Source organism: Patiria miniata, unplaced genomic scaffold (assembly GCF_015706575.1).
Source record: "Patiria miniata isolate m_02_andy unplaced genomic scaffold, ASM1570657v1 HiC_scaffold_16, whole genome shotgun sequence".
Taxonomy (NCBI): domain Eukaryota; kingdom Metazoa; phylum Echinodermata; class Asteroidea; order Valvatida; family Asterinidae; genus Patiria; species Patiria miniata.
The window spans coordinates 6,708,762-6,825,286 of NW_024037054.1; the positions used below are offsets into that span (position 1 = coordinate 6,708,762).

Genomic DNA, 116,525 nt, shown 5'->3' on the forward strand with positions numbered 1-116,525 from the left:
TGGCACAAAGACACCAGACCATGCCGGAGCTGGGGGTTGCTAGCATAAGGCTTGCCCCGAATCACGTGATATAGTAACAGTCTCTTTGGTCGGGAGAATGCTAGGTTAAAACGTGCAAAGCATTGTATTAAGTCAGCGTTCCAGATTTTATTCAAATTTAACTCGCAAATGGCTTATTTGCAACAATTAGCTTTCCAGTTGGTATCACTCTTACCACAAATCAAAACAACTTCCACGTCTTGTCTGTCACCTCCTATTCAGCAAACATACAATTCTTGGTCTTAACATTCGAGGGAAACTTTTTCCCATATCACCACTTTTGTTCTTTTAGGTTCCGAGGCCTCTATGCGCATTGCTCAAATACCTCCTTCGATGGTCCCTTGATGTCACTGTGCTTAAAGAGCATTGCTAGTTTTGAATGGGCCGGTGCTATGTCGCTGGACTGTCTAGAAGATTGTGGATGTATTCCAGTAGTCTCCCGTCCGTCTGGTCTTTGGGAAACTTCTTGGCCAGAGAAGCCTTAAGACAAAAATTGGAAATGGAAGATGTACTTATTGATGACAGCTAAAATGGGAACAATTCGCAAAACAGTGTGCCAGATTTTTACCTTGAAAAACCCACTTTTTTTTTTTACTACCTACAAATATTGTCTTTCATGTAGTCATCTGTTTGTCTGCTATTTACGTGTTGTACACAAACACAAATGCATCTGGAAGCCTTATAAACAAACAAAAATTTCATTTGCAGAACAAAATCAGGTTTAGATCACAAGCAAAGTATCATACATTTTGTTAATAACCGGACAGATTTGCTACACTTTTGCCATATGTTTTGACGTAGTTTCTCAGATTTACAGCACTTTTCAATATGATCTTAATGGTCTTTCATGCCACATTTGTATGTCTTTTCAAAGGTGGTCGAAGGAGATATTACCTTGAGTTTGTCTAGGAATGTATCAGATTTGAACCAGAGCTCAGAGAATTGCACCATATCAGGACTGTCCTTGTAAAAGTCTACCAGGTATTTCTGTAGGTGAGATATGAAAGAAAAAAATCCATGGAAATTAATACATAGATAAATGCACATCAAGTACAAAGATTTATTGCATTGTGCGTACTCATGTCCACCTTAGCAGAGTCACTTGACATATAATACGCTTCAAATCTATCAAAATGTTGAACTGGAGATGTACGCTATCTTGCCACTGTGTTCCCATGCTCAAACTTTTGCGGAGGCTATGAGTTCGTTAACATTCAGATAAAATTCATGTATCCACAAGTACCCCCTCATATATGAAGCAAGTGATTTTCTTTTCTTTTATTTTATTGGAAGTTAGGAAAATTAAAATGCTTTTAACCAGTTGGCGCCGAAGGCCGTGTATACACGCGAACGTTTTGGGGTATTCGGAATGGATGACAGATAAACACGCAGGGAGAGAGGCCGGAAATATCTGTCAGCGACCCGCTCGCAGCGAGCGAGGCCAGAAATATAAGCATGCTGCCCAAAGGTGATGGCTTCAACCCGCCTGACTTGAGGTCGACTGAAAAGTAACCCCGCGCCTCGTTCCTTTCTTGTCAAATAATCCCGGTGTGAACTGGTTAATGATAAAGCCGAATCTGAAACAAAACCGAACTTTGAGAAAGGGGCATCATGTTTTATTTCTAGCTGTGGCGGCTGCCTTACCTAAGATTCGTCAGAAATAATAATCAGAATCTTTTGGTCCGGGAACCAGACTATCGCGCAGGGAGCCCATGCAGCACTACCTACTGTTCCTGTAAGGGGTCCATACATATGATGTAGTTGGACATGCACACTTACCATTTCTAGTAATATCTCCTGGGTTAGGAATATATCAGACTGCCAGTTGAAATTCATTGTCATTGGCATTCCTCTACAGCTACGACCTCGGTCCTGAACAACAAAAAAGAAAATAAACCATTCATTTATTAACATTTCACATTAACTATGCCCCTGTAATCAAGTCAGTCACAAGTCCTCACAAGTCAATCACAAGTCATTCAGTCTGAAGTAGCAACCATTCTAATGAACCGTGACAAAGTCATTCCTTTGTTTGGAATGTTTTTGGTCATTTTTAACATTTGTTTATTAGTCATAAAATACTGAAGCAATTTCATGTGCAACTCACCTCTATTTGTGGCATAACCCAGAATGATTTGAGACTAGATTCTTTCTGTGGCTTGTTCAGGTTGAAGGGCGCTGCAAATAAAGAATTAAAGCTTTAATTTCTGTAATAGATCTCTCTCATAGGAAGCCATCTTTGAAGGAAAATTACAACTGCGTGTTCAACGCCATTAGGCGTGTGTGCCTGCAGTGTGCAAAATGTTCTAAATACGTGCGGTTGTTGCTCGAAATTCCTTCGCAATACAGCCCAGCCGATGCGCGTCCCAAAAATTTGACGCCCAAAATGCCAATGCATATGGCAATCTGTAGGAAGTGACGTCATTTGAGAGAGACCTAGAAAGACAGATACATCAACTGACAACTCACACAATGGTTACATACAAAACAATGAAGTAGAGAATCACAGGTGTCCATTATGAAAATAGCAAAGCTCAAATTCATGTCTATGCTTTCTGTAAGCGAAGAATCCCACCTGAACTCTAGCAGAAAATTCAGCACTAATATTTATAGAATTTCAATGACTGTTGGCAAGTGCACGTGTGCATACCCTCTAAATAAAGATTGTGTTCTTACAGGGTTAGTGCAACATCTCTATGTTGGTGCCTCTATGCACTGGTGATAATAAGCAGAGAATTTTCGTGGGCTGCAGAGCCATGCAACTGGGACTGGGGCATTCAGAATTTTGAGAGCGCAACTCACCACATATAAGAGCTAGGCAGGGTTGATAGACCGTACCCTCGCCTTTCATTTGTAGCTGGTAATCCATCTGGGTTTGAATGTCTTTCAAGGAGGGTTGTGCGGGGTAGCAGGGATGACTGTGGTACCAGCCGACCAATTGCAGACCTCGTAATGCTATTGCTTGGCGAATCTTTGAAAAGAAAGCAAAATGTGACAGACATGCAACACCTTTTTTTCGATTGGCATTCTGAAGTGGCATCAAACCAAAATGCATTATGAGCGACCCAAGCCGACTCAAAGAGAATTTGGATCCGGAGAGATAAATTTCATGTAAATGGACTGCGACAGAACATATTTGTCAATCGCTTATTAGAGGATCAGCTTGGCATATATTGAAGTATTTTGGGGGGTTTTGAGTGGAAAAACGCTTAATTTAATAGCTTAACCTAAACCCTGTTGATGCCATACCCCAGGCTGTAGGTTGAGGTATTAAATGGCTTAATACATTTTCAATAATCTATCTTGATAAAGGAAATAACTTGTCACAGAATAATGTTGCACTCACCTCTTCTTCAACAATGGAAGCCTTATTCTTGTCTGCTAGTCGACATCTGCAGGGATATGCTTGTAGCACTGACATATCTGTTGACAGAAGATGCAAACTCATGAACAGACTCGCATAATAATTATACGGCGCACGTATCCACTAGTATTGGTGCTCAAGCCGCTACATCATTAGTACCCCTGCTCCTTGGGCCAATGAAACATTCCAAAGACAATCTCAGCTCCCTGGTGAGTATACAGCTCGATGCTGCCATTTCAGCGCAAAGCAGCTTTATTCAACCACAATAATCATCTCTGCCCTCACAGGTACCCATTTACTCCTGGGTGGAGAGAAGCAATGAGTGACAAAGTGCCTTGCCCAAGGACACACGCACTGTAGCCGTAGGCTCGACTCAAACCCAGAACCTGCAGAATTACCCGCAGACCACAAATGCAATGCTCCGGACCACCACGAGGCCACGGCACTCCACATACTTCTTTATCATTAAACCCTAACAGCAAAACCATGCCACTTTTACGTTAGCTGCAGGCTAGTTTGTTGGTTTGGTTGTTACAATGACCATACTCACGTTGTGTATTTGGATCCCATTTCCCTGCTAGGTAGCCAACAACTTCACTGGTGGTCAGATGACAGTGGAAATCCTTGGAAGCAAAAAGAAAAAAAAATCATCAATTTCACTTTGAACACCGTACACTCAAAACTTTGACCTTTTGCAAGAACAGTATGTTGGATTTTAATCAATTTTATTTCAAAATGTGCACAAGAAACAAGCAGCAAATCTCACGAAGGAAAGGTAAAAGTATTGAAGTTAAGCAGACACATATTTGGGAGATAATGTTCAGACAGGGAATGATCTTACCATTACAAGAAGGCAATTTGTCGTGGTTGAGACAGTGAAAGGCTGCATTCTGCCCACAGAATTAAATGGAAGACACTCAACTAACGTATTGGGACTCCTAGGGGAAAGTGAAAATGAAATGCTGGGTTAACAATTGAAGATCACGTAACAATTCTTGTGTCGTCGGCACTGTGTACTGCAACCGATACAAGTTCAAAAAGTTTAGTAAGTTGCCTGTGAGGAAAGGCGTCTAGCGAGGGATATAATAAAGAATATACTTGACTTGCTGGGCTAATATTTTCAAGTCACAGTAAAGCTGTGTCTTAACCGCTTGGCGCCAGGTTTATTTTTGCCGAAAATTTTCAAAACTACACAGACTTTGTGTGTGTACAAAAGGCACGAGGGATTAGCGTGTTTAGACGTCACCCGGAGGCGAGTCAAGGCAATTTGACGTCTTAATCCATCAGCCTGTGCCTGTGCACAAAAACAGCCAGTGCGTGTAATCACGGCCTCCGGCGCGAACTGGTTAATAACTGGCTACGACTGGCAATACAAGGGGCTGAATTTGCTTCCCATAGCCACAGCAATTAACTAAGATAACTGCCCTCAACTAGGCTCAAGTCATATCACTCCAAAGCATGTTTCAAAGGAGTGAACCAGTGTGTAGTAGTATCACAATCATTTACCTTTCAAGATCCTCTTTTGTGATATCTGCATATTTGACCACTCTCCGCTCATTCAGGTCTGGATTCTTCAATGGGTGCACCATACCTGTCATTGATCAATTACAATATTTTATAGAATACCAAAAATTACAAGCTTATATTGTGTTGTCGTTACATTGTTCCACAACGGATATGGCTGTATTATATATTACGCACACTCACCTTCTTTATGTACATGAACACTGCTTTCAGTTGCACTGAATATTCTGAGGAAAAAAAACGAGGGAAAAACAAGCTGAGATTTACTTTTTGGGCAATTGTAATTTGTTGCTATTAGAAGTCATTTGTAACAAGATCCAATTATACAAAAATCCCAATGCCAATTTGCCTCAGAGTATGTGGTTGCCAACTGCAGTAGAATACAACTGTGGCACTGTTAAGTGGGACTAGCTCCCATGGTATCAGAATTGGCAGTTAACCCTAACCACCCTGAATCCTTCAAACTCCTCTTTGACAAAGTGGATGAATTTGGAGGATTGAGGTTACATGGCAAAATGCGTCACTGATTTTGTAGGATGCACTTTGTCAAGGTCTTGGGCTGGACTTTGTGTTGTTGTTGCTCAGCCATGCATAAATATAGGACTGGATTAATCTTGAAATCCTCCGTACTGCTCCAGGATGACACTGGCCAAGCCTTAACATATTGACAGTCACTGCCGCAGGATTTTGCAGGATTCAGGCAGTGGTCACCCCTCCACGGACCATATTCAAGAAATAATGGAGGAATTTGAAGGACTGAGGCTATATGCTATTTTTCCATGAGGCCAATTGGCGGATTTTGCAGGATTGAGGCTACATCCAAGCAAAAAGGCCTACAGAGTTAGGGTTAATGCACTGGTGTTGATGGCTCAATGCAGCAAGGTCCCACAGACTTTTACTGCTGACTGTGCTGTATCTGGCAGGGCAAGGGTCAAAGGCTTCTGAGTGATTCTGAAGCCTGATGTGGAGCAATAACTGGAGACAAAACCTAGGTTTCAAAACCATCATGATTGACCCAGGATTCCCACAGAAATCCTGAAAGGAAATTCAATGACTTTTCCATGACAAATTTAGGGCTATCCATGACCAATTCCTATGCAGTTTTGGCATCTGAGGAGCCACTTACTGCCTTCCAGTTTGCAACAACTTGCACAGCAAACTGAAATGCAAACTGGAAGACTGTCATAGCCAAATACAATGTGTAACACATTATCACGCATGGTTGTGCACGATTTCACGATTTTCCCATGACTTTTTTGTCTTGGAATATAAACTTTCCATGACTCCCTATAAAATAAAAATTTTCCTTGACTTTTCCCTTACTTTCCATGATAGCTTTAAATTCAAGAACTGTGAGAACCCTGTTAACTACCTCATGGTGATCTGCCTACCTTTTTTGGCCTTTGGTTACTTGGGATGTAGGAGGGTTGGGTTTATCTGCAGGACTTCTGTGGATTCCATCCTCATCATCTTTCTCATCCTCCATGTCTTCCCCAGTGTGGCCGTTCGTATATCCATTCTCACCGTCTGGAATATCGGCCTGTATGCATCAATGAAGTGAATGAGTCCAAACTGACCATTAATTCTTTGGTCATTTGAGACTGATTTGGGTTATCAATTAATTCCTCTCGGTGGCTTATAATCATGGAGCTGGTTAATACTTAGCAAAAGAAGATGTATCAATGAAAGAAAAAACAAGTGCCAACTTCAAGAATACCTTACAATGCTTGTATTTAGTTGTAAGAGCATGAAGATTGTGATTGTTGCATCACAATTTCTGGAGAGTTCTTGTTATAAGATTTAAGCATGCTTTTTGTTGCGCTGACTGCTTTTGGTCAAAGTGAACGCAGGTTTTTCTGTCAGCGCCAAATGTACCTTTAGCAGTGCCCTGAAATCGGGCTCCGTTTGCATTCACTGTAACGCTCAACGTAATGTACAAGGTGTCCAACCTACCACGTCTTCAAATCCAGGCATGCTGATCTTCATCTGGCTGAACCACGTCGACTTGAGAAGGTCCAACTTCTTGCCCTTATATTTCACCTTTAAACAAAAAACATGAAGACAATAGAAAATAAACCTAATTGTTACATTAAACCCTGGATACTGTAATTTCATAGTATCCAGTCTATAAAAATGACTGTTAACTTCATTATACACCACGTTACATATAAATTACCTCACGTACACCGTGTTGCACCCTTAAGGAGTGAAAAACCTGATCCCACATCACAGCAGTCAACATTTGTTAATGTTGAACTAAAAAGGGTAATGCAAGTTTGAAAATCATACGTAAACAATTCTGTGTTACACTAAGCACCGTGCAATTTGGTTGTTTGGAGTCAGGACATGTCTACCAGTAGCCTGTGCTGTAGTTGAGTCTATGACAAGTCCTCACAAGCCTGTCGCATGTCAATCACAAGTTATTCAGTACAAAGTCAAGTCACAAGTTATTCAAAGGAACAGTGACAAAGACATTCACTTGTTATTGCGCATCCCCTCTTTTTTGTGTGACCAGACTTGTTATATCAAATAAAAATTAAAATTGAGGTGACTCACAGAGGCCCAACCACAGCCTGATTTCTTGGCAGGATTGACCAGCTTTTTGATGTGTATTGCCCAGGCGCTGGGGGAGTTAAACTCCTGGCCTGACCATTTGATCTTGCCATTCTCCATCAGATCAGCTGTGAACTTCCTTCCCTGAAAGAAAACAAATTCATGCAAGAAAGTTACATTATGTATAACTCAGAGAGACCATCAATAGCGAACTGTTAGTAAAGACAGTTCTAGAAGAAAAATTCACAGAACTTTACAATAACTCAATGAATGCCCTGTGACATGATGGGCTTTGTGGAAAATTACCCCTCAAGGGTGACAGAAAGAGATATGACAGACCATTTAACGCTACAGCCCCTGTGTATCTTAACCCCACAGCTCATGCACAAGCACCAGCTCGTGCACATTGTGATTGGCTCAATTACAACTCTGGTTCAGAGTAATGTTTGGGCTTCCTGACAAACTTGCCAGTGAAGCCAAATTGTGTAGACTTTGTATCTCACCAGGTAGTCAATTGTGAGCAGGCCATCTCCAGACTCAACAATCCCATCAGCCATCAGCATGCCCAGGGTAATACCCCGCCCAGTCACCACGCCCGACCGGTTCTTGGCTGGGCTGGGACTGGAGGAATTGACGCTGTCACGGTCATCCTCGATGGAGGTGAAGGACTGAAGGGTGTCCACTGAATTGGTGTCATCGCACTCAAGGGCTGTTTTCATCATCATTGCCATGCAACTACATGTAACATGGGAACAAAATAAAATCAATTAAACTCTTGTAATGATCAAAGTGAATTTCGGGACCCCCTTCCTGTATGACAACTAAATTCACTTTTTAGTTATTGGACTCACCAAAAGAGCTGGCAATGTTGAAAAGCAACAGGAAGGTCATGGAAAGAGGGCAGCATAGTGAATTTACATGGATATTGGTTAAAAAATTATGATGATGATGACGACAAAACACAACACAAAATCATATTTCTTGGTCCAAAATCAGTTTAAATCTTGAAAACAGGGAGAAAGGAAAATTGCTTGAGGCTGCAGCAATCGTTTTGGTGTGATAAAGGCGAGTTTACAAAATGAAGAAAAAAACGAGGATCGTACAAAGCACTTTTACCCTTGTAATAACAGAATTACAAGAGATCCATTCAGTGTAACCTTATATGGAACAAAAACATGCACCTTTGCCTGCAAAGCCACGATTTAACAAAAAAAATATAGCTTTGAGCAGGTTGGTCACATGTAATTATGTGACAAAGCTAAGGTACTAAACGTTAATGAGGCATACCGTATGTTATGTAATCGCAAACCACTGCATACAAATGACAATGGAAACAATTGTGCAGGTACATAGCTATGTGTGCATAGAACGGTACATGTATTGAAATGTACATGTATGTACTTCTATTGTTGGTACATTGTAAATGTACTACTGACATGCAATTAATGTGTGCTTCAGTCTGGGGGCGGGGCTTAACCTTCTCAATGTTTTTAAACACATTCCCTAAATTACTATAATGTTACAGAATCATTGAATGCAACACCATTATTTTAACATATACAATCTGAAAATCTGAAGATGGTCAGACATTTAATTGAATCTTACGTTAAGTAAACTAAAATTTAGGAATGACAAACATTCAATATTTTTTTCATATTTAAGCAAAATACTTTGAACATTTTCTTTACTTCTCATACTCTTTATACTTGTTCACAATTACTACCACAGACAGTGGCAAATCATCAGCATTCTGCAATTACTCCTAAAACAGTATTTCTTCTCGAGGAGAAAAAGAGTAGGCCCTAGGACCATATGGCCTAACTCAACAAAATTCCAACAGAATTCCAAATTGTCAATGATTGTGACAATGAATGTATTGTTATAAATGTTATGGACTTTGTCAAGTTTGAACTCAGTGGATAATCTTCATGATCTTCGGCACAATTTTTTACAATAACATGTTTGAAGTCACCACAACATACGCATTTCACAACACATGTCGTCGGTACACGCTACACCATTCGTGATCAAATGACGAAAAATATTCACGAATGTATGACAGACAAGATCAACACAATGTCAATTACTTCCGCTATTTCTACGAAAATATACCGGTTCCCTTCACCCCTTCGACTCCACAGCATTGCTTGAGGGTGTAAAGAATCGCCTCCCGTCCAAAAAATCCTACCTTTTCGCCCGATTCCTCGCCGATTTTCATAAGGAAATGGCGTTGTTCAGAGAATCCATGCCAATTTGCTTGGTATTAACTTTTGTCATCGTGATCGTCGTAGGATACGTGTGTAGTAGAAGTTCGTTCGCGTAATAATCGTGCCGTCGATGCCCTCTTTGTTCGGGGTTTTGTGTTTTGTTGAAGATCCCCAAACACCTGGTGTCCTGTTCCATTCCCAGATGGGGGATGTCACTTTGTATCAATTTTTGGCTGCACACAGTGGATTTCTTGGAAATGAGTCAAAATAATGATTCAGTTTTTTACTCATTAAAAGTAATGATCAATGTGGATATACCGTGAGTTGAACATTACATCATTGTTTCCGACTTTTATCTCCCTGACGATTATAACTAAAATTGAATGTGAAAATCCATGGCAACTGAGTTTGCACTTGTTCCCCTGATGTTATTTTGCGTGTAAATTAATAAAATGTAGGCATTGTTAGCGCGCAGTCATTTCTATTTATTCATAGTTCGGAACCCATCAACCGACCAACCAACCGACCAACTAGCGATAGACGACTGATCACTGATGATCAATCAAGCAATCAACAAGTTACTGATGATTATTACTATTGATTTGAAAAAAAAATATAGGATCATCAAAATTGAAAAGCGGCAAATTGTAAACAAATAAAATAATAACCATAAATAAAAACAAAATAATATATTCCTTTGTCGCGATTTTATTCCCCTTATTCAGCCAGTCCATGTCGCGTGACAAGCGTACATACTAGGTCGCTATCAACAAGATGAGTTTTGGCAATATTGGTAGCGCTACCCAGGAACTGAAATTCCGAGCATACCTCACACGCGCTGTTTTTAAGTTAATTAATGCATTCGCGTGAGGTAAGTTCCAGGGTAGCACTGCCACCATTACCAAGATACATGATCATTGATTCATCTTGTTGATAGAGACCTCGGCCGCCGCCGCATTTGTCACGTGACTGGCTGCAAATAGGGGAATAAAATTCAAATCTAGTCTTGGACAGAGATGCCCAAACCACAACTCACCCGGTCCCGGCCCCCAACGTTCCTTTCACTGCCTCTTCTACACACTCACTGTAATTGATCCATTGCGGTTACCAAAAAAAAACACACGAAGTAGCGGCCCATCTCCCCGGCCCCCGGTCCCGCCCAAACCCGGACTCCACCACACCTCCTCAAACACATCTCCACCCCCCCCCCCAAAAGGAGTGCTTTAATTGAATTTGAGAGGATTCATTTGGGATCACTCATCGATCATTGTTCCCCTACTGTAAAATGGTCAGTCCCATTTTTTTCGCTGGTGCACTTTTTTTTCGAGCCGAATAATGTACCATTTTAATGAGTACCAGTAAAGAAACATGGCGGCCGCCTTGGACGCAGAAAAACTTCTCGTGCAGTGTGAATCACAAGAATTAGAGGTGAGTAATTAATTCGTAATTGTTTTCCAACCATTGTGACATGAATAAATCACGAGCCATGAGCTACGTTGTTAAAGTCCTAGGATGGATAAATCGGGCTCAAATCGGGATAAATCGAGGATAAATCGAGGTCCATATTTAAGTGTTTGAGTCATGAGGCGTTGACTGAGTCTGAAGCCGAGGTAATCATGGTAATGGGGCGAAGTGGTAATGTCGCGAATGGGAATTGGGCGAAGTGGTAATGGGGCGAAGTGGTAATGAGGCGAAGTGGTAATGGGGCGAAATGGTAATGGGGCGAAATGGTACTGGGGCGAAGTGGTAAAGCCAAATCGAACTAAATCGAGGTCCATATTTTAGTGTTTGAGTCATGAGGCGTTGACTGAGTCTGAAGCCGAGGGGCGAATGGTAATCATGGTAATGGCGAAGTGGTAATGTCGCGAATGGAAATTGGGCGAAGTGGTAATGGGGCGAAGTGGTAATGAGGCGAAGTGGTAATGGGGCGAAGTGGTAATGGGGCAAAGTGGTAATGAGGCGAAGTGGTAATGGGGCGAAATGGTAATGGGGCGAAGTGGTAATGAGGCGAAGTGGTAATGAGGCGAAATGGTACTGGGGCGAAATGGTAATGGGGCGAAATGGTACTGGGGCGAAGTGGTAAAGCCAAATCGAACTAGCAGCTGATTTCACCAAACAGTATGTATCATACATCATGCATAGGATTTTGCTTTAAGAGGATAAATCGAGGTCCATATTTAAGTGTTTGAGTCATGAGGCGTTGACTGAGTCTGAAGCCGATGGTAATCATGGTAATGGGGCGAAGTGGTAATGTCGCGAATGGGAATGGGGCGAAGTGGTAATGAGGCAAAGTGGTAATGGGGCGAAATGGTAATGGGGCGAAATGGTACTTTTTAAGATGGCGGATTTTCCAAGATGGATTCTTCCATCTTCTTGACTCTTTTGTTGATAGTTTTGTGTCTAAATGAGCTAATGCCTGAAAACAGATTGTAAACTTGTGTACATAGGCCTACATCATTCATGTAAATGTAGGCCTAGCTACAATTTTGCTGGAAGAACATAAAAACAAACTAAATTGCAAGTGATCGTGTTTTTTAAAAGGAGGCAGCCGTGAAAAAAGGGAAGCGGGTGGGGACGAGAAACTGGTTCATGTTTTTACTTGGCCTTGCAAATGGACAACTATCATGGCTTGATATTTCGTCATTAGCAAAGACCTCATCAGAGGCAAATGCTAAGGGTGACTGTAATTTTGTTTTCTTTGTATATTTCAGGTCAATCCAGTCAGTGAGCAGTTTGCACTCAGTTTAAGTCATTTCAATGTAACTTTTGTTAAATCCTCAGGCTCCAGGAGGTGTCGCTACTCCAGAAGTCTACTGTAAACTCCTCGCCCTGTACCTCTTGAATAATGACATGTGAGTCTGCATACAATTAATGAGGGCTGCGCATTTTTGAATAGTTTAGTATTGATTCGTCAGGTGCACCACAAAGTGCAGTATCGTCTATGGATTTCATGCACATGATACGTCACTGAGTGGTGCGACCGACAGATTATTCCAACTTGGACTTGATCAAATATTCGACTATGAAATGCACTGATCAAGTTAAGTGTGTGCAAGCCTAAAGTGGCTGCCAATCAGGCTTTACGGGCTCCTGTGCTTGTTGAAAATTGACAATGAGCTGTTTAAAATATTATAAACAAGAGGTAGCAGTTGCTGATATTTGACTGATTTTAAAGAAGAAGTTTGAGCTAATATTCCTCATGGAAGATCTCAGATCTTCTGTGGAAGTGGATTTCAACAAAAGTGTGGCATTTGACAAACAATAAAACCACAAACTTTCACATTTGTCATCATCTCCCTCAAGACCGCTCACATTTTAAAAAATATTTGAATGGACAAAATGCTTGAACCCTACAAAAAGTTCCTGCAGTATTCATTTGTACCTTTAAATAATTGTGTGTTCAGGAACAATGCCAAATTCCTATGGAAGAGGATACCTCAGCCTATCAAGACAGCCAACCCAGAGGTGGGGCTGGTCTGGGCCGTGGGCCAGAACATGTGGCAGAGGGACTTCCCTGCAACCTACGCTGCACTCAAGAAGGAGTGGTCTGAGGCAGTCAAGCCCATTATGGAGGCTATAACAGGTGGGTACAATGGATTCTCACACCATGCCTAGTGGTGTCCTCGGGCAATGATGTTATGGGGTACATGTTTCCTGGGAAGGGGGGGGGGGGGAAGGTGTTGGGAGGGGAGTAAGAGGGAGAGGGGGTTGGAGGATAGGGTGCTGGGCGGGTTCCACCTTCTGAGGCATTCAAGCCCATCATGAAGGCTATGGATTACTGGTGGATATTCTAATATCAAGTTGAGTGGTATGCACAGAAAATGACGTCATGGGGTATATATTTCCTGGGGGTGGGGGATGGGATGGGGTGCGGGGGGGGGGGGGGGGGGGGGGTCCACACTCCTAACATACACCACCCTTGACAAAGGAGTTGTCCGAGTCAATCATCAAGCTCACATGGAGGCTATTACAGGTGGGTATTCGCATCGACTTAACTTAATCCGAACCAGTGTTTATATCATGCATAATATTCTTTCATAATGAACTTGCACTTGCTTGAAATTTATGACACTGTCCCACTTTGTGCACTTTAAACACAGAAAATAGTATTTGTGTGTGTCTATAATCTGTGCAAGCACAGTAGATTCTGCTAAGGTACGATTCAAGAGAGCCCTAGTTTGACGACACATTGTGTACACAAACTTGTTCCCTTGCAGGCTGGCACCTATTGTTTGAGGTTCGTAAAAACAAAATTGACATTCGAATGTCCACAAACCAGGACCATCTTTCCATCGGCACCGGGCTGATGGCGTTAACGTGTCTGTCATATCTCTCTATCACCAGGGAGGGAACTGGAGCACGGAGTTGTATTACGATTATTCAAGTACAAAGAATATGCCACTGATTTCAGCAGAATGGCAGAGTGGAGGATTTGTAGGATTTGTCAAGATATCTTGCAAAAGTACACAGAGATTTAGAGTTAACCGAGCAGTGATTTTTGTGCAGCAGATTACTTTGTGTGTTGTCTACCAGCCTTTTACAAAAATTATTTGGTTGTAGTCTCCAGTGCTATTGTCACTCTCTGTTGCTTTTCACGTCTTTGCAGAAAATATCAGGCAAAGAATGTTTCATCTCATAAGTCAAGGCTACACAACGATAGAAGCGGAGGAGTTTGCAGCGTATGTTGGCCTTCCTGTGGATCAGGCTATCACAGGTTAGTATTGAAATTTTTTTTTTAGATTTTAGAAATGTTCCTGAATGGAGCCCCTAGCTTGGCTAGTAATAATATAAAGGTGGCGCTCTTGTCAAATATTGCATTTTAGTGTGCATTTTGATGATACCTATAATTCCACTTTACACATTAACATTTTCTAATCTATTTTTCATCCTGAACAGTCTATCATCGATTTTGAATTCAGGTTGATAGCGAACTTTTTTGGTCATGTGGCCATGAAGACTGACTTTTGGCAATGAAGAGTTGGCACTTATCCTCAAAATTATATCGCAAATCTGTTTCTCTTTTGACTCATTTCAGCGGTAACGGCAGAGGGGTGGCAGTATAATGCTGATAACAAGATGATCTCACCAAAAAAGCCTGGTACGTATATGTCACATTTCATATCCGCTTTGTTAAACAGTATACAAAAAAAACGTAGTGACAAAAAATGATGAAAGTGACTGATTGCCTAATTCTCGAAAGGTTGTTAAACAAAAGACACAAAACTGAGATGTAAATCAATCAATGTAAAACCTTTCTGGACCATTTTGCTTGCTTACAGTAACACTCACCTGTTATATATTACCGTCAATGGTACTAACAAATAATATTTTACGATTTAAATTTTTAAAAAATTTTCTACAGTTCCTCAACTGGACCAGGCCATTCCTAGTGAGCAGCACATCGCACAGCTGACGGACTTTGTGTCGTTTCTCGAAAACTAGTTTTTTTGTAAATATTTATACTGATTGTAAATACATTGTATTAAAAGTGTCTACGTGAAGCACAGCAAGATGTGGGCATTTAAAAATATTGCTAAAGTTTTATGTCATGTGTTGGATAACAAGGATAGCCCGCTTTCCTGCCTATTATTAATTTGTAAGGAAAAGCTGCTCTGTTTATTTGACTGCTGTAACACCTCCTACATATTAATGAGCAAACGCACTTCTCCCATTGGTCAATAATATATATGTACACCTCATACATATTAATGAGCAAATGCACTGCTCTCATTGGTCAATAGTTTATATATTTTAATGTGTAAGGAAGTTGAATGGGACTTCCAGGATTTTGGAGAGGGAAGGATTTTGATTTTTGGAACAAGCATCCGTGTGTGAAATGAATGCTTGAATCAGTATAAAGCAGTATATCATTAAAAAAGCTGATATAAATATGTAAACATTTATTTGAGAGCATAATATTGACGTACAATGTACTTGGTATCCCCAAGGAGGAATAAATCAGCCAGTCATGTGGATAAGTGCTTAAAATTAGTGGAGTTACATTGTATATTCAGTATTTGCAGTGTTAACTATAACTGGCCTGCTTGTCGCTTGATGTGATGTGATGGGGATGGGGCCAGAGTTTGAAGAAATTGTGGAGACTGTGCCAAAATGCTGGTTTTGATAAAAAATAATGGTACAAATTTCATCTGCAGTTGTATTCATACGGCAGATGATAACTGACAGGTGAAATGGATTTTTTTTTAAAAAGTTTTCTATGTCTTGGACCACTTTTACCTGCTCCATATTGCAGCTTAGTACTTTCCCATCATACTGTTAAGCCCTTAAAACAACAGACTCAAAATGAAACATGCTAACTGTCAATTTTGTTTTCTAATCCCGGATTCAAATGTCGGGTGAATATCTCAGCTAGCATGAGGTTACTGCTTATGCTCCACTTTGCCACCACTGAGCTGTATTCAGAATATGAGTCAGTGATATGAAGCATTCAGTTAAACATTCATTTAAAGGACTCGTACCGGAAAGTTGGAGACTCATTTACAGGTCTCGGAGAAATAGGAAACTTTCCAAGTTGGACAATGAATGAGCACATGGATGTTTGCAACATTCAGGTTCCCCGCTTCGCGATATCAAGGCCCGTTATATCAGAAGGGCGCCCTCTCTGTTTACAACCTTTGTTCCCATCCGATTCCGATCCCATTCACTATACATGTAATTACTAGCTGTATACTGCTGACAGGTGGTTCCGTCGTGTGTGGTTGATACATTTTCGGGTCACATTTTGGCTCTCGAAGTCGTCGATCGTAGTTCATCAAAGCCAAATTCTCAACAATTACCTGAAGCCTGCGTCAGATTCCAATCTCATGTTGTAAGTATACGTGTTTTTGTTAAGTTTTACGATGCATACTCGCCATTAAGCCGATTAGCATAGGCCAACCGCAGCTGTGCACGGTAACGGTCGTATAGCCTATTTGAGTATTTCCCAGTTCCCATTCAAAACATTGTTTTTATTTTGGGAGTGAACTCAAGTTGTGGGCAACATAATTTCGATCCAATGATCCAATTAAATATGGGGAGTCAAAGGTTATAAGGCTTTTACATTTTCAAGAAGGAGTTCCATTTTCAAAATGAAATAACATGAAATTATGATTAATAATGGATTCAGATGAGTGCAAATTTTGGGCAGAGTTGCTAAATCATTGTCTGGCCATCACTTGTCACCCTGTGCACAAACCCTATGAGTATGAGACTGGTCTGAAAATTTCCAAGTGTTTTCTTAGTAAATACTTCAATATTTTCCCTGCTAATTTTGACTTTTTAGGACATATTATTATCACTTTCTGATGGCTGATAGGTCACTGAAGGGAAAAATTAGTGATGGCCAGATATGGGAATCTTTCCCCACACTGGTCTGTGTTGCTGGTGGCTGTTTACAAGTTTTTGCCTATGGCCAGTTGTGGATTTTTTTTTTTTTTGGGGGGGGAGGGTTTCTTGGCCAATTCATTTCCCCTCACTAATCAATTACTGTGTAAAATACACATTGTTCTAGAATTAGAAGGCACCCCGAGCACAACGGGTGCCTTCTAATTTAGAAGTTTATTACAAGTTAACACTGGTATGGTAAAGTGTTATTTGAGGAAAGGAAATTCCACATTTTCCCCGGTGAATTTCTTAACAGTGGTCGGATATAAAGGGGGAGGATATGTGGTTAGCCACCCCATAACCACCCCCATCCACCCCAGCTTTCACTGTGCATACACATGGTATAGGTGGGTGCAGATTTTTTTTTTACATTGGCTTATCTAGCTTCCAGACCTATGTTCTTGAAACTCAATTGTTCTTGATTCTGGAGTGCTGTATAGTAACACATTGCAACCAATGAAAACTGGTATGCAAATGAATAGATGTTTTCATCGGATGACGTCACTCCGCCCTGATACATACAGCATGCAGTCTTGTGAGAAGGGCTGCGTGATACTGATAATGTCATTTGATGCTTAGAGAGCGAGAGATGAGATGCAGTGATGCGGGAATGGATCGCATTAGGAAGCCGCAAGGTCAAGACGTTCTTGTGTCGCACTTATCTCCTTACCTTAAATGTCACAGGTGTGATGATGTGCGAGACATTAATGGCTGTCATCCACATATAGCACATTATGAAGATCTGTGTGTAGTCTACCGGTACCTTACAGTAGTTACACAATACAAGGACACACTGGCACATAATTTATGTCCTAGTTTAGTGCGGATTGGGATATGTCGGAGGTGGTACCATAAATACATGTATGGGTTTGGTTTGTGAGATTTTTTGGTGAATGAGCAGATGAAAAAAAAAAATGTACAGTACCGTAGCACTAGTAGTGTCTTGTTGGGTCTTTGCACGATGATGGTTCAGCAGCTAAAGCAATTAGAAATTGTTTGATTCAACTGCATGTGGCCTATAGATCGACTGATTTTTCCGTGTCAAAATTTCTAATTCCGAATATTCATCCGATCATCCTAAATTGTTTCAGTGATTACATCAGTGTTGATTATTAACCAAGTTTTATTTGCCAAGTTTCATTTTACTCGAATAATGTAAAGGTAATTGATTGAATGATTGATTGATTTATTACATTTCTTTACCCAGGGTACGCCCAAACAGTTTAAAACTGGTTTCCACTGGGGCCCTACATACATTACAAATTATAAATATAGTTTAACAAAGTAAAAGTTACAAGCAAAAAGTGCATTGATAAAATAGATTACGAACATCAATACTTAAAAAGTACTAATAGTTACACAAATAAAGCCTCCTACCGGTATATGTAAAAAACATTCCAGTATAATTAGGCCTAAGAAATTTGACACCAAAAGAGACCTTTGCACATAATTAATAATAATAGTTTTCTGTTGATATTAGTTACAAGATGCTCAAAACTCATTGCATGGACAATGTACTTCCTCTTTTTAAGCATAAATAAACAAATAAGGTATCTCAAGTTGTAATTGTACCTTGCCTTTTGTTTGTTAATAAACATTGCATTCATGAACATAACTTTGCCTAATTCACCTGTTTTATTTACAATGAGATCCGAGGCAAACGTTTGTACTAGTATGCAGTTCACACGCCCGCCCCCTGAAATTCAACAAGTCCGAGCATCAGACCGTTGTTTACACAGAGGACATGCCACAGTTTCCCAGATCCTGCTATCTCCCCAATTCCCACCCATCCTACATGTATAGACCACCAGGGTATTGATTACTGCCCCCACTTGCCCGTGAATTTGTCTTGCGCTTTGTGGCAGGCAGACCACTCAGCCATTTGTCAATATTTAATCGCCCACAAATCATACAGAGCGGGACGCTGCATGCATGCGCACGGCCCACAAATAAATTCAGCGAATGCTGTAATATTCTAGTTCTGAAAGACCTCACTCATGTGAAGCGGTCTCGTGAGTTGCCAGGATTTTGGCATTCAGTGCGTTGAGGACATTTTTGCATGCATGCAGTGTACTATGTACAGTAAGTAGTTCATATTCTAGTTTGAAAGGGTTGGAATATGTTTAAGCTGCATGGATCTGCTGCATGGGAGCTACAGCTTGAGATTTGCAATGCACTATACATGCTATAGCCTAGTTGATGGACTATTTCTATTCAACATCAGTGACATGTATATATCCCGGTATGTATTTTGTCAATAAAAATTGATTACTTCATTTCGTCTGAGCAGCTTTTATGCCAAATGTCGCTCTCTTTACAGAATGCAAACTACATGCACAAATTTGACGAGAACACTAACTAAGTCTCTTTATTTCTAGGACATACTGGACAACTTACACGCATATTCTCATATATATATATATGCGTGCTTAAGTGTGTGTTGCCCATGGATGCGCACAGATGGCTCACATATTATCCACCATGCGTATCCTGTGTGAATAATGTCCCACGTTAGCCTCCTAACCGAAACTGCTGGGCAGATGGCCATTGGAGCTGAGAAAATAAATTTATTTTAATAACATAACAAGGATCGAGTCCTAAGGCAATCAAGCATCCTGTTTTATCTTTTAACAAAATCTCTGAATTCTTTTTTAATTTTCTTTTTAATTCACTCAGATTATGAAATTAAGATAAACTCCTTAAAAGTGCACAGGAACTGTATGTACCAGTAGCTCAGAGGCATAAAAACACTAAACAGAAAAGACCATGAAGAAATGTTCAGTCTGTACACTGTATATTACTGAAGGAATAATACCCAGGGTATACTGAATCAAGTAGGGACTGAAAAATGTCGGCCTGGGTGAGATGTATAAACCTAGGTCACTGGCAAGGGCAATAAAACGGTGACCGCGTTTGTTGCAGATTGCCACTCTGCACTGTCAATGTCCTATATGAATTTTTTCATCTGTCGGGAAATGTTTTGATGCTCAATAGTGAGAATTGGCCTTTTGCAAAAAAACTAAGAGTAAGTAAAGTCTGTCATGAACCAATGTGGCCCATCAGGCTGGCATTTATCTCTGGTTTCAGTAGCATGAATTCAGTGACTAAGAATATTTCTATTCCCCCTGGACAGGATGCTAGTCCATCGCAAGTTACTCCCCAGCTAATGCCAGTACCCATTTATACTCCTGGGTGGAGAGAGGCAAGTGGGGGTGAGGTGGTTTGCCCAAGGACACAACATATGACCAGCAGCTGGATTCGAACCCCAGACCCCCTCATCACGAGTCACAAACCCTAACCACTAGGCCATAATCCCCTTTGAAAAACTAAACAATTACAGTGTAATTAATTAATAAAAAAAAAGCAGTGCAAACTGTGTGTAACTGTAAACTTGTGGTACAATTATGAAAGTGGATTTCCTCTTTCTTGTTGCAATTACTTACCCACACTGAAGATGCATAATGCACACAGTGCCATCTCAAACAACAAGAAGCTGATAACTGAATTCTGTAAATGGAATTGGTCATGTAAGTATTGCCGTCGAACGTTGTCATTACTTACATTTTTAATACCCCAAACAAGTATGGTGTCTTATGTAGAAATTAAATCTTCCCCTCTGGATAGACACGCATGTCTGCCAAGAATTCTTTCAGAATAAGAAGGAATGATAAGAGAACACGACAAAGAAAAGAAAAAAGTAAAGATTGTGTCGCACTCTGAGCAATCCTTACTTGTCTCTTAGTAATTCCCCTGAGCTGTTTGAGTCATCATCGGTAAGGTGTCTGGAAACATTGGATCAATAAACTGAATTGGTTAATGTGGGGGCGGAAGGAAAATAAGGCTGTAGGAATTCACCCTGCTCCGCTCTAAGGGAGGTATGCGTGTGACCCACGTTGACAAAATCCAGATATTTTTGTCTGCTCTAGGAATTCAAATGTGAAATGTAGGATATTCTCTCAGTAAGTGGAATTTGCTCAAAAAGGTATTTGCTCAAAAAGGTATGAATTTATTAGTATATGGTGGCGACAAAACAATATTATGTACATTACAGAACATCACAATATTTAAATATCTATGTATTGCAATATTCATTGTTCACAAATAAACTTGGACAACAGAAAATAGCTGAAGCTCGTAAAAAGGTCCTTACTTTTGGACAACTTGTCTATTGTGAACAAAACATTAACCCATTTTAAAAAATGCAGGTCTCTGAAATGAAAGTTGAGACAAAATGAGCAAATTGCCATCTACTCAAATTCATTATGCGTATCGCATTGCATAAACACAACAACGTTGTTTGCTTGCATTTGTGGCACTTACAGATGTAGACTAGTTATATACATGGTTCAAAATGATGAATTAAAATTGATGTATGTATTGATCACTGTTCGTAAATTTTATGTTTATCTAGTAGTGCATCTGTAGGCCCATTCATTTAGAGTACGCTCGTACACAAGCAAAATATTTGGTACAAAAATAAGGCGATGCATTTTAAAGTGTGCTTCGTAATGTAGTTAATGTGATGTACAGTACAGTACACACGTATTGTGTAGCGGTTCTATTCAAGCAGCTGTAACGGCCCCAACCATTTACTGTTTCAGCTTTTCATATTCAACCCACGCTCAATCCATTCTCAATACTGCTCTTGATGTACATCACGTCACATTGACTTATTTACTCCAGGCATTTATTGTACCGTGGACATGTACAATCGTGACATTTTAAAGCACACATCCATCAAAGAATGCAGTTCGAAACATCAATACATGTACATGTACCGGTAAGTGCATTTCAAGACATGCACTCAAACTGATGCAGGTACTGAATTTGTCAACCTTTCTGCACAAAGCAAACACTTTGACAAAAGCATGTCTGAAATTTAAAGTTGCTCTTCAACAAATTGGTTTTTGTTTGTTGTTTTTCTAATAAATTTTCAACTTGTTATGTTTATTCCAACCAACAAACCTCCTATTTTCCTTTTTTGGACGTCTGCAAACCCCTCAAGAAAAGATTTTTGTTTTGGGCACAAATTGATCCAGTTTGCGAGCAGACTGGCTCCCATTCTGTTCATTATTGATACTGATGTGGGGCAGGAACCAGCCTGCCCCATGAGAATAGAATTGTCCGGTCACAAATAATTTGAAATTTAAAGTAAAATTCAGTTACTAAACATGGGCTAATTTTTTTGGTCAATGTTTCATTCGAAAGTGAATGACTTTGTATTGGTAAAAAATAGCAAGTTAGAAAAGGAATCTAGTTTTTGAAATGAAAATCGAAAATAGCCTTTGAACACAACTTCAAAACAAAACATTCGTAAAAGAACATTGCTAAGTAATTTTTTTTTTATAAACATTAACTAGGAATCAGTCACAAGCAGTCATGTCAGCATACATAATTTCTGCTAAGCCAAAGTATTTTGTGCTAAGCCAAAATGTGTACAATTGAACAGCTCAACGAAATAGGCCTAACAGTTTCTTACATGTAAGTCTATGTTTTCCAATTATTTTACTTGAAAAACACATTTTACACAAATTGTGTTTTTTTCTTTTGAATATTGTATTGTAATACTATGGTCTTTGGGAAAAGAAAGTTGCAGACCTTGTAAATAAAGAAATGCTTGAATTCTTTGTTTTCAAATTATTTTGTTTGAAAAAACGTATTTTTTACACATTGTGTTTTTTCTTTTGAATATTGTATTGTAATACTCTGGTCTTTAGGAAAAGAAAGTTGCAGACCATGTAAATAAAGAAATGCTTTCTTTGAAAATTTGAACATACCGTGGTAATTAAATTGGAACAAAATGTATTCAACATGTAGGCCTACATAGGCCTATTGCATTCCCACTTTTGCAGCAAAAATTGCAGCATTTTAAAGGATGCAATTTGTACATGTTTGTGTCTGGCTAATTATCATTGATTGTAGAATTGTTGAATCGCTTTAACCCTCCAGGTCCCTTTCACGATAACTATCTCCACAGACCACTAGATCTAATTTGTAGTTCAGGCATGCCCAGTCCTTTACAGCATTACCGTAATTGCTGAATATAAATGGCAAATTTTCTACGGACATTTGGCAAGCCAGGAATAAATGTGCCAGATTGCCAAGATAAGCGTACATCGGCATGGATGCAGAGTCGAGAAATGAGTCCTTTTGCCTCGGGTGCAGTGTCGCTGTGTACTATGCGCATAAAAGCACGTACATGTAATTGTAACCGGCAGAACTGCTCGGTCTGTGTTCTTAAATCATGCAGGAGGAAAAGAAGGAAATTACAACCAAAGTTAGCCATTTAGAAAAAGGTTAAAAGAAAAAAAAAACCTGTTGGAATATTATTACTCCAGACTGAAGCCTTTGAGCAAGCAACCTAGCCAGACTAATGTCATTGTAATTTTGGAGAGACGAGAGCGCGGTCCCGAGTTTCAGGCCCAGAGGAATCTAATTAGATTCGAGCCTTGCGTTTCCCCGGTAAATTTCTCCTCACGATGCCTCAAGGCAGTGCAGGAAGCGCTGTCGCTTAATCTTGTCACATGCTGCTTGCGTTCTTCTGTTTTTGCCTCTTCCTTTTTTTTTCTCTTTTTCTTGGCTTAAAAACGTCAGAGATCTTTTGGAAGCGTAGATATCGATACGTAGCCGTACAGCGTGTAGATGTAAATGAGGGGTCATGCGGCAGTGACATTTATTGAGGGAGAGGAACGGCATTATTTGATTATCAGGGATGGAAACAAAGATGCGCATTACGTTGATGGAACGGGCAGGATTTAAGATGGCATGCGATTAGAAAGTCTCGGGGAGTGAACCGCCCAAAAATGTTGAATGCAATCAAGTTGTAGTATTCAAGAGGGGCCTTGCAGGAATCATAAAAAATACACCATGTGAGACAGGTTTAATTTTGGTATTAAATAAAAGACTTTTGTAATTGCGTCATTTTGTGGACTATTTGTTTGTTATACATGTACAGTAGATTTGTAGGCATGATATTTTGCAGACTTGCATGTAAATCAGGCTTTTTTAATCGTACAGAAAGACTTTATTATCTATTAGACCTGTCATCCAATTTTCAGACTCAAAAAATCACAATATCATCACTAAGAAGATATTGTTATACAAGTAGAAGATTTTGTAGAAAGTTTTGTTTGTTATAAAAATACAGATTAATGTGTTATTACCTAAATTTGTATGATATTCATGTTCCCAATGATTTGCTCTCTCCATTTTCTAGTTACACGTACATTTTGGTCTAATTTGCTTAGTCAAACTGTGTACTGTGACAGGGAGCCTTGGGGCATCCTAAATTAGAAAAAGAAACTTGACACTCTGCGTGTGACAGCTCAAGATTTATTGTGCTGATTTATTTTACCTGAGGAGTTTTTGTTTGAGTTCACTCTTTGAATACAAGTCTTTGCTTCTGTCTTTTACATTCTAGCTTTTCCTACTTTCTAGGGCTGTCCTGAGAATACCGAAAATTTGAATATCTGAAAAGCTTTTTGCCAGTTTGAATATTCGAAAAGATATATGCACGTGCACACACGACTGATGTTATTTTAATTGTAAAGCTGCATTTTGGTTTTTTTGTCAGATGCCACTTTTTCGTCAACGGTAATTTTTTGTCAACAACTTTTTATTGGTCCCATTCTTTTAGCTGGGTAATGTCCCATGACAGTTATGCAGTACCGGTATGTACATGTACATGTACTGCAAAATACTTTAGGGGCCCAAAATATCCATCGCCGCATGAGAATTTTAATCAGCGCGCTTTGTATGCAACTTTTGACCAGCGAGGAAGGCAGCTGCAGCTGATGTGTGTGAGACTTGATCGGTTAGTTTCGAATATTTGAATATTCGGTTAAGTGCAGTTTTGAATTATCGAATACTAAATTATTTAAAAATGGACAGCTTTTCTTTCTTTTATTAGGCCTATATTTTTTTTTAAATTTGTTCATAAAATTGTGATAAAAATATCTGGGCAGATCCATGGTAAAACACTTTACATTTGGAGGGGGTCTTCTGTCAACTCTGTGCTGTTCTATAAAGTTACAGCATTGATTGTGGATTTTTCTCAATGAAGATCCCTTGGAATTAAGTGACTAAACTATATAAAAACAAAAAAAAATTGAGGCCAACAACATTAATTTCTGTTTGTTGGGCAATAATTTTTTTTGTATCAATGGTAACTCACTTTACAAGAAAAGGACTTGCCCAGCATTTGAAAGTTTCCTCATACCGTGCACTGATTGAAAACATCTTTTTAGTGCCCTTACATCACTTCACGTTATTTTGTCTGTCCATCGTTATAAGTTAAACAAAAAATCAATCAAAAAAGTCTTTTCGCATTTATAACTGTATGAACCTTTCTCTCTGCCTTAAACATAAAAACTCACAATAACACATGCATTTTGCATGTAAAGCAAGGTGCCAAACTACCTAAAATCCATAATTTTAGCCCAAAACTAGTTTTTGAGAAAAAAAATGCACTTAACCGTATGAGTTTCGTCCCACTGATCTACATGCATATATATGATCTACATATCTACATATATATGCACAGCTTTTACAAAATTTTACATTCATTGCATCCCTACGATCCATAATTGCTTTAATATTCCATGCATTTTGTATCATACTGGCACATGCACACGTATGCATATTGTATCATTATTCGCTTTAAATAATTCATTTCATATGTAGTGTGTTATTTCAGCGAGGAATGTAATCAGTGTTCTGGATCAAAAATGTCATTACTCTCAAAACGCCATTTGTCACCAACTGATTTTTTTCCCTACCCCAAGTGCATTGTCAACTCTTTCTCATTAGTGATGAGTGCTGTTCATGTACATGGTGATGTGAGTCTATGAATCGAAGGCACAGTAGTGTGCATGCTTGCTCAATTGTAGTAGGCTTTGTCCTGAGGTTGACAATGTAAAATCGTAATTTAAGATCTACCAGTACACGCTTCATAGACAGCAGCAGTCATTTGGGACTGACACAGCACAGTAGTTTCGTGACTAAGCCCCATCTGCTCCCTATTGGTAATATTATTATCAAGCCCCTCCAATGTACAGACCCACCCTATTCAACATGTGGAACGTTCCCGTCAGCGTAATAACCTGTCTGCTATTCTGTCACATCAATCGCCGCGGTGTTTCCCAAGACGCAGCGAGCTACATCAGTTGGATCAGCCGCGCAGTTATTGTTTGGCACGTCAAACAGTGCCGCGCCTGAACCCAAGGTGTTGTTCCGTGTATCAACCTGACGGACTGATGAGGGAAACATGTACATGTAGCAGTTGCTAGATTATCGTATAGATGTAGATGCCTCACTCTGTCTCAACATGTAAGTTTATTATTTGTACGTATGGTTCTTCTACGGCTTTTCTTCTGCCCCCATCACTTATGAGGAGGACAGGGATTGGTGAATTTATGATTAGACATTGGACGTCCCATGGTTTTGTGGATATAAATGTTGAATTGAATTGCGCTTAATTAGAACTTTTATTTACAATGTAAATGCTGCCATTCTTTACAATGTTTAGATGATAAAGTGATAAATTTGTAAATGCATACAGTTGTAATTTAGGAATAAAATTGGCTCCAAATTCAACTGTTCGGGTTTGAAGATTATCATAATATATCATTTAAGATTTAATAGAAAGAAAAAAATCAATGTACATATAATTTCAAGAGGTTTTGCAGTGAATGTGCATGTCATGTACAGTAGATAAAGTACTATGCAGACTACAAATTATTCCAGGTGGCAACTGGAAATGGCTTTTGCATTTAAATTACAGTCATTACTTATAATTAAATGAAATTAGATCAATTAACTGGATCTCGTCCTGAATTTGTGCCAATTTAATGTTGATTCCTGGTTTAACAGTGTGCTACTAGAAGCAGCTTATTTGGAATGCTGCTAAAAAAATTTTTATAAAATGACATACTATATTGCAGAAAATAAACTTTTTTAAATTTAGAATGACTTGCTTTTCTTAAATTATATGAATTTTACTTTAAAAATTAAAAAAACCCAAGACATTTTACAAACAAAATGAAGGTATCAAAATTGAAAAAAATCGAGACAATGAAAATTGAGAAATAGAGTCGAACACCAAATGCACAAACTGTTTTTTTTTGTGTCAGTGAATCTATGACAAGAACAATACAGGCACATAAATTGGACAAAAATTATAAGAAATGTGTTAAATTTACAACTTTCCACTGCATTTGCCCCTTAAAATTAGAGCCAAATATTGTCAGCATTTGTCAAGTCAAAAGTATCCAGTGTTAATTATTTACACATTTCTATCCAGGGCTGACATGTGCCTGACATTACAATATGCTTTTCTAATATTGATGTACAGTTATTGATGATGATGGTCAAATATTAATATCCTACGAGTAAAACTAGTGTGCATGGTGGAAAGGCGATTTCATTTTTAAAAAAATTTTTACATTCAGCTTGCGTGGTTGAAGGTTTTATTTTCGGAATTTTGATATTTTGATACAGCATTTCAGTTGAATAATATAAAACATCATTATTTATTCTTGGTGTAGCTTCATTTTGCATGCATGGCCATTCACGTGAAGAAATGTCAAGGTCATTAACAGCCTTAGAATTTTCATGAATAATCTATTCCGCAGAAATAAAGGGATTATCCACTTCAGAGTCTCAGCTAGTCACCTTCATTCATGCAGTTTTTAACTGGAAATATTGAAAAAAATGTAATTGAGATATGATTTCAAATTTGTGAAATATTTGTTGGCAGAGTGGTGCAGGGATTTTATGAACACAATTTACATGAACATTTCTTTCAAGGGTATGATTAAATTCATGTTCATTTTGTGACACCACAGAGATCGGGTACAGGCAATCCAACAGGTTAAGTCGGTTAGAAAATTCACAAGTCAAATCTCAAGCCAGTGGTCATCATAGCACAGAGAAAGAAACTCGAACCCACGACCTGCTTTCTAGTGCAGACGTCTTACTACTCCATCGACCGCCGAGCTTGCACGATTGGTTGGCAGGTTCGAATTGGCTGTGGCGGCAGGTACTGCCATGAAACTATTCATAAGATCTTGGATTTTGCATCGTGGTGATGCAAATATTTGCCCTTCACCGACAAGAAAGTATATGAACAATAACAAAGCAATGCCTTTGATACTGTTCAGTTGAATACATACATGTAGTAGTTATTGTCACTTGACTTTTTACTGGGTGTGATTGGCTTGTTACATACAACGACAGCCACAGTAGACATTTTGATTTGATAATTCTTACAATGGTGTACATGTACATAGTTTGAAACAATTTATTTCATTCTTTGTCAGTCACAGCACAGGCACTTTAAGTGGTTGTACATACATGTAGCACAGAGTACATGTACATACACAATGTTATCCCATAAGATATAGTATAATCAGTAATTTTGAGATATTGCTCCCTAGATATCCCATGTATAAGTATGCATCATGATCAGCCAGATCAAATTGGTTACAACACACACTGTATATTTATTGTTCTTATCAGTTTCCAACCTCCCTGACAAGTTTGCTGAAAATCTTAGCTTTTTTTCTGGCCTCCAGTAGTGTGATAAAAAACACTAAGCAAATAGTGGCCCATTACATCCAACAGTGTACATGCATGTACACTATCACTAGTATCAGAATCTTACAAGCAGTGATTGACACTTATGAATAGCAAACCGTGGACCTGAACTTGAATTGCTGTTTAGACAGTCAATAGTATATTTGTCCATTTCCCTCGGGTCATTGTGTGTTCTGAAGTCAATTGGACGGTAGACAAATAATCACTGCAAATTATGTATGCCCTTGAGGCCTACTGTACATGTCACAATAAACATGATAGATGTGGTAGACAAACAGACCAACTGCAATTCTGCTGGTATCTGTTTGTGCATTTGTGCCAATTGACAGATAACTCTAAAGCTAGCATCAATTTTAAAGGCACAAGACTAAGTCACAAATATTCATTAGTTTGCTCAGTAAGATGTATACAGTACCTTGTGAATTGTACATGTAAATTAAGCTGGTTTCGGGCAGATGTGGCTTAAAAGTGTCATCTCCAAATTTCCAAGTGAAATAGAAATCGATCCAAAGTCATTAAAAGGTGCCTGTAAATTAACTGAACTATTGGAATATTTTGAAATGAAATTCAAGGGATCTGATAGTTTTTTTTCCATGAATTGTTTCATTTTATGCAGAGAAAGTAGCCAGAACAATGCAGAAGTACATGTAGGCCTAGCGACTACTAGTGACAGAAGGAATATACTGAACAAGATTGCATCAAGTCAACGTTAGTGTGTAGGGGAACAATCATGGGTCGAAAACTGAATTTGGCTCATCTCTCTGAAGGCGAGTGCCGTCAAATTCTGGATGTCATCCAACGAGATTACAGCATCAGACAGAAGGAAAAGGAACGCTTGGTGTAAGTTTCAATTCTGTGTTATTTTGTTTTGATTGTGCTTTTGTTCGTTTGTGTCTTGTCTCTCAAACCATATATTGGTGAAAATGACCAGAAATCAAACAATTGTTTTACCGGGTTTGTAGTCTTTTGTATAAGAGTAATTAAAATAGTTGTACCATTGGTTATCCAAAAAAAATATATCCCCAAAACATTGAAAAAGTGAGAAAAACAAATTTTGATTGCATCACTGATTTTGGAAAAGATTATTTGGAAAAGATTATTTGCAAAAATAATGACTTAATGATTTCATAATTTGTTTTAAAAATAAATAATGACATCGTTAAGTTCATATTTTTACCACACACATTACATTGTACCTTCCAACATCCATACACATTTGTATGAAAGACAATAAGTTCTGCAAATTTTGCACTCTTTATTCTAATCAAATCAAAAATTTTCTCATAATACATGATTTAGCTCGTGGGTCTGGGGGATTAAAAACCCTTCAGGTGATTATTTTCTCGTTCTTTTTCTCCCCGCATCGGAGTAAAAACTATAACTTTAAAAAAAAAGAGAGTTATAATAACCAGTTTATTTTGAAATAAACATCCCCAAATGGATCCTTTATATTGCAGTGCTTTAAAGACTGTCTGTACAAATATTCTCCTGAGCTCTCTAAAGCCGGAAGGCAGAAAGCTTTTAATGTGCGGCAGCAAAATGAGTACTTTTAACCATTGGATCTTATCAAAATATCCTGCGGAAGTCTGTAGATTCCAAGATGTTTCCTAATACTACCCATTACCCACTGTAACTCACTTGGGATTGTCCGCTGTCAGAAGCAAAAACATTAAATTGTTTACGCTAGACTTGAGTGTTTTCATAAGAACCATTTTCTCTCGATTTTGAGAAGACAAGACATAAATCATATTTCCAATATAAATGGAATGTACTTGTCCAGGTATCCAGTGGCAGGAAATGTCCTAAAGCATTTGTACATGTACATACATGTACATGTGTAATCCTTTTTAAGTGATTGTTGCTGGTACATGTGCCGGTGCTGGTACATGTGTGGATGTATTCACAAACCTGCGATCAGCCGCGTTTCTCGGACAGCGTGTCAGACAATAATTGCCTTGGACCAAATTGGTTGTATAATCCCACGGAAAATGAATTTAAATAGTCACTTGATATCATAGGAAGTGACTCAAGTGCTCGGTGGCCCAGTTAACGTAATGTATGCATCTATGGGGATTTTAAAAGTAAGCTCCATTATTTAATTGATGCACAGCAATCGTGTAGAAAATTGCTTGAGTATTTACCGGACAGCTTAGACGTAAAAATGTACTTAGGGTGACTGACAGTGACAGAAGGAAAGAAATCCTCTCTTTCGCACAATAATTTAGACACAAATGCTGTATGTATTTTCTCGTGTTTACCTCATACACTCAAAACAGTTTGAACAAATTATATATTTGTACAACGGCCATATTGTACATCAAAATAAAACTCCTTTTTCCGGTGTGACACGGTCCGTGTTTTTAATTTCATGGAGCTATGGTTTTGTGCACTCTCAAGGGCAAATTTGCAAGTACATTGTACCTTTGTCTTTGGTGTACAAAACAGCACGGACGACAACGCAACAACAATTGCATAGATTTTTCATTGCACTTGTAGGAAAACTTTGTCTGTACTTTACAGAATGCATACTCCCTATTTCTACAAACTGATAGGTGCAATTCTTCGCGTAAGTACAATGTACCCTAAAAGGGAGATTTGGTGGAGACCATTGGGAAAGACATTCTAGCGCATTGTTGATGAGGACTGACACTCACGCAAAGACGTGGTTCTCTGCACATTCACAATATAACAAGTTGTGCGTACTTCGCACCATACGCGTACAAACTATTACACGCACACCGTGTGCTCTAGCTATCCACCAGCTCTTTCAAGAGGTGGTCAACAAGCCTTCTTCTGTTGGTGTTTATACCCATATTTCGATGATTCACAAATCAACTTGTGAATAATTTATACACAGACAGAGCTTCCTTTAGCAATTACCATTCTTGTTATCAGAGAAAAGTAATACCCTGCATACACACCCTACATGTATAGTAATTGAAATTAGTGGGATGCCACTTCTCTGCGGCCCTGACATTACCATAGTTAGCCTTGCTTTGCATTAGGCCTCCGTGCATGGGTATAGACCGACCGCTGATCAATACCAGTGCCCAGAAAAGCTAATGACTCATTACCAAGTTGTGAATCATAGATTCGATTAGCTCAGACTAGGATCCATGGAGGGTTCTGTTTCGTAATTATCAGTAATGGCAATTACATTCAGTGCTTAAAGATACTTGCATGGTTTATTGACGTGTTGTGTCATCAGCAAGATGACTGGCGAAGATCATGTATTAGTCAAATTGTTTGATACATGGAATTATGTCATTGTATAAGTTAGGAAGCCTGGAATTTTTTATCTGCACAGAACTTTGCTCAACAGCACTTCCGGAAAAAAGTAAACATTTTATTGCAATTTGGAATATTTCAGCCGTCAGATTTTTCTTTATCCAAATAGATAACATGATATCAGTAATTCTGATACATCATCCTCAAATCACTTCAGCAATTGTCTGAAGAAAATTCCCTAAATTGCAAATTTAGAGATCTTTCAACTGTAAATACATACTATACTTATGTACAAATTTTACCGAGTTTAATTTTCTCCAATATCAAGCGTCAGTTGATAATCCAATGTTGTTTTCTTACTTATTGTACTTTCTAATTTTTGAGGTACATGTAATTTCTGCTGTTTCATAAATGCTTACCTGCAATTCTTTATCAATTGGTACCTCGATATTCTTTGAAACTATTCATTTGTGAACTTTTGTGCAAATGATGAAGTATAATAATTTTAAAATGAGTTGTACTTTGGCGAGGGTTATTAACCTCAATGTGTTAATTTTACTCAAGAAATCCACAGACTGCAGCCACTCACTTGTAATAACGTCTGATAGCAGGTGTTTCTTACATTGTACTCTGCAAAGCTCAGCCAGTAATCCGTCATCAGAGTCTACTTTATTTGTATCTTCTAAAACCCCCATAGCATTTTGAATATATGGCCGTGTTCCCACTTGTGTTTACTTAAGTATGAGCATCTTGAGTCTAAAAGTACTGTTTCAACAATTCAGTAAGATCAATTTTCCAAAGTGCCCAAAATAACAAACAGGGGGAAATTTGAGATTTGTTGTTTGAGCAGAGGTAAAGCATACAAAAGAGGGATGGGAACCTACATGTAAATGTGAGTGCTGTCAGTTTGATTTGAACACATCTTCAGAACGTCTTCAGTACTTTTGAAAGTGACAAGATATACATGTACCTGTACAAACATGACATTTACGTAAGTGTCTTTTGCATACATACATCCATCAAAGAAGGCCTTGTGAAGATGAACTGCGTAAGTGAGTTTATTAGGACGTACATGCCCAGTTCTGATCAGGAAGATAAGAATTATAGTGTTGGGTTTTGCCATATTGTACCGGTATGCTCAATGCTCTACAAGGATTCATCAAGGTTGCTTGGTTGGAAATTGAAGCCACAGTTTCCTTTTACTGAACAGTTTACTATTAGTACACACATGCATCCATTTTTTTTTTGTGAGTTTGAAGATTCTTAACAAAAAAAACCAAAAAAATTGCCAGTTGATGTAAATTATCATAAGTCAAAAATGAGACGTAAGTCTGCATACATGTTTATGACATATGTTCATGTCATATGATCATGTCATATGATCTTGTCATATGATCATGTCATGCATGTCATGTGATAAAAGTTGAGAGGAAAAAATCTTTGGAGTGCCTTCGTGGGAATGTACTTTTGTCATTTATCCGGTCTTGTTATGCCTGGCTTCTTGAGGACATGTTAAATCACGGAAGCTGAGACAGGCAGAGCAGGTGTTAGGATCTTAACAATGTTAGTATGGATGGATTGTGAGACACTACAAAGACAAGACAGATCCTTAATGGTGACCATGGAGACAAAAGTCTGTCCTCAAATACATTTTGGCACCCACATTTATTTTATTATGATCACCCACATACATTGCAATCTCCAATTTGTCAGATACATACGTGTGTAGCTTGTCTTAATGTGTAATTTTACTTTACAAACAAATTTTAGAGCTACCGGTAACATGTAGATCTTGCAAACTCAATATTTTGAAATCAAAAACAATACTCAGTGTTGCTCTTCCCTGACCAGTGGATAATGAAATTATAAATTGTTAATACAATTATGTGGGCCTTGCAATGGATCAAAGCAAACAGAATGTACGCACAAGATACTTTGTCTGATGTACGTTACGTACATATAGTACGTACATGTACATGTAGTAGCTACCGGTATGCAAGATGTTCAGTAGTTTACATCAACAGATTTTGGACTCATGAAATATACAGTGAAACAAGTGCATTAATGGAAACTATGTAGTTCTCTCACAGATAGGTTCTCACGTACAGTGGTCAAATGTAGAATAAATTTAGTGTGCACATTACATATTCACATACAGATTTATGTGACACATGTGTAGGCCTACTGGTACATGGGTTATGAACATTAACTCTGCAAGTTTATAGGATTTATAGCAGTCTCGATCGTCTGTCCCTTGGTACATATTTAAATGATGAGTCTGTCGTACAGTACTTTACAGTGTAATGTATATCCTGTACGTGTACCCGCATATTACATGTACCCATTACAGTTTAGTACACGTTCCTACATAATTTCCCGCTCAACTGTACGCACACGGAATAGAACTCCCCTTGGCAATGCTCGTGAAATTGCGCATTTGTTGATCAACTTATAAAACCCCTCGTATGTACTCCTTAGAGTGTGTGCGGAAAGTGTAGTCATGCTATGCCCTTTAAATCAATGGGGAAATCAGTGATGAATTTCATTTGTAATGTACGCAGCAGAGTAAAACTTGCGTTGAGGACAAATAATAAATAAAGTGCTGTTTTGGTCATTTTCTAAAATGTGGAGGTCTTGAAGCCGAAGGAGATTTAAAAATATCTTTTGAGTTTGCGACAAAAATTTTGTTTATAGCATGTGCATCAATTACAATTTACCGGTACGTTGTAGCAAAAACTTATTAAAACGTGTTTTAAGGAGAAATAACAATAATTTGTTGTTTTTGACATTTCCTCCAGTTTGAGGTCTTGAAGCCAGAAGAGATTAGAAAACGTCTTTGAATTTGAGACAAAAAATTATCGTACCAGTAGTTTCTCTTGATGAATTGTGTAGCTAAGCATAATTAATGAATTCCATCTAAATAAGGTTTGAGTTAGTCATTTTGCAATTTGTAATTGATTTATTGGTATGAATCTTGAAATGTTTGTGCAGACTACATGGACTTTTCATGTCAACATGTAAATTATTTACAAAATATATGTAGGCCACAATATGTCTGTGCTGTAAGCATCATCCCGTGAAATGTAGAACACAAGGGTAATTTGGCAAAGTACAGATCATTTGTAGATTTACTGTGTGTCTGCAGGTAAAATATAGACTCTCACAGATCGGAAAATGCATGTGTAGCGCAGTCAATCAACCGTGGTTAATGAATAATGCTGGCATGTGTTGCTGAAATTGGACCACGACATGCACCACTTATACGCGCATATATCTGTATAGCTTTCAGAGTATAAAATTACCAAAACTGCCAGCATACATGTATCATGTACCTTAATTCATATCATGCACCATCTGACATTGTCTGTTTCTTTTCAGGTAATTTTTGGTCAAAGTTTTGGGCGACAGATGTTTGTGACTGTTTGTTGGCAGCAGCAAGATTCTTTATTCCCCTAATGAATATAATATTTTTGCACTCTCTGGCATCACAAGATACATAGTTTACAAATGGTAATTGTGGTGTTGAAATTGTCTGTGGCTAAATACCAATGCTACAACAGCTGCAACCAAACCAAAATGTGTACGTACATGTACCGGTAGGCCTACCAAAAGATAATTTTGGGTATAATGCACTGTCAAGGGTCTTCGCCTTTAAGTTAATGTGAAGTACCGGTATGCATCTATAGGAACGTTATACCAAGAGTATACATACCTTCTTATTTTGGAAATGCTGTACTGGTATGTGGTATTAAGTACACTGTAAGACTAGGGATACTGTCAATTGCAATTAAAAGATATTTGTACTATAAGACACGTAGAACGTTGTACATGTAGATCAACACGTACACAATCTTAGATTTGTCCTCATTATGCCATAATGTGCCCACACTCCCAGATGATCTCCTAGTACATCCAGTCTAAGGATTTGGCATGCCCACTTGCTCCATTTCTGTCAACCGAGTCGGTCTTCATGGGCCGATTCACACCAAATGAGATTAAACTACCATCAGGTTTAAGAAGGGTGCGAAAGAGCGATTGTGCGAGACATACGCGAGTGCATGAAGAGTAGGCCCTATTAATAACGTCTGGCTCTGTGAAGTGGAAATGAATTCGCCGTTGATAACTGAATAACTGAATAAGTATAAAACCGAGTATTTCTGCTTGAGTGGCCTGTTTTGCAAATTATCTCCGAGCTTGGATTAGCGATGAGCTGTATCACTGAGGAGGACTGGCAGGCCGTTTGATTTGGGTCACGGCTGAGATCAGGATTGAGTAAGAAAACAAAATGACATGTACCGGAACCGGAACACATACATTTTACTAATACTGTCACTCCTGAGAAAAAAAGAACAGAACAAAAAAGTCTAAAAAAAATCAAACCATCTGTTTGAGATACACTTAATGTGTTTATATTTATCACCAATGTGAATTTTTTTCACAGTTTGAACTATTTTGTTTTTCTTCACTATTTAACACATTGTAGCATCATGTGCAAACCTTCCGGTCCAGTAGTTGAAAATCAGTCATCCGTACTGTCTCCACACCATACATACGTGTGCACCAACCATTGAGGCTCGGGTATAATACATGAGCTTTATCCAAGACGTTTCCCCTGTCGTTTTTCCCCCAGGTCTCCTGTATCATCTGCGACTGTAGGCTTTTTACTGTCATTGCAAGGATATTGCCTTTTCTGTCTTGTCGACCCAGATACAGTGATGACATATGAAGGTTATTACATAGATGTCGTGAGGTATTAGGAGTTGTGCTGCGGGGTAGTGCTTCCAATAATACATTAGTTCCCAAAATGGGGAGCTGTGTTTTGGGAATTGTAACACCCTGGGATGGCATGTCTGGACTAGAGGACAGGATTTCATTCTGCATTTAAATATGTGCCCCTGATTGTTGAAAGGGTGGAGAACATAATTGGGTTGTGATTTCATTATTGCTAGATACAGTAATTACCAGTACATGTACATGTAGGGCAAGGATAAAATACCTTTGTTTCCGGTTACCCCACCAACCTAAATCTGGCGGAACCTTCATATACATGTAGGCCTAAGTCTTATTATTTGAAAATATAATTTTTAAAAAATGCAAAAACTTATGGTCCCCCCCCCCCTCCATAAATGCAGGACAGATCCGCAAAATAAATGTATATGATATATACATTTATTTTGCGGATCTGTCCTGCATTTAAAAAAATGTTTTTTGTAAGTTTGTTGGCAGTGCAGTCTTGCTGTGTGGTGCTGGGAAGCCTACAATTCATGCAAAAAACCCACAAGATTACAATTCAACGAAGCCTACAATTCATAGAAATTTACAAGATGCTTTGTCAACACATCTTACAGCCAAAATAGTTTGCATTTTTAGTCAAAGTTTACTTAAACTTGAAGTTAAATATTTTTATGTTAATACTGTATTGCAACATACAGACTGTGCTCAATTATTATATCATTCCTGATGATCAATACATTGATAAACTGTTACACCCTTAATTAGTGTTTCATGAATTCTCTAAATTCCTTACAGAAAGCTGAAGAAAATTGCCAGATCTGATGCCTGTTCTGCTTTGCCAGTAGTTCTACTGTAGATGGTTTATACATAGTTTGCACCAAGCCAATGCGAATCAGAAACTCAAAAACTTCTTTCTCTTCTTTCTAAACAGAAAGCTACAGAAACTTGTCAAAGATGAGGAGCAGAAGCGCCTGGTCCTGTCACGCCAGAAGCAGTTCAACGAGAAGTACTGCATCTGTTGTTTCTCCTCCTTTGGACTGATCTTCAACAAGCGAGCGGAGTGCAAGAGCTGCGGGTTCTTTGTCTGCCGAGACTGTTCGGTCAAGCCGGAGGGCCACAAGGAGAGCATGTGCCTGGGATGTGATCAACAGAGGTCAGTGGAGAAAGCTCAATGAGGGTACCTTTACATGTAGCTCTAAAAATTGGGAGTCGAATCCATCTCAAGATCACAAGTCCAGTTACAAGACACAGGTCAACTCACAACTCAGGTCGTAAGTGACAGGGAATGAACCTTGACAAACGAATGCCTTTTCACAGTTCATTTGAATAGCTTGTTCTTGACTTGCCCGTTTTGACCTGTGTGAATTTGACCACCTCTGTATTCAGCCAAAGACAACATTTGTTTATGCACTCATCCATAAATTTGGAATTCATGAAGCCCTGCAACACAGTTTAGAAAGTGCATCAGTGCTTGTATCCATTAGGTGAATAGTCACTCAGACGGTTCTCTTTTGAGATCACAAAATCGAATTCACGCCCTTGCACTGAATAATGAATGCAGCTGCAAGTTGTGATCAGCAAGCCAAGTCTAGGCCCACTTTCTGAAATCTCTTAAGATCCAGGCTGCATGTTGCAAAGTCATAAATATTTCAGAATTCCACTGTTTTAACAGAATATACTGTTTTGGAATAGTTTTCTGAACAGCATGATAATTACTGGTGATTGCAAGAAAGTGATGTAAGAGATATGTGAAAAGCTCATTACTGTAAAATAGCATTACACACTTAATTATAAATAAGCCCAAAGGAGTTTGTACCCGATATTGCTGTACCGTCCTTGTCCACTCTCTCTTCACCGGTTGGGATTTTAAAAATTTAATATGGAGGGACAGGTACGGACCTTGAAGAGATGAGCAGTATACATGTAGATCTGAAAAGAGGGCAATGATTCCACAGCCTTACGGTACTTACATGTACGCACATGTAACCAAGACACTGTAAAAACTCTAAAAGGTTCTGTTTTAGTAGGTGGGAAGACCTTGATAAATATTTCGATGAGAAGGTACGTTTCATAGAATCATGGAAGGACAAGATAAGATTTGAAGGTTAATCAAATTTGCATGGTGCAGTCAGCAATAAGAGTAAGTTTAAGTTTGAAGCATGTGACAAGAAATCACATGCCTGACATGTCGGCCTGGGAAGGGTTCGAACGTGAGAAAGGTAAAGAAAAGCTAGATATAAATAAACCCTTTACAAACCTAATGTCTATGATTTACAATTCAGGATGCAGATGTAGATGTGCTTAAACATTGTTTAAGAGAGACAATGAATAAACAAACTACATGTACGTGTACAAGTACCGGTACCTAACAGATAGAAAATTGTTTGAAGTCATTCTTAATGATACTTGAATGGCAAATTACAAGCAGTTAAGGTCCCAAGGACAGGAAAAATGCCACATTTTAGGCCCTAAATTTATAGAATGACCCATATACCGGTAGTATAGATAAAAATATTATCACAAGAAATGGGATCATAATTGAATAGTATCAAAAAGCAAGACCATAACTGGTACATATACACACTGCATGGCAGGAGTGTTGATGCCCAGAATGTATCAAGTAGGCCTAAGTGTTACAAAAAGAAGAAGCAGTGAGATGCTCATCATCAGATACGTGCACAGTGCAAGCTTGTTTATCCAAAAAGCTCCTGGCATATATCGGCCAGTCTCTATTCCCCCAGAGACAGAGTCTCTTTGCCTGGGTTACAAGCTTTTCCGAGCAGTACCGGGGACTGGGACGGGGCTATAAGTGAATTAGACACGACACCTGTGGAAATCTGTTGAGGATTCCCGAGCTGTTCTGCAAGGTTTCTAATTTCTATCACGGAGTCGGGACATGGGGTAGGGGGATGAGGGAACGTGATCAATGGATGTGTTGACTTGCAGAGAGAGTGGTACACTTAGGATATTCCTTATGAAGAGATAAAAAAAGGTGCGGCGTTATAGATTGGTGAAAGGTCTGCAACCTTATTATTGTGACCACCTTTTTTTGGGGGGGGAGGGGGAGGGGGAGGGGGTGTGCAAGAGGATGGGAACATTTCTTATCAAACATGTCAAAAGGGGCCATGTTGGACACTTGCGCATGTTTCAAGATGTCTTCATTTCTTTACTGGTTAAATAAAGTTAACATTTTCAGGAGAGTGTGCCTTGCCTCCTGTTCCCTACCCCCTCCCCATCCCCCTCCCCCAGTCCTGCCAGTACATAATGTACATTTTGTAGATTCTGAAAAATAAATTCAGCGGTACTCTCATGACTTTGAGAATACATTTCTTCTTATATATTGGGTATAAAGTATTGGGTGCTTGAATACTGTAGTTTCATTGGTCTAGAACAGCCACGTGTCCATTCTATTAAAAAGGAAATAGACTCATAATGCACGTTGCACGCCCACGCCCTCGCAACTGATGAGAAAGTTCTTCAACCACAGGAAAGCCTGCAAAAAAAATTATCAAAGGTTACATCGCAGTGATTTCATTTATTTCTCACACAGTAAGTTACAACCAACAAAACAATTGTTGACTGCTGTGTTGTGGGACATGTCGTTTTTTCCCTCCAGGGGAATGGTAGTACCCTATGCATCCCTCGGGTGTTAAAAAGGGCATATCCCACATCACAGCAGTCAATAATTGTTGATTGTGCAATTTATATACCGGTAGCTGCCTAGTCCCAGTTTAATTATAAAGACCATGTGCACATCATGTGCACCAAATTGCTGCCGGCTGGGTTATTCACCCACTCAGTCGCAAACGTTTCGTGGAAAAAACTCATCAAGCTGATTCATCACAGGCGTCATGTGATCAACTTGGCTGCTTCTTGGCAAACATACGGCTGCGATCATATGCTGGCTTACTTTATTGGGTCAAGGATTATGTCGTCTCGAATGATGTCTCGTTTGGAGTTGCGTACGTGCTCTTGTGCAGTGTACCATTTCATTGCAAACACATTGCTTTTGATTGGATTCACTTCGAGCAGGCTATTTTTGGTTTCTCATCAATTTTTTTTCCCGTTTGAAACTCCAAAAAGGGCAGAAAAATAGTCTTTATCCATCTTTTACTTGAACTGGCAATGACAAACATCATCTACATTTAATCGTAGAGCTCTATGTACATGTAGAGCAGTTTTTGGAATGTTCAAGTAAAAAAGTCAAAACCATCAGGAAAATACATTTACTGCAAATGTGAGTACATGTAGCTTGCCCCTTTACAGCAGTTTCTTCCCGAAAGGAAACCCGCTATCTGTAGCGTGCCCCCCTCCCCCCCCCCCCCCCCATCATGCCCACCCCCTCATCTTTGTATCGCTGTCATCTCTAGGGCCGTAGAGCTGGGACCGTGTCAATTCTCGCCCATCGATAAATGTCATTGCCTCAGCTGGACAATTATTGAGCCAAAAGGTCTTTCGCAAAGGCTAAAATGGTCCACATGGTACATAACTACGGTAGCTTGTCATATGGGGAGACACAGGGTTGCTTGTAGTAGAATTGTGAATTTCGTTTCAAATGAGACTTTATGAGGTAAAAAAAATCCATGCACACCGGTACATTTGTACATGTTCACAGTATGTTAAATGTACATCGCTCATTCTGAACAATTTTAGGATACAAAGTGTGACATTTTTCCTGTCCCAGTTACCTTAGTACTTTTGTAATTTGCCATTCAAGTATCATTAAGATTGACTTCAAAGGATTAACATTTGTTGGGTGGATAGTTTGCTATTGCATCAGAATTCAAAAATGGATGATATCAGATGTTTAAGAGGGAAAAAAGTGGTCCCCAAATTTATAGAAATACCCATTTGAACCTATTTTGTTTGCTTTAATAATTGTTCCAGGGAGCTACAGGTCCAGGTGTGTGAGTGGTTCTACGGTCAGATTCGCAATCGCTTCCGTCGCTTTGGCAGTGCAAAAGTGGTTAGATCACTCTACAAGAAGGACAGTCAATCCTGTAAGTATACTCCAGATTTGCTTATGGGCTGCTTTTATGAAAATCACTCTCTCTTTAACCAAAACAAATGAGCAAACAAATGAACAAAAACCACGAAAAAGAAAAACCTAATGAAAAATGAAAAATTGTTCACAACACAATTTGCTGGAAAATGTGCTCAACCTTTGTGAATTTGCACAGAGAATACTTAGCTGTGGAATCAAAAATGTGCTAGTATAAACCAATCTATAAGGCACAACATTGTTGTAGATGAGCTGTTGATTTTATTTTTCCATGTTTTTTTTCCCTTGCTTTTCCTTCATGTCTACAGCTGATAGTGTAGATCACAGTAGCAATGATTCTGGAGTGGACCATGGCCATCAGCTCAGCCCACCAGCCAGGGAGGCACTGAATGAGCAAGCCTCCAAGGCATTCCAGGATACCCTGGAGAAGCAAACTAGTACAGGTGGGTTAACTAATTACCCCTAAAAAAAATTTGCACTACAATCTTAGCATGAAAGCAAACGAGAACTCAAATTTGTGACATCACAAGTTTTTGCGCTGCAAATTTGCAAACGTTGAACACATTGCAACTCCGGCAAATTTCGCAGCGGATGTTTCCTGATGTCAAATTCGCTTTGCGTTTGAGTTTCACTTGGGTTGCCCCAAACAGACTTTGATATTCAGACAACCAAACTTTAGGCTTAAATTTTCCATTGGCTTGACAATGACATCTTTCCAAACATACAACTGCCAATCTTCAAGATGTTTTAGATCAGTGCAGTGCCAGTCTGAAGTTTTCATTGGACGTCGTATACAAGTGTGTCCCTGGACAAATCAGCGGCCATATGTGAGACTAAATTTTGTTTGGGTTTATGCTGTTGACGTTGTTTATTTCCTGTGGAAAAACCAATTGAATTGATTGAACCGATAAAGCCATGACTAGAAACGTAAGAGCTCCATAAAATCGAAATGTACACTTTTTGTGGCATTAGCTTGTGCTGATAAATTAGTGGAGAGAGGGAGACCACGAACCTGTATCACACACAAACACATTTCACATGCAAACAAGAAGAGACAATGTCTTTAAATCATAACACATTTACATGTAAATTGTGTTATGACATACTGTATGCTTTGCTATACTTTGGGGAAATTTCAGTTGAGTGAAAAATTTTGTTTGGATTGACATTATTCATTCCTGAAAGTAATGTAATGGATTGCCCTCTGCATGTCATTTTTCTGGTGCATTATGCATGCTGAATGTGTACCAGAGTATGGATCGGCCTACGGTATTCTCAGCCTAAGGAAGTAGGAATATCCGGCTCCACTCCTTATTCATATTCCCTATTGAAATATCTGTTTCTAGTCTTCCCCTGACTTCTTTTGCATGCAATATTATACCTGAATGATAGCTTTGTAAATTTAGAAATGGAAGAAAATTACGAGGTTTGATTTGATTTTTTTTCCTTTCTGATGACCTCCCATTAGAGCATGCACAACTCTGTAAGCTGTCCCAGGGGTGGTTTTCCAGCATGCAAACACCTAGAGCACATTCTGGGAAGGCAGTTAAAGGCATGTGTATACAAGCAGAATTTTATCCTTGTTGTCTGTCAATTACACTTGGTCTTTTAACTAACCTACATTCTAAAATACCACCTGATGATCCCATATTAACCATTAGCCTGTAGATCTTCTGTGTTTTTGTTTTGTTTTGTTTTTCAATTCTGTGTTTGGTGTACTAAGAACAATAACGGTAAATCGTTGTTTTGCATTCATTATTTTTATTACCATTTACAGCTAACACAGAACTTCTTGGTGTTCCATACAAAGCTTTGCTCGACAGTGAGTTGAAAAGCAGTTCAGTTTGATTACTTTCGAAAAGCAGTTCAGTTTGATTATTTTTGAAAAACCACTCCCCCCTAATTTTTTTTCTCTCAGTTCATATTGCACTTTACGCACATGCAATGCACATTTTCACTTTTGTTTTTCAGTTTTTATTTTCACATTTTGTGGTTTGATTTAATTAGTTAGATAAACTAAAAGTTAGTGTTTGATTTGAAGTAGCAATGTACATAACTGTTCTTCAGACAGGAGTATTTCATCAGCAGACAAGTTTAATTACAGCTTAGCAACTGAATTTCATTAAAAAAACCTTACCCAAAATTATAAATAAACAAAATGAAACCAGTCAGCTCATACATATAGTACGTCCTGCATAATTTTTGTTGTTGTAGAATTAGACCATGTACACGTACCGATACTCTCACCATCACCACCATAGAAGTGACAGTGTGTAATTTAGAGTGTGTAGCTACCGGTAATTTAACAGCCTTGTAATTGTAGTATGTATACGTCTGTTTTGTTCATACACGTACTGGGAACATATTACATAAGTTTCATGGCATCATTCTCAACTTATGCAATGTACATGTATATTGCACATTTTACATGTACGCTTGATTTCATTCATATCAAACATGGTGCATAAGACTACCAATCATGCTTCAACACATTCTGAAGTAATGTATGCTGTGTATCTTATTTGAAAAGATTAAGACAAAGATATTTTTTGTTAGACTTAAGCTCAATGAATTGCCATACGTTTTGCTCGACTACTGGCAATATTGTACATGGACATTATATTATACTCTTTCTACATTAAAAATGACAGCCCTTACTCAATCTTCACACCTACTAGACCCTGACTGGCTGCCCCTCTTCAAGCCTGAGACGATGTCAGTGGCTGTTCAGGCTCCAGAGGACGTCCTGTCTGATGTCCTTGACAGCAGACAAGCACTGGAGGACTTTGTCTTTAACCTCCCACCGGAAGAAGAAGAGCTTGTAAGATTCTTGTGTAGTGATTTTGATGTTCGTTACCCTGGATAATGGCACAGGGTTTGTCAAAAAATATAGCCTGACTGTGTAATATGGCAGTTCATTGCTTATGCTATTTAATTGTGTCAACTCTGAGAACCAAAGCATTATCCTTTGACAGATCATGTGAAACTTTCCCTTGGGATTGAGTTGGATACTTACATGTTCTTGTTAGATGACTCTGAAAGAAGCCTACCAGATTGTGATTTTGTTTAATCAAAAGTACAGAAATTGGGTATAATGTCAGTTTTTGGATATGTAGCTTGTGGTCTTCTGAAGTTTAGACATAACAAATATGTGCCATTAGCTGGTAATGAACATGTGTATAGCATGAGATTTTTCAGAGATTGTCCTAATTTGGTTTCAAGAATGTTGTGGCGACGTTCCAGTGAGCATGTGTGTTAATTGATGTTGTATTTTTCAGTAGATTTATTTTCACCTTTTTTTTTTATTTGTTTGTGAGTCTTGTGTGATGTCAGCCGTGTTTAGTGAGTCAGGTTGAGCTTTTGTTGAGAGTGGTGTGGCGTGTCGTGTGTGCATGAAGCTGGTCTTTTCTTTGCCCTGTACCTCTGGTTCGAATCCACCCAATGCAAATTTTGTGAAATCCCCCATGTATCCCATAAAAGTATACTTTGCCTATTACTTGAACACAAAGCCTGTGTTCAGACTGTTTGTATTTTGATTTCAAGTGACTTTGCTTAGTAGATGCATGCGAATCAAGAATGTGATGTTTGTATCTTTGTTTACCTGTCGGTGGCCAAGACTCTCATGTATAACCTGGTAAGTTGATCATTTCTCCTCAGTTGTTTAATCTTAAAACTCAGGTCTGTAGTTTGAAACGGAAGTGAATTTGCCAATAAGGAATGTTGTTGAATCTGCAGTTGTAATTTTTAAATCATTTAGGCCTATTTGTATACACTTGTAAAAGTGAAAGTACATGTAATTTTTTTATATTGGTAAGAAAGCATGGCAAAGTTGGGTTATTTGCTGTCACCAATTAAAAAAACCTTGAATATTAAGCAAATTTGTTTGGACTAAACTCAGTAAAGATATGATTGGTTCTAAAAAAAAAAAAAAGTCAAATTTTCCCTTTTGGAAACGATGTCATTTACGTGTATAGGAAATCTGAATTTTGCTTCAACAATTACACTTACTGAAATGCGTCAGTTGTCAAGTCAAAAACAGTCAAGTCACAAGTGTATGAGCTTCATTTGGTTGTTTCAAGAGTTTTACAAATTCCACTCAAAATGTAAATTTTAAAGTCTTGTGGATTTCCCCGTACAAATCTGCCCGTGGATATACGTGTATTATGCGAAAAATAATGAGCGGCCCACGCATGCCCTCCGCAGGCAGACCAACGCTGTGTGATTGATGATAAGACGTCTGCAGTGTAGTTTTGGACCTCCTATGAATTAAGAATTAGTCTGGAACCTGTGGCGCCGCCTTATCTTAAATTATTCATCCTAAGGCAAGCATTTTCATGATTTGCCTTATTGATTTATTCTGCATTTGCGTGTACGTCATTACTTCGTGAACAGACGAAAAGCAATGCGGAAACAAAGATTTAGGGAAAAGAAAATACAGAAATATATCGCCATCCAGTTTACAAGAGTGGTCAAAGAAGTGAAAAAGTTTCCAATGCATAATTTCATGAAAAGATCACGTTAGTATCCACAACAACTACAGCAACGACAACATCTTCAAATTGAAGTAGCCATACTGTTTAATAATATGTGTTTACATAGTACAAGTAGTTCCTGTCTCGTTTCCATCAACATGATCAAGAATAAATCAGTTTACTGTATTTGGCATGGGTACTAGAAAATGAAAAATCAGTTAATGTTAAGAAGTTACATGTGTAGATTTTTATATTACTTGCTAAAGAAAAAAAGTTCAAATTGAAATAACCATGGTTTGATTTCTGCCTTCAATAGTTCACAAGTTATTAAGTCATTTGGTTATCTTGCATCCCTGTCTTTTGAAAACTAAGGAAGAATATAGAACATCTTTCAAAAAAGTTTTTTTTGGCTGTAAGAATCTTTATGGGCATGTATCTCCCCTCCACATACTATTCTCCTTATTGAAGGACACGTTATTTGGGTTGTCTTCCTAGCTTTCCCCATTCCTTTCAGTTGCTAGGATAGCCACGGTCGGTAATGTGCCATGTAATTTATGCCCCATTAGAGGTCATCCATCTTGCAAGCTTTGAAGCTAAGCACTACAATGGAACGCCGCTATAATGAACATCGCGGGATCCACAGAAAGTGTTCGTAATAACGATCGTCCGGTATAGCGATTTTGAACCGGTACCCTCTTTTGACCAATAGTGAATTGGCATTTCTCACATCCCGCGGCCGCACGGGGGTGTCCTCACGACACTTTAGCAATGGGTGGTTTTCTCTTTTATTCCTTAGGGAAATAATAGCCATCTATTGCTCTTCAACACGATGTAACCATGGGTGGTTTGGTGTTCGGGAATTAAACATGGCCCAAATAGTGTTGAATACAACCCGTTGGTTTTTTTGTTAATCTGTTGACTTTTTTCCAACAACAATGTTCGGTACGTTTTGTACATTAAAACCGGGAGCCAAGGATGATATTCGGTATAGCCGAATGTTCGGTATAGCGGCGTTCCACTGTATCTCATCTGAGATTTGTGTATAAATCAAACAGTCGTGCAATATCTATCAGTTGATTTTGCGTATGCAGAAAAATGTTTAATGTGTGGTACTCCTGATAATTAGGACAATTTCCTAGATCCTACACCGAATCTTTTTTTGTCATTTCTTGTGATTAAAAATTGTGCAAAGATTAGGATATCAGAGAGTGGAATAAAACAGATTAAATTTCTATGAAATAGCAGTGAAATTGAACATGAAGTACTTTGGATGAAAATTGCTTGTGGGGAAAAAGCCTTGACGTCAGAATTTAAAAGAAAATGAAAAACAGGTCAGCACGTGAGAAAACAAAGAATTGATGAGATCATGAATTGGAAGGAATTGCTGGAAACAGATGAAGTGATAACTAACAAGCTAGAGCAAATGTCATCGGAAACGGCATAAATTCTCAACGACCGGAAATTGATCAGACTAGTCACTTCACATTAAAAGTGAAGAATCCTTAATTCTAGCTCAGGGATGACAATTTGAGGAGATTGTTTTTTGATAATTGCAAAGTTTGCTCATTGCATCTTGTTTGCTTGACAAGATTGATGTTGACGTATGTACTTTGAACCATAAGAGCCTCATAATTTAAGACACTAGCAGGGCTGAAGACATCCTACAAGGATTTACAGTGTATGTGCCCATCCTGTCGACGCCAAACCCTCATGAATTTGGAATGTCATTTGCAGAGGCTCGGCTCAGATGAAGTTGCCAGCATTAGCTTTGTCAGTACAGGAAGTGTGACTAGAATGCTCTGGCTGCATCCGGCCAGGGGACAAAATTGGAAACACTTTAGGACTGTATTGATCCATGCCCGCCTTGCTGAGATGGAGGAGGCATAACTAGATACAACCAAGAACACTTTCGGCTCGCGCTTTGCCTTGTTGTCAAAATTGAACCGTGCCAAATTAAAGGGGGATGTGAGATACGGAAAGACCCTATGAAAAAAAATTACTTGCTGTTAAGATGGTAAAGTAAGATGTATTTAGTCATAGGAGCTCTTTCCTTGTATTGTGGCAGTTTCTACAATTCAGAATTCAAATCTTTTGTTTTCATTAGTAGGGAAATATGATCCCAAATTTACTTGAGTAACCATCTAATTGTAATTCAGGCTTCTGCTATAGGTAGGAACTGATAACATTTTAGGAATACATGTAGTCAAAACTGTACATCCTTCCCTCATAGTAATTTGCATAATGACTTCTGAAATAAGGAGATCAAGAATGCTTCTTGCATGATTGTTAAGTATCGACAGTGTTGCTTTGCCCTTGTACATGTATTTATGTTTTAACTTTTATTTTGTTTAATTTTGCATGCATGTGTTGTGGGATATTGAAGTGCATTGTTAAATTACAATTTTTAAGACTAATTTTCGATAAATATTTTGTTCTCTCTAGGGTAGACGATTAGAGAAGAAGCCTGCACGTCGGCACTCTGGCCCAGAGGTTGTCATTTTGGATCCAGATGGAGAGCCTCTCAGCAAAGCTCAAGACTCCAACCGAAAGGTCCACTTTGGGGAAATACCACCACCAGCCAAATCCAAGGATACCTCCCTGGTATCAGCTGGGGCAGCATACCATGTTCTTTCCCCCATCGAAGAGGTCCTGTCTTCCCCTGAGATAGTTGATAAGTATTCTGATAGCAATGGCAACAACTTAGCAAGAAGTGCTAGTCCGTTGAAGGATAGAGGTAGCATTGATAGACTCTCCCTTGGCGATGATGATAAACGGGCACGGGCAGACTCCTCTAGCTCCATATCGCCTCACGACTGGGATTCGGGAATCCACATGCCCTTGTGTCTCACCCAAGATGGTGGCTGGGAGGTCTCACAAAGCACCTCCTCAGGAACTGATTCCACTGATGGGTCTCAAGTGAGAGACCCAGCAGCTAAGCTAGGGAGTCCCCTACAGAACTTTAAATCAGATTCAGTGGATAGTTTCACAAGCATGAGCCTACCAAGTCTAGATGCTAATGACACTTTAGATAGCTTGGAAACCCACTATAACTCGATCCATAGCGACACCAACACTCCAGAAGTCACTGATGAATATGTGTCCAGCAGCAGCACTCTTGTCGAAAACCAAAGTGTGAATGAGGACAATGATGATGGTGTGAACTATGTTGGAATTGAAATCGAGCAGTTGACCTTGTCTCGAAGCTCCAGCGAGGAGACCCTGAAGACAGATGATGAGGATGACCTGGATGGCAAAGTTGGGGATCTGACCATGGAAGAGTTTTTACATCAGCTGACGCACCTCTCTCTGTCAGAGATTAGTGAGGATGCTGAGGACCTCAACCAAGATGCAGGAGAGATCTTGGATGTGCAGGATGCGAGCCCATCACTGACGGAGGAAACAAGCCTAGCATCCTCCAACGAGGATTCCAAACAGGATGAGATTGGAAGTCTTAGCCAGAGGATGAAGATTGCTGAAGAGATCCAGCCGTTACTTGCTGAGGAGGAGGAAGACTCAGAACTGGCAAAAAATGTCTCTGTAGACACTCTAGTATTGGAAGCACAACAGAAGGAGGAAAGGTGTCAGGACTCCTTAAAAGTTGAACCTAAGAAACAAGCAGAGAGTGAGGAGAAGCATTTCAAGTGTACAAAAAGTCACCACCACCATTCTAGCAGGTCACATGTTCACGATTCTACAGCCAGGGGTAAAAATCCCTACAAGAGGTCAAAATCTAATGATGATTTCATTTTGTCGGGGAGATCAGGGGATGGTAGGAGTAAGTCCAATGGGAGTAAAAGCCATCGGAGAGATGGGGAACCTGCCATGAAGTGTACCAAAGAGTCCCATCATCATGGCAAGCATCATGAGAGGTCACCGTCCAATCGCTTTATTCGTTATGACTCGCTCCCTCTGGTGGTGGAAGTCTTTGAAGCAGAGGGCAGCTACCACTGGCATCATAGTCACCGAGACTTCCGGCAGTTCTCACGCGAGTCTGACAGCAATGACAGTGAGCCGTCCAACCAAGTAGCATCTAAGACCAGCAGGTCAGGTGCAAAACTGGTCCGAGCAGCTCATCTCTCTCCTAAGTCCTCTTATGAGGAGGACCCCAGCCAGTCCAGACAACTCTCAATAGAGTCCACCACAACAGAGGACACAATGCCAAAGAGCACATCCCAGTCTTCAGGCCCTACCACACCAGAGTCTCGCAGAGACAGCCAGCAGTTGGCTGGAATGTCCTCGGAGGATAGCAGCAGGGAAGAGCAATGCTCCCCGGACAAGCCACTCCACTACTCCCCAACAGAGCAGAGCAGTGGTTTACAGAGTAGGCTAAGTCTTAGTCAACCCAAGCCTACCTCCTTGGACTACGGAGGCAAGGAAAGGAACATCCAGGAAACCATTGCTTCATTACAATCTTCTACTCAAGGAGAAAACACTTTAATTAGTTCAGGGAATGCTAAGAAAGATGAACAGACAGTTGGATGTCATCCTGACCGAAGTACAATTCAAGGTAAATTTCTTGGCAGTGCTTCTTCCTCAGACAGTCAGACTAGTCAGAAAACTTCTAAGGAGCTTCAGTCCCCGCAACTCTCACCCCGTGCTATGCCAAACCAGGCGTCACCTCTCACATCCCCTTCACAGCTTCATTCCCTGGAATCTCTACTGCGGCTCTCTCCCTCTACTCCGCCGACCCAACTCTCACCGGGAGGTTCCCCACTGACCACCCCAAAAAGGATGGCTTCCTTGAGAAAGGACATTCAAGAGCTTGCCAACCTGAGCAAGAAGGTGTCCATCACTCAGGAGGAGATGCTACAGTCTGCTGAGGAGGTTCTAACATCGGCTCATAAGGTATATCCAAAACCTGGGGGAAAACCCTTATTTTTTAACAAAGTGCTTAATCCTTGCATTACTTTAATTAACCATCCAAAATGCTTCTTTATTCATTTAAAGAGAATGCTCTATGTTTATTGGCTTGACCATGTTGACACTACCAAAGGGGGAAGCTGCCACACACTTCAAACGCATGTAATCTGAGAAGCAACTGAGCACCCTCCAAATCACTCCATCTGGAGACTTTAATTTGCCGATCCCTCATCCTCCAGTCCACTCCACTTGGATTTTATTGGCGTGTCTAGCTCTGTGCTGACTTGTTGGTTCTGTAACCTTTTTTCCCCTGATAAGGTCTAATTTGTCTGAGGGGTTTGTTTTGTTATCCAACAGATGTCCAACATTCAGACTCAAGTAGAGGAACTGGAGGATGTTTTGGACAGTTTAGAGAGGACAGTCATTGGGGAGTCATCATCGTTGTATGGAAGCAGTAGCAGTGAGAACGAAGACTCTGTGGTTGGCCCACAGGTAGATGCTTCAGTATTCAGAGTTGTAAACAAGTCAATCACAAGCCAATTACAAGCCAATTACAAGTCAATCACAAGCCAATTATAAGCCAATTACAAGCCAATCACAAGTTAATCACAAGTGATTTTCAAGTAAACTTACAAGCCAATGGCAACTCGATCATAAGCCAATCACAAGTGAATCACAACTTGAATCCTAGTCAGTAACAAGCCAATCACAAGTTACTCACTAGTCAATCACAAATCAATCACAAATCAGACACTAGACAATTCACACTTCGCAGCACAAGTGAGGTCACAGTAACAGAAAAAACTCTTGTCCTTTTTTACAGGAGCAAGTTGTGGAAGATATGCAGTTGCTGGAGAAACAGCTTGCCAGCTCACATACAGACAACGCTCCATCAGAAGTGAGTGAAACCTTTGAGATGACAATAGGGAATTGGGTCCACTTTTTCGGCATGTTCTGTTGGAAGTGATACTTAGGTATATTTTGCTTTTGAATAAAATCATTTTTCGTGATAGAAGAGATATCTTAATCTCTGTTTTTGTATCTGTTTGTTGATTTGTCAGACCAACTCAGCAACAGCTGTGCGCATGATCACTGCAACTGCTCTGAAACTCCTTGGTACGACAGAAGATGCCATGGAATCCCACAGTGCGAGTCTTGCCTCCCCGACACCTCAGACTGATGCCAGCTCTCGGACCAAGAACACTGTCAGTGAGGGATTAGGGCAGGAGACCTGCGGAGAAAAAACTCCTGGAGAGACTGGAGAACAAGAAGTTGGACTACGAGACTCGCAGAGTCTTAGTCGGGGAAGCTCCGAGGAAGAAGAGATGTGTGCTTGCTCATCCACTGACGGAAGCCGTCCCAGTTCACTGACTCTTGACGATGCACTGACAAGAAATCCCTGCCACTCCCAGAACCCTGGTCAGCAATTTGATGGGGGCTTGGAGTCCCAAACGGTGCCTCCCAAGCCTGAGAAGTCCAGAAATCCAACCCTCCATGGTGTTGCATTTCTGCACCTGCACCCTGGTCAGGATTCACCACCCATAGCCACGCTGATGTGCGAGATGGAAGAAAACGTCAGAAACGGAAACGGCATCAGCGCCGCCGGTAGCCCATTTAAAAATGGCGACAGCACAATGCTGGATGAGGCGGCTTGCAAACAGACATCACCCCGTAGTCTTTCTGTTGACAGTTGCAGTGACTTGGCCTTTGACCTCGAGGGAAGTTTCGACAAGGACAAAGCAGCTGAGAGGAGGAGGCGGAAGGAGAGGAAGTTGAGAAAGTCCAGTGGTTACAATGCATCCCCCACGAGGGAGCAAGAGATTGATTCATTGTTGTACAATCAGATGGCAGACTTGGAGGAGAAGGTAAATGCCACTGTCTGCATATGTGTGTACATGTATGAGTGTACCTCAGTACGTACCTACCTTTTAAATTCAGTCCATGCATGTGAAAGGAGCAAGCCGTTATATTTCAACCCAACAGTGCACACACCTGTGACTCACGTCATGGAGCTGTATAAATAAACGTGACTTCTATATGTACGTGTAGAGCATCCCTGCTTTTATTTGTGACGTGCACGCAAGATTTCAAAGTGGTAAATTTTTTTGTTTTGTAGAAGTGGTTTTTTTTTTTCAATTTTGCATTCTGTTTCAGATATGTGGCTTTTGTTACAAATTGTTTGCATGTTTATTTATTTTCCAGTGTGATTATGCTTCATAGCTGGATGTGTGTGTTGTTTGTGCAATTGCAGTTATCTCAAAAGATAGATGTTAACCTGCTTGAGAGATTTTACCCCATGGAAAACAACTTCAAAAAAATGAGACGAAAAAACTACAAGAACAATTTTTGTTATTTTTATCAAGTTATGTAGATATAACATGTATGTTGTAAAAAATAACAGTTTTTAGTTTGCATGATTTCAGTACTTCTATTTTCCCCATCTTGATACTGGATCGCTTGTTTAATAAATGATACAGTAATGTGCATGGCTGTGTGTAGAGTCTGTGCTTTTCTTTACATTGTTGTGTCATATTTAATTCTTTTACTTACGAGTGATTAAAAGGTACTCAAAAGTTATGCATGTGATGCATTGTATCTGTCTATAGTGTTTAGTACCAGTTCCAGCTATAGTTTCCAAATCAGCTGATTGGTTGAATTAAGAACTTTTCCACAGTACTGCATTTTCATTCGTTGACTGTTTCTCACCCGACCTCCTTCGCCCGCACTGATTGGTGGACAGGTTTACCTGTCTGCTGGTAAGGTCTTCACCTTGGAGGAGCGGTTGCAGCAACTTCAGGAACGGGTCAGTCAGGTTGATAGGACCTCGCCCGAGGAGAACATTGTGGATTTGGAAGATAAGATTGCCTTGACTATGGCTCAAGTTGCGCAGAGTGAGAATCAGGTAACACAAAGCTTCAAAAACAGTCCTCTTGTGTTCCCATTGAAAGTTTGGTATCCACGTACATGTTTATCCTATCAATGTGTACATTTAGTACATCTACTTGTTCTCATACCCCTGCATCAGTGTTTTTCACAGTTATCATTGTGAGAAGTCATCTGAAACAGGATTTAAACCGTCCTCTTCCTGAACACTCAATCTATAAGTGTCTCTGTTCAGTAGGTCATCTTCCAAGTCATAAAGGATTGTAGGGGGAATTGTGTTCCTTTTTCCCAATCCCTACTGGGATTTTCCCACCTGTCTTTTTTACAGTGTGCCCTTTAACCAGTTCGTGCCGGGATTATTTTGACATTGACCGGACTGAGGTGCAGTATTGGTTTTCGTAAACCTTGATGCCAGATGGGTTCAGGCCGTCATCTGCGGGTAGCACACAGATATTTCCAGCCTCGCTTGTTGCGAGCGGGAAGGACACAGATATTTCTGGCCTCCCTCGTTGCGTGTTTATCCTTCATACGTTCCGAATACCACAAAACCTTTGCGCATGCACACCCAATCCGACGCGAACTGGTTCATGTGTGTTAACGATCTGCTGTTTAATAGCAAAGTTGTGGTGGTTGTTTTACGAGTGTATGGATTTTGTCCCTGGAGAATAAAGTTGGATGAGCCAAGAGGTTTGGGTTCATGAATTGTTGAGAAGATGAGGCTTTCAGTGGAAAGTCTCAGTGATGAATGGAGAAAGGATGTGTAGGGCAATGAAAAGGAAAACAAAGAAAGTGCAAAAAAATTGGCAAGAAAATGAATGAATGGAAATGAAAGAAATGTAAAATCAGGAACCAGAGCTGTAAAAATATTAAGAAACTTGGATTGAATGCTGAATTTAAAGGGAATAGAGGAATTTAGGCATATATTATGTATTTTTCTGTTGCACTTATTACATGTGTTATTTAAACAAACGCAGCCCTTATCATGCATTTTGGTTTATTCCCACCATGTTTAGGTCAGGGCAGTAGAGGCACAGATAGAAGCCTTGCAACGCTCCAGAGAATCAACAATGGACATCAGTCAGTTCAGTACAGTCTCAGTGGCAATGTGTGACCTCGCAAGCCCAGGTAAAGAGAACTTTGAACTGTAAATCTTGAGATATTCCTTTGCATTGTGCCACCATTAACATTTTCCACATGTATTCAAGTATTGAGTTTATGAAGATGTGAACATTGTCTGTCATGTGGTTAAACAAAAGCCTCTCCCATCCTTCAAACCCAATAGGACATCTTACAATGTAAGAGGACTTTGCAGGATTGAGGAAGGTACAGCGTTTAAGTACAAAAAAGTGCCGGGTTTTCTTTACTGGTGGATTTGGGAAGAATTCGTAAAGGCTCCTTGCAAAATAACATAAGAGTTAATTTTTGTTATTCCAATATGATTTTTGAAGCCACCTTACATGCAGGGTTTTTCTTTGGTCAGCATGCATTGTATTTTTTATTATTGTATATATATGTGTAATCTTGTTCAGTTCTTGTTTTCCTGTACATTACAGATATTGAGCTTGTATCTTTTGTTGTTGGTTTAGTTATGTTTATTTTTGTTTTTGTGTGTTTGCATGCTTTGATTATTTCTTTGAACAGAGAGGTACAACCCGTATGCTTACCGCTACGGGTCCTCGGTGCAAATTCAGATCCCACGCGAACGAGTCGATAGCCCCGAAGATTTTGTCATGGAGGTATCCCAGCCGAACCCTGAGTACAATAACAACAAGGATGGGATGGAGGTTGAGAGGGAGGAGGTTGAGCTTGAGATGGGGATAACGAGCGATGAGGGCGTGGCAGTGAACGGCGGACAGACGGAGCCGTTTGGCGTGGAGCGTTGCGCGGTCTCGCTTGAACTGCGACCGATCAACGCTGTCATCGTCCGATATCTCCAGGAAGGCGACGATGATAGTCTCTGGCCTGATTTCCGCTTCCACCGTAATAAACCCAGACTGAAGCATGCCGGAGGTGACATGGGTTGAATGTGGTCTGGGGGAAAGGTTTTACTCACTGAGCACGCGCATATTCGCAAGGCACCTCATCCTCAAGTAGCTGATCAAAATCATCCAGTCAACAAAATCATCCCGTCAAGAGTAGATGCTCGTGGAGCAGTTTTGTATCACGTCTTTACATAGATTACCCAAAATTACTAACAGGTTTGCACTAAACTTTTGTTCCAGTTTAAGGGCTGTTTGCATCTCATTTGCACCGTATCATCATAATTAACTTGTCCGTTTCTTTTACAGGTATCCACTCATCCCTTTCATGTTCAGTTTCTATAAAAATAAAGACAACAAAAGAATCTACATGTATGAGAAGTTTGATCAAGGACCAGCCATCCATAGAGATTAATGCTCGTATTAAACTTTACCTTGCTGTCCCCCCCCCCCTCCTTAGTGTGGTACGATTCATACATTGCACACATTGCTGTTGAAAAACATTTTTAGAAGTTAGTCCCCAAATAATCTACTAGACTTGGCCGTTCATTTCGTTGACTCCATGCACTTGCTAATACAACATAATACTTTATTTGATCAAACTTGTCATTGACATATTACGTACATGTAAGATCCATGACAATGGATCACACTACTCAACAAGAACCAATCCAGCAGTTTGCACTAAATACGGCTGAGCTTTTATGCCCGTTTTGTGTATCTGATGAACCATTTCTGTGTCTACTCTACATACAGGACATAATTTTCATTCATTTGAAAACCACAGGAGTTTGCTGCACCAATGATTATTGGTGCAGTGTGTGTACTTTCCATCCACAGCAAAGTGGCAACAGTAGCGTGCTCATGTTTGTTATTACTAATCCCATTTGGTATAATTAGTGGTAATTAATGCCTTGGATGTATCAGCATGATGTTTACTAAGAAATAACACCATTTGGAATGGGGGAATGAGATGGAATAACTCATTTTGGGTAGAAGCCTCCAGCACTGCAAGAAATCATTTGCACCCATATTTAAGCCTTAAAAATGTACTTTTGAGATAAAAGAAAATTATTAACACATGATCCTCTTAAAGAAGTTCAGCTTCTCCCGTGTAAAAAAAATATGCCTTTTGCTCATGTGTGACATTGCATTATTTTCCCCTTGCATTTCAATTTTCAAATGGAGTTTTCTTACCCTTGATAACTAAAATAAACTTGATAAAAAAAACATGTGCAATAGGCAATTTCACCTCTGCTGTCTTGTAATGAAACAAGACACTGTTGTCAATACTTTGTGTTTTCATTTTTTGGCAGAGAAAAAACTCAAACTGGATGAAGATGTCGCTAATGGTCACCATAGCAATGAGTTGAACTCGGAGGTAAGCAGAAGTGGTAGGGAATTTTGTTTTACATTAATCTGGTCATCGTTTCATTGGTCAGCATAACCAGGTTACACTCTACTATTCCCTGATGTGATTGGTCCATGGTGTTTTGTCTCAAGGGTGGCAAATTATAGCTAAAGCAAGGCTTAAGGAGCCATTCACTGTATCACGTGTACAACAGAAAACAATCAGTGTGTTGTTATCTATTATTTTGTTATGGTGTACATCCGATTGTCATACATGAACTTCTGAAATATGCAATGTGAACAGTTAACTATTAGCATATGAAATTCAATAGTTAATTATGTTGCATTCATCAATGTTAACAAACCTTAAGTCTCTTATATATACCTGTACCTGTCTTCTATTAGGGGAACGAACGGCACATATCCACCCTTGAATTGTCCCTGGACTACCCAGATGAACCAGTCGCAACTCCTGGTAAGACATGAATTCTCTTGATTTTCACTCGGGTTGTAATCAAGTCAATTACAAATCAATCACAAGCCCATCACAAGGCAATCACAAGTCAAGTGACATGTCAGGTCACTAGTTACAAGGAACGAACAATAGCAAAGGAATGCCTTTGTCATAATTCAGTTTAATAGATTGTGACTTCACTTGAGATGGGTTGACACGTGATTAGCTTGTGATAGGCTTGTGATTGACTTGTGATGGGCTTGATGGGCTTATGACTGGCTTGTGACAGGCTTGTGATTGCCTTGTGATGGGCTTGTAATTGATTTGTGATTGACTTGTGGTGGGCTTGTGACTGCCTTGTGATGGGCCTGTGACTGAATTGTGATTAGCTTGTCATGGGCTTGTGATTGCCTTGTGATGGGCTTGTGACTGAATTGTGATTGGCTTGTCATGGGCTTGTGATTGGCTTGTCATGGGCTTGTGATTGACTTGATTACATATCTAGCTCACTTTTCTTTCTATGCTTTCCTACTAACTGCTTCCCCTGTGTTTTATTTTCTTTTTTCTTTGTCAGATGGACAGCCAGAAGTGAGCGTATCCATTCCAGTAAATGAAATTGAGGAGATTTTGCAGGTGTAATAGACATATCCTGCAATCACGGGAGAGCCACACATCAACTGGAGTCTACCTGCTGCTGACTTGTAAGATATTTGAAACACAAAAGGGCATTTCAAAAATGTATCACCAAGATGCGCACAGTGACAGGGATAAACATTACCATGAATTGAAGGTTATATAGATACACTGTAGCAAAGTATCTGGGAGATACCTGCGCACACTAACTGTGTCGTCTGTGTGCACAAACTCCAGAGGGCGCAGTGTCACAAAATTTGAAGTTTGGTGCAAAGTGATTTGTCCGAAACTTCTATGGTCAAGCCGAGTTGTTAGATTGGCCCCTTGGACATCACCGAAAGAATTAGAAGAAGGAACTCTATTTTGAGTTCATTGGAGGTGCTGACTGCAAGCAACATTAAGTGCTGCGGAAATGTTCTATATAAACTTGACAATTTAATTCTTGACAAAAGAATTTGTTTCTGGCTACAGAAAAGCCAGAAACGAGTCGGGAACGCAGTTGTATGTGCATTGCAGGGAGCTTCTGTCAGTAGCAGGATGCATCAACGAAAGCATGGGATCGACCATGACCAGATCTACGTCTGAAAGTGGTGTTCGCATTTGTGGAGGTTCCTTCACGACATTGTTGACATCGGGTAATGCACAGAATGAAGCACTGTGGAAAATAAGAAACTCATTTTTAAGCAAGCCTGACCATTTGGTTGACTTGTGATGGGGGTACCTAGCTGCACCTTGCATGCTGATGTCGTAGTGCAGACAATGCCTAGTCAATTTAAGTTTGAACATCATCACTAAAACTCATGGTCCTGGCACCCTGCAATATGGTAACCAGTGATGTGATGGACCTCCGTGGGCTGATCCTGAATAGATGACCAAGCAAATCAAACTATCGTCACCTTGCATGCATTTTTATGAAAGTTTGTCCGAATCAAATTTTACCACAGTTCTTTGCCATACTTGTTTAACGCTGTCTGTTCCAAACGACTGTGAAATTTGACCTCTTCAGAAACTATATACATGTTACATGTAATGTTACCTAATTGCCATACAACTCTATAAAACATTCCAGCTGTACAAGATTCACATATATTTCAGGTAAATAAATAAACATTCGAAAGCCACCACCTGTACATATACATACAAGTAATGCAAGTATATTTAATATGGAGTTAAAAAAAAATATGTTCTTTAAAAGTCTTTCATGCATGATAAGTTTGGTGAAAGTAAAAATTTGCATGACATGTTTTTAGCTGCATCATTGTAAAAATGTTTGTACTGGTGTATAAGGCACTTGCCGTATTTGATTTGTGAAACTCTCAATACAGCAAATTTTAAAACTAAAAACAAGTTCTAGTTCCACATTACTTTGCAAATGTACATTCCCTCCAGTGATTGGTCTTTATGCATAAGTATCACGCATGCATTTATTTTGTAAACGTATTTCATACTTTGTATTTCAATTTTCAATTTATTTGAGCACGTTTATTTTACTCAGTTATGCAAATCTATTTGTTTTTTGGTTTGCAGTAGTACACACTCATGCAATTTCTTTTTTCCCAGTTTGTTACTAGTCAAATTTATTTTTATCATGCATAATGATTATGGATATGTGCAAATGAGAGGGTGTTTTGTAAATTATTGGAATTTGTCAAAAAGAGGAATTTCATAGTGTTAATTACATGCTGTTGTAATGTTTACTCATATATGTGTATACATGTGTATATACACTTATTTAAAGCAGTTACGCTCTTTAACACAATGCAAAATATGGTGTAATGTCAACAACAACAAAAAAGCAGCCTATAGTCCAGTTCATAAGAGCAAGTGCAAATTAATTTCACTGTGAAGTTCCTTAGAGTTTAAGTTTGCCAATTTACAGCGTAAAATGTTTTGCCAATAAGTTGGAAAATTAATAGTTTAAAAAAATGTCGTATGACGTGTTTGTATTGATAAAAAAAGTAATCACTGTGATCTTTAAAAAAAGATGTCTTTTTATATTAAACGGTAAAAAAAAATGATAATCACCATTGTCAGTTGAAAGTAAATTAATATCTGATTTTGATTTACATTTTTATTTTCATCTTGTTGTCACCCACCAAACTCATAGAATGATAAAAACAAAAATTGTAAAAAGAAAATTCTCCTTGCCAATATCTTAATAACCTAACTATTCTGAACCTTTTTAATAGATTACAATTATATTCTACATATATAACCATTTAATGCAAGCTATCTTACATAGCAGTATCAGTGCTATATTTAGACTACAGTATATATTTCAGTGTAAAAATAGATGTTACTGTGTATAGTATTTATTTATAGAGTTACAGGAACCAGTGTGGAAACATTCATTAAAGAACATTAACAAGGTTTTTATTGACAAAAAGAAAAGCTTTCAAGACCAAATGAGGGAAATCTAGAAGTACTTGAAAACTGTTTATGTATACGGAAACGTTTAAAAAATATTTTATTTTACGATTATTTTCCCTTCAGAAATTCAGTAGCTAGGACGAGATGGGCATTGAATTGAAGCTTTGTATTTCAAGTAACAGATAAAGGGTCTTTCTGTAGTTTCTGTTCAAAATAAGGCGCTATCAAAATTGAAACATAAATGTGGTTGCAGTCACTAAAACATTTTACTGTTTTCTTTCTCAAAAATATTTATTAGAAGTTGAATTTCTACGATTGGGTTTTGATATGTCCTGAAATCAAATCTGTAATTATGCCGTGAATTTTTTTTTTAAATGAATGTATTTTTAAATTTTGGGATCGACTTGAAAAACCATTGATTCTTTTTAGTGAAATTTCTTTTAAATGTACAACTCAATAAGTGTAAAGTCGTTAATTGAATCTTATAAAATGAAATAAATTGGTCAATTCAGTTAGTTAATCTTTGAACCTAGTACTGAGTCAATCAATCTAGTATTGATCATTTATGAGGCCGAAAGATTCAAATATGTAATGTGCAGATTTTTACAATAGGTTTCTCGACTTGAATGTATTTACTTTAAATCACACTAAACACCACTTGTCCTTTAGATTTAAACTCAATTTTGTTTGTGTTCAAATTGAAGCTACAGTAACATGAACATGTACATGCATTCTAAGGCAGCTGTCAACAAATGTGAGTAATTATTGAATTGCTGTTTCCTACGAAATTAAAAAAACATTAAGACATTTTTTCCCAGTCAATTATAGTTGTTTGTTTGCCACCTGTGTTTAATTTTATCAAGAGTTATGCCTCAGATTAATTTTGATAGTAAGATTGTCAAGAGAGAAGTGAGTAAAGTCTTGCAATGTGTGGAGTTTACTTTTGTATAGTGACAGTGCCAGTTGGGTTGACATCAAGTCATTTTCAAGTAGTGTTCAAGTTCATCTTATTTGACAATGAGAGTTATGTATACATTTGTATTTACATTTCTGTCCAATAACAAGTTGTTTGTTGGAATTAAACACACAAATAAATAACTAAAGACAGAAGTGTTAAGAGCCTTCCAAAACGTGTCACTGAAAAAAAGAAACTCAAACGTGCCATATGTGAATTTTAGCAACTTGTATTTTGACAAAATATGAATAATGAGGGACTCAAAGACTTGATAATGCTGATTAATGTGTGTACAGCACATGAGCCTTTTTTAGATAATTGGCCGACGGAATAGGAGGGCGCTATTTGCAGCGAGTAAATTTGGTTTCTAAAATACACAAGACTTTGTCCACTGAAAATTGCTCTCTCCTGATGTGTCCACCACATCTAAATAAAAAAGCTGATGAGCTGCAATTGTTGAGTGTAGATTCAGATTACATTTGTAGTAACCATATCAGGACCGAAGATTATAAGCCGAACGATAAGAGGCTTTACACTGGGTTATGTAACACAAAAACAAACAGAGGAAGAATAGATATTACGCATAGCAGCCATCTTAGAGGGCATCGATTCACTTGTGCATATATCCCGGCAAAACAAAGGAATTGCCTACTAAGATGGCTGCTACAAGGTCTGTTTAGTATAGAGAAGACGTGTAGAATGTTAAGAAGCTTTAGTGTAGTTGACTAGAAATCCAGAGGAGCAAGTTATTTTATTCCATGTATATTGTGAAAAAAATTTGCATCTGAAAAATTTGCATTTGCACAGACATTGGATTTAAACGTGAAATGCAATAAGAATATGGATGAAAGGGAATAAAAAGGAAAATGATCGGAGTAATACTAAAATGTTCTTGTGTTTTGACATGTTCTGGAGTGGTTGAGTCGAAGTCAAGATTATATACGATAAAATTACAGTACATGTACACTCAAATGAAATTGTCTCGGTCAAAACTCGGTTTGCTTGAATGATTGGCATTTATTGTGCTATTTCATACAAATATAACTACATAACCTAAATAAACTTGCATAAACCTTTCTGCAAACACAAATTCTGATTTCACACAAGATGGAATAGTTCAAAATACCGTTATTCTGAAATAGAAGTTCTCGGAGTAAAAAAAGCACACAAATATAGTGAATACATGTATATTTTTACATGTACATTGTACATGTACTAGGACGGAGAGTTCACACATATAAAAAAAGACAAAAAATATACACACGATTCACATAGGTGACTGAATAGGTGATTAATAAAATGCTGATTAATTCAACACAGTCACACAAACTAGTATTATTGGTTGCATTTAAATTTGTTTTTATGAACCCAGAGATGCACTGATTTCACCTGGTGTCTACAGTCATGACTTGGCTGCTCAGCTGATGAAAAAAAATTAGGTTTTTTTTTCCCCTAGCAGCAGCATGAAACCCTGATGGTTTTTTATACAATTGATATTCAGCTGACACTGAAATGATCATGTTTATTTTAACAAATTTATCTGCGGTTGATTGTCTTTTGCATTTACAAGAAGTAAAGGGAAAACTTGGATTTCCTGTGTTTCTTTAAAATAAATAAATGTAAGTTACAAAATATCATTTCCTGAGCCAATTTTCGGGCATAATGTAATAGAAAAGTGTCGGAGTCCACTTAATCCATGGTTGGCTGTGAATTAGATTCCAAGGCAAAGTAATTTAAAAAGCAGAAGCCATTTCATTAGGACTTTCTTGCGGGACTATTAATATCACCTGTATTACTTCAAGTATTAAAACTCCAACAACGGAATCTTTAATCTTGATTACTTGTGCCCCAATCTTCACATTATTTTTGTTATTTAACAGTAATGGTTTTACTCTGTAAGCTTGTAACTTGATGGAAGTACAGCTGCACTATTGCAGGTAAAATGTTTGTGGAGATCAGTGGATTTTTTGGGAAGGAATTTATAATGAAATCCTGATTGGGGGGGGGGGAGAGAGTCGGTCACTTGATGTTTAAAAAGCATTACATGTATAACACAAGGAACTGTACCCAGATACAATCTTACATCTAGCTTCATCCATCATCCACACATGATGAAGTGTACACATCTTGAAAAATGCAAGGCAGAAAAATAGACATTGCACCGTAAAGGTGAATTTTAAATACACTATTTACACAGTGAGCTGCTTATCGGAAAAAAAAGTAATAAAGTGTCCAATTTCTGAGTAAAATTTGCAGTGGTGAGCAAAATTCCAAGCATCAGGAATATATTAATTAGTGTTTTTTTTCTTTTTGTAGTAGAATGTTCATGTCAATTCTTCAATCTGTATAGTGGAATCCGGTGACCAGAATTAGAAGCTTTTACTGCGGTGGTGTCACTCTCACACGCATGCTGCATGCGTTCTTCAAGACATGGCACGCGCACATTTCAGTATTCCTATTGGTCGAATGCACCCGAAGAGCATGCGCCCTACCTGAGCGCGACTCGCACAAGCCTTGCGCCACCGCAGAAAATGGCTGCCGCCGGAGTAGTCTATACAATTTTGAATGAACGCTTAAGACTTAGAATTACATGTAGTTATGCAACCGTGCTAAAGATATGATTCCAAACAGTCGACCAGAAAGAGAAGTCTAACCATCATTTGTTGAAGTGAACTGTGTCAAAATATGATTGACCAAAGTTTGCACTCAAAACTTGCTTCCAGCTTAACAATGTAGAAACTACCCTCACAGTTAACCATTAACACTAGGCGACTCAGCAATAACACTCAGCAGACGACACAAGTCGCACCCGGCCGTTTCTGTGTCTGCTTGCGTTGTCCTGCGGTGTTGCTCTCCTGATGTTCCTGTTGAAGACAGTACCCAGTATCAAATCAAGTGTTAGAACAATGCAATCCTTCACTTTATAACACTGTTACTTAAAGGCAGAGATAGAGTGAAATTATGATCAGACAGCAGACATTTACTGACCAATTACCATGTTTGTCTTAAAGGTAGAGTCCATCATTTGCAGCCATCCGAAAAGTAACTGGCGTAATTATTGTTGAAAAACTAACTTGGTTGAAAGATAGTAAGGAGACTAAACTCCCTGTGAAATTATTCTTTCTGGGAAGCTGTCATTTTGAAGTTATCAACGAAAGAAGGCATTTCCAACGGTGATTCTTAAGAAGCACCGTAGGAAAATTTAAATTAGTAGTTCGTTTTGTTATTCAGCGCAGCGCGCACAAGTATTCGAACGACGCACACGCGCGCGCGGTTGTTATAATTCGTCGGATCAGTGCGCGACGTCGCGCGTATAGTTGCAATTCAAAACAATTCATAACATGATTCAGCAACTTTTGATTTGAAATTGAGATCTTAGAATGCTGTTTTTCTCGGAATGTACAGATGAAGCTTAGCTGAAACTTCATCAGGTTAGTTGCTCAGTATCCTTCATTAGATTTTGAACTCTTTTGTTGCTTCAAACGAACAAAATGCACAAATTACAAATGATGGACTCTACCTTTAACAAACTTGTAATTGCATTCAACATACTTGTGACTGCTCAAAAACTGATAGCGCTTACTGTTTTGTTTTGGGCCTAAAAGTACATATTTATATAAATTTAACCTACATTGCAACTTTCATCAAATTCATTGTACACAATCATTTTGATTAAAGTAATTTTATTTAGCAAAACAAAAGTCTCTTAATGAAGGTGAAAGATGTGTATAGTCAAAATGTCGCCTGTGGTTCATATAGGAATAAATATGAACTGAAGATTTTCATGCATGAAACGTGTTCTATAATTCTGTTGCATTAATTGCCATGGTGTCTCATCACTAAAATATGCGTCACATGATAGCCACATGATTTGATGCTTGTCACATAATGGTCACATGATTTGATGCCTAACTTGAACTCACCACAAAATCCATATCTTCTATATCTTCAAGTTCTGAAAATCCTTGCCTCTGTAATGGACAACAAAGGGTACTTACAAATATGAAAACTGAAGGTGAATGCCTTTTTCAAGGATACAATGAACCATCATGAGTATTCATCACACTAATTTTACCAACATTCATACCCCTACACAGATTATATTTATGGCCAATCAAATTTCAGACATTAAATTCAGAGATCACAAATAAGAGAAAACCCCAACGAGCAATTTTGTTGGGTTTTTATTTAAATTTTTCAATATTTTTTTTATGTCGTGCAGTATCAGAACACCCCCCCCCCCCAAAAAAACAATTCTCTGAAAATAGTAATTTATTCACAAAGAGAGCTGCAATAAATTAGATGTACCATTCACTCTTTTATAGGGCAGTTGTTAGAAGCAAATTGAGGATAAAAATAAAAATAAAGTGCCATTTATAGACGAACCTTTGCAAGCCCCTGACGTTCTTGTGAGTTTTCATTGCATGAGTTTGCATCCTGTACGAGTAAAAAAAAATAATAATTCAATTTTCAATGTAATTCTCCAGCTATAGGTAACTCCAGGTATAGGTAACCTATTTTGTGCCAGAAAATTCGAATACTTCACTTACTGGAGTCGCCTCTTGCCTCTTTATTTCCTGGTCTATTAAATTGACTATGTCGTCTTGGTTCAGTCGCTCTGCGTAGCTTCTTGCTGTATCTTCTGTTGTCTGATCTGAAAACTGCACAAGGATTGATAATCAATTTAGCCTCATACCATGCCATGACAATAGTGGTAGCTTCTCTCAAGAAAAAATGGGTAAAAAGAATTTCAATTTTTTATTAGAGGGAAATGGTTACATTTGGCAAATATTCAATTTTTTTCAATTCTGGAGTGCAAAATGTTCATAATTATTTTGGTTCAGTCGCACAGCATGGTGTCATGCTTTATCTTCAGTCATCTGGTCTGGAAACTGCACATCCAAATGTGAATCAGTTGTGCATTCTCCCAAATTTTTACTATTCAACACAGAGGTAAAAGTTTTTGGAAATAAGAGCAACTACAGTCAATACATTTATTTGTCAGAGAAATTGTGAAGATCTTCCGTTTTACTTTTTCTAAATCCTGAAATTCGATGTATAATGTGATACAATTTTGTAGGTATCACATGCTTTAATGATATTACTAGAAGGTGATGATTTCCACTGGCTAACCAGCACCCCTTCTTGTTATCTTAAAATAAGCTCAACTATATTTGTCAAAGTTCAATAATTTCATTCTGCATGAGTCAATTAAGTTAATGTGAACTTACAGCGACAGTAAAATGTAGATCTATACCTCCGCGGATTAGCGTGTTTGCTACGTCTACATGCCCCTTCCCAAGGGCGTGGAAAAGGAGGTTCATTTGTGGGGAATCATCACCTTCCTGCAAAAGCAATATGAAAATGACATATTGTAATAAAATCAGAGTTTTAAAAATTCTATTTTTAGTTTGTTTAAATTAAATAGAAGAATCCAAAAAACACGCCCGAGAAAGTCAAGTGTTAGCCTAGTTGTTACTTCCTTGTCTTCCGTCATAGTGACCCAGATTAATCTTTTCTGGGTCAGGATTTGGTTTTCAGTTCCTATTGGATTCCGTGGAGATAGGATACAAAACTTTTTCTTGAATATTCCGACTGAATGCCAATGTACATAATAAATGAATAATACCTACCTTATGGAGCAGGTTGATGCTTGCACCATTCCTCACTGCTTCTTGGACACTGCTTGAGTTGCCTTCCTCAACTGCTGCAAGTAACCTCTGCAAAATACAAAATACATGTATAATCAAACAAACAAAAATAACACTTATCTCAATCTCCAACTGCCCTAAATCATCTTATACACGTACAGTGGAACGCCGCTATAACGAACATCTCGGGATCCACAGAAATTGTTCGTAATAGCGATCGTTCGATAAAAGCCCTGTCCGCACTGGACTTTTTTTGGTCAAACTAACCGAGACTATGGGTACTTTTCCCATTTTAAGTCCAATGCGGACAGCCTAGGACGTTTTCCTCTCGGTTACTTTTCCTGAGTCCAGCGGTTACTTTTACTGGCCAACTGCTGCCCAGGAAAACTTCCCACGCGCCCAGGAAAACTGACCAGGTCACTTTTCCCGAGACGATAAGTCCAGTGCGGACAGTGCGAGTCGGTAAAACCGGCTCAGGAAAGCGTACATCCGGCCCGAGCGCCCTGTTATGCATACAGAGACCGCACGAACCTGCACGTGCAGTGGCCGAACATTTTGTAGAAACACGCTGCGGTGTATCATCAAGTCCGAGCGGTAAAATCTCGTTAAAATATATATTTCAACGGACAAATATATACACAGAGAAGAGAGATCACGTTCTGAGAATTAATTTGCGGAAATTCTCTTTCTCCACCGATGTATGTTATTTTCTACGATCCAAATTCGTCCTGATACGCTACTGTAGTCATGCACAGAACAACATGGTCCGGTACCGTACGTAGGCCGTAGTCGATTCTGTAAGCATGCGATGGGAACCAACGAATACTGATGGCACTGCTGCCGCACGGAACATCGTACAGCGGGAAGGCTTCGACGACGTGCATCACAAATGCATCAGAATTATAGGCCTTTTCGTCAAGATTTAGCGTGTCAAGATGAAATAATATCGTGTAAACGATTATGTTGTGCATGAAAATGGCGTGTGTAATATTACTGTGCGTATCGGCGGCTGAAAATGTGATCGGCAATTTGTTTTCTGTGTACGGTGAGTCATTATACTGACACTGTAACAGCTCGGTTACTTCTCCCACGCGGTGTGGGTAAATTTTCCCGTGTCGAAAGTCCAAGTGCGGACAGTGGTCACATTTGACCATTTCTCATTTTACCATCGTCTCGGTAAAACCTTCCAAAAAAAAAGTCCAGTGCGGACACGGCTAAAACGATTTTAAGGTGTCGGTGCTCCGGTACTCACTTGCCAATAAACAGTGCCCAGAACTTCACCCTGCACACCGGCCCTGGTACTTACTAATAGACGACTTTGAACACGTGCCGACTATTGAATTATGTAATTACACAGTTTTTGAGCTTACTTCCTACAGCAATGAGTGGCTTTCCCCTTCTTTTTCTTGAGGAAATAATAGCTACTTGTCACTCTTCTGTTGTCACTTGTCACAACAATGTTGAGTATAGCCGAATGTTCGGTATAGTAGTGTTCGGTATAGCGAAGTTCCACTGTTAGTTGATTCCATTTATACATTTTCTAGTGAGGTAGGTTTAGATGGAATCAAAAAGATGGCATCAAAAAGAATTACCAGTAATCAAGTTCGTTACATTAACTATGTTACAGAAAACACAATCCTAGTTCCAGACTGCATTTAGTTTTCACGAGTATCACCTCAAACTAAAACATATTTTCAACCTAACATTGCGTCAAATATTTTACTCGCAATATATTTATGTGCATGCCTATATTTATTCCAATAACATGAATAAAGAGCATGGTTATTAAAAATCCTTCTTTGTCATTTGTACAAGGGTGGGTTTTTATATTATTGGCAATTTTGGATCAATTTCAGTACATTCTCCTCACTGGCCAAAGCATTCTATTTCTTGGAAAAGACCACAATTATAGGGAAGGAACTAAGTGGGCTGGCCCAAGGTTTTAAAGTAAAACCCCGCAAGTGGAATTACACCATGAAAATTGAAGTTTTCCATTCCTTCTGATATTTCTGTACCTGATTAGCTTGCACCTTTTTCTCAATCACTGCAACCAGTGATGTCATCTCCCTCTCCTTGGGGATATCCAGAACCGTCAACTCACGCTTATTCACCTGTTTACAATGGAGTGTAATTTAGAGAGTCTATAAGTACTACATTTTTTTTCCAAAAAAAAGATAATCTGTTAATAAAGGGTTACTTTGCAAATTATTTTCAGATTATTAAAAAGATAATCTGAAAATAAAGGGTTACTTTGCTAAAACATTTCAACTACCGGTAAATAAATTTGAATTCAATATTATTGGATTTTACCCTTCACTGACATAATTTCATAAACACTGTAAATCCCAATATTGAATTTAATTAGATCTCCCGAATGCAAAATTCCACCATATCAGTAACAAATTTGGAAAGCATCATTGTGGTTGCATCTTTGAGCAAGGTCCTTTATCAGCCTTCTGTTAATATTTTGCTTCCACCCAAGCAGTTATGGATAAATAATAAGAAGTACAGATGTCAAAACAAAAGCTAGAAATCTTCTTTTACCTAGTCAGTTTGCACAGTGGTAAAAGCCACAACCAGGCAGGAACATCACTTGATAGTTGTTGCTAAGAATATTTTTTTCTGTGCTAAACACATCTGTGTTCAGTTGCATGAAGTCGGCCAGGGCTTCAATTATTTAAAAAAACAATTGTACCATGACCAACCTCAAATACAATGAAAGCAAAAAATGCGCAGTTTGTGCTTTACAAATAGATCCTTTTATGGGCCCTTTTGATGATTTTACTGCCTATTGTTGGTTCAACCAAACCATGACACGGGACACTGCACAAAAATTGAAATGGCTTTAATTTGAGGAATGGGGATTATATTCAGCCAAAACATCAGGAGCAATAACAATTTTTAAAGTGTTGCAACTGGAAAAAGGCATTGCAAAAAAATTAAAATGGCGCAAATGATCACAGCAAGATCACAATAATTCCAAGGTGTTGAATGGCGCCGCTATCTTTAAGATGCACTAGTTAACAGAGTAACTTTTATTAGGAAATAATTCTAATTTGAAGACTTACCATAACTGTAGCACTAAGATCTGCTCCTCTGTTAATAAGGAGTCTTGCTACATCTGAGAAGTTCTTCTCCACTGCCATAATCAGCAGTGTGCGCTTTGAGAGATAGCCACCTTCGCTTTCATTCACATCAGCTCCTTTGTTCAGGAGGGCTTCAACTTCTAATAGGTCTCCCCGGTTCACCGCCTCGATGACCGACTGGGAAATATAAAGAACAAGGAAGTATAAAAATAGTTTGTCGACAAACAATTTTTATGGGTATATTTAGCCCTATACCTTTACCGTAATCATCTGACCGTATCTTATAACTCAATGACAATTGTCATTGAGTTATAAGATACGGTCATATGATTACGGTAAAGGTATAGGGCTAAAAATACCCATTGACCATTGATGGATATTGTCCAGTCTTGTGCTTCAAACTTGGCTGGTGGTCTGGTGGGATATATTGTTGTATGAGTGATCATTTACTTACATGTACATCAAATCTTCCATTTGAAATCTCATTTGTCAAAGTCAAATGTTAATCTTTATAAGCGGTCATCTTTATTACAATGTCTGTTCATAATCTTAGTGAATATTTAATTTATATAGTATCTTGGTTAATTTTTATATATTTTTATTTGTTTGCTTTAACCTTCCCAAAAGAAAGGTTGACGTGAAATCAACTGAAATTCAACATTTGTTAGTACTTCTTGTTTTGGAAAAGAAGATTTAACCTATTTCAATTCATTAATATGACATGCATTTTGACTTTAATTGATTCCAACAAATGCTGACTATTGAAATAACAAATGAAAAAAAAACGTAATTGACTTGTGCACTTGTCTTACCTCCCTCAGCTTCTGTCGTAAGCTCCAGTGGCTCATGGCTCAATTTGAGGGCTGCCACTTTTCACTTTCAAATTTCACAGTATTAGCTGGCTGTCACTGGTAGGGAGACAAAGAAAATTCACTTTAGCATTTAAGTTTTAAACTATATTAAAGCTCTGTTCAGTGAATACACCAGACCTAGACAGCAGTTACCTGTAGAAACAAAAATATACAAAATAAGGGGTCATCTTTACTCATTCTTCAGTCATTATCCCCCAAGGAAAAAATGTTGCACCCTGACTCAAGATTTGTTTTCATATTATTATATTATCAAAATGAAGGTCAGTCAATGCAAAAATATTGAAACAACATGAATCTGAGAGTAGACTGGGACTGAGAAACATTTCCAATTTTTGTTAGAAAATACTTTGAAATGCACTCAACTCTCCACAGACTTTGTACACAACCAGCTTTGATCACAGCATAGGATTTATTTATAGCACGGTCCTTTTATCCATGAAAAGAATATACCACCTTGTGCAGGTGATCGTGTCCTGGGGTGGAGATTTAGACTCTTCAAAAGTGAATGGGTAGACCAGGGGTGGATATTTTGAGCCCTTCTTTAGACCTTTTTAACAGACAGATGCCACACCAGAAATGTGCAGTGAAATTATATGTTGCACTGCCGCATTCTGCAACAATTCAATTCAATTGACCCACAATATACAGTAGCGTATTTACTAAACCATTGAGCATGGAACTAAAAATGCACCCCATTCTATTGCCAGAAAGACACTGCCACCAGCATACTTAGAAAGGCACCAGAATGGGGCTAAAGAAGGTCCTAATTCAGTTTTGGAAAATATGCACAAATATAACTATGAGACATCACCTGGATTCACCCACCCTGTTTATGCATGCATAGTCTCGTCAAACCACCTCCATGATCAATCTAAACGCTGCCACATTTTATGTCATGCTCCGATGTGTTTTATTTCTCCATGAACTCCGCTTTGTACACTATAACATGCAGGCCATTTACTTGGCTCCGAGGCCATAGAGCGACTTGCGCACGTGCGTACGCGTATAGGCCTACGTGACAAGTGTCATAAACAAAAATCCCATTGGCATTGTAATTTGTAAACAGCATGGACATAATGGAGATGTCCCACCAGTACCTGTATAATGAGCTTGAATGTCTGCAGTTATAGATCTCGAAGGCGTAATACTAAAATAGCAGGGATAGTACATGTACTAGATTGCATTCCATAATCGTCAAGTCTCGCATTGTACTGATAGGCCTATGAGTATGATGACAAGTGTACACAGGTGCTTTACAAGCGCGCCGCTAAGTACTACCGGTAAACTTGATGTAGTCCTTCGATGAGAGGACCAAACAATTGCTGCCTCAACTCCACCACGTACCTCGCGGTATTCCCATTCCCCAACCTTTCTAAAATCTTGAGTGATCGGGGCTATCTTTTTTTAAGAGAACCTGCATGGAGCTATATAAAAAAAAATTCGTTTACTTTAAGAATATTACTCACGACTGACTGAGGATTGATCATCCGTCTGTGGGCTGGGATACGGACACCTAGTACCTGCAGACCACCTGCAGGTCCGGTGTTAATCCATTAATAACTGAATAAGGGTGCGCATAAAATCCCCCTCACACCGATAATCCGCTTTTAAAGTATCACTCGTGATCGTTCATCGTCATAAAGATAACACAAAGCCACAAAATTAAATTACCGTTATATCACAGTGCAGTGCTTACGTGCTTCAGTGCATACGAAGTGAACCTTGTTATAAAAATCTAGTAGGCCTACAAGTAGAAGATAGAATCCACAGTCTCGGATTAAAACAAGTCTTTATATAACTTATAAGTTCAAAATTTTGGGGGAAACTGCGATCTGCAAGGAAGCCTACCTCCATGTGACTATACTACTAACCATGATCCCTCTCAAAAATCGCAAAGAAAATGATGATATAAAACAAATTGCTGTCAGGTCGGCAACAATAATCATATGGGGAACTTGGAGAACAGATTTTCAAACAATATGTAAAGTCTGTAAACTTTTGGGAACATTTAGCAGTCAGCTATTGAATTTCTCCTGTAGATTGAAGAACAGCCTTCTTGGCATTTAGGAAAATTTCATTTACTGATTCGCCACATGCCGGCTGAAAAATGTATCATGGAAATCTAATTATTTACGAAAAACACTCACGGACTCCAGAGATGATGTTGTATATCACAATAAATTCCTGAAGCGTCTAAATATCAGTCCGGGTTTTCCATCCAATGTCCACGCGACTTTACGAATGCGAAATTATTGTGGCCAAGAATGAAAAGTAGCCTCTGATTTAATCACGGATGATAGCAACACCGTTTGGGTGTGATTCTATTTCTAGTTGAAATAAACATGTCCGTGTAAAGGCCTTCATGCGCAAGCTAGCATAAGATCTAACATATTGGTTTATTACCTTTCAGGGAAAAAAATCTTCCTCCTTGATGCACTTATCCAGCTTGGTAAGGTCCTCCGACTGACGTCCGAGATGGAGTAACTACTGACGCATGTATTACACTCACAGCTGTGTGCTGGGGGGCTACGTGACTTGTCTTAGGGGCCGGGCAACGAGCAATTATTGTTCAAACAAGCGTGCGATGCATTTTCCAAGCACCACTGAGGAACCATTGTGTATCTCCACGTAATGTGCCACACAGGTAACAATAGCTTTGCGGCAAAACACACGGTAAATATTCGTCTGTTGTAAAATGGCTATGGCCGGTGTGTATTGATTCAACGCAGTTGCCACAACATCAATAAATACGTCTATTGATATCGGAGCCAACAAAAGACTAAGCTGTCAACCTGAAAAGGAGCTTTGGACAGACTTGGTGAACTGCGAGCTACCTATTGCATGAGCTATAGCTAGTCTGAGTATCACCCGTTGTCCACGGAGCCTCTCTGTCTTGCTGCGCAGGGGTCTACTATAGCCGGCCGCAGCCCAGTCGGTGACGGGAATTGGGGAAAATAATCTGGATCCCAGATCAGTGTCTGGAACAACTTGTGTCACTGTGTGCCGTCAGTGTTCTTTGAGAGATACAGGGAAGTGGCTGGGCCTCACGGTAGCCGATGCACTTTGTCACCCTCCTTCCCTGTTTTAGCCCCGCCCCCATTTCTTCGAAAATCCTGATTCCGAATACATAATGTACCGACTTTACCCTCCTTCAAAATAAATGTGTTGTGGATCCGCCCAGCAAACCAGTTTCACAGACCATGGACAGAATACAATTTTTCTAAAATGATTTTATTCTTTTGTACAAGTGACCCACACAAAATATAAACAAAACTTTTTTTAATGCCCAGGAAGCAGGAACTAAAATAGGTTGAAACGTCGGAGCCATTGTAGGCCTAGGCCTACAAAGTTAGGGCCTATATACATAATATTCAAGCTTCAATTAATTCCAAGAAACAAAACATATAATTTTCAAGTACAAAGTCGTTTTTTTTTAAAACACTATACGAGATTTACAAAGAAACCCATTCCACGGATTTCCGTAGCTATAAACATGTCGGTCATCAAGTTCTTGACTTATTTTATTTCCTCCCATTTTCCCCCCTTTTATTTACTCAAAAGTACTATCGAACTGAATATGAGAAGTTGACTTTTTCAACCAAACTATACACGGGACCTGTTATGAGAAAAATGTTTCAACCCTGTCCCTAATGTAGACGTGTCCAATGGCATATCTTGTCTAGCGGAATTGTCCCATTCGCCGGTCGATCAGCTCCACAATGTCCGGTAGGTTATAGAACTCGGCATAGTCTCTCGCTGTCTCCTGCATGGATCTTGTTGGGCCTCGCGGAGAGCTCGTTTTCTAACAGAAAAAAAGACAGAAAGATGTGCTAAAATGTTCTTTTTCACACGCAGTGACCTACTGCAGCCACAGTGCTGTATACATAAAAATTCTTTTTTAACTATAATAAAATAATTGAGGCATTACTTTTTGGGGTTTTTAAAATTGAAATCAGCGCTTGACTTGTTATGCTCCAGTAAAGTTTTGAGTAGGCCCCCTATGCTTATAAGGATATAATAAACGGTATGTTATAGAAAACAAGCCAAGATAGAAAAAAAATAACATCAGAGAAGTGTTCTCCTCTCCCCCCCCCCCCCCCCTTCCAAAAAAAGCTTTACCTGGTTAATTTCTACCATCAGACTTGATATTCCTTTCCAAATATTATAGACAAACTTATGTCTTGGTAGGATTAAGTACCCTTCCCAATTACCTCCACCTCCTAAGGCTCATATCCCTTTGCCCCGCCCCCGATCAACCCCCTTCAACGCACCTCGTAATGATAGCCGAGGTCGACACCTTGCTCAATCAGATACTCGGCAACAGGTGAATGACGACATCGAATAGCTCTCATCAACACCGACTCCATACCCCACTGCGTGCACAAAGATGAAAACAATTAGATGTTTACACCACTCACAAAATAATTCATGTGCAGTCATGAAAAGAATAGTGACAATGAAATATAAACATTGGAGACTGAAAAGAAAAAATAAATGGACCAGCAGTACAGGGACTTGTTGAAAAACTGTGTTTTCAAAATGCAAGTCTGTCGATTATAAATACTGTATACAGAAACAAACTGACAATTAAATGCTTAATTTTATTTATTTAATTGTGACCGTGATTGTGTTTATATAATAGGCAAACTTTTCAATTATACGGACCGGTATTTCGTTGATATTGGCTCCCTGTTTGACGGCAAGTTGAACATTGAGCAGGTCGCCTTGTTCTACTGCAATCAATAGTTGCTGTAACAAGAGAAAAACAAAACTTTAGTGTAATATTATGAAGAAACAACTACGACGGTGCAAACCGAAATCGTCGCATATTTCACAACTTCATAATGATCCATGTGTCTGTCTCGATACTTTACTATACCCGATACACTTGATTTGTATTTATTGAGCAAATAGGAATTCCATAATGCCTGACTGATCTGAATTACCTCGTGGATCTGACGCCTGTACATGATTATACCTGCTGGACCCGTCTCTCAATCAGAAGTGATGAGCGAAGCTACATGAGGGGAAAGCCTTCAGAATTCAGCCACAGTTATTCTTGCATCACAGCCTGGGACAAATTCCCTGGCCAAACTATTGAATCATCTATAGCCTCAACCTCAATTAAAATGTTCGAGTTCTGCACTGTAGGATATATGGCTTGAAGCATTAAGTTGTGGAGTTAATCAGTCTAAAACTGCTCATCCTGGATTCATCTGATCAATAAAATCATGCTTCTTTCTTCCAGTGCTGTATTATCCAATCTCTCTCTGTACACCCTCTACATGTATTTATTTTTTGGCTGAACACATAGGGTGTGGAACACGGCCTTTAAATTCAATGGATTATTTGCCTGGATAGGGTTTCAGTAAGTTTTTCCCTCCATTGAAATGCTAACAGCGTCATTGATCCCTGACCCGCCAGCCATGACAACACTGACGCCACGTCTCGGTAGCGCTTAGTGTAGGGCGCACGAGGGCGTACACACGAACACTCGCGTACGCAAGGAGATTTTGGAAGCCCAATACTCGATAAACAAATTTGTGTAGGGGGTGTGCTCCCCTCCGCTTGAAGCTTGTGCCCCCTTCTGTCATTCTCAATGACCTGTGTTTTTTGGGGTGTAGCTTACAAGTCAGGACACAAGTAACATGGTATTTAATGAGCTTGAGATGGGATGGTTGTGATTGACTTATGAATGAAGAGGCCCCCCCCCCCCAAAAAAAATCCCTTAATAATCTCTTGAGATCACAAGTAAATTTGTTTACTGGACTGGAGATGGGACGCACTTGGACGTGAGCACTCGGGAAAAACAACACAACACATGTCCATCCACAATCAACCATAACCACCCCCCCCCCCCCCCCCACACACACACACGTACAAAGAAATCCCCGCAAACTTTCGTTGTATAAGTTATAAATTAAAGGAAAACTCCCCGGTCCATAATTTCAGTCTAAGAAAGTAGAGAATACAGCCACCACACAACGATGCATGGACGGCATGGTGGAGTACACCCAGCACGATATGAGACAAAGGGGTACCAGACCGTACTCCCATCTCCCTATACCCTATACAAATCTAGACTTGCTACCTAACACATGCCCCCTAGATATCTCAAAAGAATTTCTGAGATTCTGGTAACACAATGACCAACACAAAGGGGGAGGGGGGTCCCTCCGTCCCATGTCGAGCTACATAATGTGGTGGAGGCATACGTATGTCACTGAAAAAATTGCCTGGGTTAATTTTACCCAAGAAAGGGTAAAAACTGCCACTACCCAAAATTGGGTTATTCTATAACCAATTGCTTGGGTTAGAATTTCTGTTAAATTCAACCAAAACTTGTGGGCATACAAGACCAAATTTAATTTGGTCTTGTATATATGACTACAACTTTTGTTTGAATTTAACAGAATTTCTAACCCAAACAATTGGTTATAGAACAATCCAATTTTGGGTAGTTGCAGTTTTCACCCTTCCTTCGGAAAAATTAACCCAGGCAATTTTTCAGTGTTATACGATCGTCGTATGGAGTTCGACGTGAACTATAATTGGGGTTTTTCGAAACCTAGGTTCCATCGCCGAATCGGTGTCGGGAATTAAATGTATAGGGGACGATAGGTCGCTGACTTGGGCAACACAGGCTTTATGCGTCCTCTTTCTACTTAAGCATAATAATACTATAATATGAGGGAGGAGGGATAAGTGTGTTCGTATTTTATTTCAACATTTTGGAGAGAAGCCAGAGCCGATGAAACCGCCGCCGGATCGAAGTCGACGTTTAGAAAACACCATGTAAACAACTCCAGTCCAACATGCCAATCAAAACGTTATATTGTTCCACTTCCAACCAATAGGAATCACTCCCGACGCGAGCGCGTGATCAACTCATCGGTGTTATTTCGATATCTATCCTCGTTTAAAGAAAATAGGCCGGACTGTTTTGTCAAAATGCAAGAACATTGTTGTCAAAGGACCAACATTTCTGACTTATTTTGCGAAAATAGTTAAAAATATTTACGATAAATTGAAAGAGTGTTGAAAATATATCGTTTCGTCTGATTTGGTTGGAAAGTCCAGCCGCGTATGAATACATTCTGTAAAACTTGTCATTTTCGTGTAAAATGAATACGTATAGCCTAATCACTCACTTTCGGCTGCTTTCTGCGATTAGCGCGAGCAAATTTTGCATTATTTGTGCTCAAAGTTTGGAACGAATGGACTGCACTCATCTTTTGTCCACACAAAAAGACATTTTTCAGCGGATTCTCTGATTGTACAAAAGTACTTATCTCACCAACTCGAAGGAAATAATGTGTGCAAGACTTCAATGTGGATTCCTGGACTTCTGCTGAGTATTTCTTTGGGGGAGACGAGCTCCAAGTGTGTCTACGGGAGAGTCGGCTCTGCAGACGGCTCACGGCGTTGGCCACGGCCGGGTTTCCACATTGCCTTGCCGTGCCCTTCGGAATTCTCTCCACTCCAGGTTTGGCACTCACTCCTCGGACTTCCTGCGTTGCATGTGTCGTGAGTTAAACTTTATATGGAACAGAAACTGTAGCTAAAATTCCAGCGAACTTTTTGGAAAATGAACCACGGCCGGCATGGTCGGGGTTCCAGCCTGTACTAGACTGCTCCTTTGAAATTCGCAGCACTCCAAGTTCGTCCACGGCATTGTACATGTTGTGAGTGAAAGTTAGTACAGAACAAAAACTTTAACTAAGCCTTTAACGAACTTTGTGAAAAATGAACCAAACTGTCTTTAACTCTGAATTTGCATCTGCTTTGCCTGGGACAAAACTAAATTGAGCTCCGAACAGAAGTCTGTAGATGTCAGCGAACTCTGTTTGAATGTTTCAGAGAGCGACGAACACTCAAGAACTGAACCATTATTTTCAAGAAATTAAGATAAACACGAACACACGAAAGTCGAACTGTGAACTGTAAAACAGGGACACATCTGAAACTCCAGTGTCATGGATTTATTGTTGGATGTCTGTGTGGAATTTTCTGTGGAATTTATCGTATGGACAACTGGACAAGTTAAGAATTCGGCATTTGGTAAGTCAAAAACAATTTCTGAGGTAAGCTGATTTTTTTTTAAATTGCAGGAAAATATTGGGAAAGAATTCCATACTGGGCCACCACTCATATTCCTTAATATGACCTGAAAAGTACCAAGAGTTGTAAATCTGATGAAGGAACGCAAAAATTCTTTTATAATACTTTAACTGTTTTGTGTCATGGCCCATAGACTTCGTGCAGGAGGTCTGAGTGGTGGCCCAGTATGGAATTCTTTCCCCTAAATCTCTTATTTTGTGTCGACAATCTCAAATTTTGTAACTCTAACAGTTAAATATGTACTCCAAACCAAGTCCCCCCTTTCAAGTTAAACTTGAATGAGTGCATTGTAGGCTCCATAAACCACATTTCTATGACCACGTGTATTTGACAGAAAAAAAATGTATCCTTGTCATACTTGCTGATGAAAAATTTCCTCTTTATTTACAAAAAGTCATGTCCAGATTTCGAGTATGTAACTGTACCTTTTTACATGTAAAAATAACGGGTTTTGGTTGACAAATTATTCCTATAGTCTCTCCCTTATTATTTAGTTTAGGGAGAGAAATATATTTTCTGTTGCCAAGTGTAATGTTTCAGTCGACATGATTCAATGTATATTACCCCAAAGTTTGCTTTCTTTTGCATTCCAAAATTAATTGCCTCCGAACTTCAAACGCCTATATTTTGTAGCCAGCCAAAATGTTTTTGTGTCGACATGACCCAATGTATTGATTTTTCCCCTGCGTATTGTCCGAAGTCGCTGGAGGGTATATTTGCATATGAAAGAAAGTAACACCTGTGAATTCCTTATAAGGCATTTCTAGCCCCTGCGGTCGTAGTAAACTAGTTGTTTGACCTTTAACCCCAAGTCGGCACGTGCCGGCCGCCGAGGGGCCGTCTAGACCTATTGTTCTGTTCGGTGAAGTTATGTGAGAGGCACACGCCTGTTGTCAGTAAAGAATTTCTCTGGTTGCGTGCATAATTATTTTTGAATTATATTGACAGCTTCTCAACTCGTGTATCGATTCAACTTTGACAGGCAGACTTCAGATTTAATGTTCTTATAGAAACTGGAGATGGTGAACAAAAATCAAGACAAAAACACCCCTTAGACCAAGTCGAATATAAATGAAATTATAGCCTGGTCAACCGAGAACTCCATCACTTTATTTCATCTTCTTCACTTCACAAGAAAACAAATCAGGATATATAGATATTTCTAAAATAACACCAGCTTCTCCTACGAGGCAATCTCTTCCTGATCAAGCATGAAGTATAAACCCAGTTGCAAAAAATGTAATATTCTTCAAATCTGCTGGAAATTTCTCCAAAAGTTCTTCCTTTTCAACAGATATTTTGTCGCAACAATCTCTGACTCGTGGACAACAACAATAACAAGTGACAGTGGTCTAAAGATTTTTAATCTCCTTCAGAAACACAGCTTCTCTTCTTCAAACAAAGATAATTTTTCGGCTAAGCCTGCAAGAGAAATTACAGAACCAACCAAGGAATGTGATGTTTAGAACTTCCACTTTAATCTCCTTTAAATGTGCACCATGTCTTCTTCGTCTTGAATGTAAACTGTTGAACAACACCAAGTGCTGTCTACAAGAAATTTTGTCAAATGTGACGCTTTGTGCCATGTCAACTCACCCATGTTTTGTTGAGACTCTGTTGGTCATGGTGGGGACGGGTCATAATGTGCTCAACCGGTTTTTTTTGTAGATAAATACACAAAATAAACTGAGTAGGTATGTTTCACAACATAACACATTTTAACAGACACCAGTTAAACAAATGCACTAATAAATGTAATTAATATAAATTTATGTTACTCAAAAAATAAGGCATAGGATGGGGTCGGGGTAGATTGTGGGAAATTTACTGCAGCACGGCGGAACGCAAAGCGTTTAGGCAAAAAGCTTGGACAAGCGCTTGCATATAAGTGAGTTTGTGAGTATCCGAGTATTGAGGTTGAGTGTGTATGTCTCTCGTGTGAGTGAGTTCTGAGTGAGTAAATTCCTGTGAATGAATGAGTGACAAATTGTCATTGTTGAGAGATGTGCCGGTGACTTGCCCGTTTCCGATAAATATTTGGAAACGAGTATTCGGAATCGGAAACTCGTATTCGGACGCGCACGTCACTGAGTAGGCCTACTCAGTCTTCGGTTTCGGTAAACCGTAGCGGTATGAAAGTATCGACTCAATTATTCGATTCGATACTGAGATTCGTGTCTGTGAGAAAGTGTGAGTCTGAATTGATGAGCCAGTGAGGATAATCGTGAATGATGAGTGATGAGAAAGAGAGTCGAGTATCGATTCGAGCATTCGATTCGATACTGAGACTAAGTCTGTAAAAGAAGTGTGAGTTTGAATATACTGTGAGCAAGTGAGACGTGTTATAGGTTGTGAGAAATAAGGAGTGGTGAGTTGTGAGCAGTGAGAGTATCGATTCGATCATTCGATTCGATACTGAGATTCGTGTCTGTGAGAAAGTGTGAGTCTGAATTGATGAGCCAATGAGATGTGCAGGATAAGTGGATCGTGAATGATGAGTGATGAGAAAGAGATAAAGGAGTCGAGTATCGATTCGAGCATTCGATTCGATACTGAGACTAAGTCTGTAAGGGAGTGTGAGTTTGAATATACTGTGAGCAAGTGAGACGTGTATAATTATGAGGTTGTGAGTAATGAATAAGGAGTGGTGAGTTGTGAGAAGTGAGAGTATCGATTCGATCATTCGATTCGATACTGAGTGTCGTATCTGTTGCATAATGTGAGTCTGAATATTAACAAGCCAGTGTGCTGCGTAATTATAATAGTTTGTGAGTGGTGAACTTGATGAGTGGTGAAAGTTGGGAGGTGATAGTTTCGATCACAAAAATCGATTTTTGAGTCAATTAAAATTAGTAAGTTACTAATTTTAATTGACTCAAAAACTTATTTGTTGCTGGTGAGTGGTGAACGATATTGAGAGTTAGGAGTGGTGAGAAAGCGAGTGAGTGAACAAGCAAATATGCCGAAGCATGCTGAGCAATTAATAGACAGTTCGCGCGGCATGTAAGCTAGCGTGGGGCATAGGTTACTTGGGAAGTTGGGAGGCTCGAGGGGAAATCATAAATAGGGTTTTAAAAATAAATCAAGTTCATATAAAATAAAATGCTTTAAACAATAAGTCAAAGTCCGAAATATCAAACACATATATTAAACAACTTGAAAGTTTTAGGGAATTGTCATCAATCAATGATAATTAACTCTGGGTATAATTATGCTGGGGGGGGGGGCTGAAAATGTTTAATTGTAATGATTTTGTCCGGTGAATCTTTCCATGGTCTAAATCGTCGAGAATGAACAGGTTTCTTCTGTAGTGTTAGAATGCAAACGTTGCAAAATATGCTTCATAAAGGATTTTTAAACTTCACACTTCATCGACAGTGTTCGTCAACCAACTATAAAGAAAATCTTCCCTTTGTCTCCATCATGAGAAATCACAAGTATTTCCATTGACAGTGTCTGAAATATGAACATGCTTTGAGCTTTGATATCAGGAAGATACTACAGATACTACAGCTTTAAAATTCATCACTCTTTCATCGACAGAGTATTCGTCCAAAAATCGCAGAGAAAGTTCCCTCCATATTCATCAAGAAATATCACGTGTGTCTTCTTCAATCATCGTCATTCTCGCAATAAGGAAGATACTACAGCTTCTTCAAATTTCGACAAACTCTTTTCATCAATCAAGTGGTCTTCATCTAAAAATCGTCGATTTAGCCCAAAGAAATTTACTCTGTATTCAAGAAAAGCAACGCGCAATATGGCAGCGAGAGCACACTCGGAGATGTCTCCTTCAGAAATATCGCAAAAGTAATAATGTATCTTCGGAGTTCTCCGCTATGAGTGAGCAAGGTAAACACCCTGAAAACGTACATTTCACAATAATACAGTTGTGATGAAACGTGCTAAGACTATTCAAGATACCTTCAAGAAATCAAGACTTCTCAGCTGAGCAAGACTCACGAAATTTTTCTCCGAGCTGAATTATCACACCAAGCGACCTTGTGCCACACAGATGTGGTTGCATAGAACCAGGATTTCATCAACAAATGCGGGTGTGATTCGTCAGTATTACGCCGTGAAAAATGAGCGAGGATAACGTTACGTCACAGTGTTGAAAGTAAGCCTCGGCGAACATCATTTTCTTCTAGTTCAACACTTCAATGCAGTTTCGACAAGCTCTGCCAGCTCTATCAAGAAATCTTCCCAGTGTCTCCCTTGAAGCAATGTCTATCGTCTCCAGGGTCTCAATTTTTGCCTGATTTTGACAAGTGACAGCGAGATTTGTGTAATGGCTCGGCAAGTGACATGTTAGTCTTCTGAATTTTTTTTGGAGTTTTTGTGGAGTTTGGTTTCTGGTTCTTGCTGTAATAACCTGGGAAAAAATCATTTAATCTACCGGTTTTTTTTACAATAAGAATAACATGTAAATCATAACATCACTTTCACAAACACACTTAAATGTAAATGATAACCACAAACTTTTAAAACCTAATTCCAGTTAATTAATTAATGAGTATAATGTAATTTTAAACAAGTAGAAAACACTGGTGGGTTTTGAGTGGGGTTGTAGGCAAACTGCTCGCAGCATCGCAAAGAAAAGCTAAGCGGCAAAGCAGATGCGGCACAATAAGCGTGTCGCGCGTGAATTCAAGGATGGTTATTAAATTGAAGATGGTGGAAATGTTGTGTTGTGGTGATGATTGTGGTGATGCGTGCAGGTGAATGGTTGAGCTTTCATTTCCACGTTAACGTTAAAGTTAATCGCTTTAACGTTAGCAGCATGGTGAATTGTGCGAACCGAAGACGGAAACCGTGTTAACCCCGTGGTAGGCCGCCGACGCGTATCGGTAAACGCCGGTCACTTAATCGTTCGGTACATCTCGGTTGAACCGTCGATTTCGCAGTTTGTTTCCGTCTTATGTGTGTGAGTGGTTAAGTCATTATTGATGAGACTGAGTGTTTGAGGTAGATGAGTGAATGATTGACGGATGTTTACTGCATGTGTTGGTGAAGGATGAATCATGTGCTGCTTGCAAGCTCTGCACACAACTGCAGCCGATCAAGCTAAGCGATACGCGCCAAGCGCAGCCTAAGGAAAATTCATGGGGTATAAGGGGCTCAAGGAAAAATAATTATAAAATAATAAATAATTAAATAAACAATTGAATATACTTATTTAATCGAGATAAAGAATTTTCATCAAAGTTAACTTTGATGAAAATGTTATTTATGAAAATCAACGAACCATTACTAAATATAATTATGACAACAACAAAAAACAAACAAATCAATTCTTGTATAAATTTAAGGAATGTACTTTTTTAATGGGTGTGGGTGGGCCGATTGTCCTGGTCTTTCAGTTGCAGTGGAGAGATTGACGTTCTGAAAGTGAAATAGTCGAGATAGCTCCTACTAGGTCGCCAACAAGAATAGAGTTTCTCCAACCAACATCTGCAAACGCTGGAATCTTCTTATGGGAACAAGTAAAGTCAGCTATTATACTTCTAAATGGACTGAAGAAAACCCTTCAGGTCATTCAAGGAAATGTAATCTATGGATTCGCTTCTCCACCTACGCCAGAGAAAAACAAACTGCACCATGAAAACCCTCAAGAAACCCACCAAGGCACTTATAATGCCACGAAAAGTACATCTTCATCTGCGAAGACACAGAAAACTGCAATGAAAAGGGTAAAACATCAACAAGAAAGAAATTACCCCAACGCCATCCTCGTTATTTGTGTTTACAGAGTTCCTTCACTGTCGCATTGTTGAAGTATTTATCTTACCTCGGCCACACCTCATCACAAAGTGAAGGAGAAATCGGCAAGAAAAGCAGCGAACTATTTTGGACGAAGATTGCAGTCCAATCCTGCAGATTTGCAAGAAATATTTTAGATGAAGTGATGCAACAAGTAAAGGACAAGAAACAGGCCAAGATTTTCAAGATCAGCATTTTATCATTGAAAAAGAAATGGTTCTGCATCAGTTCTGCCAATTTAAAAAGTTGTATTTTTGTTCAGCGCTGCGTGCCAGATCTAAGACAGTCTTTCAGACTGCAATCTTAAGGAATATTTTTATGGCTGGATATTAAACTTGTTGAATTCTTATTCATGGTTCATGCCTGTTGGTTTTGTCACTTGTAAATGAATGACATAACATCTGTGGATTTTTAAAATGATACTAGTACCTGCGTGCAAAGTCGTGATAGGTTTTAAAGAATACAAGGCCTCACCCGTAATATTAACAAAGATTAAGACAAAAATATTTGTGTATAAACGAAATCTCACTAAATTGGTTAATTTGACACTCTAAATATCGATTAAATAACAGCATTGTTGATGACCGATCCTTTAAGGTCCCGACACGGAATCGTTTTTTTCCTCCGGTTAATTTACACAATGATGCTGATTAAATTGCATGCCATAATCGTATATTATTACTGGAATGGTGCAAACACGTTTATGGAAAGCGCTCTTTTTTTCGATTGATTGTAACTTTCGGGCGATTCAAGACCCGTATAGGGCCTACCTCTTTCGATATGCTTTTCTGTCATTTATTCACTGTGGTGTGGAAAGGACGGCTGTAAGGGGAGATGGGAGGCCGTTTTTCGTATCGTAATATCTTTCGATTTGAATTGTGATATGATGAACATTTTCAGATAACGAAGAAATGCTGTGCAGTAACCCATTACGTAAATATGAAACCGATTATGAAAATATCGATTAATCGTTGCCATCAATTCATCGTTTATTTTTTTAACGATCGATTGTTACGTGGTCCTATTACGTATGATTTGTTTAACCTTTTTCTCTGGTTAAGTTACACATCAATACCGATGATACTTATATGCCATAACCGAATATTATTGAAAACCTTTTCTGGGGTTGTGTATATCAGAAGGCTGTAGTATACGATTGGTAAATGTGGAAACTCGGTGACTGATATATTTTAGGGTACTTTCATCGATCAATAACACTGGGTTTTGTAATTCATCATCTAAATTGTTTCAAGCAAAAGTGTAACAATGTTTGCATTTTCTTAGTCAATCTGTATTAATTGAAATACAAGTGTATATCGATTAAATGAAATTGAAATGTTCCGATTACATTACGATCGCTTTTGCGTTTCACGACCGACCGGAAAAACACCCGTATACAAATCATGTTATGATCTCGAATAGTTAAACGATGCTGTCAATCATTTCTTGAAAAATCGATTCTTCATGCAATCAAATGAAATCGATTTTACCGTTTCGTTTTCCCCGGTTGTGTGACAAAAACACCGATGTTAAACTGTATGCCATTCTTAAATGTGAAAATAGGGGACATGCGATTTATGCATCGGAAATAATTATGAGGGATAAATATAGGCACATCAGGGACTGATTTTTTTAAAGTTTATTTGAAACCGATTACGAAAATATCGATCAATCTTTTTCAAAAATCAGAAATGTTAATGATCGTTCATTTTTTTTCTTAAACGATTGATACTTAGGGTCATGGTACGTAATGAGTTGTTTTACCTTTTTTTCTGGATATATTACAAAAAATGTCGATGACATTGTATGCCATAACCAAATATTATTGGAAACAATTCTTCGTTTTGTGTATCAGTAATATGAGGGGTAAATGTAGTTATTCGGTGGCGAATATCTTTTATGGTTTCATATACGACAAGAAAAGGGTTAGGCCTATCGATGATGATTTCGTGACATAGGCTATATATAGCTGATTAATACTTTTTGTTATTGTTCGTGTTGTAATTTTGACAATGGTGTGGAAAGGACGGCTGTAAGGGGAGATGGGAGGCCGTTTTTAAACATTCATAACGTATTTATTCATGGTGCATGCTGCATGGTAAATGCCATTTCGCACTACTTGGTCAAATGTTAGCTCGGTGTTGGCCCCGTAAATCTTAGAAGGCAAAATGCACAAGAAATGGGCGTCGGAAATTTTGAGATCCAACTTGGGATTTATTCAAAATTCATCACTCTTTCATCGACAGAGTATTCGTCCAAAAACCGCAGAGAAAGTTTCCTCCATATCATCAAGAAACACCATTTGTGTCTTCTTCAATCATCGTCATTCTCGCAATACCAGCTGTTTGCACGTCAGTGTCAGCAAGGAAGATATCACCACTTTTACAAGTTTCGACAAACTCTTACATCAATCAAGCCGTTGTCTGCATAAAATAACAGGAAATTAAGAAATCAAACCTCTATTCAAGAAAAGCTGCTCAAAGTATGACTACGAGAGAACATTCAGAAATGTCTCCTTCATGGGCGTCGCCAGGATTTTTTCTAGAGGGGGGCAAAAAATTTTTTTGCCCCAAAATGCTTGTATTTCTCAACACATTCTCGATTTATCAGTTTTAAAGGGGGGCAGGGACATTTTGCCACCCCCCTCCCAACTCATTAAATTAACACCACTTTGTCTTCGCGCCTCTTTTTCTTTTCTTTTTTTTTCCTTTTCTTTTTCTTCCCTTTTTTTTTTTTTTTTTTTTTGCTTTTCCAGGGAGGGTGGGGGGGGGGGGGGGGGCAAGTGCCCCCCCTTGCCCCCCCCTCGCGACGCCCATGGTCTCCTTCAAATATCTGAAAGTTGCTTAACGTTGCTACAGAGTTCTCCACAATGAGCGATACATATCCAAATCGTCATCATCAGCAAGATGAACATTACTGCAGCCTAAAAACGTACAGTGCACAAGACTACAGTCGCCGTGTAAAGTGATTAGAGTATCACGAGCCTTCAAGAAGTCAAAACATCGTAATTTATCAAGAATCTAGAAATTCGTCTCGGAACTATACAACAACACCAATGTTTTCTTCAACACGGTTTCAAAGAACCACGATTTCATCAACAAATGCGGGGATGATTTGTCAATCTCACGTTCGAACTCCATGACTATAGCGAGGATGACATTTCGTTGCAGTATTGGAAATAAGCCTTGCCGAACAGTGTTTTCTTCTTCATTTTCATCAGCTCTATCAAGAAATCTTCCAAATGTCTCCCTCGAAGCAATATTTGTCGTCAGGGATCTCGATTTTTATAGTTGGACTCTGTAAAATATTTGTTTGATTAGTCCTGCAAGTGATCTGGTCTTCCGAAGAAGTATTGGAAATTTTGTGGAGGTGTGCAGGGCTTCTGGTGGTGGTTAAACAAGCGGGGAAAATGGGGAAATAATTAAAGAATAATGAAAAAGAATAACATGTCAATAATTATTGCATGACTTTCATAAAACACACTTAATGTAAATGATAAAAAATAAAATTTAAAACCTAATTTACAGTCAATAACAATAAGAAAAACACATTAGTGGGTTTAAATTGGGGATGGTAGAAAGGGTATAAGTGCTCGCACTGCAAAAAGCTGAGCGCAACACACGCAGATGCGGCACCAAAGCGCGATGTGCGCGTGAAATAAAGGATGTTTATTAAATGATGGTTGTGATTATGATGGTGATGATGATGGGAAAAAGTTATCATTCACCTGTATAAATATACAGGTGAAGTGATGAAGGGGCCCAGTGATTGTGTAGCACTTTGGTGAATTGTGTAGTGAGTGAATTGAATGTCAGTTTACCAAAGACGGAAACGTAACCGTCGCCGACCGTGAAGTGGTAGGCCTACCACCGACTGTATCGGTAAAACGCCGGTGACGTAATCGTTTGGCATATCTCGGTTAAACCGTCGATTGCGCAGTTTGTTTCCGTCTTTGTGTGTGATTGAATAACTATGTCATTATTGATGAGAGCGTTTGATGTAGATGAGTGAAAGTTGATGAGTGATTGATTGCTTTACTGTGTTGGTGAAGGATGAATGTGCCGCTTCCGAGTTCTGCAAATACCTGCAGCGTAAGCAAGCGAAGCGATATGCGACCAGCGCAGCCTAGGGAAATTTCATGGGATATAAACGGCTTGGGTGGAAGGGAAATAGGCATAAAATAATGAATAAATCAACATAGGATTGAATAAATTAATAATTAAATTGAGATAAACAGTTTTCATCATTCAAATCGATAAAGTTATTCATGAATATCTTAAAACCATTATTAATAAAATTCTGATACAATGACAAAAACATTCAATCCATTCATACATTTAAGGAAATATTTTTTTTCTAAATGGGTGTGGGTGGGTCGGTTGTACAGGTCTTTCAGTAGTTATGGTTACAGGGCGAAAACAAGTGAAAGTGAAGTCTGTACTCTTGAAAGCTTCTTCTAGGTCAGCAAGAATAATACAGTTTCTCCATCAAACGTGCATCTACGAACGCTGGAATCGATTCGTTTGTGATGAGAACATCTCAAGTGAGCTACTAAACTTCTCCGCGGATTGAAGAAAACCCTTCAAGACATCCAAGAACATTTCATCAAAGGATTCTCCATCCACACCAGACTGAGAAAACCAACTGTGCCATGGAAATTTATCAAGTATAACAATTAAGGGGAGCAACAATATACGGGGAGCACGTCATGTCATTCTTCACAAGATAATGTTGACTAAGGCACTTACTCGATGAACAGCAAATCTACACGTTGGAAGACACAAACAACGGTAGTGTAGCATAAAGAATAATCTATCAAAAAGAAAGAAATCACCATAACGCCATGCATCCACGAGTTCCTTCGCTCGCCAATTGACAGATAAAATTCATCCTACCTTTGTCACCGGTCACCTCATAAGAAAGGAGAAATCAACGAGACAACACGAGTCCGGCAATCTCCTGACGACGAACTGAGGATACTGTTCGAAACGTCGAGTTAAACCAACTGGTTCTTCTCAGAACCACACAACTCACTAAAGACATATCGTTCGCATGGTATTTTCAACCTCCCATTTAAAGGAGAAATCGGCAAGTAAAGCAGTGGACTATTTTAATATCTGGGCTATTTTGGACAAAGATTTCTGCCCAATCCTGCATATTTACAAGAAATATTTCAACTGTAATTCGTTATTGAACACCTGAAGTAATGCAATAAGCAAAGGACAAGAAACAAGACGTGATCGTTCAACGGCGTTACTAGAAGATGAATGACAGAAAGAGGAATCTGCATCAGTCGTTTATTTTTCACGGTTTAGCGCTGCGTGCCAGATGTAAGACAGTCTTTCAGGCTGCAAACCTCTAGAGTCTTATGTTTGGTTAACTTGTGGAGAATCCTATAAAAAAATTGTGTCAGTTGTCGGTCCGGACGGGTCCATGGCCCTTTGAGCTTGTAAGTGGAATGATAAATAATATTGGATTAAAAAAAAAGTTACTATATAGGCCTAATACCCCGTCAAAAATGCTCAGTGTGTTTTAAGTATACGTATAATTAAAAGCCTAACCTATGAAATGTTAAATGTCCATCGCGATAATTTTGAAGGGATATATATATATTTTTTTACATCCCCGTCCATCTAGGTTTCAATGATCGATTGCAAATGGTCACTGATCGTTGAAGCGTCGACGAGATACATCTCCCCCCCCCGATTATTAACAAAGGTGTGTTTTCAAGTGTGTGTGTTTTTTATTTGTACAACTCGTGTCACATGGTTTTGAAACTTCGTCGATTTATGTATTTGGCTCTCTAATATAACTGACAATGGTGTGGAAAGGACGGCTGCATGTAAGGGGAGATGGGAGGCCGTGTTTTTGTAATTTAAATATATTTGTATACGCAAAGAAGCCTGTGGTTGAATATCTTGATCAGTAATATTTCTTATAATTTAAGTATTGGTCACGTCGTGTATCACACGATGTGCAGTATGTAGGCTGTGTGAAAATAACAAACCGATGATCAGTCAATGGTCACGTGATTGTAATTTACCAAACATAATGATCGAAATGATGAAATACGATTGCTGTATTGATTACCCGTGAATGAAGACTGTAAGTTTAAGTTTTGAAATATCGACAATCAACAATTGATTGTGTCGGTTAATCGATTATAAGAAACGTTATGCTATGTGCTGATTATCGTAACGTATTCATTTGTGAATTTGTAAGTGGCCGTAAGAGAAATATGGTTTAATCAAAATAATCTGACAAGAAAATGTATAATCTCTGAATTCGATACAATATCGATAATTGATCAAATCAGTTTGAAAGTAGACCTATGCCTATGTCGAAATAAATAAGAAGGAAAAAAATGATGATTCAAGGACAATCAAACAATGGTGTGGAAAGGACGGCTATAAGGGGAGATGGGAGGCCGTTTTTGTGTTTTTTGTTTTGTAAATCTAAATTACTTTATTTCTATAAGCAAAGAAGTTTGTGGTTGAATATTGCTATCAGTAATATTTCTTATAATTTCAGGCGTCGTGTAATGTGTCAAAACCGACGATCAGTCAACGGTCACGTGATTGCAATTTACTGAAAAATAAAACTGATCGAAATGGTGAAATACGATTGGTGTTTAAGTTGCCCGTGAATGAAAGGTGTAGGTTAAAATATGGAATACCGTCAATCGATAATGCGTTGTGTGTATGGATGGAATATAGATTAATCGATTATATAAAAAACGAGTATACTGTAACAAATTCAGGGTATTAGAAATATAATCTCTGTATTCGATGTAGTATCGATAATTGATCAAATCAGCCTGTCTACCGTATCGATTTCATTGAAACTGCACATTGGTAGGAAAAATTGATTAACCAAGGACCATGAAATCCAGTAATGGTGTGGAAAGGACGGCTATAAGGGGAGATGGGAGGCCGTTTTTTAATCTTTTTTTGATTGCTAAATACCTTGGATATTTTATTACAAAATAATGTACGTTCAATCATCAAACAACACCGATTGGAACTTATTCAAATGCGAGCTTAAAGAAAGTAGGCGTTACCTTCGGCAATCGATACGATGAGAAGGAACAAAGGATCTTCAAATGTAAATGACGCACCTCACATCATCTTTTTTCGGGGTGGCCTGCAGCAAGGGCGGATACAGGCGGATCTGGGGGGGGGGGGGGGTCAATCAACGTTTAGGTCCCCCAAAAAATGGTCTAAAAAATTACGGCGTGGCCGCGGGCCCCGAATTTTTTTGGGGATTCTAGATGCTCTGTGGTGCGATCTGAGGCAATTTCTGACCACTTTAACCGATTTTCTTTTGGAAAAGATGGTGGTGTACGCAAACAACAAAATTGGGTTCGCTTTTTTCGGAAGGGGAGGGGGGCATGGCACCCATTGCCCCCCCCCCCCCGATCCGCCCTTGGCATGCAGACAAAATCTTAATGCAGAAAACGGATGGGTATGGGCTGTGATTATATGTAATTTTCTCCAGAATTGTTCTGTTTCTGATTTTCTTTTGAAGTTGGGGAATTGTTAAGTCTTCTTAGTGTAAAGGAGGAATAGGCCTACGCTCTGCTCTTATGACAACTTGGGCACCGTGATCTTGTTCGTATTAATTGCTGACAACCATAAATCAAATAAATATAATTCTCATTATTTTGTCACTTCTCTGTCCACTAAGCTTAAACCATTGCATTTAATGCTTGAACGTATCTGAAAGCTGATAATTTATCTAAAAAAGGGCCACGCATACAATGTGAATGAAAAAGCTAGAGGACAAATACAAGTTATTTAGAATATATAATTTTTAATTGACCAAGTGAAGCAACAAAAATGAAAGGATTAATAGGAAAAATGAAATATAAAATAATTCAGGTACTGACATTAACCATCAACAATCACAAAAATGTATCAAAATAATGAAACCAGTTGGAGAGAATGCATTTTTTACTTTGTCCTGAATTGTTCATTAATACGAAACAGATTTCCCATTACATCCCGCCACCTCTCTACAAAATGCTTTAATACTTTCCCCCACTCCCCCTCTACTTTACTCAACGCTATTCATATAAGTGTGAATTACTGTTTTAATTAATGCATAATGCTCACTTGCGCTAAATAGATTTCATCCAGGATTGTGAATTTGGATTCGCTTTTAGTTTTAGAAATTCAACATTGATTCTTGTAGAATCTCCTCCCTAAGAATTTTGCAGAATATGCACTTAACCTGAAATCATGGGGCCTTCAGTGAACTTATTCTAACGGTAGACTAAATCGCGTTCTAAATAAAAAAACAAACGATCACACATTACAATAAACCATATACCTCAACTGCCAAACAATTTTTTTTCTCCTGACTTTTTTTTAAACAGTGATTTCTCATCTATGCAAAAAAGTTTCATTATGCTCTCCAGTATTAAAAATATATTTATCACCTATTCTTGAAATTACACATAATATTAAAAAGATTATGTATTTCAGGGTAATTGGGCAACTTACTCAATTGTTCAATTTAGCAAAAACTTTCTTGAAATTACACATAATATTAAAAAGATTATGTATTTCAGGGTAATTGGGCAACTTACTCAATTGTTCAATTTAGCAAAAACTTTCTTGAAATTACACATAATATTAAAAAGATTATGTATTTCAGGGTAATTGGGCAACTTACTCAATTGTTCAATTTAGCAAAAACTTTTTGACCTTTGACTGACTTTTCATTCAGAAATCTGCTAGCTTGTCTCCTATTAAAGCAATAATCGTCAATGGTATCATTTTAGTAAACAAATGATGATGAATAGACTAGGTTTCACTTTACTTGTTACAATGATGCAATACTGTTCCAAATTTGCACGAATCCAGTATCAAAATATGTTTTTTACTATTATTATTCCTTACTTTTCTTTTGATTACTATTTAATTGTCAGATTTTACGAAAAGATATACAGACTTTTACATTTGTTACTTCGTACTTCTTATTATCTTTTAAATATATGAGGCACTTTCCGAATAGTTTCATCACGCATCCATTACTGCTGGCTGTATCAATTAATAAACTTCACACTCCAAGTTAGTAAAGTAGTAGGTAATCTGTTACTGGAACGCTACATTTTCATAACATGAATACAGAGACAGTCAACGTAAAGAGAAACTACATATGATGTTTTCTTGTGCTGATGAAATACAATGTAATATTGAGAAAGTGGTGGGAAATTTATCTGAGTAATCGAAGCAATAACTTCAAAAGGCCTCACAGTAGTAAAAGATTATTTATTTATGCCAAATAGCTTCATATGTGCTGTTAACAATTATTTACAACCGAATGAGAATGAACACCTTCAACTTCTGCTACCGTGGGTCTTTCTTGCATGTTGGTGCTAGAAGACAGTTTAGGAGTTCTTTTGGGGAACTTTGACAATCACCTGCAGAAGAAAAAAAGGAGAAAGACATTTGAAGACCTACATACAGAATGACTGTTAATTTTACTTAGGCCAAGGTATATGATGAACTGTTAAAAAAAACAATCCAACCAAGCACTGACTGTTGCAGATGAGTTCGAAACTAAATTTATGGTGAAACATGCTGCAAGGTTTTTCTTTTTTAAAAAGCACTTGTTGTTTCGTGTAGTAACTACCAACAGATCACAAGCAGTGTTTTTTTCTTCAACAGCTGTGTAACTTAAGGAAGCGTTGAAGAGTAAAAAAAAACTTTGGGGGAATTCTTTGTTCCATCTTTACTTCATCCATGGGTATTTAAACATCCCAAATGTGTCCATCTTGCTTCTGGAATGCACGTTGTCAAAGACAGCCCGACATATCTTAAAGCTGCAGTCCATCATTTGCAGCTATCCACAAAGGAACTAACGTAATTATTGTTGAAAAACATATTTGGTTGAAAGATAGTAAGGGGACTAAGTGCGCACAAGCGTTAGCATGATGCACACCTGCGCGCTGTTGCTATAATTCGTCGGATCGGTGCGCGACATCGCGTAGCTGCAATCGGCTCAGTGAGAACGTGTCTCGGACTTTGAATTCAGGCCCAATTCAAATTTCAAAACATGATTCAGAAACTTTTGATTTGAAATTGAGATCCTAGAATACTGTTTTTCTTGGAATATACAGCCAAGACTGAGCTGAAATTTCATCAGGTTAGTTGTTCAGCAACCTTTAGATTTTGAGAAGTTTGTTGCTTCAAACGAAAAAAAAATGTACAAATTGCAAATGATGGAATGTTCCTTTAAGAATGGGTGTTGTGAGGGCGAGGGAAAAGGCAAGAGGCACCTTCAAACCCCCCAACCCCGACAAAAAATTTATGTTTTTTTTTTTTAGGAAATGAAACAATCAACACCTCACAACCACTACTACAAGTTCTATTAAGTCCCCCCGTATTACTTGTAAAAAATGTTTGAATACTGTCGTCTTTGAAGAGTGCTACCACTCGTTAGATGGTAACTAGCCCCCCCCCCCCCACCCAATTTATTTAATTTTGTGGTGGTCAGGGGGCAGAAAAAAATCCTGGCTACCTTCCAGCAAATTTTTTTCCACGTGTGACTTTGGTCCCTTCTTGAGAAAATCCACGTAAGGCACCTGCTCTTTATGTCGCTATTACTTACGGACTTGGTCTCTGTGTAGCTGTGCAAGGCTTCTTCTCCCTTCTCACGACCCATGCCGGACATCTTGAAGCCTCCAAATGGTACATTGGTGTCAAAAATATCGTAACAGTTGACCCTATACGAGGGGAAAACAAAATCGAGAATGATATTAAAATGAGAACTGTTAAGGGTGCTGTGAGGTCCACACAAGTATACCAAATGAAGGGTGCATCGGTTGATCCTGTACACATCACTTCGTCTTCTCTCTTGCCTCAAGATTCATGAAATCTCCCAAGTTCAAACCTGGTCGAAATTTATCACTCACTGGCCTTGTATGATAAAATTGTAGTCTCTCAAGCAGAAATGGACCAATGTTGTAAGATGAAACTGAAGCCGGAGGACATGACCAGGGAAACGGATGTGTATGTACAGTAGGAATCAAACCTTCGTTACTAAGCTCCGGGATCTCCGTAACCTGGTTACACTGCATGTTAATATTTCCAAAAGGAAGGGAGGTCGAGTTGAAGTACTTTCAACGTTAAGAATTGAGAGGGGTGGTCTTACCAAACTGTTCCTGCTCGCACACCATGGGCCACATGCATAGCCTTATCAATATCCTTCGTGAAGACACCGGCAGCGAGTCCGTAATTCGTTCGGTTGGCTCTGTCAATCACCTCGTCGATTTTCTTGAAACGAAGCAACTGCTGCACTGGTCCAAAAATCTGTTCCAAGAAATAAATCAATATACAATCTCAAAATCTATAAGGCAAACTGGATAACCAACCCACGGTACAAGATAACGGATTAGTCCGCCAACTCTGCCTCAAGTGTCCAGTAATAAACGGCTTGAAAGCCCCTGACAAGTATTATGTTGAACACTGCCTTGATATCTGACACAGAGTCAGTGAACGGCTGCTGGCTTTTTGTCTGTTCGACGTCTGATGCTGGGTCTTTCAGCGTGTAATTTGAGATCTTGGCCAATCAGGGTGCAGGGAATATGGAGCTGTTGCAGTGCATAAAAGTCGACACAATCTCAAAAGCTATGAGGGCATTGCTTGTCCTCGTGTATAATCAAACGCTGACAAGTCTTTAGTGAAAAGAAATGTACCTCTTCTTGTGCGATGCGCATGTTGTCTTCCACATCACCGAAGACAGTGGGCTCGATGAAGTACCCACGATCTCCCATGCGACCTCCACCTGTCAACAGTTTTGCTCCCTCTTGCTTGCCGCTGTCGATCAATCCAAGAATCCTGGAGAACTGTTCCGAGTCAACCTGCCAAGTGATACCAAGAAAGTTTTCAGGGTTGTGTGCAACCAATTCATCCGTTCACACTAAGAAGTACATGAAATGGTGTTTTTGCCAGTGAATTTCTGTATTAAAGACTACCGTGTGATTTGCTTGCGACTGTCAACATGGAAATCAAAGTCCTATGTAAAGCTTCTGCAGGCTTCGAAATAAAACAATCACAAAATCGGCAATGAAAAGCACTGTGAAATTGTGAGTGGCGGCTGGCTGCCATCTTTCCTGGTGCATGATCCTGTTACGGTGCAAATGCCTAACATTAGAATCCAAGAGGGAGTGTGGCCTAGTTAGCTGTAAGGGTTTGTGAGGCATGATCAGAGAGTCAGGGGTTCAAATCCTGTGTCCGTGGGCAGACCCCCTCACCATTTTTTGCCTCTCTCCACCCTGGAGTGTACATGAATACCGTCATTAGCTGGAAAGCAACCTGCGATGGACTGGCATCCCATCCAAGGTGAATAAACAAATTTCAAGTTGTCTCATTCAACAGAAACCAGAGATAAATGCTGGCCCGATGAGTCGTATCGGCTTGGAACAGCCTTATTTGCAGACCTGAGGCAAAATGATGTCTAATAATGATAATAATACAGTATTTATAGTGCGCACTTTCTCTGGAATCCATTCAAAGGCGCCAGTCTATAGATGTCTACTTCCCAAATTCTGGAAGTGTAGTCCATGACTGAGTTCTCACCTGGGGTCCTTGCTCGTTGCTGGGGTCCCATGGACTTCCTACAGTCCTCTTCTTGGTGCGTTCCACTGCGCATTCCACAAACTTATCATAGATGCTCTCCTCCACGAAGGTACGCGAGCCGGCCGTGCAGCACTGACCCTGGTTGAAGAACAGAGCAAAGTGGCTTTGCTCCACAGCATATTCAACTGAAAGACAAATGCATTTAATGCATTACTATTGTCTTCACACATGATTGCGGAAAGAAAGATGACATTTAATTTGTTTGATCCCCATTTTCTTTGTTGAATATCTTGTTTTTGATATATGCAGCATTTCAGAAAGATATTGCAATGTGTTTGTAAGAAAAATAAAAACAAAGTCAGATGACAAACCTCTGCTGGTAACAAGTACAATTTCTCAACTCCATCAAAATCCATCCACCCATTTTGGTGGATTTTGGGGGACATGGTCCTGCTGGCCTGGTTTGACTAAATGTTGATGGAGTATGATGGACTTGGGCCTGGAGGCCTGAAGCAGTGCTGGGGGAATCTGATTGATTTTGCCTAGCATCAAAGGAATTTAATGCATTGCTGTGGTCCAATGGTTACGGTGTTCGACTCGTGTGCCGTGGTACATGGGTTCGAATCCTGACCGTGGGAACATGGTGCTTGTGCTCTTGAGCAAGGCACTTTACCATTATTGCTTCGTCCTTCGGATGGGACGTAAAGCCGTAGGTCCCGTGTGTTGTGTAATGCACATTAAAGAACCCAGTAACACTTATCGCTAAGAGAAGGGGTTTCCCCCGGTGTTTCTGGCAGTGGCTGCAATATGCGCCGCAGCACCTTGTAAACCCTTATAAGGTGCTGCATAATGGGTCTCACATTTCTCATAAACTTTATTTACCTTTCTTTAATAATAGACATATCTCCAGCGCCTTGAGTACCTAATAGTTGGTAGATACGTGTGCTATATAAGACTCCGATATTATTATTATTATCAAGTACTACTGTGTTGTACATGTGTAAGATATGTGTACTAAGTCCATCAATAGCCACCAGTGGATATTGTCAGTGGTGGACTTCATTATGTCAGGTATTGGTTCAAGCGGAGTGAGTGATAGATTTTGGCGGATTTGGTCCTCTACTTAGTAAACAGAGTTAGGGTTAATGATATCCAAGGACATTTCAAAGTGAAATCTATCACGCGCCTGTTCTCTAGATCAGGTGCATCCCTCTCACACAGTCACACTTTGGGCTAGTGTTGATTCAACTGATAATGAACCAGTACAAAGTGATATGTTGCCCACTGGCTCTCACAAGGAGGCCCAAGACCACCATCTACAAGTTTGTGCACAGAGTCCATAGCTTATGAATGATTTCTTGGCAATACTCACGGTCGCAGTCGTCAAAGATGATGTTGGGGCTCTTGCCACCCAACTCAAGGGTCACACGCTTCAAGTTGGATTTGCCAGCAGCCTGCTGAATAACATGGCCAATCTGTCGATCAATGATAACATCGAGGAAATTATAATAAACTAGTGGTGGATTAATAATAATAATCAGCATTTAAGAACGCTCTTATTGGTAAACTAAATCACAGCGCTTACAGTATTATTACATGTAGTACCCCTGATCATTGGGCCAATGAAACATTCCAAATACCATCTCAGCTCCTTGGGGAGTATACAGCTTGATGCTGCCTGTCAGGCGCAAGCAAGCTAATTCAATCACAATAACCATCTCTGCCCTCACAAGTACCCATTTACTCTTGAGTGGAGAGAAACAATGCGTGACAAAGTGCCTTGCCCAAGGGCACACGCACCATAACCCCTGGCTGGACTCGAACCCACAACCCGCAGAATTACCCGCAGACCACAAATTCAATGCCCCTAACCACGAGGCCACGGCACATTGATGGAGCTGGCTAATCGACCAAGGCAAGATAAGCCATCAAGTGGCTGATACATCTGCACTGGTAGTCGGGAGGCCATGGTTTCCACTTCAACCCAAATCAACAAAACAAATGAAGAATTTTTTTTCCCAACAAGCTCTCACATAACACTGAGCCTACATACTGATTGGATTTCTAACTGTTACCCAGTTTTGTTCGTCGTTTCTGATATGTTCCTGTGCCTGAGAGCCCATCAAACGTGCGATTCATAAAATTAATCACTGAAGGAGACTGGACTGTATGAAAATATCTAATCAGCTTTGCAGTTTTCCAGAAATTGTGAAAAGCCACCCAAGTTATCACGAAAATTCCCAAACTCGGATTGTCTCTGAAATTTTAAGTGACTTTACCTCCGTGGATCCAGTGAAGGCAACTTTGTCAACATCCATGTGGCTGGCAATAGCTGCTCCTGCAGTAGGTCCATATCCTGGTAGGACGTTCAACACACCAGGTGGGAAGCCGGCCTGAAGAATAAACAACATTCAAGATTGTTTCAAGAGTTCACAGTTACCTCCAATGATTATTCCACTGTGTGCTCTCATTAATCTTAACTCTCTAGGAAAAGGAAAGTAGGGACTGTTCCACATCCTCAACAATCCTCCATTATGTTATTTTAGACCCATTCTCGCTATACCGAACAACCGCTGTTACGAATATTTTCCCTGGATCCCACGATGTTCGCTATAGCGGTGATCCACTGTAATGGCTCTCTCCTCAATCCAGCAAAACTGGGAGTAGTTGTAATTGTCTTACAACAGTTGTAATTGTCTTACAACTTGTAAACATCTGCACATCCATGACCTCAATACATTACCTACCTCATGCTCAGAGTCTTAATATTATTTGTTGTATGAACCCAAGGAGATGATATTCCAAATCTGTGCAGTGATATGCCCAGGAATAATGGGCCACATGCAAGTTCAGCCAGCGTTCGCATGTGTAATCTCCTGATGTAAATCACATGAGCCGTTGTCAACCAATTGAATTCACAATCTGATACCATGGCATAACAACATGAAACGTAAATATGGACTATGAATTACCTCCTTGGCAAGTGCGGCGATGTACAGGCCGGTCAATGGTGTCTGCTCAGCCACCTTCATCACTACGGTGTTGCCTGCGGCCAGAGCAGGGCCAATCTTCCATGCTTGCATCAGCAGGGGGAAGTTCCACTGCAAAAGGCATTACAAGAAATCTTTAATTACGCCAATTTATTGTCTCAAATCATACATACTTCCTCCAGAAGTAAATGTCCATGTTATTTTGCATTGATACTTACTACAGGCATGCAACTGCGAATTTAGAAAAAACGAGGAAATTCCAAACCATACAAGACTTTGTACAGTATTTTTTCAATTTGTAATGGCATTTGTGAGAAGTAAAAAACGAGGAAATCAGCGGATCCGAGGAAACGTTTCATGCCTGTTACTACCAACCTGAACAGTCCTGAATCCTCCAATTTTAATACGATTTTGAACCCCCCCTAGGGAGTTTTTAAGTCATTGTTTTCCATCCTTGTTTTCTGTAGTCAGTGTCAGGAAATGATAACGATTATAGATTCTGACCAATTTAAGTTTCACAGGCAGAACTTAAAAGCAGTTGAAAACCTGATCACACACTTGTGCAAAGCAGTATGATCTTGTTGTCCTTTACACCCGAGGACTTTGGACAATAGGTTTCCTGTGATAACCATAACCCCAAGACCTGAGCCAAGTCCTCGGGAGGTTTCCATTTACGAACCTTATAGGACATGTCGAGAAAAAGTTAAAGTCCAAATTTAGGAACAAAAGAAAGGAACAATAAGGGGTCCTCATATAAAGTGTAGTAGTGTCTCCTTTAAGCCTCCCTCTTTGGCTGGCAATTTCAACAAGGCCAGCCCTACAGTCAACTAAATCAGGTGACTGTTTTGAACAGTTGAGTGTACCCTGCCTTCATAAAGCAGGATTGACTGGCTGTGATTGTTATGAAACCAGAAATAGCTATGCCTTGGCTGTAGGCGATTGATAAGCCAGCTAAGTCACCTGCTTTTGTCTGTTGATGGAATTTGACTGTCACAGTGCCTACAAGAACTACAATCTGACTGTTGGCTACTTGCCTGTGTGAAAGGCATGGCAGGGTTGAATTTTTGACTGTCTGTGACTGATCAAACAAAAGGAGGATGGCTCAAATTATGAGAACGACACACAGTGCCATCTTTAATAATAATAGATAATAGTGATGAATTTTATGTTTTTTTCAGCTAAGACTAGAGATCTGTAAGTAGTTCTTTGTAAATGTACTCACTGGAATAATCTGGCCACACACTCCAACAGGTTCTCGCCGGGTGTAACAAAAGAAATCCCCACCTAACATGTGAGATTCAAGGAATTAATAAAGAGAACTAATAACTGCCTGTTACATTTTAGTCAAGAAATTAGAGTAACATTATATTTGAAGATACAAAACTACAAAATCAAAGGATTCACACTGAAATCCTTTAAGATTTGTTTAAAGTATACTGTCCTGATTTGAACTTGAGTTGGCATTTTTAACAATCGTTACCCACTGCCAATTAATATAAGCACCTGCTGATACTGGATTTTGTTGGATTGGATTAGGGTTAAACTAGACAAACTGCAAAGTTACCAAACTAAGTCATGACCCTGCTTATCAAAATCCACTGCTCAGGCAATGTGCTTGGAAATAATGGGCGAGAATGAATCACAAGATATGCACTGTTATGTACACCCCATTACATTTTGGTTTGTAACCTGTTTATAACTAAGCAATTATGTGTTCTGATTTTGTCCTAGAAACTGGGGCAAGAAGTGATTGTTATTACAATAAATTGTCCTCAATTTCCATTCCATTTCTATTACCTGTTTACACAAACCCTTAGAATTTGTTTACATGCAGTCCAGACTTCGAATACACACATTGGTTATAAATATAATTCTATTATGAAACGCCCAGCTCCAACATGATAAAGCAGTTTTTCCACAACAGTGCACAGGGGCGCGGAAATACTCCAACAGATAATAGTATCAGAATGTCAACAACAAAGTGTATAGCAGGTGGTGAAATACTAAAAAAAACCAAAAAAAACAGTACTGTATGTATTGGGGTCCAATGAGCGTGCACTCTCAGATCTGATACACCGTGCCCTCTGGAGACATGCAGACAATAGGAAACAAAAGATTGTATACGCCTCCACAGGGCAATTTCTATAGATGAATACGTCTCCACAAGGTTTTCACAAAATAGATATATGGATTTTACTCAAAAACTAGGAATTTCCAAGCTATGTTGATATTTCGCAAATGGAAGAGTTTTAGAAAAGGGATATTACATGTATGTCCAAATTTTAGCTAAGGAAATTAATTCTGGTTAAAATAAAAGCATTTGTAAACTACACTTTCAAACTCGAAAACTTTAGTACACGAGAACAAAGGAATGTCTCCACAAGGATACAAATTCCAGTATGAAAGTGCTTGCATTATATTAAACACTTAACCTTTCATATTATCAAAAAAAATAAAAAAATTCTACACTTACCAATGGGGATTGTCTTTCCCTCAATCTTGTCTGCCCAACCAGCGTAGTACCTACAAGTGGATTATTGGTAATTCTATAAAAGTCAGTCCAAAGTGTGACATTTTTTCCTATCTCTGTTACCTTGGTACATGTACTTTGTAGTTTGCCGTTATAATATCATTAAGAATAACAATGTTTTTTATATGTTTGGTACATGTATCGGTACATGTAGGTAGCTTGCTATTTATAATAAGGGAATAAATGTGTGCTCCGGAGGTTTTTATCACTCTGTTTAATACCACTTAGAGTCTGGGTGCTGATAATTACCCGAGCCGGAGGCGAGGGTAATTATCAGCACCCAGACTCTAAGTGGTATTAAACAGAGTGATAAATACCGACGGAGTACATATTTATTCCCATTCATAAATACCTTTTCGGTAAAAAAAAATCATATAATTCGTTAAAAACATCCCGATTTTGTTCAACAAATTCACTTTATGTTTTTTGAATCATCCCTCCTGCAAAATAATGGAGTGTTCAGCTGGCGAGTAAGATGAAAACAACCCTTTTATGGAGATTGACGCGCGCGTATCATGTTCTATGCGATGTCGCGCAGAACGCACCTGGCGCGTTGCGTTTTGAATTTAGAACTATAAAATTCTAACTCCCTAGTAGTGTTGCGCATGCCTACGTGAGGATTGTGAACGTTCAACCAATGAAACGATAAGAGGCACTGGATTTTTAGGAGTCCACATTTTATTGTGACACTGGAAAAGTGTTTAAGACCAGCTAGCCATGTCTTTATCATCCGTTTAATACCGGCCACGTGACGGGCTCTCGACCAATAGGAATGGCTAAACTGTCTGAGGTATTTATGAATCACTATTAAAGGAAGACTGCATTAATTAAAGTAGTACATCAGAATTATAGAATCATATGTGATATGTAACAGGGACTCAAATTTATATAATGAACCTTTATGTTTCTTTATGACCATTAACTTTGGAAGCATACCTTAAAATATGCAAGTCATTTCATTGTGACTGACGATGCACTTTTTTCACATTGATGAAACTTCCCTATTTGTAACCCTAGGCTAGGGTCTGTTATTAAATTTATTGTCCCTTTTTTGTGAATTTTGTTCTGCATGTATTTTCTCAATCGAAAACCTCATCTTAGAATATATAGGATTAAAAATTCAGAGCTTTCAAACCGAGGTTTATAAGGAAAATACATTAAAGATATAGTACTGACGCACCGGTAGCACTTGATGGTCAAATCAAGGTCAGCGTAGAATGCAGCAGAGTAGGGCTTCCCATTGTCCAGGGTTTCCAAGCTCTGCATGAGAGGAAGCAAAACAGGTGATGCAGTCACGCAACTGACGATCATAAATTCAACTATCACAGCTGTTTAAAATATCTGACCTTGAACTTCCAACACAGGAATGCGCCACACACGGTCCCTCTAAAACTAATTTATCTCTGGCTTTTGCTGTAAGGATTTTGGATGTGTTTATGAGTTTCATCCGTGCCAGATACTCTAGGTTTAATTCTGCTGGATTACAGTGCCTTCTATAGGACAAAGTATGCAATGAGGGGCCAGCTCCACAAAAGGAATTTTGTTTTTAAACTTCGAAAAAGAAAAGGGAAAAGAAGAAAGGGTTATATATCATGTCTGAAAAAACTTTTACTCCAAAAATAAATTCCCTTCAATATCGAAATTAAACTTTAAAGAAATGCATCACCACTTAACCACTATAGCACAAAATTGGCAAATGGTGTGCGTTTGTTTATGGTGTAAATCAAGGACACACACGTGCAACATCATCAATGAATCGAGGACAGGAACCAAATCGAGGATGACCTCGATTAGAATACGTGTACAAAACCAATGAGAGCTGTTGCGAAAAAGTTGAGGTACAAACATGACAAAGGAAAAGGGAAGAGAAACAATAGAAAACCCTCGATTTACACCATAAACAAACGTGCTGGTACACCCAGACTTGTTTCACATACCTAGTGTGGACTTTCCTTTCTTTTCGTGTAGTTAAGGAACACCAGTGGAAAAACTCATTTTTCTCAAACTGTGAAAACTCTTACAACCCAATTTTTTTTCAATGATTCCCTTTAGTGTTTCTCTTCATTCTGCTACAGATAAACCTAACCCAAAAATGCCTCTAAACCTGTTTTCCAGAAATGGGGAAACACTGTGTGGACGTGGGCAAGTCCACACTTCGTCGCTGCTACCTACATTATGTGGACGTCTTTTGTTCGGAAGTCCACACTGCGTATGTAAGACAAGCTCACATGTATGTTTGTGTGTGTGCTCACGAGTCGATCGCCCCCGAAACGGGTGAGGCAAAGCAAAGCCCTGTCTTGCTTGCATGCTTGATAAGTTTGTGGGTTTTTTTTGGGGGGGGGGAATTTAATGGTGAGGGGGTTAAAACATTTTTAACATGAAAAGTATTAAAGTCTCTGGCTTACTGCCAAGTAGACACGGTCTCTCTCAATCAGGTCAGCCAGCCTGTTCAAAAGAGTACCGCGAGTTAAAGCATCACATGTACGCCATGGTGACCCAAGGGCAAAGGCCTGGTTGGCTGCCTCCACTGCCTTGTCAACGTCAGCCTGAAATACAAATAAGCATACACAAATAAATCATATCAATGCAAAACACTCATTGTGCATGTCATTCTCAATAAAACTTGCTGTAGGATAATTGAGCAATCGTTCTCCTTCTTAACATCTTGCTTAACAGATGATTTTTGTTGAGCCAAGGTATAGGTCATTTGCCTGGAGTTTTGGGAAATATTTAGTTTTATTCATGTAATGTGTTTTAAATTACATCTATTCAGTACTTCACACTCATCACAAATAAGATGCCAATTTTTTTTTTTTATAGATATATTTGCCATTCATGTACACAATGTACAACCACACCTACATTATACAATGCATGTAGTACTACACATGTGCATGCACATGGACTATTTCACTTTCATTTCAAGGGTTGCATATTTTCTGTAAATGTTACTTTCGGTTTCAGTACAACCTTTTGTTCACAAAGTGACTTAAAACTGGTCATGCAATAAATAGGCCTACGGTACATACATCGTGTACACGTACAATTTTATTTTGAGCCAGAACAGATGATAGCCTGCATACGTGTACATGTCATTATATTATCCTTCCATAGTTGTTGGAAATAATATGCACTGTCCAAATTTACTGTGCAATATTCTGATAGATTGTATCGTTTAACGTTGCACAACAGGACACATAAACATATATACATGTTCATGTGTGCACTAGTGTAACAAAAAATGTGTACAGATGTGATTACATACCTTATCAGCCTCTGCAACATCACAGATCTTTTCCTCAGTGCAAGGGTTGATAGTTGGGAAGGTCTTGCCGCTGACAGCATCGCACCACTCGTTGTTGATGAAGATCTATATATTCAAAGCACAAGAAGCATACTTAAACATAAGATTATTTATTTCTGGTATTAAAACCAAGGATTCCTCAAAAGCGTCCTAGGCACTGTAGACTCTCACAAACCGAAGAAACCTGTAGAGAGAAGACAATGAGAAGAAATTACAGCATTAGCGGTGGGAGGAAAACCCCAGAAGAATATTCTGGGGAAAACCCATGGAATCAGGTAGGGACTGAAAACCCAATCCGCATGTTCAGATGTTGGTCCGAGTGGGATTCAAACCCGAGTCACAGCGGTGGAAGGAAAGTACCGCTACGTCAACGTGCCAGCTAACTGAACAAAACCAAACCAAACCTACTACATGTACTATGTGACAACAAAAAATGAAGTAAAAATTCTCTGCAATCTCACTCAACTGTACCCTAACATCATCCTTGTGTACAAGAATTTTAGACCAAATTTGGGGGCAAGTCTTGTTAGAAAAGTTCACTGGGAAAGAATGTAATGAAGTATCCAGACTCCACTTCTCGGGTTGTATACAAGTCTATATGAGTTGCATGCATTTTCTGACAAAATTGGAAATGTTTCTTAGTCCCAAATTCATGTCTTTTCAACATATTTGCAATGAGATATTCAGATAATATATGATGAAAAAAGTGGCATCAAGATGCAACATTCTTTCCGTTCACTGAAACAAAACAAAAATGTTACTGGACTGAAATTATCTTTTTGGGGACTGAAATTATCTTTTTGGGGACTGAAATTATCTTTTTGGGGACCTTGGGAGGATATAAAGAAAGGTTTCCAAAAATGGGAATAGTAGGCCTACTAGGGCCTACAGTTAATCCTCACAGAGGATAACATATTTAAATATTTAAATAGTTCAGAGACAAATTAGAATACAATATGAGTATGACATTTATCAGTTGTTATTCGGTATGCCTCAATGCTTCTCCATTTAACGTAACAGTATTACAGCAACCAATTGCTGGCAAATTATTGAGCTTTCCATTCACCTTGTCAGGTCATGGAAGCTCGGATGAAGGACAACAGGGTCAAGGCTGTTATTTCTATTGTCAAGGTATGACTGGGCATTTGGAGTATTGTGTGTTGTGCACAATACACTACTTATTCTACTGTGTATTTCCATCCTCATGCATGCCATGGAGGTTGAATTCTAATCCTACCTTCATGGTACAGTGCTTCACATTCCAGACACCATTATGTTACCCCTAAAGGAACTTTATGCAACAGTATTTTGTCCTTTTTAGCATTGATCAGCAAATCATGCTGCTACCGGTAGTGTGCTAAATGTGTAAATTGCTAACTTATGTACTGAACACTCGGACGGCCAGCCCGGTGGATTTGGGTCGTTTTACTGGAAGTACTTGTATCACAAGCCAACAACGAGAAAGTCTGAATATTTTAACAACCAAAGACACCTCTTGAACTTAAGTTGAAGTTATTGGAACATCGAAATATGTTTGTATTACACTTTTGACAGTTATTAAGATAAATAAAACATTGGCAGTAAAAAAAAATATGGATCCACAGCAAAGAATGGAATGGGCCACTTGATGAGACTGACACAAAATTTGTATCTCCAACACTGGAAAGAAAATCCCTCCCATTTCAACTACATGTATGGTACAGAGCTGCATGTAGCAAAAATAATCTAGATCATGACCAAATGTTATTTGCCTACAAGTACAATCAACTCTGCGCCCCCGACTTGGTATGATTCACATTCAACAATTTTGACCAGACATTTACAAAGTGGCATAAAATTACTGCCATAAAGTGGCAAATTTATACTGGCCTTCGGCCAACAAAAAAAACCTTTCTGCCTCCGATTACATGGCATTTGAAAATAGGGTAGGTACAGCAGGTGGGGATTTTTTTTTGGGGGGGGGGGGCAATTTTTTGTGTACGAACATATGGGGGATTGTCTGCGTGTAGTCAAGGGTAAAAGGCACCGGTAGTAAATGGTTTTGGGTGTTTTTTTCATGTTTTTTTCCTCACTTTTCCCATAAAAAAATCAGAGTAGGGGCCAGCTGTCAGAATAGGGTAGGTAGGGAAACCGGAAGCAGAACTATTTTTTTTTGGCCTTATTAATGGTCTGAGTAATTTTCCGCTTAAAACGCTTGAATTACTGTTGTGAAAAAAAAAAACCTTGTTGTGAAGCAGGACCGGTACCCAGATTAAAAAAAGTATGTAATGAGTGTTAAAAAATACCAATAAAAAGGCAACAGATATTGAGAAAAAGACAGACAGGACACCAACAAGATTATGAACCTGTTTTGGTTTTCAAAAGGCAGTGGATATATTTTGCCGTAAGGGCCCTGTGATTGGCTGTTCTGATGGAAAAGCTAGGCTATTCCCACTCTTGTTAGTCTTCCCAAAGCCTCCAAAATCCTCTTTGCATAGTTAAAGGATTGAGGCTGTATGGCAAAAATGTGGCAGTTCAAGTTGATTTTGGAGGATGCACTGTGTCTAGGTCTAACGTTAGGCTGTAACGTACCGTGTGCTGTTCATGCTTTGCCACGTATACGTTTAGCATTAAAAAAGGACTGTAATTTGTCAAGCTGCCACAGTCTATTGGATAATGAAATAGTATAGAAAGATCCCAGTTTCAAATCCACCAATGCCCAGTTTTCATCTACACGCACTTTTCACCAAATTTATAGTTGGGATAGTTTGAAGTTCAGGGAAAATATGAGTCCGAGAGTCTAAAGTCATGACGTACTGCAAACACATAAATTGAAAGTTGGCGCACGACTCTGCCATGCCTGTATACTTCTGCACAACCTTCCTCCTGCTTCAGGTGTGGCAGCGTTAAAATTCAGAAGTGGACTCATCAGTTCAAGTTGCCACAGACCTATAAATCTGAAAACTTAGCAGTGCCCTGACCTGAAACTGTGGAATTTACCATGTTGAATGATGTTGCTACAAAATGTTTTACAAATTATAAGAAATAATGATATGAAAGCTGTGCACCTTTGTATAATTTTAGTCACAACATAATAAAATTGACTGGCATTCTGCGATACAAATTAAAGGGGAAATTAATCGCTCTCTGCATGTTGGTGTTTATGCAAGTACCTCACGGTTACCTAATGTTAGGCCATACAGCAAGTTGACAAAAGTGCATTTTAAATGCAGTGAACTGTTCATAAAGGAGGCGATGATTATATCTTTGGGTTAATCATCATCCCAGTCATCCCTTCCACCCCCCCCCCCCTTCTTTGGTGACGAGTTCACATTGAGGAGTTCCACTGGGGAAAAAATAAATATAAAAACTGACCCCCAAAATAGAGCAATATTGATTAAAATTTGTCGAGGGAAATTGGCCAGAAAATGCCTCAGATTGCACCACAGAGCATCTAGAATTCAAAATTTTAGAATCCAATTCTCCATAGACTTTGTACACAACCAAAGAAGTGGCGTCTAGATGAAACAATTTACCTTGTTGAAGTGAATATCTGGACTGGTTTGCGGTTGAGGCAGTGCCGCACTTGACAGCGGAGCACAGCGGGCAAACTGACCGCTGCGTCCCAGCGTCGACACCAGGCGATTTGCTGCTCGTAACATGTCTGATGATTAGGATTTTCACGTCCAAATAGACGCTTCAGATGCCAAGCTGCGGATAACTTCTGGTCGACTCTGATACCTGAATAAAAACCCGTCTTATCCAGCGGCACAAAATATCCCACAAACCCAGCTGTACAATGCGTACTGTACTGTACTTGCGGTCAGCACCAAAGATCATAGCCAGGCAGGGTGACCGTAATGTCATGGCCAAATTTTGCTAAATGCACTTGAAAAATCTGTCAGATTTATCCAAAATCTGCCAAATTCCCTTGAATTCCTCGAAATACAACATAGATACTTAAAATCACATGCAGATGTTGTAATTTTGCCTTAATTAAGGTTCAAATTACATTATAAACAAACTATAGTTAGATAAAGGTTTTTATGAAATTGCGTAAATAACTCGAAACGAGGTTCCGGCGATGAAATATCCGATTCCCAGTGAACCTCGAGCAGTACTAGACCGAGTAACTAGGACTCTACAGATCTTTTTTTTAACATTTGGACATGGCCGGGCGATAGATCGCCCAATGCATGTCCAAATGTTAAAAAAGCGATCTGTAGAGTCCTATAGTTACTCGGACTACCTCAGTACATAGACAAGGCAACCTGTCCTAATTTGCAAGGGTTTGTTTGAAAAGATTGAAGCTTTTTAAAACACAAATCTACCTTTTTTTCAAATTTGCTATGTTTTTCTGTCAAACAACCATTTCTGAAGAATTCTGCCAGAAATCTGCCAAAAAATCCGTTCTGTCAAATTTTCTGTCCATTTAATTTTTTTTCACAAAAAATCTGTCAAAGTTAGCCGAAAATCGGCTAAAACGGTCACAACAATCATGGGCTCTATTATGTACGTTTTGGGTATGATCTTTGGTCAGCACCCGTACCGTACTTTTGAGGTCAGTGCCGGCCCCCGCGCGCACTGCATGCCAGAATCAAAACAAAGATCTATCGTAATTATAAAAGGGCGCCACCACTGCACGCGCTTGACACATTCTGCACCGAACTTTTAACAGTTTTAGTTGTGGCACCCATGCTGCATTGGCGTCACCGAAATACTTTTATAAAAGTAAAGAGGGGATTCAGTCCGCCTGGACAACAAAAATTTGATAAAAACGATTTCTGATCACCGTCTCAATCTTCAGGGAGGGAATGATCATTGCCCCACATGCACAATAATCTCAAATTGATCAGATTTATATTTTTTCCCGTCGTTTCATGCTCCCCGGTTAAGACATTTTTTGTTTGTCCTTTCATGCTCTCACTCGCCCACTCTATTCCACCTCCTCCATCCCCTCACCTACTGGTTCTCCTTTGGTTTCCCTCATTCCATACCCCAATCTCGATTTTCTTTTTTACTTTCCTTTCTGCAGTGTGTTTTCTGTCTGTTTTTTTTTAATGTAATTTTGCCTTTAAGACGATTCTACCACTTAATATCATTGGACACACAAGACATATTCCTTTAAGTTTCTATTATTTATTCCTAAAACAAATAATTAACCAGGGCTAGCCAGCATAATCATTATGAATCAATAATATAATCAATTACATTTGGGGTCTCAGTTTCTTAATTTGGGAGCTGTGTTGGTGAAAACCTATTGAACAGCAAACCCTCCAACTTGAACATTAAAACACCAGATGGAGAAAAAAAAATAGAACACACAACAAGCATTTGTTTCAGATAACATTCCCAGCTGATGCACGGAGGGAAAGTAATTTGCATTTATCTTGCACAATTGTGTCCACTCGTGTAAAGTTCGACCATGATCACAATTTGAATGTACGTGAAGCAATTCGGAAGATTTCAATACCATACTTTTTTTCTGGAAAAAAGTATGGAAAGTATCCTTGCCCAAGGCTGTACCGACAGCAGACTTCGAACAGGCATTCATGAAGCTCTCACATCCAAAATGCAAATCAATCATTCTCCTGAATGATTTAGGCTCATCCATGATTCAATGATTAATTTACTTCAATCTGAATGATTGAAGGTACTTCACAGAAAATATGGATAATATGTCAAGACTTTAACTCTGTATTTTCAACAATGTCAGGAATTTAGAAACGTCTTGGTCTCAATTTCATTGATCATCCTGCGACCGTAGAAGTCTCTGTACTCCTCAGGTAGTTCCTCAAGACACTTCAAAGCTCGGTTCAGAATCTGAAGTGCTCTAGCTGCCGCTTGTGGGTCCTTGTTGCCATAAGGATCTTTGTTGTCATAGCAACTGGCTTCTAGATGTCTGAAGAACACATTGACAGCGACGCTGAAGTCCAAGGATTGCACATTGTGAAACCAAAGAGCTATAGTTTAAAAAAAGAAGAATCAAAGAGAAAAAATGCATCAAAGGAAACAATTCATCCAGTTTTTTAAAAGTCTTGTTACTTCTGCCAATGATCAGATGATGTTTTGCTGTAACAATCCACACCTGTTTTGGACACCAAACTTCGGAAACACCATATTTACTGATTTTTCTCAGAGGAACAAGTGTCGACCACACTATAACAAAGAACTTTACATAGACAAAACATCCCCATAACATTTGTGAATACATGTACAAGTTTTCTCTTTTAACGGCAAGGGGGACTTTCTAAAATAAAGAACCAGTAACTTGCTTCAATTTGTTTAGCTGCTTACCGGGAATGAACAGTACATCACCAGGCTTCAGATGACACTCCATTGGCCTAGCATGTCTGAAGGCAGGGTACCTGACCAGGTCAGGATTGTCAATGTCTAAAACTGCTGATTTGTCACCTAGACATCAAATAAAATTATCAAAAGTGACAATAAAGCAATCGAAAATTGAAAGGAAAAGTTAATTCAACAAATTGCTCCCCATGACCCATATGGATTATGTCAGCAAAAACATAAGTAGATACCTGTGAGATACAAGTAGGTTGCATCGGAAGGACTGAACAGCACAACCCTCTTGTGACCACTGATCTGTATTAAGAGGTTGTCCATGATCTGTAAAAAATAACAAAAAAATTCAGTATCATTCCTTTTTAATGGTAAATAATTGTACTTGATAAAAACAAAAGAGCTTGACATAACAGTTTGGTAATGCATAACTAAGTTTACCTGCATTTCATAATGATAGACCAAACTTAACAAAAATACTTCAGCAGTTAAGATGTTTAAGGGTTTGATTGTTTTTCTGTAATTTATTTCTAGTACCTTAGTAAAGCTTCCAAATACAATTTTAATCACTGTAATCAACACACAGGATTATATAATTTTAAAATAATTTCATGGATGATGCAACCTACATCATAGTGGGTCCAGAGCTGAACTCCAGCAGATCCCAACCTCAGAACACTTGAAAAAAAGGTGTTGTCTTTGAAATACTGCGGAATGATCACATCAGGTGCCAGGGCTGGAAACTGCTTGGCTATATCCGTAGGCTCCTGAAGTCATTGTGAAAAAATAAGAATGACATGGTCAAAAGCAAATAATATGATCAATATCTATTTCTTCCTTTTAACTCTAACTCCCTAGGTTTGTATGTAGGAACCTTCCTTACTCCTTCACAGTGAAAGAAATCAAAACTTGCTTTACAATTGAAAACTTCTTTCAGTATTAAACAATTCATACATGTAAAATTAAAAATGATGGTGATTTACCTTCCTGGGGTCATTTCCAAGTGCACGGAAGTAATACTTCTCATCCTATGATGGAGAAAAAAAACAACAAATTTCCTGTGTGATTAATAACAAAGCAGGGGTAGGCCAAGAGATGTTAAAATCCAGGGTGCAAATGCAGTCTTTTCCACCGATAATTTAAACTTTAGTCAAATATTTGTCAGATCAATTTTCATATAACTAACATTGTCTCAAAGCAGTGTACGCATTCTTCTCCAAATCACGCCAACTGCTATTAAAATGCCAGAAAACTGATTGTAATACATGTAATAGTAATAGCAACCCTAATGTCGAGACCTCTGCCTTTGTACTTGAAATGCTTCATTACCCTATCCCCTTGGTGGAGATTTTACTATCTGTATATGTACCTACTGGTTCAAAGAAGAATTCATCGTGTGTGCACTCAGATGCTCGTCTCACAAACTTGTCAAAGGGTAAAGTCCTGAAAAAAGAAGAAAAAAGAATTAATCAATCTCAAATTAGGCACTGACCTAAATGGTATTCGATCATGTCTATAAAGGTAAAATCTGTGTGGTCATTTGCACCATTAGCGGGATACTGAAGAAACTGGAATCAAGCCTAAGCACTAGGATGTGTCAAAAGATAACACTTGATTAATTGGGACTAGGAATAAGAGCGTTTGGACACGCGGGCAGATGCAGATATGCAAAAAGTATACCTTTTGTTTTGCAACTGTACTCAGACTCAAGACTTTAGTGCAAATTCTTTTGTACTTTCGCATACCCACTCCTGTTCCATTTTGTCAAAATACTCAGATTTCTTGTTTAAAATCTACATGATAATTAACCCTTTAGTCACTGTACCGCCCGAAACTGCACTGCCTTGTACTCACTTTAGCGCCTGAAACTGCCCAAGCACTCCATGGTTTGATTGATTCTTCAGTAAATAAACTCAATGAAAAACAATGTATTATACTACAGGTGCTAAGGCCAGGGTTAAAAGCCAAAGTACTCAGAGTGCTCTATCTAGTCAAGCATACCTCCTTATATTTCAGTATACTTGTCAGATTTGAAAAAGGACTCCTTTGTAACATTTGTTGTGCTTTCTGTACCTGTATGCATAATTCTTGTTTACAAAGTCCATCTTGGCTGTAGGACTGACATGAACTTTGACCTCTTGTGACCCAACCTTCTCGCACAGGTAGTCTTCTGTCCATTTGGATTTGCAAACACCGATGTCTAGCCCTCGTAGGATTGCAGGTTTCCTCTGTTAGAACACATTTGAAAGAATATAAAGAATGTATGGACAGTCAAACATTTAAGTTATTGAATAACACGTACATGTAGGCCTACAACTTATTTCCTTACCCTAGTATAGTCCGAGTGACTTGGACCCAACTTATCGCCTTTTTAACATTCGGACATGGTCTGGCGACCTACTATCGCCAGACCATGTCCGAATGTTAAAAAGGCGATAAGTTGGGTACAAGTTACTCGGACTAACCCTAGTAGTATACACGTAAATAATGTTATAAGAAACTGTGCATGTACTGCTCGACTCGGAACAGAACGCAACCAGTCATATGAAATTATGAGTACAACAGGGTGTGGGTATTTTACGGAACTTGCAGAACTCTGCGGAACTCTGCAGAACTAGGAATATAACAAAATATTAAGATTAAATGCTGGCTTTAAAAGTACAGCAAGGGCCCAATCTCATTCTTAAGTCCCAAAATCCTCATAAATCTGCCCTTAAAATAAAAGATATCCCACCATTGTACAACAAGGAGGGTACCGAAGTTCTAGCGCTCCACTCAGAATAATTATTATGTACTACTACTGACTGATGTGACTAGTGAGCATGCAAAATAAAGGGAATCATGATAAAATTCGACAAACCTTTGGATAAACCTCTAAATTGAAGAAGTCTTTGTTGACTTTTTCGAAAATGTTAACATTTTCAGCCATTTTCTTTTTGACTAGGCCAACTTAATTTAGTAGTTCCCCTATGATTTCCAACATGCTTGGTCTTATTCCTCCATGGTCAGCAGCATACTTACACTGACATGTCTTGCAATTTTTTGCAGCTTAGCAGTAGTGCGCCACCTATAGTTTGAAATTAATGATCGATTCTACAGAGGTTTTATTCATTGATTAATAATTATTGGTCAAAAAAAGGGAAAATAAAATGCAAAGGGTACAAAAATATTTCAAAACTTCAATTTTGTTTTGAAGTGTCGATGACTAGCTCATTTAGAACAGTAGTTATTGAAAAATTGTGTTGTTCACATAATACATGTTGACCAGCCTGAGAGAAAATCCAAAATGGCAGCCTCCTGTCGCAATTTCGTACGGCGTTCTATTCAAGTAAATAATTCACAAAATATCACCAAATCATTGGTTTTACAAATTTCAAGTTGCACCAATGGTTCCAAGAGATGCATCTGTTCAACTCGTCGGCTCTCTGGCTGTAAAGCGAACTTTCAACATGCGGTAAATCGCAATCGAATTGTTAATAGCAAGTTGTCGCCGATCCGTCCGTCATTTCCGTGTGCTGTCACAACAACACGACCGTATTCGAATGATGGTGGGGACGACGCGAAGAGAGTGAAGCCAGTCTTCGTTGCCATTCCGAATCCGTTCAAAGTCATCAGGAACAAAATTTATTTCTGGATGATTAGGTCCTATTTTGATGCAGAGTTTAGAGCTGAAGACTTCATTTCGGGAGCTAAACAGGTAAATTCTTTGTCATCAGCCTGATCAGATCATGTTTGTTTTATTTTTGTTTTGGTTTTA

At 39.0% G+C, this 116,525-nt stretch overlaps 8 protein-coding genes across 18 annotated transcripts in view; 3 read left to right on the forward strand and 5 right to left on the reverse strand.

Annotated features, from left to right (window-relative positions):
* Window positions 1–346: 346 nt before the first annotated feature.
* LOC119722800 (MPN domain-containing protein-like) lies at window positions 347–9,855 on the reverse strand. 2 transcript variants are annotated; one of them, XM_038193143.1, is made up of 15 exons: window positions 9,669–9,855; window positions 7,984–8,215; window positions 7,484–7,624; window positions 6,881–6,967; window positions 6,319–6,467; window positions 5,111–5,154; window positions 4,910–4,994; window positions 4,245–4,341; window positions 3,954–4,026; window positions 3,386–3,462; window positions 2,842–3,010; window positions 2,147–2,217; window positions 1,819–1,911; window positions 934–1,026; window positions 347–519 (listed from the first exon to the last, which is right to left on the reverse strand). In XM_038193143.1, exons 2-15 carry the CDS (start codon window positions 8,209–8,211, stop codon window positions 430–432), a joined length of 1,497 nt encoding a protein of 498 aa, XP_038049071.1. In that variant the 5' UTR covers window positions 8,212–8,215; window positions 9,669–9,855; the 3' UTR covers window positions 347–429. The 2 variants fall into 2 exon arrangements, with proteins under 2 accessions (XP_038049071.1, XP_038049070.1); XM_038193142.1 differs by lacking the exon at window positions 9,669–9,855 and adding an exon at window positions 9,593–9,662.
* A 1,089-nt stretch (window positions 9,856–10,944) lies between these two features.
* Window positions 10,945–15,675, forward strand: LOC119722804 (COP9 signalosome complex subunit 8-like). The gene is made up of 6 exons (XM_038193156.1): window positions 10,945–11,115; window positions 12,469–12,539; window positions 13,092–13,270; window positions 14,294–14,401; window positions 14,723–14,785; window positions 15,050–15,675. The coding sequence occupies exons 1-6, from the start codon at window positions 11,056–11,058 to the stop codon at window positions 15,127–15,129; spliced, it is 561 nt and encodes a 186-aa protein (XP_038049084.1). The 5' UTR covers window positions 10,945–11,055; the 3' UTR covers window positions 15,130–15,675.
* Window positions 15,676–15,787: 112 nt separating this feature from the next.
* Window positions 15,788–62,441, forward strand: LOC119722801 (dentin sialophosphoprotein-like). 7 transcript variants are annotated; one of them, XM_038193144.1, is made up of 17 exons: window positions 15,788–16,516; window positions 29,282–29,505; window positions 37,559–37,780; window positions 41,515–41,627; window positions 41,938–42,072; window positions 43,098–43,181; window positions 44,308–44,450; window positions 48,544–50,946; window positions 51,319–51,453; window positions 51,785–51,859; window positions 52,023–52,826; window positions 53,702–53,863; window positions 54,858–54,969; window positions 55,486–55,854; window positions 57,140–57,204; window positions 57,579–57,648; window positions 58,202–61,760. In XM_038193144.1, exons 2-17 carry the CDS (start codon window positions 29,396–29,398, stop codon window positions 58,264–58,266), a joined length of 5,067 nt encoding a protein of 1,688 aa, XP_038049072.1. In that variant the 5' UTR covers window positions 15,788–16,516; window positions 29,282–29,395; the 3' UTR covers window positions 58,267–61,760. The 7 variants fall into 7 exon arrangements, with proteins under 7 accessions (XP_038049072.1, XP_038049075.1, XP_038049076.1 ...); XM_038193147.1 differs by having other exon boundaries at window positions 55,486–55,824; XM_038193148.1 differs by lacking the exon at window positions 43,098–43,181 and adding an exon at window positions 43,407–43,451.
* A 1,442-nt stretch (window positions 62,442–63,883) lies between these two features.
* Window positions 63,884–74,004, reverse strand: LOC119722803 (2-5A-dependent ribonuclease-like). 4 transcript variants are annotated; one of them, XM_038193151.1, is made up of 10 exons: window positions 73,598–74,004; window positions 71,135–71,230; window positions 70,305–70,499; window positions 69,252–69,347; window positions 67,219–67,305; window positions 66,817–66,930; window positions 66,136–66,246; window positions 65,972–66,022; window positions 65,509–65,556; window positions 63,884–64,449 (listed from the first exon to the last, which is right to left on the reverse strand). In XM_038193151.1, exons 2-10 carry the CDS (start codon window positions 71,168–71,170, stop codon window positions 64,372–64,374), a joined length of 816 nt encoding a protein of 271 aa, XP_038049079.1. In that variant the 5' UTR covers window positions 71,171–71,230; window positions 73,598–74,004; the 3' UTR covers window positions 63,884–64,371. The 4 variants fall into 4 exon arrangements, with proteins under 4 accessions (XP_038049079.1, XP_038049080.1, XP_038049081.1 ...); XM_038193152.1 differs by lacking the exon at window positions 73,598–74,004 and adding an exon at window positions 72,292–72,438; XM_038193153.1 differs by lacking the exon at window positions 73,598–74,004 and adding an exon at window positions 72,020–72,195.
* A 400-nt stretch (window positions 74,005–74,404) lies between these two features.
* On the reverse strand, window positions 74,405–76,626 carry LOC119722805. Its single transcript, XM_038193157.1, has 4 exons — window positions 76,141–76,626; window positions 75,860–75,943; window positions 75,466–75,567; window positions 74,405–74,996 (listed from the first exon to the last, which is right to left on the reverse strand). The coding sequence occupies exons 1-4, from the start codon at window positions 76,162–76,164 to the stop codon at window positions 74,874–74,876; spliced, it is 333 nt and encodes a 110-aa protein (XP_038049085.1). The 5' UTR covers window positions 76,165–76,626; the 3' UTR covers window positions 74,405–74,873.
* A 16,244-nt stretch (window positions 76,627–92,870) lies between these two features.
* LOC119722806 (aldehyde dehydrogenase, mitochondrial-like) lies at window positions 92,871–110,283 on the reverse strand. Its single transcript, XM_038193158.1, has 14 exons — window positions 110,005–110,283; window positions 106,451–106,555; window positions 105,591–105,731; window positions 104,366–104,445; window positions 103,129–103,178; window positions 101,878–101,939; window positions 100,638–100,766; window positions 99,945–100,058; window positions 99,038–99,140; window positions 97,666–97,850; window positions 96,783–96,947; window positions 96,239–96,396; window positions 95,696–95,810; window positions 92,871–94,505 (listed from the first exon to the last, which is right to left on the reverse strand). The coding sequence occupies exons 1-14, from the start codon at window positions 110,128–110,130 to the stop codon at window positions 94,473–94,475; spliced, it is 1,566 nt and encodes a 521-aa protein (XP_038049086.1). The 5' UTR covers window positions 110,131–110,283; the 3' UTR covers window positions 92,871–94,472.
* Window positions 110,284–111,671: 1,388 nt separating this feature from the next.
* Window positions 111,672–115,792, reverse strand: LOC119722807 (tRNA wybutosine-synthesizing protein 5-like). The gene is made up of 8 exons (XM_038193159.1): window positions 115,629–115,792; window positions 114,842–114,996; window positions 114,142–114,211; window positions 113,752–113,796; window positions 113,398–113,535; window positions 113,008–113,095; window positions 112,766–112,882; window positions 111,672–112,431 (listed from the first exon to the last, which is right to left on the reverse strand). Exons 1-8 carry the CDS (start codon window positions 115,695–115,697, stop codon window positions 112,181–112,183), a joined length of 933 nt encoding a protein of 310 aa, XP_038049087.1. The 5' UTR covers window positions 115,698–115,792; the 3' UTR covers window positions 111,672–112,180.
* A 227-nt stretch (window positions 115,793–116,019) lies between these two features.
* The window catches only part of LOC119722808 (m-AAA protease-interacting protein 1, mitochondrial-like), a 3,402-nt gene continuing 2,896 nt past the window's right edge, over window positions 116,020–116,525 (forward strand). Inside the window, exon 1 of the mRNA XM_038193160.1 lies at window positions 116,020–116,465. Coding sequence (XP_038049088.1) covers window positions 116,055–116,465 — 411 coding nt within the window. The 5' untranslated portion in view covers window positions 116,020–116,054. The remainder of the gene's footprint in view (window positions 116,466–116,525) is intronic.

Coding starts and splice junctions, on each gene's coding strand:
- LOC119722800 (XM_038193142.1), bottom strand. CDS start 9,624: ATGCTGTGGAGTCGAAGGGGTGAAGGGAACCG. Junction 4,995..5,110: donor TGTTCATGTACATAAAGAAG/GTGAGTGTGCGT, acceptor GATCAATGACAG/GTATGGTGCACCCATTGAAG. Junction 520..933: donor CATTCCTAGACAAACTCAAG/GTAATATCTCCT, acceptor TTTTGTCTTAAG/GCTTCTCTGGCCAAGAAGTT.
- LOC119722804 (XM_038193156.1), top strand. CDS start 11,056: ATGGCGGCCGCCTTGGACGCAGAAAAACTTCTCGTGCAGTGTGAATCA. Junction 11,116..12,468: donor GTGAATCACAAGAATTAGAG/GTGAGTAATTAA, acceptor TTAAATCCTCAG/GCTCCAGGAGGTGTCGCTAC. Junction 14,786..15,049: donor GATCTCACCAAAAAAGCCTG/GTACGTATATGT, acceptor AATTTTCTACAG/TTCCTCAACTGGACCAGGCC.
- LOC119722801 (XM_038193144.1), top strand. CDS start 29,396: ATGGGTCGAAAACTGAATTTGGCTCATCTCTCTGAAGGCGAGTGCCGT. Junction 51,860..52,022: donor CAGACAACGCTCCATCAGAA/GTGAGTGAAACC, acceptor TTGATTTGTCAG/ACCAACTCAGCAACAGCTGT. Junction 55,855..57,139: donor CAGACTGAAGCATGCCGGAG/GTGACATGGGTT, acceptor ATTTTTTGGCAG/AGAAAAAACTCAAACTGGAT.
- LOC119722803 (XM_038193151.1), bottom strand. CDS start 71,170: ATGAGCCACTGGAGCTTACGACAGAAGCTGAGGGAG. Junction 69,348..70,304: donor ATCTTAGTGCTACAGTTATG/GTAAGTCTTCAA, acceptor CATTGTAAACAG/GTGAATAAGCGTGAGTTGAC. Junction 66,247..66,816: donor ATCTACATTTTACTGTCGCT/GTAAGTTCACAT, acceptor ATCCTTGTGCAG/TTTTCAGATCAGACAACAGA.
- LOC119722805 (XM_038193157.1), bottom strand. CDS start 76,164: ATGTACAGGCGTCAGATCCACGAG. Junction 75,568..75,859: donor CCAATATCAACGAAATACCG/GTCCGTATAATT, acceptor TTGTGCACGCAG/TGGGGTATGGAGTCGGTGTT. Junction 74,997..75,465: donor ACCTCGGCTATCATTACGAG/GTGCGTTGAAGG, acceptor TTTTTCTGTTAG/AAAACGAGCTCTCCGCGAGG.
- LOC119722806 (XM_038193158.1), bottom strand. CDS start 110,130: ATGTTACGAGCAGCAAATCGCCTGGTGTCGACGCTGGGACGCAGCGGT. Junction 105,732..106,450: donor ATGTTGCAGAGGCTGATAAG/GTATGTAATCAC, acceptor TTTGTATTTCAG/GCTGACGTTGACAAGGCAGT. Junction 100,059..100,637: donor TCGCCGCACTTGCCAAGGAG/GTAATTCATAGT, acceptor TTTATTCTTCAG/GCCGGCTTCCCACCTGGTGT.
- LOC119722807 (XM_038193159.1), bottom strand. CDS start 115,697: ATGGCTGAAAATGTTAACATTTTCGAAAAAGTCAACAAAGACTTCTTC. Junction 113,096..113,397: donor AGCTCTGGACCCACTATGAT/GTAGGTTGCATC, acceptor TATTTTTTACAG/ATCATGGACAACCTCTTAAT. Junction 112,432..112,765: donor TGATGTACTGTTCATTCCCG/GTAAGCAGCTAA, acceptor TTTAAACTATAG/CTCTTTGGTTTCACAATGTG.